General features: G+C 32.1%; 12 protein-coding genes, 1 long non-coding RNA gene, 1 other non-coding gene and 4 pseudogenes across 35 annotated transcripts; 11 read left to right on the top strand and 7 right to left on the bottom strand.

Moving 5' to 3' along the window:
- LOC111302563 (kinesin-like protein KIN-7B) overlaps positions 1-10,265 on the top strand; it is a 10,588-nt pseudogene extending 323 nt beyond the window's left edge.
- A 642-nt stretch (positions 10,266-10,907) lies between these two features.
- LOC111304147 (eukaryotic translation initiation factor 3 subunit K-like) lies at positions 10,908-13,870 on the top strand. The gene is made up of 8 exons (XM_022900664.2): positions 10,908-11,148; positions 11,703-11,759; positions 12,035-12,085; positions 12,199-12,261; positions 12,864-12,914; positions 12,989-13,055; positions 13,331-13,413; positions 13,528-13,870. The coding sequence occupies exons 1-8, from the start codon at positions 11,020-11,022 to the stop codon at positions 13,729-13,731; spliced, it is 705 nt and encodes a 234-aa protein (XP_022756399.1). The 5' UTR covers positions 10,908-11,019; the 3' UTR covers positions 13,732-13,870.
- A 633-nt stretch (positions 13,871-14,503) lies between these two features.
- TRNAP-UGG (transfer RNA proline (anticodon UGG)) lies at positions 14,504-14,575 on the top strand. The gene has a single exon. It is a non-coding gene; the product is annotated as a tRNA-Pro (tRNA).
- An 801-nt stretch (positions 14,576-15,376) lies between these two features.
- On the bottom strand, positions 15,377-23,857 carry LOC111303030 (phosphoinositide phosphatase SAC3-like). Of its 2 annotated transcripts, none has more exons than XM_022899028.2 (16): positions 23,013-23,857; positions 22,609-22,813; positions 22,352-22,517; positions 21,869-22,091; positions 21,677-21,753; positions 21,317-21,504; positions 21,120-21,217; positions 20,706-20,839; positions 20,416-20,544; positions 19,648-20,011; positions 18,901-19,022; positions 18,500-18,610; positions 17,840-18,031; positions 17,317-17,493; positions 16,714-16,825; positions 15,377-16,269 (listed from the first exon to the last, which is right to left on the bottom strand). In XM_022899028.2, the coding sequence occupies exons 1-16, from the start codon at positions 23,121-23,123 to the stop codon at positions 16,150-16,152; spliced, it is 2,529 nt and encodes an 842-aa protein (XP_022754763.1). In that variant the 5' UTR covers positions 23,124-23,857; the 3' UTR covers positions 15,377-16,149. The 2 variants fall into 2 exon arrangements, with proteins under 2 accessions (XP_022754763.1, XP_022754764.1); XM_022899029.2 differs by having other exon boundaries at positions 17,317-17,400.
- A 9,655-nt stretch (positions 23,858-33,512) lies between these two features.
- On the top strand, positions 33,513-36,289 carry LOC111302562 (suppressor of mec-8 and unc-52 protein homolog 2-like; annotated as a pseudogene). The gene is made up of 7 exons (XR_016326836.1): positions 33,513-33,559; positions 33,668-33,835; positions 33,953-34,002; positions 34,152-34,266; positions 34,581-34,629; positions 35,268-35,529; positions 35,718-36,289. The product of XR_016326836.1 is annotated as a suppressor of mec-8 and unc-52 protein homolog 2-like (transcript).
- A 284-nt stretch (positions 36,290-36,573) lies between these two features.
- LOC149515425 (suppressor of mec-8 and unc-52 protein homolog 2 pseudogene) lies at positions 36,574-37,400 on the top strand (annotated as a pseudogene). The gene is made up of 3 exons (XR_016326835.1): positions 36,574-36,664; positions 36,736-37,060; positions 37,162-37,400. The product of XR_016326835.1 is annotated as a suppressor of mec-8 and unc-52 protein homolog 2 pseudogene (transcript).
- Positions 37,401-39,360: 1,960 nt separating this feature from the next.
- Positions 39,361-43,943, bottom strand: LOC149515424 (uncharacterized). 3 transcript variants are annotated; one of them, XR_016326592.1, is made up of 3 exons: positions 43,761-43,943; positions 43,487-43,540; positions 39,361-40,608 (listed from the first exon to the last, which is right to left on the bottom strand). It is a non-coding gene; the product is annotated as an uncharacterized LOC149515424 (long non-coding RNA). The 3 variants fall into 3 exon arrangements; XR_016326591.1 differs by lacking the exon at positions 43,487-43,540; XR_016326593.1 differs by lacking the exons at positions 43,487-43,540; positions 43,761-43,943 and adding an exon at positions 41,275-43,474.
- Positions 43,944-48,089: 4,146 nt separating this feature from the next.
- Positions 48,090-56,281, top strand: LOC111304146 (uncharacterized). The gene is made up of 4 exons (XM_022900663.2): positions 48,090-48,699; positions 54,810-55,010; positions 55,149-55,344; positions 55,427-56,281. The coding sequence occupies exons 1-4, from the start codon at positions 48,229-48,231 to the stop codon at positions 55,609-55,611; spliced, it is 1,053 nt and encodes a 350-aa protein (XP_022756398.2). The 5' UTR covers positions 48,090-48,228; the 3' UTR covers positions 55,612-56,281.
- Positions 56,282-58,516: 2,235 nt separating this feature from the next.
- Positions 58,517-60,335, top strand: LOC149515423 (uncharacterized; annotated as a pseudogene).
- Positions 60,336-63,772: 3,437 nt separating this feature from the next.
- On the top strand, positions 63,773-68,252 carry LOC111303029 (uncharacterized). Of its 9 annotated transcripts, none has more exons than XM_089742041.1 (9): positions 63,773-63,906; positions 64,812-65,463; positions 65,566-65,689; positions 65,917-66,009; positions 66,143-66,244; positions 66,334-66,399; positions 66,794-66,859; positions 67,070-67,138; positions 67,636-68,252. In XM_089742041.1, exons 2-9 carry the CDS (start codon positions 64,955-64,957, stop codon positions 68,128-68,130), a joined length of 1,524 nt encoding a protein of 507 aa, XP_089598167.1. In that variant the 5' UTR covers positions 63,773-63,906; positions 64,812-64,954; the 3' UTR covers positions 68,131-68,252. The 9 variants fall into 9 exon arrangements, with proteins under 9 accessions (XP_089598167.1, XP_022754760.2, XP_089598164.1 ...); XM_022899026.2 differs by having other exon boundaries at positions 63,791-63,906; positions 64,802-65,463; XM_089742042.1 differs by lacking the exon at positions 63,773-63,906 and adding an exon at positions 63,944-64,156.
- Positions 68,253-68,899: 647 nt separating this feature from the next.
- Positions 68,900-75,592, bottom strand: LOC111303027 (AT-rich interactive domain-containing protein 4-like). Of its 5 annotated transcripts, none has more exons than XR_016326588.1 (15): positions 74,905-75,592; positions 74,614-74,805; positions 74,301-74,354; positions 74,124-74,212; positions 73,583-73,862; positions 73,419-73,475; positions 72,663-72,694; positions 72,335-72,470; positions 72,068-72,241; positions 71,197-71,748; positions 70,295-70,432; positions 70,124-70,222; positions 69,740-69,902; positions 69,567-69,657; positions 68,900-69,278 (listed from the first exon to the last, which is right to left on the bottom strand). XR_016326588.1 is itself a non-coding variant. In XM_022899019.2 (15 exons), the coding sequence occupies exons 1-15, from the start codon at positions 75,058-75,060 to the stop codon at positions 69,180-69,182; spliced, it is 2,250 nt and encodes a 749-aa protein (XP_022754754.2). In that variant the 5' UTR covers positions 75,061-75,592; the 3' UTR covers positions 68,900-69,179. The 5 variants fall into 5 exon arrangements, 1 of the variants encoding a protein (XP_022754754.2); XR_016326586.1 differs by having other exon boundaries at positions 69,740-69,892; XM_022899019.2 differs by having other exon boundaries at positions 69,740-69,840.
- Positions 75,593-81,618: 6,026 nt separating this feature from the next.
- On the top strand, positions 81,619-93,201 carry LOC111303026 (1-phosphatidylinositol-3-phosphate 5-kinase FAB1A-like). Of its 3 annotated transcripts, XM_022899018.2 has the most exons (14): positions 81,619-81,736; positions 81,848-81,925; positions 82,168-82,272; positions 82,498-83,205; positions 83,544-84,281; positions 84,999-85,152; positions 85,310-85,654; positions 87,049-87,939; positions 88,024-88,355; positions 89,548-89,671; positions 89,757-89,927; positions 90,116-91,654; positions 92,181-92,447; positions 92,696-93,201. In XM_022899018.2, the coding sequence occupies exons 4-14, from the start codon at positions 82,667-82,669 to the stop codon at positions 93,020-93,022; spliced, it is 5,427 nt and encodes a 1,808-aa protein (XP_022754753.2). In that variant the 5' UTR covers positions 81,619-81,736; positions 81,848-81,925; positions 82,168-82,272; positions 82,498-82,666; the 3' UTR covers positions 93,023-93,201. The 3 variants fall into 3 exon arrangements, with proteins under 3 accessions (XP_022754753.2, XP_089598161.1, XP_089598162.1); XM_089742035.1 differs by lacking the exon at positions 81,848-81,925; XM_089742036.1 differs by lacking the exon at positions 82,498-83,205.
- Positions 93,202-93,877: 676 nt separating this feature from the next.
- LOC111303025 (DNA repair protein RAD51 homolog) lies at positions 93,878-96,916 on the top strand. Its single transcript, XM_022899017.2, has 9 exons — positions 93,878-94,260; positions 94,702-94,846; positions 94,956-95,066; positions 95,229-95,320; positions 95,655-95,749; positions 95,829-95,942; positions 96,071-96,200; positions 96,391-96,512; positions 96,596-96,916. The coding sequence occupies exons 1-9, from the start codon at positions 93,952-93,954 to the stop codon at positions 96,717-96,719; spliced, it is 1,242 nt and encodes a 413-aa protein (XP_022754752.1). The 5' UTR covers positions 93,878-93,951; the 3' UTR covers positions 96,720-96,916.
- A 391-nt stretch (positions 96,917-97,307) lies between these two features.
- On the top strand, positions 97,308-105,671 carry LOC111303024 (conserved oligomeric Golgi complex subunit 3-like). 2 transcript variants are annotated; one of them, XM_022899015.2, is made up of 25 exons: positions 97,308-97,483; positions 97,883-97,966; positions 98,057-98,164; positions 98,336-98,380; positions 98,472-98,546; positions 98,661-98,756; positions 98,919-98,996; positions 99,172-99,257; positions 99,380-99,446; positions 99,553-99,615; positions 99,710-99,811; positions 99,985-100,089; positions 100,186-100,278; positions 100,528-100,616; positions 100,791-101,010; positions 101,279-101,365; positions 102,113-102,229; positions 102,347-102,379; positions 102,639-102,725; positions 102,821-102,883; positions 103,028-103,144; positions 103,623-103,715; positions 104,029-104,154; positions 104,986-105,086; positions 105,290-105,671. In XM_022899015.2, the coding sequence occupies exons 1-25, from the start codon at positions 97,394-97,396 to the stop codon at positions 105,417-105,419; spliced, it is 2,355 nt and encodes a 784-aa protein (XP_022754750.1). In that variant the 5' UTR covers positions 97,308-97,393; the 3' UTR covers positions 105,420-105,671. The 2 variants fall into 2 exon arrangements, with proteins under 2 accessions (XP_022754750.1, XP_022754751.1); XM_022899016.2 differs by lacking the exon at positions 99,985-100,089.
- A 1,071-nt stretch (positions 105,672-106,742) lies between these two features.
- On the bottom strand, positions 106,743-108,890 carry LOC111304145 (putative pectinesterase/pectinesterase inhibitor 12). The gene is made up of 2 exons (XM_022900662.2): positions 107,862-108,890; positions 106,743-107,667 (listed from the first exon to the last, which is right to left on the bottom strand). The coding sequence occupies exons 1-2, from the start codon at positions 108,781-108,783 to the stop codon at positions 106,979-106,981; spliced, it is 1,611 nt and encodes a 536-aa protein (XP_022756397.2). The 5' UTR covers positions 108,784-108,890; the 3' UTR covers positions 106,743-106,978.
- A 1,773-nt stretch (positions 108,891-110,663) lies between these two features.
- LOC111304144 (pectinesterase/pectinesterase inhibitor PPE8B-like) lies at positions 110,664-113,787 on the bottom strand. 2 transcript variants are annotated; one of them, XM_022900660.2, is made up of 3 exons: positions 113,053-113,787; positions 112,375-112,974; positions 110,664-111,513 (listed from the first exon to the last, which is right to left on the bottom strand). In XM_022900660.2, exons 1-3 carry the CDS (start codon positions 113,084-113,086, stop codon positions 110,816-110,818), a joined length of 1,332 nt encoding a protein of 443 aa, XP_022756395.2. In that variant the 5' UTR covers positions 113,087-113,787; the 3' UTR covers positions 110,664-110,815. The 2 variants fall into 2 exon arrangements, with proteins under 2 accessions (XP_022756395.2, XP_022756394.2); XM_022900659.2 differs by having other exon boundaries at positions 113,241-113,787.
- Positions 113,788-119,106: 5,319 nt separating this feature from the next.
- On the bottom strand, positions 119,107-122,425 carry LOC111304143 (pectinesterase-like). Its single transcript, XM_022900658.2, has 3 exons — positions 121,740-122,425; positions 121,195-121,648; positions 119,107-120,022 (listed from the first exon to the last, which is right to left on the bottom strand). The coding sequence occupies exons 1-3, from the start codon at positions 122,316-122,318 to the stop codon at positions 119,331-119,333; spliced, it is 1,725 nt and encodes a 574-aa protein (XP_022756393.1). The 5' UTR covers positions 122,319-122,425; the 3' UTR covers positions 119,107-119,330.
- Positions 122,426-128,412: 5,987 nt separating this feature from the next.
- Positions 128,413-129,398, bottom strand: LOC111304142 (pentatricopeptide repeat-containing protein At1g15510, chloroplastic-like). Its single transcript, XM_022900656.2, has 2 exons — positions 129,040-129,398; positions 128,413-128,760 (listed from the first exon to the last, which is right to left on the bottom strand). The coding sequence occupies exons 1-2, from the start codon at positions 129,123-129,125 to the stop codon at positions 128,598-128,600; spliced, it is 249 nt and encodes an 82-aa protein (XP_022756391.1). The 5' UTR covers positions 129,126-129,398; the 3' UTR covers positions 128,413-128,597.
- Positions 129,399-140,920: the final 11,522 nt, after the last annotated feature.

Raw genomic sequence — 140,920 nt, 5'->3', positions numbered from 1 at the left:
AAGTACATGAAATTTTCTACTAAAAAAGATTTAATAAAATTTAAAATCGAAAATTAAAATTGATAAACTAAAAGATTTTGTTACATAAATTAAATGTGTAAAATTTTTTAAAAAATTAAAAAAATTATATATTTTTTTAAATAGAAATTTTTAGTAAAAATATTGATAAAATTTTTATCACTAAATAAGTATTGATCAAATTTGAATTATAAATAATTTTTTAGATAATTTTTTTTACATATTATTGATCTTCATATTGAACTTTATTAATTTATTGGTTTGAATTTTTTATTAAATTATTTTTAAAAAGGAACTTCACAAATTTCAACTTCATGTAAGTTTTGTCCATATGTTGGGGGGATTTGATTGGTTGCTGAGAAAGTAGGAACTAAGTTCTTTCATTAGTGTCTTTCTAATTTTGACTAAAATAGCTTAAATGTGGCGGATAGAGTTTTCGATCAATCATGCTCTACTCAAAAGGTTTACCAAGATGGGGCCAAGGATGTTGCCATATCTGCTCTTACAGGAATCAATGGTTAGATTCAATTTTGTATTCCCTTTTCCTTTTCTTTTCTCATTAGAGACAAAGCAACCTTGAAAATGGTTAACAATTTCTTCATTTTACAGCAACAATTTTTGCGTACGGGCAGAAAAGTAGTGAGAAGACATTTACCATGAGAGGAATCACTGAAAATGTTGTGAAGCACATCTATGAACACATAAAAAATGTGAGTTGCAATTTGATAAATAGTTGTGTTGGGATTTGCTCTTGTCATGCTTAAGAATTTCAATCTTACAGACCCAGGAGAGAGACTTTGTCTTGAAACTTTCTGCACTGGAGATTTACAATGAGACTGTTGTAGACCTTTTGAATCGTGATTCTGGTTGCCTAAGACTTTTGGATGATCCTGAGGTATATATAGGGGCTTCATTTCACTTCTTTATTATGACAATGAATCCTTTTGATATTTCAAAGTTTTCCTTTTTGAAATTTTATTTTGCAAAATACAGAAAGGTACCATTGTTGAAAAACTTGTTGAAGAAGTTGTAAAGGACAGTCAACATTTGAGGCACTTAATTGGCATATGTGAAGGTAATTTTCTAATTATGAGATGCAATTATTTATTGGGTTGGTTCTATTGTTTTAGCTCCTATATCTTCGTACATATTTATTCCAGACTCACTCATTTTTATTTAAATGACATACATTTGTATAATTATTAACATTTTATACTTAACAAACTCTGCAGCGCAAAGGAAGGTGGGAGATGTTAGGAAAATGGGGTTCAGTCTTATGTAAGTGATTTTGGATCAAGTAAAGATCATAGGCCTTGATCTTTTATTTTATACAGAGTCTAGCTACTTAATAAAAAAGAAGTGAGATTATTTTAGGTGTGTGTTGAAAACCAAGCAGAGAAAAAAGAAAAGCCAAAAAAAGCAGAGAGAGAAAAAAGAGAAGGGAGAGTTGGTTGAATGGAAGTCGATTCGTGATCCGATTGAGTTGGAACCTTGTCAGGAGGTTTATGATTCAGAGTTCTACATTCTGAACGGTGAAGATCGGGTTTGAAGCTCTCTAGGAACAAATTCAGGGTGTATTTGTTGAGTCACTTATTTGGTGAGATTTCTCCAATTGTTTCTCTAGTTGTTGATTAGCTCTAGTTTTAGCTAGAGAAGAACTTTGTATAACTATTATTTGATAGTGAAGATTTTTTTGGTGGCCCGTGATTTTTTCCCTCTACACTGGAGGGTTTTTCACGTAAATCTTGGTGTGCGTTATTTTTCCTGCGTATTTGATTATTGATTGTTGTCTATTGTTTCTGTATTGTTGTGATTATTGCTTCAGGCGTAACAAGTGGTATCAGAGCAAGGGTTATTTTGAGACATCGATACAGAAACAACCCAAGATAGAAGTAAATTCTGTTTGAGATCATGAAGGGTGATACAAGTTTCATGATAAAATTGACAGCATCGAATTATTCAATTTGGAAACCTATGATGGAGGATCATATATACTGCAAAGATTTGTATGAGCCAGTATTGGGTGATTCGGCTAAACCAGTAGATATGAAAGATGAAAGCTAGAAGAAGCTAGGTAGAAAGACGCTGGCTACAATCAAAAAATGGATTGATATCAGCGTGTTCCATCATGTAGCGCAAGAGTCAAATGCTCACATTGTTTGAGAAAAATTGGCAGCATTGTATGAGAGAAAAACATGTATGAATAAAGTTATGCTTGTTAAAAAGATTACAACTTGTAAGTCTAAACATAGATCCAAGTCTAGAGGTAAAATGAAGTGTTTCCATTGTGGTAAGACAGGTCATATAAAACGAAACTGTAAAATCTTGAAGCAAAAACGAAAAGATGAGAAAGGCAAGAGTTCAGATGATAGCAATATTGTAGCAGTGAATTCAGATAGTGATTCAGTTACTTTGATTTGTACACATGGTGATTGCAATCATGTTAGTGATCCCGACATTGAATGGATAGTTGACACAGGAGCGGCATATCATTGTGTTCTTAAAAGAGAGTTGTTTACAACTTACAAAGTAGGAGACTTTAGTTGTACCAAGATGGAAAACAAGATGTGTCGTAGATTATTGGGATTGGTGATATTATTGTACAAACTAGTACAGGCTGCATGTTGACTTTGAGGGATGTCAGACACATTCTAGATATGAGAATAAACTTGCTTGCTATTAATGTCCTTGATAATGAGGGATATGAAAGCCAACAAAAAAATGGACAGTGAAAGCTTCTCAAAAGATCTATGATAGTTGCAAGGGAAAAACTATGCTGCACAATGTATAAGACATGGATGCAATTGAACGGTAACCAGGTAAATACCGTTGAAAATGATGCTTCAGCAAACTTGTGGCACAAGAGGCTGGCACACATGAGTGAAAAAGAGTTATAGATTTTGGCAAGGCAGTCTCTCATTCCCTTGACCAAAGGTATGTCTCTCGATTCATGTAATTATTGTTTGTTTGGTAAGCATCATAGAGTTTTTTTTCGTAAAAGTTATCAGAGAAAAGAAATCAGATTGGAATTAATTTATTCTGACGTATGTGATCCCATTGAGGTTGAGTCATTAGGTGGTAGCAGATATTTTGTTACTTTTATTGATGATGCTTCACGTAAGACTTGGATGTATATGTTGAAATACAAAAGTCAGGTACTGCAGTATTTTTAAAAATTTTATGCCATGGTTGAAAGGATGATAGGGTTACCCTTGAAGTGTATTCGAACTGATAATGGTGGGGAATACACATCTAAAGGCTTTGAAGAGTATTGCTCAAAGCATGGGATCAGGCATGAGAGGATAGAACCTGAAACACCGCAGCATAATGGTATAGCTGAAAGAATGAATCGTACCATTATGGAAAAAGTCAGATGTATGTTGAGGATGATAAAATTATGAAAGCCATTCTGGGGTGAAATAGTCAACACAGCTTGTTATTTACTTAACAGGTCACCATCAATTCTTTTGGGCTTTGACATTCCAGAAAGAGTGTGGACAGGGAAAGATACTTCATACTCTCACTTGAAAGTTTTTGGGTTTAAAGCATTCATGCATGTGTCGAAAGAGCAGAGATCAAAGCTTGACAGTAAAGTTACACAGTGTGTGTTTGTAGGATTGGTGATGAAAATTTTAGCTACAGGGTATGAGATCCAGTAAAGAGAAAGACAGTCAGAAGCAGAAAAGTGGTCTTTCATGAAAAAAAAACCATAGTAAACTTTGAGAAAAATGAGAAGACTACACAGGTTACTGTTGAGTGTGATGTTTCAACACCGACAGGGATTCCACAGGAAAGAGCCACAGATGGTGAAAATGAGCAAGAAACAGAACTTGGGGATATAAATGAGCCAGCCACAGTTGGTGATGAGCCAGATGCTATTAGTTTTGAGCAGGGAGAGCAATCCTCTCTACCTGAGAGTGTTGAGCAGGGGAAGCTACCTTCGGCATCAAGTGATGTAAAGTCTCAGCCCAAGAGATTTACTAGAGAGCGCATGCCATCTACCAGGTATCCAAGTTCAGATTTTATTTTAGTTACCAGTGAAGGAGAGCCAGAAAGCTTTCAAGATGTACAGGCTACTCCGGATAGAGAGCATTGGTTAAAAGTAATGAAAGAAGAGATGGAGTCATTGCGAAAGAATGATACTTATGATCTTGTTAAACTTCCAACAGGGAAGAGGTCATTAAAGAATAAATGGGTGTTTAAGTTGAAAAAAGATGGTGACAAATTAGTGAGGTACAAAGCTTGATTGGTAGTAAAAGGTTTTTTTCAGAAATCAAGCATCGACTTTGATGAGATTTTTGCTCCAGTTGTAAAAATGAGTTCTATTCGAGTGGTACTGGGATTGGCAACTAGTTTGAATCTTGAACTTGAGCAACTTGATGTTAAAACTGTATTTTTACATGGTGATTTGCAGGAGGATATTTATATGAATCAGTCTGAGGGTTTTGAAGTGAAAGAAAAAGAGCACTTAATTTACAAATTGAAGAAAAGCTTGTATGGCTTGAAACAAGCTCCGCGACAGTGGTATAAGAAGTTTGATTCTTTTATAGTGAGTCATAGCTATAAAAGAACAGCAGCGAATTCTTGTGTTCATGTTAAACAATTCTCTAATGGTAATTTCATTATCCTATTATTATATGTTGATGATATGTTGATTGTAAAATAAGATGCTAGTATGGTTTGCAGGTTGAAAGAATAATTATCTAAGTCCTTTGATATAAAAGATTTAGGTCCAGCAAAGCAGATTCTTAGTATGGATATTATCCAGGATAGGAGAGCTGGAAAGCTATGGTTGTCACAGAAAAAGTATGTTGAACGAGTACTTGGTAGATTCAACATGCAACATGCTAAATCAATTAGCAGTTCACTTGCCAACCATTTTCATCTAAGTAAGAAATCTTGTCCAGTGTCTAAGGAAGAGCAACTAGCTATGTCTAGTATTCCTTATTCTTCTGTAGTCGGTTCTTTAATGTATCTTATGATTTGTACAAGGCCTGACATTGCTCATGCAGTTGGTGTAGTGAGCAGATTTCTTTCTAATCCAGAGAAGGTTCACTGGGAAGCAGTGAAATGGATTTTTAGATATTTGAGGGGTACCTCAAAAATGTGCTTGACTTATGGAGTCTCACAACCAGTTCTAGAAGGGTTTACTGATGCTGACATGACAGACGATCTTGATGGTAAGAAATCTACTTCAGGATATTTATTCACTCTTGCAGGAGGAGCTGTATCTTGGCAATCTAAGTTACAGAAGTGTTGCTTTGTCAACTACAGAGGCTGAGTATATTGCAGCAACCGAAGCATGTAAAGAAATACTTTAGATGAAACGTTTTCTTCTTGAATTGAGATTGAATCAAAAAGAGTATGTGATATTTTGTGATAGTCAGAGTGCTTTAGATTTGAGTAAGAATACCATGTACCATGCTAGAACAAAGCACATTGATGTTAGATATCATTGGTTACGTTTAGTGATTGAAAAATAGCAGATGTTATTGAAGAAAGTCCATACTGATAAGAATGTAGCAGATATGTTAACTAAGATACTTCCCAGGGAAAAGCTTGAGCTTTGCAGTAACTTGGCCGGAATGAGTTCCCTGGCCAAGGTAAGTTCCAAATGAAACTGCTATGGTGATGAATCTCCTCCTAATGGGGCTGGAGGGGGAGATTGTTAGGAAAATGGGGTCCAGTCTCATGTAAGTGGTTTTGGACTAAGTAAAGGCCATGGGCCTTGATCTTTTATTTTACACAGAGCCCTAGCTACTTAATAAAAAAGAGGTGAGGTTGTTTTAGGTGTGTGTTGAAAACCAAGCAGAGAAAGAAGAAAAGCCAGGAAAAGCAGAGAGAGAAAAAAGAGAAGGGAAAGTTGGTTGAATGAAAGTCGATCCGTGGTCCGATTGAGTTGGAACCTTGTCAGGAGGTTTATGATTCAGAGTTCTACATTCTGAACGGTGAAGATCGGGTTTGAAGCTCTCTAGGAATAAATGCAGGGTGTATTTGTTGAGTCACTTATTTGGTGAGATTTCTTCAATTGTTTCTCTAGTTGTTGATTAGCTCTAGTTTTAGCTAGAGAAGAACTTTGTATTACTATTATTTGATAGTGAAGATTTTTCTGGTGGCCCATGGTTTTTTCCCTCTACACTGGAGGGTTTTTCACGTAAATCTTGGTGTGCTTTATTTTTCCTGTGTATTTGATTATTGATTGTTGTCTATTGCTTATGTATTATTGTGATTATTGTTTCAGGCGCAACAGGAGAAACAGCTTTGAATGATAAAAGCTCAAGGTCACATCAGATTATCAGGCTGGTAAGATTGAACTGTTTCTTTGTTTCTCATTCATTTCAAATTTTTATTAGTGTGTGCACTCTGTTTGAGTTTGAGTAGGTAAACCTCCCTGTGCATTGCAATATGTTCTTTTTTCAAAGAATATATCAGGAGCACTAGTCACTGATCTGTTAATTCATATGCTTGATTCCATGCGTTTTCTTTCTTTCCTAATTTTTAAGATTTATTTGTGGGAAATTGGAGTTCACAGGAATCTTGCTTTTCTTGGTTTGTTTGTGTATAGTGGTGGAAAAAGAAGTGGTCACCTACCATATAGAGATTCAAAACTTACACGGATACTGCAGAACTCACTTGGGGGGAATGCTCAAACAGCTACCATATGTACCATAAGTCCAGCTTTAAGTCATATGGAGCCAACTAGGAATACTCTCTCTTTCGCAACTAGTGCAAAGGAAGTTACCAACAATGCCCATGTAAATATGGCAAGATAAGTAGGTAACTAGTGAAAATTCTTTATGTTGTAATATTGGACTGTTTTGAAGTTAATCTTATGGTGGCACCTCCTCAATGTGTTGGTCTCAACTACTAGTGCAAAGAAGGTAGAATATAAGAAAATATATATAGAGATGGACTTACTCCATGTATGTAGAATGGCAGCTACCTCTGTTTGTTCTTGGGGGTTTTTTGGTTACTGAAGGAACTAGAAACTAGGTTTTTGAAACTATTCTCTAAGGTTACATGTTTAAAGCATGCTTCTAAACAAAATACATGTCTGTCTGATGTGCCAAGTAATTTAACAATTTTGATGTTATCACTAAGTATTATGCAGTCTGCAAAGGTGACTGTGCTCTTCATTCTGATTACTCATTTTGGGTCTGACAAACTTCTTTATTATTCTTTGTGAGCTTTCATCACAGGTTAGTAAAGTATTTGCAGAAGGAAGTGGCAAAGCTTGAAGCTAAACTACGAAGTCCAGAGCCTTCTTCTGCTTCATGCTTAAAGTCTTTATTGATGGAAAAGGAAATGAAAATCCAGGAGGTATACATAAATGTTTCATTAATAAATGTTTCATTAAGAAAGCAGAAAAAACTATTCTTCTTCTATAAGAGTTGTTTTGTCATAAGGATTATGCTCGTCATTTTAATTTAATTGTTAAAAATAACTCTTAACTTGCAGATGGCAAGGGAAATGGAAGTGTTAAAGCGCCAGAGAGACATTGCACACTCCCAACTAGAACAAGAAAGAAAATCACGGAAGGTACAAAAGGTAAATATTAGCTAATTATGTTATCTATTTTCAGTTCCATCATTTTGTCACTCTCATCTTGTTATCATTTTAGGGATTGAACCAATGTGGGCCTTCTGGCCAAGTAGTCAGATGTCTCTCTTTTCCAGTTGAGAATGAGCCAGTTCCAGGTGCTCCAGATGCTCGGCCTAGGAAAACAGTTGGAAGACATTCAACACTAAGGCAGTCAGCCACCTCGACAGATCCATCTTTGCTTGTGCATGAAATTCGGAAACTTGAGTAGTGACACAGGCAGCTTGGTGAGGAAGCAAATCGGGCACTTGAAGTACTACATAAGGAGGTTTCTTCCCACAAGTTAGGGAATAAAGAAACCGCTGAAGCAATAGCAAAGATGCTGTCCGAAATTAAGGATATGCAAGCAGCTACTCTATTCCTGAAGATATTATGATTGGGCATGGGACCAACTTGAAAGAAGAGATCACTCGGTTGAACTCTGAAGGCAGCACTATTGCATCATTAGAGAAGAAGCTTGATAATGTTCAGAAATCCATAGACATGTTGGTTTCATCTCTTTCAAATGGTGAAGAGATGCCAGAGCTCAAGACCAAATTGAAGAAGAAGAAAATTCTTCTTTTCAAGTTGAATAACAGCACAAACATGCAAAAAATAATACGGGCTCGATGCTTACTATTTGTTGGGAATATTGACTCAAATCCCATAAGAGATTTGTTAGAGATTTGTCAGATATTGCTTGATAGACAAGAAGATTTGCAAAAGAAGAATTTCAAGAGAAAGAGGATTCTTAATAGGTAAGTTTGACTTGCAAGAGAAGAATTCTAAAAGGAAATGGATTTTTAATAGGCAAGTTTGACTTACAAGAGAAAATTTCTAAGAGGAGAGAGATTCTTAATGGGCAAGTTTGTATGGTTATAAATAGGTGAAGTCTCTACTGGATTAGGTATGAGAAAAAGATGTAAGAGAGTTGTAGGGTTTTGTGGGATAAACACCCCATAGGAGTATTGGGGCTTTACGTCTTATGGGTGTGTATGTTTGTTTGTGAGTGGACTAGAGGAGATTGAGAGGGTCCACATAGGTATGATGTATGGGAACATATGGGTATGTGTTTGGTTGTGTTGAAAAGGTGCACAAGAGTTTGGGTTTGTATTTGTTTGGGTAGAGAATACTTCATAGGACTAGAGGAGATTGAGAGTGTCTTATGAGTATTGATTGTTGAGTGGGGTTGATGATATGATGTATGTTTGTAATTCTCTACAACTAGTGGATCTTGTTTCTTATCCGTGGATGTAGGTCAGTTGGATCGAACCACGTTAAATTGTTATCTCTTGTGTGTTTGATTTGTTGTTTGATTTTGCTTCCGCTGATGTGATTGGATTGGAGACTTTTAGCCCAACAAATGGTATCAGAGCTGTGGTGTTCCCCAACACCATTATCTTCTTTTCAGAAGATAATGGAACATGAGATTGAGAACAAGGCCCCCCAGGATAATGAAATGATCTTTCATAGCCATAGATCGCCTGGCTCATTTAAAACTACTCCTCCAAAGGCTGATGATATACACGTCTCATCAAGAGAGGAAACTCCCTCTACGAGGCAAACCAACTCAGTTGATGTGAAGAAAATGCAGAGGATGTTCAAGAATGCAGCTGAGGAGAACATTTGCAGCATTAGAGCTTATGTCACTAAGTTGAATGAACGGGTTGCAAAACTACAATATCAAAAGCAGCTTCTGGTTTGCAAGGTGAGAACTGTCTCACATTTTTAGTCATCATTTATTGTATTTATGTTGAGTATTAGCTACCATCATGATATTGATATTTTTTAAAAAAATGCTCTGTTACTCCACCATTGGTTAGGTGTTGGAGCTGGAAGAAGAAAACGAGGCTGGAACAGATGACACAGATAGTATTCCTAAATCTCCAATGCCATGGCACATAGTGTTTGAGGATCAGAGGAAGCAGATTGTCATGCTATGGCACTTGTGCCATGTTTCAATTATACATCGTACGCAGTTTTATTTGTTGTTCAGTGGAAACCCACCTGATCGGATAGATATATATGGAAGTTGAGCTTAGAAGGTTGACATGGTTGGAGCAGCACTTTGCAGACCTTGGCAATGCAAGCTCTTCTCTTTTAGGTGATGAACCTGCAGGTTCAGTAGCATCAAGGTTAGTTAAGTCGGTTTCTACTGCATAGGGATTATAATAAATGTTCTTGTAAAGGTTGATTGAGATAATAATCCTTGTTTCCATGATTTTTTTTTTTTTTTGGAAACCTCTTCATCTGAAAATTCATATTGTTGCTTGGTGTTGAATGCAGCTTCAAGGCACTTAAGCAAGAAAGAGAGTATCTAACTAAGAAGGTGAGCTCAAAACTGACAGTAGAGGAAAGACAAATGCTGTATTTGAAATGGGAAGTTCCAGCAGTAGGAAAACAGAGAAGGTTGGAACTGGTTAACAAATTATGGACAGACCATCTGAATATGCAACATGTGCAGGGTAATGCTGAAATCGTTGGCAAACTTGCTGGCTTTTGCGAGTCTGGTGAACATCTTAGCAAGGAGATGTTTGAGCTAAACTTTGTCAAGCCTTCTGATAAGAAGTCATGAATGGAGTGGAATTTGATTTCAAATCTCTTGCATTTGTAAACAAAAAAACATGTTTACTCCTACTGATTCTTTTGTCAAACTAGATGTTAAAACTCTGCTGGCATCTCTCCCTTGTAAATTTACCTACGAAATTGAACTAGTTGTAGTCTAACTTATAGCGAGAACATGACTTACAGTGGCAAAAACTTCTGAATTTAGAATATTCTTGTACAAGTTTTCCAACCTGTTCCATCAAGTGTTGATTTATGTTCCTCAATTATCCAAAAATTTTCCAATTGGAATTCTCTCAATCATTGCAACATTCTAGTGAAATTTCTCAAATTTTGGATTTTGGGTGTTTCAATGGATTAAGAGATGCCAAAGGCCATAATAATATGAAGAAATTTGAAAAAAAACAATCCTTTTATTTTGGTTAGATTGCACAATTTATTTATATGTACTTATTTATTTTATGTTAAATATTTATAAAATATAAAAATTATTATATTATGATTTATTTTAATATCTTAAATACGAAACACAATTTTTTATTTTTTTTCCAAATTCAAATATAATTTTTTATTAAATATTTAATCATTTCGTTTTCGTATTTCTTTTATCATTTTCACATCTTATAATCTAATAAGGTTTAAAATTATCATTTGACCATTGAACAAAAAATTAAATGAAGGGGTATAATAGTACTTTTATCTATTTCGTTGCTAAGGGTGGCAAGTTGCAAAGGCTTTAACTTCACCCTAATTAAACCCTCTCTCACTCGTTCTCTTGCTGTCTCTGGATGTGCCGTTGCTGAACCTGAAGCCCACATTCGCGAACTTAACAGTTAGACAAAGAAACAACAACAAAAAATGAGAAGAGAAAGAGAAACTCCAAAACAGCAACAACAACAGGTTTCTTACACAGTGGAGCACCTTGTGGCTGTTAATCCTTACAATCCCGACATCCTCCCTGATCTCGAGAACTACGTTAATGAGCAGGTCCCTCTCTCTGTCAACCAGTCAGTTCTTTTGATTATAAATTTTCATCATTTCGGATAAATTTATAGTTTTTTTAAAAGAAAAAAAATGGTTCTTTTACGCGTTTGATTTAAACCTTTTGAGAATCTGGATTTTGGGTCTTCTATTTGGTCGGATGAAGTTAGAGTCAGCTTTGGTTTGGTTGGATACTGGGCATTACGGCGACCTGAATTTGATTGCTTTTTCAGTCTTTTCTATCTGCCAATGAAGACGAAATTTAAAAGAAAAAAAAAAAAAAACCAACAGCTTCTTATCATTCGCTGTTAGACTCTTAGATTGAATTGATATAAGATCCTCTGTAAGTTTGATAAAACATTTACGTTTGCATTCGGGTCCTCTAGCCGTGAACATGGCAGGATAATTTTTTTTGTGTTTGAATGCTATTTATTTAGGCAAGTCCCTTCAATCTGTTCTTAATGCTTGAATGGAAAAACATGTTCCAAGTTGGAAACAAGAAAGGAAAACTCACATAAAGGGAAAGTTGCTAAAATGATAACAATTTTTATGTTTACCAGGTTTCATCCCAAACTTACAGTCTGGACGCTAACCTCTGTCTTCTTCGCCTCTACCAGGTACTTTCATTCTTTCTTCTTCTGTCTTGTTTGGCGCTGTGTGTGTATATGTATGTGTGAGAGAGAATGGAAGAGAGACAGCACACCGAGCTCTATATTCTCATAGAATGTAATTTTTTTATAAGGTTTAATTTACCATTTGCATTTTAGTCTCATACTGCTCAATATTTCCTGTTTAGCCTGTCTTATGAGGGAAAAAGATGAAATGCAATTCGGCTTAAATATTACTAGTTTTTTTAGTTGTTGCTAATATGTTATATTCTTTGTCCCTGTAGTTTGAGCCTGAGCGTATGAGCAACCAAATTGTTGCACGCATTTTGGTTAAGGTATGTATAGGCCCTTTCCTATACCAAATTAGAATTATGTATCAGCTTATTAGTATGAAGTGTTGTTTCTAATGTTTTCTTTTCCTCCTTTCCCCCCGCTATTTTTTTGGCAGGCCCTCATGGCAATGCCGGCTCCAGATTTCAGCCTTTGTCTGTTTTTGATTCCAGAGCGAGTGGTATCATTCTCACAGTTTATATTCCCTTTTAGCTTTCCATTTCAACTGCATTCGGACATCAGTAATTAAGCATGTTTGAATGGGTATTAGCATAGGCTGCCTGCCTTGGGTCTTGGGCTTCATCAAGTTTTGCATTAAATTATAACAATCTAGACCTTCTAAGAGGTCAGGACCCTACAAGTGAAGTCCTAGGAAAATTGGGAAATAATAGATTATTGTTATCCAAAGAATTTCACTAAATTCTTGTGTTATTAAAATACTTTAATCGTTGCAGTAACTATGAAGATATATACACTTTTCTTGGTTAAACTTGAAAATTCTGCCTATGTCCTTAAGCAGTGCGTAAATCCTGCTTATTTCTATTTTAAGTAAGTCATGATAAGTTAAATAATTGACGTCTTAAGTATTGCATATGCTTGCACTTGTGAGAATTATTTATTTAGCTAAGCACATCCATGAGTCAAAGAGATCATCGAAAAATCAACAAATTATTCTTTTGCTTTCTATTTCATCATTCCGTCTTTACCAGCAAAAGATTTTGCCCGATGGTAAGAATCAAAATCTTTTGCTATTCTAAGTAACATTTTTGTATTTAATATCAGCAAATGGAGGAGCAGTTCAAGACACTGATTGTTCTCTCCCACTATCTGGAGGTATGTATTTGTGTTGTAAGTAATTAATGAAGGTAATGAGATGGACGATTTCTTTATATCTACTTCATTTCCAGACAGGAAGATTTCGTCAGTTCTGGGATGAAGCAGCTAAAAGTCGTCATATAGTTGAGGCTGTGCCAGGTAATAATAAACTGTGATATAGTGAATTTGATGTTTTCTGAAGTCCATGCATTTTCATTTGAGTGGATGAACAATGCTTCAGCCAAAAAAAATGCGCAGTGCTGGTTTTTAAGGAATGATTGCAAGTGGTCAGTCAAGTGGTTCACTGTTATCTTTTTCATTGATGTGGTGTGCCACTGGTGGAGACAGTCTTTTATTGCTCTTATTTTGTTATGACGCACACTTTTTTTGGTCCTTTTGAAGTGTATGTGGCTTACCATAGGGATTGAATGCAGGCTTTGAGCAAGCAATCCAGTCATATGCCATTCATGTCCTTTCCCTGACTTATGAAAAGATTCAAAGACCCGTACTTGCTGAGGTATGTAGAGCTCATTTACGTGCAATTCGAGGATGTTGTGATTTGGCCATCTACCTTCCCTTACTGGTTATACGTCATATGTCGGATTTATACTTTGATTTGGATGTGTGACAGGCTATTAACATTGAAGGCCTATCCTTGGACAAATTCCTTGAATACCAGGCGGCCAACAGTGGTTGGATTCTTGAGAAGGGTCATGGCAGGGGTCAACTGATAGTTTTACCTCAGAACGAATTTAATCATCCTGAACTGAAGAAAAGTGATGCTGATAGCGTTCCATTGGAGCACATCACCCGTATTTTCCCAATTCTTGGTTAACTTCTTGTACGGATGAGGACTTCTTTTGGAGTTAATTCCCCATGTTTCAATAACAAGAACAAGCTACTTTAAGATAGACTTCTCAACCCATCTCAAAGGGTTTTTCACTTATTAGAATATAGTTATTTATTATTTATCATCTTGGATTTTCTAATGGCAAAGCTAGAATGAATCCCTTCCAACGATTAATTTCTTTGAGAAGTGGAAGTTTAAAACTAAAAGCAGTTGATTTGTCATTTAAGTGGAAACTGCCCTGTTTCCATTCTCAATCTCTTGCTGTTATTCAAACTATCTGCTAACTGCTTGGTTACACGTCAATTTCTAGTGAGATGGGGAGGGGAATGGTATTTAGATTATCAAAAAGGTTATAAAGATATTTTTAAAATCAGTGTTTTTATATTTTAGTAATTTTTTGTTATTGAATAATATTCATATGAATTATTGAAAAGTATATAACCTCTTACTAAAAGTTACATGAAGGGTTAAGTAAAATAATAGTATTTTTCAAAGTTTTTGGTTTTGTACATTAAAAATATTAAAGAATCTGATATATATTTTTAGATTTAGTAACATCATACTAAAAAATTTTATACATTTAGTAGCTTCCTATTTAATATTTAATATTTCCTTCAAATTATATGTTGTTGAATATTGGTAGAAGTCACTGACAACTGAGGTTACGCATTTCTTGGATTGTTGTGGTATGAGAAGTTTATAGTGCCAGGTTTGCTTTTAAACTCTAATATTTCTTACACAGGTAAGATAACAAAGTGGGCGTTTGGTCTAGTGGTATGATTCTCGCTTTGGGTGCGAGAGGTCCCGAGTTCGATTCTCGGAACGCCCCTCAGAAAAGTATTTTTGTTTTTAGTATAAGAAATATGCAGGAATGACGTGGATGTTTTTGTCTTTTGTGAGAAAATAAAGATAAACAAAAGAGAAAATAATCGAAACTTTAAAAGAGATCTTTTCTTCTTTTATTATTATTTTTTTTGGTCTATTTTTTTGGGACTCTTCATATTATCATCAATGGACAAATCGACAAAAGCACAGATCCTTAATAAAGTGACCGCAAAAACGACAGGTTATCGTAAGTTGAGCCTTGACAAGACAACAGAATCAAATAGTAGATCCACTAACACTTTTGCAGCTCATGGTCACGGGTCCTGAGGTGACTGTTGCCTCCGAGAATACGACCCTGAACCAGCATGCCAGCGGCCAGCCACGGCGTGGCCTTTTGACACATGGGCTGGGCTAGCAACATAAACCGAATTCCACTCAGCCCAAGTATCTAGTCTTAGGCCAAAAATCTGGAACAGTGCCCAGGAACCTACCTCTCTTTCCCGCTTTCCATAACCTCCTGAAAGAACACTAGGAAAGATAGAAACTTGTTCACAAATTGAATGACTGACGATATACTAGAGATTGTAATATGAACATTATGAAAATGACAATCAATGTCGCATCATTTATGTAACTCAAATTTATGGTCAATTTGCAACAACAGTATTTCTTTTCTTGGAGTTGTTCACAATTATGTGCTGGAACTTAGAACAATGTTACTATTTGTTTTTATCAATTTAAGGAATGTCATCACTTTTAAGTGATAACGGGTAATTAAACTGTTACGTTATTTTCACAATGAAGAGAGAGTAAAACGTAAACGTTTATAGAAGCAACAGTTTCAATATCAATCTTCTCCTCGTCCGAACAATAGATGACCGAAGATACGAACTTAAAGAAGCTGCAAAACTTAAAGACGCTGCAACCATCGAGTAATTAAGGCCCAAGCCACTGCCTAGTTTTCTGTTACTTATAGACCATCAGAAACCGACTATTGAACCCAAAGATTGTTTATTAAAATACATAAAAAAGAAGTTGAAATGAAAAAACCAATGGCTTGGAAAACAAACCCCAGGAGGCTGAAAATTAAAGCTCTAGATCTTCACAGCTTAAAGGCAACATCAGTCTTATAACTGGTCCTTCCTCCAAAAACCTTTTGACTGCAACGCTAGTTAAGGAAATAAAGAATCAATGACCTGAAATCCTAGAATGTGGAGCTCTTTGGAAAGCAATAATATTTACAAGACTGCTGCTATTTCGTCCATTCACGGAAGAAGGAATTAGAAAAATGGATGAGCTCCAGAAAGCATTTCTTTTTAACTGTTGAATATTTACTCTTTTGTACGAGTATCAATTTCTGGTTGAGGCTTTTTCAAGAAGGAATCAATGCTGTAGTCATACATGAGGGCCAAAACGACTGCTTGAGGCTATCTTACATAAGAGTACCCGTACAACTGGTTCAGCTCTCCCTTTCGCTAGCTAAATTGGTTTCCGTTGACAGCTTGCATCAATGCGGCAGCTTGAATTGGTGAAGGCGTGGACATATATGTCATCAACTCGAGGAAAACGAGCAAAAGTTTAATGGCAAAGCATCTGTCCATAGTCCACCCAATGCACAAAACTATCAGAGAATTCCTCAAGAACATTATAATTCTGCGAATTAGCAAAGGATAGCTCAGTTCCTGTCGGCAGTGATCCCTACATTATACATAACAAAGGTTAGCCATTATCTTGTGCACGAGACAAACTCACAACTGCACTTTCTAGTTTTCAAGGAGTTATCCGTCTAGAGTAAATGTTTTTAATCCGATGTCTTAACATGTTTTTCTTTTCTTTTCTACCATCACTTGCTTTTTACTTTCTGTTCATCTATATTATGATACTGCATAAATGAAAGAAGCACCAACTTACTCTCACGGAAAAGAATAAAATTTTATTGAGAACTCTACTAAAGAATCAGAACGTGTAAAAGGAGGCAGTTTCAGTTTGATCGAGTCCATAACAAAACTTTGAACTATATTTAGTGTCTTTTTCTCCTTTTTTTTTTTTTTTCTAATGATAAGATCTATATATAGTTTACACTAAAATATAACCATAAAAGTAAGATCTCAAGAACTTTCTACCAGCATTACAAGTACCAACCTTCATACTCGATCCATATTCACTAGTGGATGGGGTTGTTTCTTCCAATATTCCATTGACAACATTCTCTGATGAAAGCCCAGCAACTGGAGAGCTTGTAAGCACTGATGACCTGCAGATATCTATGTCAATTACTGAACTGTATTTTACTCTCATTATTTATACACAATTTATACCATAGTTTTATAGTGATTAAAAAAAATGAGAAAACAGGCCCACTGCTCTCAAAAATGCAGAATGTCTGTCCCTACCTTCCATGTACAACCTTATAGAACAAGTTGTGTAAGAGCAGTGCCCTTTTTATGTGTGTGCATCCATGCTGGTAGATATTACAGTACTATTTCAAGGTTCTTTTTTTTTTTTTTTGGGTATGTCAAGAGACTCTTGCTAAGCCCTATCTTGAATGGCAACTATGCGGTGGGACCGAGGAACGACAGGTTCAATTGCAAATAATAACATAAATCACTTTTGGGTTTTAAGTTAGTAGCTCTTTTTGCCATACAGCTAAAAGTTTAAGCATTTGTTATGTGAATATCTCATGCTACTGCAGCCTTCAAGGTTGAGTTTTAGAACATCCATGAATTATATAGAAGGAAAAAGTACCTTTCAAATGGTTCATCCTCGCATGAATTTCCAGAGGATGAAAGCCAGTCTAGGTCAACGAAGTTAGAGCAATTGAATCCATCCCTGTGTTCAGAGAAGAAAATGTGATCAGTTTCAAGACAGCGATCTCTTTGCACATCTCCAAACAGATGCCTTCGAGGCATTGAGGGCATATACCTACACAGAATTTGAAGATAACCATATCAATCAAGAAATTTAATGGAATAACCATAAATATAACATGCTACAAGAGATCCATTAATTACAGTAAACCATGAAACTTATGGTTCCAACAGCTGATTCAAGCAGCAATTTTTAAACAAAAATTTATGAAAGGATTGGTACAAAACAGTAGCTCAGACAAACATGCAGATTAAAGATTACAAGATTCATACGAATGAAGCTGCGGATTCCATCTCATCTCCCAAAAGTTTATGGAGAATCGGCAGCCATGGCCATCAATTAGAAACAAATACACTTTAAAGTAGAGGACAAGCAACAATGAAAATAGAAAGCAAGGAACCTTGAATATGATATATCACTTTCACAAGTTGATATCTCAGGTGATGACTCCAAAAGGCCATTACTTCCTCCTTGTGATTGGTGAGGCAAAGTTGAATTGGTAAATTTCTCTTGTTTGTCATTTGTTGCTGACATAGGTGACCTACTTGGATGAAGAATGTTTCCATCAGAAAAGGATCTTTTGAAAAGTGACCTGAAATTAAGGATTATAAAATGAAGAGATAAGCAGCGGTGAGTTCCTCTTCCCAAGTGTCAAAAGGGTAGGCAAAATAATCAGATAGAAAATACACAGTCAAAAACCAAGATAAAGAAGAAAATGAAACACAAACAAAATGCTCATAATCAATATCATATCTATATATAACCTATTACTTTCATTATGTCAGATCAAGCATGTAAAACTGTGAACAAGAATCATACTCTTCTTTTTTTTTGCCAAAATTGAAGACCCAAGCAACACAGAATGCATGCTGTGGACATAAGCACCATTAACATGAACCCATCATAGTGCCACCAAGACTATTTGTTTTGACAAATTAAAACTATAATGAGAGATATTAATAGGCATGTAAACATAACAGCAAGTCTAACCAATCAATTCCAACAAGACCCACAACTTTATGCCCCAATGAATAAAGTTCTAGGCTTTTTAGAAAGCTACCTTCCATCTTCATCCAAAATTGTTTCCCCATTTCTTCCCCTATAATGCTGATCTGAACCCAACTCCCAAAGTGCAGGTTTTCCAGGCTGGGGCTGGAAATGCCCAAGGAATCTGTCCAAGGAATTATTATAAAAAATTATTTAAGATCTTATAAATAGCACAAATTTAAGAAATGAATTGATAAAATTACAAAAGAAATGTCAAATTGACCAAACTCCAAACAAAAAAATGTGAGCCTTTTATTCCATCGAAATAGGATGTATTAACCCAAAAAGGCAAAACTCATATGAACTTCAAATCTGAAGAACATGATACTCCTACACCATTCAGTGTTAACTGTTAAGTGAGGCAGCCATCAATTTTCACCCAAGAAGTAATACAAACACAAGACTGAAACTTACACATTAATTGCATCTTGTTTCTCTGCATCCATATATGCATTGCTATAATATCGTTGAAGAGTTCTAAAGAACTCCTGGGACTGGGTTGCTGCTCTCCACTGACCACGTCTCTCAGAGAATATCTGCATAGATAAAAAAAGAAAAGAAAGTCAATTGACTGAGGATTGTATTTAGAACTAAACTTCGACAGGCAACAGAAGTATGGTACCGGAATGAGTGTCTTAACTAACAACGCAATTAGCATATTCCATTCATCATCCATTGACAATCACTTCTCTGAGTACATATATAACAATCACATAAAATTTTCAAAAGGTTAGTTGATTTCTACTTTTTATTGTCTCAACTTAGGTGAAGTCGGATTATGCCTACCATAAATTCTCACTCTCAAATCAAAAAGAGAAAAAGCATGGAGCATAGAATACATTTAAAATTGGATTAACAGGTTGAAAGTCAGGAGTTTCAAACTCTAGGAAGAGGGGCAACCTTATTTCTATCAAAATTTGTCAATAATGCAATTCTTGAATAAATTCTTAAAAAAACTCAACTGTATAGAAGCCTATATCAATGACGTAAATATCCAAATTCACCACTAATAAATATTAAAAATATATATTTGGCATTGGCAGCTTCAACAAAAAAGAAAAAGAAAAATGCATACCAAATTTACTGAATCCAAAGAAGCCCATTCTATTCCAATTTTGGAAATTGCATATGGTTGCAAGTAGCATCCCAAGTTGGAATTACCTTATTGTGAGCTGCAGAACCACCATATTGGTGCGCAAGTGTGTCACCCATTCTCTCATAAAAACCCATTAATTCATCCGCCAAAGGATCATTAAGGTCTATCTTTGGGGTATCTTTAATCCCTAAAGCATGAAGCTGGTGTCCAAGAGCAGCCAATCCGTATGCATACTGTGCAACATTAGTGCGATCCAGACAGTCTATACAATTGGTCCTAAGCACACCTCTTTGAAATGTGGGAGGCTTAACAGAATGATTTCCATTAGCAACATTATTATCACCAGAATAATTCCCCTCCAATCTGTAAGCATCCTCATTAATATTGTTGCAATATTTCTGGAGTGAGATGTCTCCATCATCAATATTCCTGCTCATATTTTTTGAACCAAAATGCCATGTTCAACTCATAGCAAATACCAAAACATAAATCATCAATATTTATAACATGGCATTATTAAAATCCCACCACAATTACATTACTTTAAGATAAAAATGTCAAAGTAATTCATAAAGCCAAGTATTTACCTAATGCAAGAATCTAAGTTGTAACAAATTTGAACTACTAGATAGAGAGAGAGAGAGAGAGATAAATTGTAGTTAGTATCTGGACTACATTCCCTATTTAAAAGGATGTTTTGGTCTGTTAAATTACTTTTCCACACTAAAAGAATTGCAACTAAAAAGTTAATTACAACTAAAAAGCTAATCACAACCATATTTATGTACATTTCATATATTAAACGGGAAGTAATTGAAATATGAAAAACTTACTCAGAGGAAGGCGAAGCCATACACTCCTCAGGTCTCAAGGTTGATATCACCCGACAATAAAAGAAACCTGTTAGCGTTAATGCATATGCAGCCACTTTGCCCAAAAGTAGCAAAACATTTGTTGCTTTCCTGGAAGGAACAAAATTAGAAGTTTTTTTCTGCTGGTTAGGAATCAAACTCTAAAAGTAAAAATGAATTAACACCCAAGAGCAAACAGGAATGGATGCAGCGACAAAGAAAGGAAAATACACGTGAGTCCCAATACAAAATAAAAAGCTTAGGACATATACCTCTGAGAATGTTTGTGTAGATCCCAGTGAAGAAACCTCAAACGATTCTCTTCCGACAAATCTTTATTGATAAAATCAATCGCATTTGCAAACTCTTGACGAAGAATTGACTCTCGAGGCTTCTTCTCTTGTGTCTGCTCATCACACAAAAAAAAAATAATAATCTTATTATTAAATCAGTCATATCATAGAGCTACATCAACAAAGTACCCAACCCAAGTCCCCTTCTTTGTCCCTGTAGAAATGATACTATTTGAAGATTTTCTTCCGCATGCAATATCTTTATGAAATAGAGAAGTTTATGAAATAATGAAAGAAAAATAAAGAGATGGAGCAGTCTGATTCTAAAGAGGATAAAGAAGGCATACAGCAGAAAGACCTTAAAAAGATACAAGGTGATATTATGAAACTTACCTTAATCAAATTCAAAATAATTATAGGATTGCCATATCTCTTGACAAGATTTTCAAAATGAAGTTTGGTTGCTTCATAATTTTGGTCCTTCATTGACACTGGAAAAAGAGAAAAAGATTAAGTGTTTTTCTTTTTCTGAACAAAAGAAACATGCCAGCAGCAACACCTGAAGTACTCTCATAGATTACAGCACATACATATGATATCTGGTTTAAGATTCAATCGTGAGGTTTCTTGTGACCAAAAGAGTGGGATTGAGCCTCGATTCTGGACGATGGAAGTTATTTGTGTGGGAAGCCCATCAGGGACATCCTCAAAAACAATCTGCTCTGTCTCAACATCATTAGCTACTCTGCCTTTTTCATTTACTCCTCGTTTCAAATACCTAAATGCAAAATCAGAAGCACATGAAGACAAGAAATTTAAACCCTTAACCTTCCATACCTATATTACAGAAAATAACAACAGTATTAAGGTAACCAAGTTTGATTTCATCTCATGTAGCACTTCAATAACAAAACTAATCTTTTTCCTCTAATGGGGAACAACTTTCTTACCTGGTACCTGCAAAGTGTCGGGATCGTCTTGCAATGAGCGTAAGTTTGAAATCCCGTCCAGATACAGAAAGAGTGGCCTACAGTTTTACAGTTCAATGTCAAACTATGAAGTTATCCATCCATCTAATGAGCGCAACAGAAACTGAATAAAAAATTAGCTAATGGTAACTTCAAATGAGCACCGTCCTTGACCTGCTTAAAGAAGCCATACACCAATGCAACTGTCCATAGAGTATTCTGGAGGTGACTGCGGATCCCTCGAGTCAGGAACTCATTCCAAACAAACATTGTCTCATAAAGAACTTGGCCTGGTTCATTATCACACAAGTTCTTTTGAAGACTACGCAAAACATGGTGTGAATAGCTAAAGAAGAAGTCCTTTGTGAGATCCACTGTGCATAGAAGCTTCTTGTATCTAAGTAAAAAAATAACAATTAATATAAATTAAAAATATATATATATGCAAGAAAAATGCATAGCAGAAAAAGCACTTAGCTTAAAATATAAATATAAAGGAAGATAAGAGACATTTCAAAGGGCTCAACAACCAGCATCGAAATACAACATGCCAATAGTATTCTACTTATCACATTACAGAACAGAACATCATTCTACATAACATTCATGACTTCCTAGCAGTAAACAAAGTATATTGCAAAGAGAATAGAAGAAGACCTGTTCTCATTCTTAGAGTCGGTAATGCTCAAGTTAACAGTTGAATTTGGGAGGGGAATCATCTCACTCTTAGAAATTGCATATACATTGTGACCGCAAATCGCACCAATCCGTCTTCGTTTTGTAATAAGCAGCATATAGTAAGGCCCCAAAAATTTAATAAATCCTAACACACGAAAAAAAGATATATAATTAGATAAGCATTTGCACAGCATTAATAGTCCTCTAAAAAGTCATAAAAATTACAACATCCATACCAACAATTCCATAACAAGTGGTAATGAATTTCAATCCACCGGTGGGTTTATTTCCTTCATGTATTCGCCTCAACAACTCAGAACATTCACTCTCCGTATACGTGGTAGAATCTTCACGAATGATTAGCTCAGAAGGATCAAGCCGGTCAATCTTTAACACTCTCCAATAAGTTCTGCTCTTATCCCTTCCAATCATATAAAAATTCTGTACACAAACATCACAATGCAATTAGTAAAAATAAAATTTAGCCACTTAATTTAATAGTTCAACATTAAAACAACGTTCTTTTAAGTAAAATTACATCTAAAGTAAGTTACTAACAACAAAAATTAATGAGATCATGATGAGATCAAAGCAACAAAAAATAATAATTAAATGAAAACAGAAATAAAAGAAAAATTACCGATCGAGTTTCGTAGAGTCTGAATCTCTGCATACAGGTGGAAGTTTGAGATTGGAAGGAGCTCTCATTATTGTTAATTTTATCACTATTTTCTGCTGCGGATGATTCCATGATAAGCCTCTTTTTTCTCCGCTTTAATGTCTGGCTTCAGATCTCCCCCGAGCCCCAGGCTCAGGGAATTTATCAGAAGAGCATGCACTAACGACAGAACCTTTTTTTTTATTTATTTTCTGTTTCCGCTGATAGAAAATCCCATAACTTATTCCGGAATTACCTTATTCTTGCCAAACCACAATCGGTCCTCCTTTGCAAACAATGGAGCTTGGCTGCTTCAAATACAGCATCTTCTTCGGAATCGAAAAGAAAAAATAAACAATGAAATGGAAACTCAGAAAACCTGTCTATAGACGTTTGACCTTTGCCTTATTCCAGCTCCGACTATCTTTCCATTCACAACCAAACAAGACAAATGCGAAACGCGGAATTTCCCCAAACTCGTCAGAAATTTTTATCTTCTCCAATCACCGCAAAATCACAGAGATCGAACAAATTAAACGAGATTATATTTATTTTTATTTTGTGCAGCGGGCTAAAAATTAAAAAGAAAAAAAGAAAGGTTTATAGAGGAAGAGAAGATTGAGCTTGGGGGAAAAAAAAAAGAATAAAAGAAAAGAAAAGAAAAATAAAATAGATTTTCGCAGGTTCGAGAAAAAAAAAAAAAGAAAAAAACTTGTTTTTTGATATGAAAAAGGTTGCTGCTAGGTTAATATTAGTGATGATGTTATTGTTTGTTTAGCTTTGTTATAGCTGTTTTTTTATTTTTGTTTTTGTTGTTGAAATGTTTTGATGATGATGACGATGTCGCGTTTAAGATATAGAAAGAAAAGGGGAAATTAAAAAAATAAATAAAAATAAAAAGTCCTCTCCCTTCTTCTTCAGATCCAAAGAACAAATGAAAACCACAACTTCGATGACCGCAACATCATCGGATAATATTGCACCTTTGTTTTATAATTTTTTTTTTGGTAAGAATAACTTATTATTATTATTTCTTGAATTATGAGTTTAATAAATACAATATGTTGGCAAATAGTATTGGGATTTTATTTGATTTGTTTTTTTTTTCCGCTGACCTTGGTTAATTTAATTTAGAAAGGCCGACTCAATTAGTCGGTTAACATCTTTATTTTATTTATATCTTGGAATAGTTCTAATGCTTTTATAATCAAATTACTATTGTTGGTTGATTTTTGCTTTTAATAATTAGCATGCGCGCCTTGAAAAACTTTTTATTTCCTTATCTCTATTTATTAATTTTTTATTATAAAATTTATCTGATACAAAAAATTAAAAAAAATAAAAGTAACAATATTTAAGTTACCTCATTTTTTTAGAAATTTTATCTAATTAAAAAATAAAAAAAAGTAAAAAAAAAAGGGTTAATTGAGGGAGCAACATGAACACCTCTATTAAACTTAAAATATTAATTTTTAAATTAATATATTAAATAATAACTTTATTAATATAATTTATATAATAAAATTAATAATAAAACATATATTTATATATATACTCTATAATAGATTAAGATAAAGCACTTAAAACACGTTTCCGTCATAATTTCATTTATATCAAAAAAAATTTGACAATTCGAATTTGATTTCAATTCGAAAAAATATCTCCTAACAAATTGAGAGAGATTAAAATCTTTCGAATATGAATTGTTCATGCATTTCTGTCAATTAGCATATTTTGTTATAAAATTACAAAATAAAAAATAAAAAATAATTAGAAAGAAAAGAAAATCAAATGGAATGCCATGCAAAATTATCATTGGTATTTAAAAAAAATTAATTTAAAGTTAAAAATATATAAAACAAAAGCTCATTGGGGTACAACATGACATCTCAACTGAACTTAAAATGTTAATCTATTAAATTAAAATATTAAATAATAATTTTATTAATTATAATATAAAAAATAAAAAAATAAAAAAATAAAAAAATAAAAAAAAGAGAAAAAAAATCATTAAGGTGCCATGTGAAAATGGTTGAAAAAAAAAACCTAAATGGGAATGCAACATAAATTTATTAAATTATAATATTAAATAATATTTTTTATTAATATATTACATATCTATAATTAAAATAAATAATATACATTTATATATACTCGGAGGGATGAAATATTCTAAATTTACATTCAACTTAATGTCGATATTTGAAAAAAACTTCAACCTAATCTTAAATTGAAAAAAATAAAAACATATCTATTCAATATAAAAAAATCGAAATTTATTGAATATAAATCTAATACATAAAACTAAAAAAAAAAATTAAAAAAATATTTTTAATTAATAATATCAAATGAGTTCCACGTATAAAAGCTTAAAGTATAAAAAAGCATTGATTAAATATTAAAAAAGAAAACATAAAAACTAAATAAAAAGAAAGGAAAAAAGAAAAGGTTTTGAAGCGGTACGTGAAATCTCTTAGAATTTCTACACATACGCACGATTTAAACTCTAAAACAAAGAAACGATGAAAAGAAAAAAGAAAAAAGAAAATAATGTCAAATGAAAACGATACGGAGATTTATTAAATTAAGGTTTAAATAATTATCTTATTTATATAATACATATATATAAATAAAATTAAATAAAAAATAAAACATATATTTGTATCACGAATTTAAAAAATAAAAAAATTCTGAAAAGGAAAGAAAAATCAAATCTTAATGTGACAACAACACATCCATAATATTTTTAAGAAAAATTATCGAATAAAAAAGTAAAAAAAATAAAAAATATATATATTTAATGAACAATATCAAATGGTCTTCACTTAAACAAATTTTTAAATATTCAAAAATATTTATTAAATATAAAAAAAAAAGATAAAATAAATAAAAAAATAAAAAGGAAAGAAAAAGGAAAAAAAGAAGCAAATGAATACTATTGGTATCAAGTAGGTCATACAAAAAAGTATTTAAAATCTTCAAAATAATTAACTTAAAAAAATAAGAAAATAAGAAAAAAAAAAAAAGCAAACATGTGGCATCCCTTTGATATCAAGTAAATTTCATACAAAATGAAATTTAAAATCTTTAAAAAATATTTATAAAAAAATTTGAAAAAATTAAAAAAAGTAAAAAAAGTGTATCCCACTTTTAAAAAATTTAAGTAAAATATATTTTTTACATATAAAAAAATTATTTAAAAAAGTTAAATTAAAAAATTAAAAAAAAATAAAAAATAACATTTTAGTTTACACATGACACATAGGTTAAACTATGTACAGAGCAAAATTTATCTAATTGATAAATTAAAAAAAAAAGAATTTGATAAAGTAAGTCCCATCCATAAAAAAATTAAATCTTTAAAAAAATATTTATAAATTTTTTTTAAAAAATCTATAAATTTTTTTTTAAAGTTCGGTAAAAATTTTAAAATATTTAGATAAGCAAAAAAAAAAACCAAAAAAAAAAAAAAAGAGGGGAAAGTGCCGTATTGTACATCCAAGGAAAAGTATTGTGTAGAGTACATTTAAAAATTAATTTTTAGATGGAGAACAAATATGTTAAAAACTGAAGATGATGAGTGAGTTATTGTTTTCCCTCTTTTTAATCTCAATTAAGCAATGATCGTCAAAACTAGCACAAGGAAAAATGTCTATCCATTTAAACGAAACTTCTTAATATTGTTTCAAAAGCTAATTTTGTTCTTAGAAGGCAAGAGAGTTAGGAGATCACATTAACATTTAGTTTATTCTTTTACATTTGATGAGAGAAACTACTAAATATTTTTTGTTTATAAATTATATTACATAAAAATAAATAAATAATTAAATAATATATATGTGTACATTAGTATCCTATGATTATATATACTAATCAAGTTCAAATACCAAATTAAATTAACAAAATAGTTTTTAAGCTTTATTTTATTTATTTATTTTATCATAAGTAATATTTATTATAAAAATTATTTTTATCTTTTACTTGAAAAATAAATAAAATATGGACAGACCTAAACAATAAAATAAAGTTCATGTTTGAGATCGAATAAATTTAAACTTAAAACTTGTTAATATTTTATTTAAATTCGACTCAAATTTAGTTTTATCATGAATAAGTCTATGTTAGAGAAATTATCAATTGGTTACCATATGAAATAGAAATGGTAAAAAGGTGGTTAAGATGGTTTTGGCAGAGCGTGCTTGCACTCCTATGGGTTTTGTTCCTCGGTCTGCAGTTGAATAGGAGTTGGTGACAATAAAATATGGGTGGCGTGGCTGATGGAGGAGATTTTATTAGCTTTATGCGTGGTGTAACAATCAAAAAGCATGTGACCGGACGGGTCAATCAACAGAACTTGACTCATAAAGGCAGTCCTTTCGATTTGATTTTTCTTGGTTGCGTTGTGAACCATTTCCTTTCGCCAAATAAATTATATTAATTTTACTTGTTTGGGTTTCATGAGGCACCAAATTTTATTTTTTTTAATATATTTGATATTTAATAAATAATTTTATTTTAAAAATGTTGTGAGGTTTGTTTAATATTTTTTATTAATTTTTTTTTATATATTTTTTTAAATTAAATATTTTTATAACAAAATTAATGGATATGTAGATATAGCGTTACGGCTTTTTTCGATTCATTGTTTTTTTTAAGGTTTTATTTTTCAATCTATAATTAAATTTTATAAAAAAATTCGAATAAAGGAGTACATGCTAGTGATGGCTAAATAATTTGTACTTAACAGTTCTGATCCCATTCCGGTCCAATAAAAGTAAAATTTTTTAAATTGATGGTCGGAACTAGGCGGATCAGATTTTTTTGAAAAACAATTAGGTCAAATCAAGAGCAAAATTTAGAGTACTCCGATATAACCCAGGATATATATAAAAATATAATATATTTATATTAATAAAATTATTATTTAATATATTAATTTAATAAAAATATTATATTTTTATATAATTAAGATGTAATGTATATTAAATAAATAATATTTTTATAAATATTTTATTAAACTAAAATTATTAAATTAATTTTAAGTTATATATAGGTTCGACATGAATTATATATATATATATATATCGGATCAAAATCAAATATTTAAAATAATATATTAATGTCAAATTAGAGTTACAGTTGATAAAAAATTATGTCGATTCGATCTGTTTTACCCTTAATTCATTTGATATTTTTAATTTAAATTTTTTAATTTTTAATTTTTTTAATTAAATAAATTTTGTAAAAAATAAATCAATAAAATTAAAAATAAACAATATTTATTTGACAAGTTTCAATTTATCCTATTCAATATGTGAGTTTTTTTATTTAATTTGATATCAAATTAAATTTTTTTTTTTTCAAATAAAGATTAGACCGGAGATAAATTTAAGGTGTTACTCCTCACCTTAAGTATTTATAAATTGTTTTTATTATTTTATTTTAATTTTATATATGTATATATGTATTATACTAAAAATATTATTTAATATCTTGATTTAATAAAATATTATATTTATACATAATTAAGATATATTTTGTATTAAAATTTTTTATAAATATTATACTAAATTTAAATTAGTACAAATCGGATACATGTTATAAATATATATATTGTGTTAGGATTAATTATAAAAAATAATAATTTGATGTGCATTCACGATTGGAGTCAGATTAAACTATTAAAATAAGAGTTAGAATCTGAATAAGCACAAACGTGGTAGAATTTGATTTGTTGCTATCCTTAAATGAAGGTGCCTATCTACACTTCATTTAGTTTTTTTTTTCTTTTTTGCTTGGAAATATTTTTTATTTTTATTAGTTTATTTTAATATTTTTTATTTATGTTTGAAAAGACAAATGAATAATTAAAGAGAGACACCTCAATTTGGCTTTTTTTCCTTTTTTTTAGCCATTCTATTTGTTTTCTTTTTTATCTCTTTTAATGAGATTAATTTTATAATAAATTAGGTCAATAAAAAATATGATAATAAAATAATTTATATTTAATAAATTTTAATTTATCAATTTTACATAGAAAATTTTTTTAAAATTGGACATAATTTTTCCTTTTAAAAATTTAGGTGGGCTTGACGTCAAGTTTGGTTAAAAAAATCTCGTCTCAAGTATTTATAAAAATATATATTTATTTATAATTAAAATATAATTTATATTAAAAATAATATTTTTTATCAATATTATATTATTAAATTTTTTATTAAGTCAAATTGGATGTAGGATACACAGCTATCTATATATATTAGGTTGAGGTTGGGTGTAAAAAAAAAAAAATCGTCGGAGTAAGGATGGCTATATTCTTGTCCCTAATCATTGTCATTCATAAGTAGAAAGATTCATTTAACATCCATATTTGCCTTTGTTTTTTTTCTTTTTTCTTGGGCCTTTCTACTTTTTTAATTATTTATTTTAACAGTGTTTATTATATTTGTAAAAATAAATTTGAAAAAGCCGATATGAATTTCATTTATTATATAAGTTACGATGATGAAATGTATATATCATTTACAAATTAGTTAATAACTTTTTACTTATCATTAATTTTATTAAAAATTATAAATAAAATTATACTTACTAATTTATTTAATTTATCATGAGTATTATTAATTACAAACAAAAAAATTTGGACCCACATAAACCGCAGACATGCTGCTAATAGTATGTAAATTTCATTTTCTTTTTGCTATTCTTCAAAACCTAATACTTTTTTAGTATAAATGTAAAATAAAATTATTTAATAAATGTTTTTTAATTTTATCAATAAAATTAAAAAATATCACATACTTTGTTAAATATGTATTTAAAAAATTATTAAATTAATATAATAAATAATAAAGTATATGGTAATATTAATTTTTTTATAAAATTAAAAATTTTCACAATCAGTGAGTAGTATAGAATAATAATATAAAATAAAATTATATACCTTGAACTTGTGAAGCCATGAAATCAAAGGCATTCCTAAGTGTCCACAACTACAACTCTATTCTAAGTTTGCAACTGTCAATTTAATATACCAATCGGAAAGACTCGCGCAGATTGCAGGCTGCCCATATTTCATTATCATTCAGATTGGGAAAAAAATTCACAAGATTCAGAGATCCATGTTGTCTAAGCACACGAGATTGAAAATGTAACTTTAATTTTGATTTTTTAAAAATGAAAACTACTTTAAATATCCTAAGTATAATTGATTATCTTACAATTATGCATAAAATCAAGGTGTGACACTTCTACTTTCAGCACATTTTTATTTTCAATTTTTTTAAAGTGATATAATTTTATATTTATTAAATTTTAACTTTTTTATGATTTTATATTCAAATTTAATCTTTTTATTTATTATCAATTAATTTTAAGTTAGTTGATTCACATAATATTAGAGCTCAAATTTTTTTATGTTTCATATCTTGTATCTTCAAAATGATTGTCACATGATATTAAATCTTGAGCTTTTTTTTTATTTTATATTTAAGTTAAAATTATTTATTCGTAACTAATTGATTTTATATTTGATGATTAACATTTTCAAATCCTGGTAAATAATTTTCTCATGGATCATTATTAGTGTCAATTATATTTTTGCAAATTGGGGATTCAAAATTATTTATCAGATTTATCGTTAAATGGCTTGAAAATGCTTAATGAATCTACAAGTCTTGATTGACATTGAAATTCAACCTAGACCAATTACAAAAACACCGTAGATAGTTGTGGTCGTAACTTAAACAATGATGGCTTTTGGTTTATGTAAATCCGAAGCTCGAGCTTCATAAATAATTTACTGTGTAGGCTTTTCGTAGGCACTTTATATGAGCTATCATCAGCCAGGCATTTGCGTTCACGGGGTGTGTGGGGAAGGACTTGTTGCTCAAAGCCATGTGGCCTGTCGCTGTTGGCCTTATATTCTTTTGAACGGCGGCTTGAAACCCTGGTATATGCCACCATGTTCTCAATTATTGACCTCATTAAATAATTTTAGTTGATCATATATGCATTTTTTTAAATTTAGCACGTGAAAGATTATTGGGGATTGCTGGTCAATGAATTGACCATTTCACATGTATGATGCTACTGCTACATCGAATTCTCTTTCCGGCTACAGGGCCTATAGCTTTTCTTCAACTGTGGAAATTTTGATTCATAAATTTGCTTTTGCACGAGTTTCAGGTGGAGAGCAAATTTAAAAGAGTTTTTGCGTTAGGCCAAGCAAAGCAAAGCATTTGCGTTTATAGACCGACAATTGGTGTCGAATGGGGTAAAATTTGTTTTATGAATTGGATTCAAAAGGAAGAATCATGATTGCAAGTGCATTGCCTAGATAACCAATTTTATATTTTCTCAATGATGTTGATGGTGCCTGGGTAGCCACTAGAAAGCTTTTGGCTGCTAAACAGACGGGTCCAAATTGCAAACCGAAGTCATTGAAAAAATAGTTGACCTTGCACGGTCATGTGGAAAGTGGAGACCATGAAGCAAAGTCATGAAAAGGAAATTACTGAAAGTGGTCAACTTCTGGGGAATCAACTATATCAGCAATGGTAAGCTTTTCTTTGTTGAAGAAGAGATCTTCAAGGTTATATGGCCCAACAGAGGAAGAATTGCTCGTGGATTCTCTAAGTTGGATGGAAAGAGTCCTACCAGACATGACCATCGGCATTGTCGCACAACTGGTAGTCTTTGACATTCTTTCTGCATCCGGTTCCGTAGGTCAAAACACTCCCAAATGGACTGGTTCCACAGCAAGCATTTACTCCATTCTTGAAACCTGCACGATGAAAAGAGAATGATTTATGATTACAGAGTAAAGCTCTCTTTGGATGCGTGATGTGGATGAAGCATGCTTACCATACTTTGAGGGATTGTTTATTCCGTCATCTAGCAATTCATAGAAATTAGAATTGCAGGATTTGAGGCCTGGTAATATATGTTCAAGACTTTTGAGTACAGCTTTCAAAGCATTATTACGTGTTTGGCAAGGGCCCTAGCTGCTTCGAGACATTTGCCTTTTGAGTAGGAAGATCAATCACAGCAGAATAACATGTTCATATATTAAATGCAAATCAAAACTGAATGAAACAATCGAAAATCTGTTTTTTTTCCTTGACCCGTTATAGAAATAGAGAATCCTGAGTTACTTACCATCGGTGCAATCAGCAGAAGGCTGTAAAAATGGAGGAATCAGAGGCAACTTTGCATATTCTGCTGCAATTGCAAAGGCAGAAGGAAGTAAGTTCATGGAATATTCAAAACATGATTACAATTTACAACCCACAATAGTCATCATATAACCGAGATCTCATACCAAATATAATCCACTATCACCCGACCATCTGCAAAGAAGCCATTCTGCGCATACGGCTTGTAATCTGTTCTGTTTTCAGGGATGGTTTTGATATATTTGTTGTCGCCAGGATCGACTGTAGACTGTAGAGTCTCCATAAATGAACAGAGCACTACCTTTCTCTAGAGAAGTAAATTAGTCGACAGTAATACTATTGTTGCACAAACTTTGAAGGTGCTTGCGTTGACCTGATTGGAGTGCTAAAAGTATGAAAGTGGAGGTTAAAAGCAACAGTCAGATATTTTTTCTACATTTATGTTTCGACGCTCAAATCAATATTTGCAAAATGAGAGAATGAAAAAATTCTTAAGAAGAGTGAGAATGAAATTGAATATGTGTGAGAAAGATATTTATACTTATAAGGTATGAGTGTCAACTTGGGTGATCCGAGCTTTGAAAGTCTGATCTAAAACTGATAATACTAATCCAACCTGACTTGATAGGTGACAGACAGAGGTAATAAATTAGTATTTTTATGTGCTTTCAGGTAGAAGGTGGAGCTGATAAGCTGACGTAAACTTTGAAAATTTAGATAAACCCATCATGTTAGCTTAAATCGGAATAATAAAATTGTTCTTATAACCATAAAATACCCATAATAATAAGAAATTAACTTTGTCATTGCAAATTTACACGGATGATATATATATATATATATATCTGTATGCTTATATGTATGTTTCAATGTCTGTATGCTGGCTGTATGTATGTATGTATACGTATACATACACATTTCAAATTCTACCTTGAGGATCAAATTCAAAGATCTTAGATTTGGAGAAAATAAAGCGAGCAAAACGTTGTGTGTGCACGGAGAGAACGTTAACAAGTGGCAACCTTAACTAACCGGCCCAAAGCCCAAAGGCCCAATACACCATTGCGGCATCGTAGAACGGCAATCTTTACGCTTTAGTACCCAAGCAAGGGTATTTCTGTAATTCAATACTCCTTCGTTCCCCTCATCTCAATCCAATCCTTGTTCTCTCCTCGGCAAATCCTTGATTCCCAATCCTCTAAACCCTAAAATAATTAAAAAAATCGAAGCCCTAAACTCTAATAATTATCTATTCACTGGCGTCAATTCTTTAATATCTGTAAGAAATTGCGGCTTTTTTTTATCAATGACTTCCTCCAAGAAATACTACAAGGAGAAAATCGCTCGTCGCGAGTAAGTATCCTTCGCTTTTTTGTTCAATGCTTCATTTTCTTTTCACACATCAGAAAAGCGAATTTTGGAGGCGATTTTTCCCTGAAGTTTGGTAATTAATAAATTGAGATGGAAATTAATTGTGCAGAGAGGAGAAAGCGGAAGAAGCGAAGAACCAGAGCAGCCAAAGTACAGATACAGAGCTAAGGAGCGAAGAGAGGATCAAAATCCAGATTATGAGCCAACTGAATTCGGTTCGTTTCATGCTGTTGCTTCTCCTGGAACCGTCGATCTTAGGTGATATTCTACTCTTTTTTCTTTTTAATGCCTAATTTTTTGCAGTTTTTTTATATTGCATTATACATTTTTTTAGTTGCTTTGCTTCTATTAATTATTTTTGTTGAATAACTTTAGGTCAGCTGATGCTCACAAGATATCCATTGAGAAGAGCAAGTGCCTTGGAGGTAACGTGGCTTTGCACTGATATAATTTGAGAAGCTTAATGATTAATTGATAGGATGCTTGCAATTTATGTTTTTTGGCTTTGCTGGGGAAATTGGTGCTTTTGCTGTTTGCTAGCTGTTTTTATCATGATCGTGTCTGCGATGTTTAGGTGATGTGGAACACATCCATTTGGTCAAGGGGTTGGATTATGCTTTACTTAACAAACTGAGGAGTGAGATTGATAAGAAGCCCGATGCTGGAGAAGATGCTGATGGAAAGTCTAGGTAATTAAATTTAATCGGATTTCATGTCAAAGGAAACCAATGTACGGCATTTCTAAGAGCTAGTAAAAAGCTTAGAGAATAGCTTTACGTTTAGCATGTGCTTCTTTATTATATGTGCTAAATATGCTGTCATTTTATTGGAAGATTATCAACTGTTTTTAGTCTTAAGAAGTCATTACTAATACAGAGTACAATGTTCGGTTATATTAGCTGATCGGTATAGTTAAGTTTGAATTAATGGCCAAGTTGATTATTAATTGTGCAATTAATAATCTTGTAATTGTTTTATTGAAAAACGTTTGCTGTTCTGACAGAAAATCAAAAGAAGACCAGCAATTATCATTTCGCACAGCCACTGCAAAGGTGCAATAACTTTTTCATTTTGAGTTGTGGATTGATTTTTCCAATTTAGTTTAGAAAGAAATTGTTTGTTTATTTGTTTTGGCTGTTTGTATTGATAACTCTCTCCTTTTTTCAGTCGGTGTATCAATGGATGGTGAAACCTCAAACCGTTAAGAAGACAAATGAAATGTTTCTACCTGGTCGAATGGCATTTATTTTTAACATGGTTAGGATCTTAGGCATTTCCATTCTGTTCTTATTATTTTAAGAGGGTTACTATGGATACTTTTCTAGGCATGAACCTTTAGCATTCACTGGTGTGATTGGTCCATGTTTACAAGCATACCCGCACATTGTCATATGCTAGAATTGCAGTTACTGGGAAGGCATGACTGCCTGTAGCATTTTCCTTATCACATGACTGTTCCACGTTATCTATATTTTGGTTCTTAGGCAGTTCAGTTACTGCTTCAAACTTAAAGGCTTATTCAACTCTGAAGAGAAAACATCCATTTTAGATACATCCTTCAAAGTAACTTTACGAGTATTTGGGACTATGATTTAATTGTGCCAAGTTTTCAAGGATATCATTGTTGAATGTTCTTAATTTTAATCCTATAATTCTAATTCCTGACTGAATTTTCCCTTATTTGTCCCAGGAGGGTGGATATTTTAATGACATTCCAACCACCTTGCACAGGAGTAAAGCTGACTGTCCGGTGGCAGATGTCGTTTGGGCAATTTTCATTTTAATGCTAGATAGTGTTTCAGTTTTTGATTACATAGTTATTGTGCAGGAAATGGTTACTGTCAATGTTGATGGCTCTGTGCTTGATCAAATTTCTAAAATTCTGTCATATCTTCGCCTTGGATCATCTGGGAAGGTTCTCAAGAAGAAAAAGAAGGAAAGAGATGCCAAAGGTGTTTGCTATATTTAGTTGTCTATTATAAGTTGGATGCTAACTTTCTAATATGGGTTCAGTGTTGGATCAACAACTGTATGTCACATTATTTTTTTTAGTGATAATCTAGTTACTTTCTGTTTTTTGTTTATATATATATATATCATTTTATTTGTATAACTAATATTTTCGTTTTTCTCATTATAGGGAAGATTTTATCTCTTGGAAATGAATCTGATGAAGAGTACAAGCCATCAAAGCATAATGATGGAATGTCTAATGGTAGAACTGAAAAGGAAATTTTGCCACCACCTCCACCCCCTATAAGGAAAAATCTTTGATTCAAGAGAGAAACAAGGCCCGAGTGTTGCAAGAGCAGAAGAGGATGACATCTTTGTGGGGGATGGTGTAGACTACAATAGTCCTGTGAAAGACATGATCCCAAGCCCTCTTTCAGAGGATGTGGAAGAGTCACCTCGACATAAGGAAAAAGTTTCATACTTTACTGAACCTGCTTATGGCCCGGTGCAACCCCCTTCAGCTCCTCAAGAATGGCAAGAACTGGTAAGTTTTTTTTCTTGTTATCATTCTTTTGCTGGATGCAGGAGAAAAGTGATGCGCAAAAGGTAGATTTGAAATGTTATAGAATTCTTTGGAGATCAAATGGTTAAAATTACTACAACAGTCCGTGAAAAGTGGTATGAGAGCAAAGGAATAACCAATCCCTATGAACTCTCACGTGTGAACTGTGGCGAAGCATGGCTCTCCACCTAGGGGCTTCCACGCCAAGCACCCAGTGGGGTAGGCAGGGTGGGAGTGCTCTGATAGGTATCCTTTATTGCCACCATGACTCGATTTCACGCCAAGCGCCCAGCGGGGTAGGCAGGGTGGGCCGATCAGCGGATCGGGTGGTGCTCCCCCACATCGAGAGTGATAAAGTGGTATTAGAGCCAGTTTTGAGAGTACGAGCAATGTGTCACTGAGGACGGTGGGTTTTCGTTGGGGTGGGAGAGGATGGCATTATCCCACATCGATTGTGTATTGAGTTGGTCTTGTGATATAAATGTTTACATCACCTTTAACTTGTGAGATATTTTTTGTGAGACAAAACCATGAGGTTCAGTGGGCTGAAACGGACAATACCTCACAAGTTGGTATGAACTGTGATATTTACGTTGATCTAAGACGCGGAAGAGTTCATCTCCGTGTCTTGGAGCCGTGTGAGCCTGGAGCTTGAGTCTCGGCCATGACACTTATCCTGAGCAATACCTTCAGGCTAGCATGCAAGGTTATGAGGTACAAGATGGATCAAACATTCCACAGGATCCACGATATATGACTCAAGGAGAGAAGGATCGAGGATTGGGATCTGTGTTTAAGCGGGATGATCAAAGGCTTCAACAATTGAGGGAGAAGGATGCTCGTGAGAAGGATCCTAATTTCATATCTGAGAGTTACTCTGAATGTTATCCTAGTTATCAAGAGTACAATCGTGAGATTGTGAACAGTGATGATGAAGATGACTTGTAAAAAATGATATGGGAGGACGAGTAAGCTTTTTTTTCTACCTTAAACTGAAAGCTGTTCTAAATTCATTTTGGTTTTAATTGATAGATTGGTGATGATTATACTGTTAAAATGATTTAAACAGGCAAAGGATCGCCTTCGTCGGTGGGATTTTGAAACAGGAGGAATGTGCAACATACAATGAGCAGAAGTAAGCAACACCAAAGGTTGCTTTCCAGTTTGGTGTGAAGAATAAATCTAATTGTATAATATAAATGAATTTATTTTAAACTTTTTAAAAACTTAATACAAAAATATGATAAAAATCATTGTGTATAAATAAAGTAAAAATAATACTACCCTTATTCCTTTTTTTTATTAGCATTCAAGTAACTTCTTGTACTTTTTTTGTTTATTGTTTATAATTACTTAATTATTTCTCCTTTTATTGGACGTTTACCAAGAATTCTTACTTGTAATGTTGCAATGTTAACAATTTTGGTAACGGGTCTATTGTAAATAAAAGATTTTTTTTTTAATTTTATCTTGAATTTCATTTCATCCTTTTATTTTTTTTTTTCTTTTCTCTCCTTTTGCATTTTAGATTTCAACACAATGTCGAAAGTTGTGACTCATGTAAAATATTAATATGTGTGGTAACATTATAACTTACTTTCAATCCTGCTACTAACAATTTTGATGAAAAAACCTGCAACATCCGTGTGATTAAACACATGGTCGGGACTCAAGATTAAGAGACAAATATAAATAAATATATATATATATATAGGACAAATAACAGAAAAAAAAAAAAAAAACAAATGAACAAATGTAATATTTGGATACATGTTTACAATATCTTTTCAAAAATAAATAATTGAATCAAACATATATTACGAAAAAATAAAAATAAATAATAAGCTGTAAAGGAAACCAAATGGAAGAAAAAAAAAAACAAATATAATGGAACAAACTAAAAAACTAAATAAACTTACCAAGCGGAGCAAAATATTTGTAAAAAAAATATAAATAAAAACATTTGTATGTGAAATCAAATAAAGGGTAAAAGTATGTATGATTTTAATGTTATAACTACCAAGTATGAACATTGGAGAATGTAATGATGATGTTATATGAATACAGGTCTCTATATTTAGGTGTTTTTCTAAAGTCTGTTATGGTAAGGAAAATAATTATTTCAATTTGGTCATAATTTATCTTATCTTTTTTTTTTTTTTTACATAATTTAAGCAATTCTTAAACAATTGGTCAATATTTTACTATGACAACAAAATAAAGTTGATTTTTTAAAATAAAAGGGAAATCATAATTCTATTAAGATGCATGTATTACCTTTTGGGATGCATGAATTGTGCTATAGTTTTAACTTTTTATAAATTGAATTGACTTAATTTATAGATATAATTATGTATAAATACGTAATTTGCAATTTTCACATGCAAATTATGTTTATGTGTGATAATATATTTTTTTTGTACTTTAAATTTTAGCATTGATTTGTTATTTATAAATTGATTTGGTCCAATAATTAAAATTTTTTATCAAATTCAAACTTAAAAATAAAATGTTACTGGAAGAAGGGGATTTAATATTATATATTACATATTAATGATAACAATTAAGGTTTTATTACTTTTTTATTTGAATATTTAATTTTTTTAATTCAGTCCGACTTATTTACATATTTTATTTTTTGATGTATATTTGATTTGCGTAAAAAAAATATTCGGATAAAATTAAATTCATATAAATTCGAATCAGATATTTCAATCTGTATATATTAAAGTCAGCTTGCAAGAAAATCAAAAATCAAGTAATGGAGAGCCCAAATTTAAGGTAGAGCAGATTATCATTGATATAAAATCAACAAATTTAGAAAATATTTTAAATTTCAATAAAACAAACATTAAGAAAAAGGCTATTAAGATGCTATTAATATGCTACAACCACGCATATAAGCCCTTTCAATGCAGTTCCAAAAGTATTGAGATCACTGAAATACTGAATGGCATGTCTACTTGGACAGCAATAGTATTTCCATCTCTACTCTCGTATAATTTGCAAGCTTTTAACAAATTATTTATGAATATTAGAGTACATAGCACTTCCCCAAATCAAATTGAGGAAAATGATTATTAAATGTAATCATTAGGTTCACCTAATATGTACTGCACATTGTGACCTGTTAATTATGATATATAGAACACAATCAAGCACATTTCCTGCTAAACTGGTTTCTATGTAAGGATAGATAACATTGATAATATTAACAAATGATTTCTAAATATGACTATAACCATCTTAACTCAGACCAGACAGAACATTTATAAGGAATGGACTCGATGTGAACAAATAGTAGTACCAAACTACAAAAGTTCCATATTTAACTAAAATAAGCTTAAATAATTACACTAATCAGCACCAACATGCAATCTGAACAAAGTTATCAAGCAGAAACTTTATTAGAATCTAGGAAAGATGCTCTGCCACCGGATGGCTTTCGAACACAACTCCTCATCCAGAGATAAATTTCAAGTTCCTAGTCCCTACTGGTATCCTGAGTATTTCTTAAGGAAGATCGCACCATTTAGACCAGACATATTGTGGCCCTCAATTTCAAATCTGACAACATATAAAAGTAAGAGATATCTAGAGATAACTTTGTAATTTCTACTCTTATGTTTGCCATTTCATATACAGAATAATGCAAGTCCACAAGCTTGTTGAAAAAATCTCAAGTATGAATGGAAACAGACATAACGTGCATGGCCACATTGAATGTTATATGGAATTCATTGTTCAATAAGAAAGTTGCACAATCTCCTGATTTTGATATGTACATATGAGCCTGGAAAATGCCAAACACTGACTAGAGTCAGTAAACAATTAAAGATCCTATATCTGCTGGAAACAGGGGACTTTGAGAATACAAGCAGAAACATATCCAGAATCAATTAGGGGTGAACAAACAAAACAATACAGCATTTTAAGATTTATTAGGGGTGAAAGAAAAAAAAAAACAACTTCAAATGAGTATGTTCCTGACACTATGAATGGGGAACATGCACAACTTTTGATAAATGAAAGATCACTTACATAGTTACATGTATAAAATAAAATCTTTCACCAAATACTAATATAACTACAATGCTGGAGTGACTGTTGACATTAGATCGTTGATCATAGAAACATGGTTCTCTAACATTATGGAAATTTCCCACCATTAATGACTTTTATGGGATGGACATTATATTTCGAATTACTATCTTGTTTTTTCATGTTTAGGCTAGATTTTCAGATTTTTTCTAACTGGAAAACATAAAATTTTACTATTTATGTTGATTTTATTCAACATGAAGTCCCAAATCAGACACATAAATGAAATAAGTGAACTAAATGCCATTGCAGTTAATGCCTCTCTCTTAAAAACTACTCTATATACAGGTTGGTAGAAAGTAAGATAAAACAGATCATAAAGTATATAGCATAGAGTTTTTAATACCTTGACTGGTGTAACTTATAACAAATGGAGATGTTTGTATTGGAGAACTACCTGCACTGCCCCCCACTCCTGCATCTTATAGCATTCAAGAGTGGTTCTCCAACCAATAATATATTTGATTAAATATGTCATTACATACAAATAATGTAAGAAGTAATCCAACAATGAAAATCAACACCATAATAAACATTTAATCATTCATAATAAATATAAATTAAAAAGTTCCTAAATAAGATAACAAAACATGATGCAATAGTCTATGGGTACTAACAATTACACTAAGTCACCAAAATACACTCCATTCCACTTGAGCCTAACTCTATCAACCTACTAGGATACTAGAAAACAAATTCAAAACAAAATAACCATTCGAAAAATATAACTACAGAATTCTATGATATGATATTAAGAATATAAGTTGCAAAATTGAATTCCATATTCAGTAGAGTTGTTAAATCCCTTCCATCTTCAATTTTTTGAAAATAAAATAACAAAAATAGCCATAATAAAATAGAAAAAAATTAACTTATAATGAAATGAACTAAAAATGAAATCAAAAGATTACCTTCCACTTTAAAGTCAATCATCAATGATCAATTTTGTTTCATTAAGGATTAAGTCCTTACAATCTATGAAAAAGTATACATTAAATTCATTAAATCACTAAAAGAATGATAGATGATAAGCAAACAACATAAATATATCTAATTAAGTTATAAATAGTTAAATACTTACCAAGTTCAATATCTTCCGAAACATTCAATTTTTCCTCATTTTCAACCGACACAGATGCAGATTTTAGCCAATTCTGTGTGCATATAAGGGCCTTGACCATTTTTGGGGTTAAGGAACTACAAAATGGATCAAGAACACATCCTCCAGTGCTAAAAGCAAATTCAGAGGCAACAGTGGACACAAGAATGGCTAATACATCTCACACCATCATCTTGACTATTTTTGGAGTTAAGAAACTACAAAATGGATCAAGAACACATCCTCCAGTGCTAAAAGAAAATTCAGAGGCTACAGTGGACACAAGAATGGCTAATACATCTCGCACCATCATAGCAAGTATTAGATATTTGCAACAATTTATTTTTCACCAAAGTAAAATGTCAAAATTCTTGTCATTTTGCTCATATATATCCTTAAGACATTTTTTCAATCCTGACTTCCCCTCTTTGCATTGTGACTCTGCCCTTCACCTTTTGTATTTTGACAAGGCATACGCCTCAACATCATCAACATCAATATTCTTTTCTAACTGCATTGGTGCTTGGGAACCAGAACTTGCTCCTTCATTAGAGCCACTAATAATTGAAGCATAATGCTCAAATAATGCATTTAAGATGATATTCATTCGATTACCCAACTCCGTAGCCTTGTTTTCATCATAAACCTCATCATTGACAAACATTGCATAATCCATCTGGCACCTAGGATCTAAAATGACAGTAATGAATAACAAAGGATTAAGGTTTTTATATTTCCCCAATATTTCTCAAGCTTTTGTTTCATTCGAAAAGCCATCAATTGAATATTTGGATTTGGATCATACAATTTGTCATTGATTTGCATTCCAACACCAAACACCACATGAAAGTAATTATTGCTAGTGACATACAAAGAACCAGAGACACGTAAAGTAGAATCATAAAACCTTTTTAGAAAAGGCAATAATCCATGAACATAATTTCAATCATCTTCAGTAGGTAAGTCCTTATTTTTTCTACCCTAAGCTCAACTTTATATTTGTCATCTTATTCTTCTAGCCTGTCAAAAGCTTTCTGAAACTTCAAAACTGCTTCCAACATCAAGAAAGTTGAATTTCACCTAGTCTCAACATCCAAGCAAACAAGATTTTTATTTGTTATTTTCTTTTGCTCCATACAGATCTTGAATCTTTGCCACCTTACAGGGGATGACCTCACATATCTCATAGCATAACAGATTTGAAAGATTGAATCATCAAAATCCTTCAAACCCTCTCTTATGGTAAGAGTAAAAATGTGTGCACAATACCTCATATGCAAATGTTCGCTCTTTAAAATACTTCCCTTCCATTTATTAAATCTTCTTTTTACATATTGGATGCCAATATCATTAACACTTGCATTATCTACCATGATAGTGAGGACTTTATCCATTCCCCATTCAAGCAAATGCTTCTTAATGCAATTTCCAATAACATCACCGGAATGATTAAGAATTGTTGTGAAACTCAAGATTCATTTATGTAATTTTCACTCTTGATAAATGAAATGAACCGTAAGACACATGTAACTAAAACTTTGCCTAAAAATCTAAATATCAGTAGTAAGACAAACTCTTAGTTTTGATTTTTTAAAATACATTACAAGCTTTTCTTTCTCACTCAAGAAAAGGTCATAGCAATCCTTAGTCATAATGAACCTTGAAAGAACTTGAAATCAAGGTTGCATAACACTACAAAATTCAGGAAATCCATCATGCTCAACAATTTTAAAAGGTAACTCATCCAAAATGATCATCCTAGCACAGTATTTTCTACATGTTTCTTGACCAAATTTTCATGTAACAAGTGATGAACCATTACTATTCCTTAGGTTATCCCTAAAAAGATTTTTAAACATAAGGGTCTTTTAATTCTCATCAAGTTTATTCAAAGAGTTTTTTAGGCATCTATTCATGTGGTTACGTAAGACAGTAGTTTCATTTATGCTAGGACATTTTATGATTTTACCACAATAGTTGTAAAAGGCTTTTTTATTAGCTTTATCATTACCAGACAACTTGGTAAAATGTTCCTATACCTTGGACATTAAGCATCCTAATTTACCACTATGTGATTTTTTAACATTTGTTGGAACAAGGGCAGTAGCATCTCTTTGAACATTTTTTGCTGTTGTTTCTCCAATAAGATAAGCTTCAAGCACCAATGGCATGTTCTAAGTAATAGATGACTCACTTTGACTCAAAGTGTTTTTGGGATTGCTAGATGTTGTTATATCCATCCAAGCATCTAGATGATATGAAATAAAAAGAAAATTAAAATCATGAAAAAAAAAAAAGAACTCGAAATCAAAACATCAAAGAAACACCAGAACCTTTACCAAGTTCCTACAAACTGACATGAAAAAACATCACATAAAAATAGGGTTTTCACTTTCCTTTGATATATTACTAATAAAAATTATAATTTTTTAAAACCTCTTAACTAAACTTAGACAAGTTAGACTTACCTTGAAGATTCATTATTTTTTTACAGCAAGATTGTAAAAGCAAAAGGTATTATGACTTTGTGTGTGGTAAGAGGTGAAGCTGAGAAAGAGTGAGACCAAAAGAGATTGAAGGTGACGATGTGTTATCTGGCTATGTAGGAGCCTGGGAAGGGAGCGTTTGGGAGGAGATTGTTGGTCGTTAGGACTTGGAAGCGGCGTGAGTTATAAGAGTAAAAGATTGCAGATATGGCAAATGGGTTAAGTGTTTTTTGGGCCATTAACCCATTAACCACTTTCAAATTAAATTGAATTTTTAGGTTATTATCCACTTTTAAATTTCAAAATTTTGGGTTTTATTTGGTTAACTCAAGTTTTTTAAAATTTGAATAAAAAACATATTTGATTTGAATTTTTTTACAGTTTAATGACATCATGAATCGAATTATTTAAAATTCGAAGTGATCAAATCTGAACTCTCCGATTGGAGTCGATTTTTTGGTTTCTTTTATTTTTTTGGTTTTTCTTTTTGCTAAATCCTATTTGGTAGGTTGTCTTTGTTTTCTATTTTTGAAAACTAAAAAAAAGTTTTGAAAAATTTTGAAAATTATTGAAAACAAAAAAACGGTATTTTCAAATTTTTTGAAATAATTTGGCACTATTACCATACTGGCATTGTTCATAGAAATTATAATTAAACCACTACAATTATTATATTAATAAAATAATATTTTATTATGTAAATATTATATTAATAACTAATATATTAATAAATATTTTTATATTTATTATATAAATAAATAATATATTATATTATTAATATAATATATGATATTAATAATATATTAGTAAATAATATATTAATAGATATTATTTATTAATAATATATTATTAATAAATAATATATTATAATTAATATACATATAATATAATATTTATTAATATATTATTTTTAATACATTATAATATTAATAAATATTATATTTATTGATAATATTATAATATATTGATAAATATTATATTAATAAATATTATTATATTATTAATAACAAATAGAACCTAAAAAATTTATCCACTTTCTCCTACATGTTTTTGTTTTCACATTTCTAAAACAAAAATATTTTATCTAAGTATGTATGTTTTCAAATTTAACAAATTGAAAATAAGATGAAAATAAAACAAAACAAAATTTTCAAAAGCATAAAACATAAAATATAAAACATACAGCAATATCAAATGACCCCTAAATAATAGGTTTTTTTTTTTTTGAATGATCATCAATTTTAATGTAAGAAGAAGAAAAATTTTTTAATTTACTTTTTAATCTATACCATATATTAAAAATAATCTCATGAGAGTTGTTTATTTTTACATGATTGATTTCAATTGGTTTAAATTTATTTTTTTTATTAATTAAAAAAAATGAAAGAAAAGTCCAAACAAAAACAAGTTTCCAAAGTTTCAATTGAAACTTGAAAGATTACTTTTATATAAAATAAAAATATACTTATACATTTTTATTAAAAGAATGGTTCTTGACATATATCCTACCTAAATATAGGTTGATTTTTTTTTTTTTTAATTGTTGAAAGCATTAAAATATTTTTAGTGATTATGAATTGAATTAAAAAAATGAAAATATCAAGAATAAGAGAGGGGAAAGAGGAATTGAGGAAAGAGGAATAATGAAAAAGGAGAGAAGTAGTGATGAGAAATTTGAGAAAACCATGTCTTTGAACTTACACTAAAAATTAAAGACATGGTATGATGGTTAATACTTATTCTTTCTTTCGTGGGTGACAATCTAATAGTGGATTTTATAATTAATTTATATTTAACAGTTATTTTATTTTCTTAAAATATCTTGATACAAAATTTTTTATATTTTTATATAATTTAATATATTTTTCAAAGCAAACGAAATATTTTTCTTAAAATATCTTATTCTATTAATTCTTATGCGCACACAAAAACAAAAGGGGATCTTATGGAAAGTGAAATATTTTTGGTTCATTCAAATGGCTAACAATGTTTAGTGCAGAAGCATCGATGATGAAAGCCCCGACAGTGTTCTCCGTGGAAACCCTCCGTCTGGCAAATGGTAGCGCAGTTACTTTCCCTCACGCACATCCCTTTGAAGCGATGGCTCTGAGACTCGCATGTTCTATCCTCCGATGATGCAGCTTCCATCTCTGCTTTATTTAACAAAAACACGCAAAAAGCTTATTTTTAGCACCTCGAATATAACATCGTAAAATATTTTCATCAGACACCTTTAATATAATAATAATAAAAAAATAATTCTTTCAAAATAATATTTCATAATTTTTGTGTAAGAATCATTACTTTACTTTCAACGCATAAAAATGAGGGGGTAATTATTTTTTATAAAAAATTTACAAATTTAAAATTAAAGAAATTGTAAAATTAAAATTTGAATATAAAATTTATTGAATGTCATTTTTGAAAATTAATTATATAAATTAATTAAATTAAACTTTAAATTAATATAATTAATAAAAGTAAACATCTATCGTACTTAAAAATTATGTTATTCGAGATTGAATGTAAGATATATATATTTTAATTTTGAAATAATATATGATTTTTTCAAAATATTTCTTTATATTTGAAAGTTTTGATTTTCATATTGAATCAATCAAAATAATATTTTTTAAAAAATAAAAAATTATAAGATCGTAGCAAGTCAAGTTAATTTAAAAGATAAGAAATTATAAAAAGGTAAAAGAAAAAAACATGTTGTCTGAAGAAATAACAGAAGAAGGAAGGCAGCCTAAAATAAACGGATGGAATGCTTCATAAATTAAAAATATGAGAGAGAGAGAGAGAGAGATAGTGTTTTCAATGCAAAGAAAGCAAAGCATTAGGAGTAACAGTCGAAAAAAAGGGACGAACCTACATGTGTTGTTTCCAAGAGTGATGGAGAAAGAAGGGAAAAAAAAGTTTCATCCAATGGCTTCATATAACTATTTTAATTTGTCAACATTTTAGTTGATTGACTCTTTTCTAATTAAAAAAAAAATTTATGAACGTTATCGATGCTTATTGATTTAAGTGATAAAAAATTTAATTTTTTAAAGTAAAATTTTAATTTTTAATTTTATGAATAAAAAAATAAATATTAAAAAAATTTATCTCTCTTGCGAGATTCAATTCAACTCGATTTCAAAATAATCGAGACTCAAAATAATTATAAAACATTGAAAAATCTTAAATAAAAGGTATATACATTTATGAATATAGTTAAACTCAATTAACATTTTAAAAATTTAAGTTTAATATTAAGGATTGTTACGTGATAATATTTTAATATTTTAAATGATTATATAATTATTTTTAATAAATAATATTCAATAAATTTAAATTTTATATTATATTATTTATTATTATTATTTTTTAAATACGAGTAACTCGTATTTATAAGAGATTAGTTCTTGAATCCTCGATTTTCGCGACATCAAAATTCCTTTCACTCCACGGTTACGGAAGGGAAAGGCTTGTTAAGCCCAATCCTAGACAAAACAGCCTACTCATTGATCTAAGAAACTATTTGGGCTTTCTCAGATCCAAGTCTGGTCTAGTTTATGGGCCGGGGAAATTAGGATCTAAAGGTGACCCGTCGCCATTGCCAGTCCATAGAGTTTTATTTTGTTATAATTCCCCCTTTAAGTTTTTATTTATTATATTCCCGAGATTTCGTGCATGGGGCGTTTGTTTTCTTTCTCTTCTAACGTAGTACAACTTCCACCAACAGCAAAAAACAACACGAAAAAACCATCTTTCCTTCCTCTTCTTTCTCGTTTATATCATTAAAAATTAAAGATTAAAGGTTTCGAAACCAGGGATTCCAATCCGACACCCCTAATTTCCATATGCATACATAAAAAAGTACGAATTTTATTCCAATTTTTATTTTTATTTCCCGACTTCAAACAATAAATGAGGATGAAAAACCGACACCGTGAAACCCTCCCTAATTTGAAGCAAAGTTATTTTATTTTGATTTGGTGAAAAAAAAAAATCCGTTTGAAGTATGGCGTAGGAAAAGAAAAAAAAATTATTGTGTCCTATGTTTTTTGTTGATGAAATATATTTATTTTGTGACTTAATTTGCCAAATAAATTGCAATTACTTGTTATTTAGGGTTTTTAATTGGCGGCTAAGAGGGGTACCGATTTTGAATCGCCGTGAAATTGCTTGTTGAATTTGAGAATCAGGTTCTTGGTGGTGTGGTTGCATGGCAAGTTTTGAGGGTAGGATTTCGTATCCGTCGCTTTCAAAGCTAGAAAAGGAGGGTAATAATGCGTATCAATTTGATGATGATTATAGTGACTCTGTTTGGACTGTGCCAGTGGACAAAAGTATTGTGCCATTAGGCTCAAAGTCGGTGAAAAAAGATTATCTTTATTAGTTTCCGGCTGAGTCCGATGATTTTATTGATGGAGGATATGATTCGGGTGATGATGTCTGTATGTCAATGCGGAATGGCTTGCAACCAGAGGTAAACTTGAAGAATGTGTTGAGTGGGTTATTTGCAACCATAACTGGGCGTAATAAAGGCTCCCAGAATGTTTCTTTGAATCAGCAGTACCAAAGTTCTAATGTTTCTTTTCTGGGGTCCGGAAAGAATGGAGATACCTATTTGCAGTCCTCTGTTTATGTACAGAGTGCCCCACCACTTCTGGAGCCAAGTGGGATAAATTATAATGCATATAAAGAGGTGTTGGAAGCTGAGCCTCAGGAGTGGCTTCCAGATAGTTCTACCACAGTTTGCATGCAGTGCGGTGCTCCCTTTACTGCAATTACATGCGGTGCTGTGCAAGTAGCAAAATATGACGTCATGGATTGGACGTGTACTCGAGGTTGGTTGAACTTGCCAGTTGGTTTCTCCATGGAGCATGAGATCTACAAAGCAGCCAATACCTTGAGAAGCTATTGCCAGGTATGATCCTAACCTAACTTTCATTGTTCATACAAGACAATAATTTTTGTCTAATACTTTCATCAACCTTGTGATTTCCTTCCCATTCCCCATGTAATTCTTATTAGACTGTTTTTGTCTATGTTCAAAGATTCAAATAACGATTTAAAAGCAAAATAACGACCGTAAAATAACGATAGCGCCACCACCTGCCATCGCTATTGGACAAAACACGATTGAGAAATTCATTCACGACAAAAACGGAGTATAGCGGCCGTAAATAATAGCGTAACGGAGAATAACGGTAATAACGGATGGACCGTTATTGTCGTTATTCTGTTTTCCTACTCACGGATCTAATAATTAGAGAAAAAAAATAAAATTTTAAGTTTTCAACTCTACAGAATAAAATAATAAACTTGCAAAAGTAGAAGTAAAAGAAAAAACAAAAAATAAAACTCAAACTCTCAGATCTGTAGCATCAAAATTACTCTGAGAACAAGCTAGAAAACAGATGAATTATTTCAAGTTTCAACCATTCAATCAGTATTTCGGCACCCAAATTCAAATCAACATCAAGTTTTCAATTAACATTTAAGATCAAATAAGGTAAGAAAAAGAAAGTTAAATTACTCTTTTTTTTTTTGTAAAATTTTTGTAAAATGATGTCTGTTGTGAGAGTTTGAGACTTGAGAGAGACAAACGAGATGTACTAAGTAAGTGATAATGATGAAAAAATGTGAGAGAAAATGATAGATGAAAAAAAAAAAGAGAGAAAAAGATATTTCTGAAAAGCAAAGCTTTGGATGCGCGAAGAAGATGAACAAAAGAGAGCAAGCTGGTTCTGTCGTTTTGCTACAATTAAACAAATTGAGGGACATTAAGGCAAGCACGTGGGGAGGGATTAAGTGAGGTGGGGCGTAGGGTGGTGGGAAGGGATTGGGTGTGGTGGGGTGTTGGGGGGTGAGAGTTAAATTTTTTATTTAATTTTGTAATTAATTGTTGAAATTTTTTTAGATAAAATTTAATTAGAGGTTTTGAAAATTTATAATTAAAAAAATAAGAATTTAATAATTTAATTTAATATATATAGAGATTTTAGATGAAAATTTTTGATAAATTTTTTTGTATAAGTTAGATGAAAAATAATTAAAATTAAATATTATATTTTGATTGTGTTATATATTAATTTATAATTTTGTATTTGAATTTTAATATTTTTTTGTTGTTTTGATATTTATATTGTTGTCAATTCTTTTGATATTAGATTAATTCTTGTTATTTTTGTGTAATTATTGAAAAATATATTTATTATATAATTATTGAAAATTATTTGTGATAAAAAAATTTATATCAATTAGTGTGTCAAAAAAATTAAGTTATTTAATAAATTTAGCATTTTATGATCTATTACTCTTACTAAGATTAAAAACTAAAAAATAAAAAATATAGGTTTGAAAATTTTATTAAAATATAAGTTTGAAAATTTTTAATTTTTGAAATTTTTTTAGATAAAATTTAATTAGAGGGATTGAAGATTTATAATTAAAAAAAATTAAGGGATTAATAATTTAATATGATATTTATAGAGATTTTAGATGAAAATTTTTGATAAATTTTTTTGTATAAGTTAGACAAAAATTAATTAAAATTAAATATTATATTTTGATTGTGTTATATATTAATTTATAATTTTTATATGAAATTTAATAAATTTTTTTGTTGTTTTGATATTTATATTGTTGTTAATTCTTTTGATATTAGATTAATTCTTGTTATTTTTGTGTAATTATTGAAGATTGTATTTATTATATAATTATTGAAAGTTATTTGTGATAAAAAAATTTATATCTATTAGTGTATTTAAAAGATTAAGTTATTTAATAATATTCTTAAGATTAAAAACTAAAAATTAAAAAATTTAATGTAAAATCAATTTTTAATGATGTAATAAGTAATATTAATATTTCTAAATATAAGTTTACTTTGTTTTTATACAAAATAGCAAGTATGTCATCACGTGAAGAGTTTCCTAGTAAATGAGTAAAAGGCACGCCAAGTGATGATATAGGTTGGTATTTTCAAACACCTGTGCCAAATACAAGATGAAATGTTTCATGTAAACTTGTGGTAAAGTTATAAAAGGAAGAATAACATGTTTCAAAGAACACATTGCTCATAAAACTGGCAATGTTGCACCATGCCCCAATGTTACTGGTATGTTATATTTTTATAATTCCTTTGAAAATATTATTGTTAATTTCTTAATAAAAATTATAAAATTACATAAGCATGTGTAACTAACTTTTTTCTCTTTTTTTTTTAACTATATTATTAATAGGTATAGTAAGAGAAAGTATGATGAAACTCTTTCAAGATAGTAAATCAAAAAAAGCTAACAATAAAAAGAGAAAAAATGAATTTTTATCACAGTTAAGAGGGGAAGATGATTATGAAGGATTTATTGATGAAGACATCGCTACTAGATAAGCCGTGCGAGATAATATCCAATCACAACATGAGTGGCACAGAAGACAAGAATTCAAACAAAGAACTAGTGGTTGAAGTAACATGTATAGAGAGGGACGAAGCTCTCATGGCACAATTGCTGAATATTTTGAAGAAAGAATAAGAAAATCAACTTCAAATGAGTCTGAATTTTCATTAAGGGGAGCTATACCTGAATTGGTTAGAAGTAAGAGTTCAAGACAACCAAAAGTAAGTGATTCAATTTTAAAAACATTAAGAAGAAAGATGGGTGAATCAGTATCAAAATTTTTGATATATGATCAACTTCCTTTTCAGTTAGCAAATTCTCCATGGTTGAATAATTTGATTTCTGTGACAGCAGAAGTTGGTCAACATGTAAAACTTTCAACACCTTATGAGGTCTCAGATGTGTATTTAGAGTTTGAGTATCAACAAGTTTATGAATGAGTTAATGAATTAAAAGCTCATTGTAATGAATTGGGTGTCACTTTGATGTGTGATGGTTGGACCAATAGTTTGAATCAAATGCATATCATTAATTTTCTTGTTTATTGTAGTAAATGGACCATTTTTTGAAAATCTGTAGATGTCTCAAGTATTCATAATAGAGATGTAAACTTTTTACTATAGATTATTAGATGAAATTGTGAAAAAAATTGAAGAAAAATACATTATTCAAATAATTACTGATAACGAGGTAGCACTTAAGGCCGTAGGAAAAAGATTAATGGAGAAGAGAAAACATTTGTATTGGACAGTATATTCAGCTCATTGTTTAGAGTTGTGCTTTGAAGATATTGGGAAGAAAAATAATCTGGCAAATGTTTTGGATGATGCAAAGAAAGTGACTTGTTTTATATATAATCACATTTGGATTGTTAATTTGATGAAAAAATATACACAAGAGAAGCAAATACTTCGTCTTGCGTTTACCCGATTTGTCACTCATTTCATACAATTAGAAGAAATAATGAGGCAAAAGCAAGGTTTGAGAGAGACGTTTAATTCAAAGGTTACTACTTAATAATTAGTACAACTATTTAAATTTAGCATCTTTTTATGATATCATTGTTTAAAATATTAATTTAAAATATGTTACTTTAAAAATTTATTGATAAATATATAGGAATTTAAATATTCAAAATGGGGACAACAAAAATCAGAACATACTTATGAAGCCAAAAAAAATCATTTTGGGAAAAGATTTTTGAAAAAAAGTAGGTGATGTAATAAAAGTTTATGAGCCTTTGGTAAAAGTGTTGCGCCTTATAGATGGTGATGAAAAACCAACAATAGGCTTTATTTACGAGGTTATGGATAGAGCTAAACAAGCAATTCAACAAAATTGTCGTTATTCTGCTGAATATGAAAAGATTATTGATAATAGATGGAGTTTTATGCACTTTGACTTGCATTCAGTTAGTAAGTAAATCAAGAATATAGATGGTATTTAAAAAATATGTTTATTTTTTTATACTTAAATTGCTTATATATTTATTTTTATTACTTATATAATATTGTTATGAATTATGTTTAGGTTACTATCTAAATCCACAATTTCAATTTGGAGTGGAACATTCTGCAAATGTATTTAAAGAAACATTAAAAGGTATAAAAGTAGTTATTGAAATATTAGAGCCTTTGATAAATACTCAAATCAGAATGATTAATCAGGTTAGTATTTAATACTATTTTATAACTTTAACATTTATTTTATGTATTAAAAATTAAATTATTTTTATTTATTCATTTATTATTATATTTTTAATCGATGTAGTTATTATTATTTCGAGACAAGCATGAAACATTTGATACTCCAAAGGCACAAAGAGCTTGGAAGCAAATGAATCTAGGTAAATAGTAAATTAAATGATTATAATTTATTTATATTATTTAATTGTATAGTTCATTCAAATTCAATTTAAATAATTTTATATAGCTGAGTGGTAGATGATATATGACACTTGTGTTCCTGAATTACAAAAACTAAAAATCAAAGTGCTTAGTCAAACAAGATCTACATCAAATTGTGAACGTAATTGGAGCACATTTAGCTATGTTCACACCAAAGCAAGAAACAAATTGAAGTTTGAAAGATTTTAAAAACTTATATATACCTATTATAACATGAGGCTGAAGATGAGACATCAGAAAAGAATGAGCATTGATGAGATAAATAATAGTTTTAATCTTATTAGACTTGATCATATTTTTGAAGATGATGATCCATTAATAAAACAGATGCAAGAGAGAAAATCCTTTGTTAGATGATCAAAATTTTGATTGATTGCCCACAGATAATTCTAATAATGAAATGAATGTGGAATAATTATGCTAATCTCAAGAAAAGAATGTGTCTCATTCAAGTTCAAGTCCAACACCAAGTCATAGTGATGATGGTGGTGGTTTAAGTCCAGATGATGGTGATGGTGATGGTGATGGCGTGAATTTTGGTGATAATATGGATGTAAATCGACCTTACAGCCCATTTAAAGGAGAATTTGGGCTTGCTGCTGCTAGTGGATTTTTCATTAATATGGCAGAATACGAAGTAAATCCATTTGTTAAATCTAGTGAAGGTCAAAGTACACGTACAGCTCGATCAAAAGGAAAAGCCAAGAAGCACCACTATGATATTTCTAAAGGTTATTCATCTTCAGGTAGGAGACCAAATTCTAGGAACTTTGAGTATAGTGAATCATCTGCTAGTACTCAAAGACATTACTATCCACTGGAACAACTTAATTTTCAACCACCTCATGGTTATCCACCTCCATATGGTTATCCTCCAACTCAAATGTATCCTCCACCTCCTCAAATGTATCATCCACCTCAAATGTATCATTTACCACAAATGTATCCCCCACCACAAATGTATCATCCTCAAATATATACTCCATCTCAAATGTATGAAGAACAAAGGCCTCAGGGATGGAGATGGAGTCAACATGGCTCTCAAAGTGAAAATAAAGAATTTGATCATCCTCGTCATTTTATCATGTGGTAAAATTTGAAATATATATCAATAATTGTAGTTGATGGAATTTGAAATTATTATATTTTTAAGTTTGTAATTTTATTAAATATAGATGTTTGGTATTTAACATATTATGTTTTGTTAATATTTGATTTGTCTAGAATTAATATTGAATATAAACTTGGCCAAGAAAAATTGTAGATAAACCAAATATAAATGTTTTTTATAATCTAAATAAAATTGTGAATATTTTTTTAAAAAAATAAAAAACATAGAGTGTCATAAACTATTTTTAAAATCATTGAATAAGAGTTTTTATAATTATAATTATAATTATTACATTTTATAATAAATTGTGCAAAAAAAAAAAAATTTCACGATCGCAATGACCGCAGTGACTGTAATGATCTCTGTTATATCCGAAAACGCGATAAACGTGACGCAACCGAAAATGTGACCGCGACCGCTATTTAAATCCCTGTCTATGTCATACTTGCCGACTAGATTATACTTTCATGTGAATGGTTTTGCTTCATGAAATCAGCAACCAGAACGCATGCCATTTCAATAGCTGCCTAGCCGGTGCTTCAGCTTTAAAGATCAAGTTAAACTAATTTCTTGTATATTGGAGCCAGCTTCTAATAACAGTTGTTGAAATGGACAGGTTGCTAGGTTGAATCCAGAGAGATCTATACCATTGGCTGTTCTGAAAGGAGCCAAAGGCTTAGCTATTTTAACTGTTGTTAAAGCTGGAGTTCTTGTTGCATACAAACTTGGGACTGGTCTTCTTATTGCTCGAAGGTCAGATGGAACCTGGTCTGCCCCATCAGCTATATTCTCTGTTGGTTTAGGATGGGGTGCTCAGGTAAACTTTCTATTGGGAAAAAAATCTGTTCAAACAGAATATACATGTCTAGGCAGCTAAGGATCAACAGCCTTCCAAGTTCCAAAGTATTTATATGTATAATCTATTAGCTAAGTGTTATTTTTATGTGCTTCCTAGATTGGGGGTGAGCTCATGGATTTCATAATTGTTCTTCATGATTCAAAAGCCGTGAAGACATTTTGTAGTCGAATGCATTTTTCTCTTGGTGCTGGCTGCAGTGCTGCTGCAGGACCTGTGGGGAGAGTGCTCGAAGCTGATCTTCGGGCAGGGGATAGAGGCTCTGGCATATGTTACACTTATAGTTGCAGCAAAGGTTTTCCATCCTGCAATGTATTTGCACTCTTCTTCGGACTAGTTTGTGCATTTGACAATCCATTTTGTTGCAAATTTTGCAGGGGTGTTTTGCGGTGTGTCATTGGAAGGGAACATTGTTATAACAAGAATGGATACCAACTTACAGTTCTATGGTGATCCTTATCTCACCACTGCTGACATACTTCTTGGGACCGTGGACAGACCAAAGGCTGCTGAGCCCTTGTATTTTGCTCTGGATGACCTCTACTCTATCCTACATTGTTAGTTTTAGCACCATTTGGATACAGTATCTTGCTGCAGCTTGTCAAACAACTTGACTACATGGTACAATTCTTGCCCTGGATGATCATTGACTCTACGTATAGTTGCCTTTCGTATTTATGTGCATGTGGATGAAGGAATATTATTTCATGACTAACCACTTTTATTCTTTCCTATTGTCCATTTTATAAGCCAAATTTCGCATTGGATCAAATATGGATGTACATTTGTCAAAAAAACCAGTCACTTAACATGTAAATATTTCGTACTTTTACTTGTAAAACTCTGTACAGAGAAATGCTTGATAATTCAAATATACATTTACATATGTCAATTACCATGTAAATATTTCTTATTTTTACTTGTGAAATTTTGCATAGAGAAATGCCTGATAAATTTTGTTTTCAGTGTGCTTTTATATAGGAAAGAAATCTTGTATGCAATGGAAGCATCATTCATGTATTAATATCTGTTTAGAGAAAAAATTGCTTAATCAATTTTCATCGTATTTTGAAATTTAACAAAATGTACGTTTATGAAAAAATACATGTATTTAAATTTGCTTGAATTTAGTCGAGATACATACTCAAGAGTCAAACCAAAAAATTTGATTACTTACAGAGCAAGTTAATAATATCTTTCATAATTTATTCTCAATTTTTAAAAAAAATTTAATTACCTACAAAGCAAGTTAATAAAACATTTTATTATTTATTTCTATTCTTTTAACATTTAAAACCATCGAAATATAATATAAAATTAAAATTTCAATAATATGTCAAAATCTCATAAGTTCATTTTATTTCCAAATCTTTGACTTTTTTGAATTATTAAGATCTTTCATATTATGCATACACATATACCCGCAAATCCCTTGAATTTCTTTGTCTATATCCTATAGATTAGTGTTGTGTTTCTTTTTCTTCTCTTCGGTATCTTTATTGAGCTGCTAAGAAAACTAGTCTTCGTGGATTTCTTTCAAAAGTACTTCAAGCGTCACATGCAACAAAGAATCAGTTTTAAATCGAAGTTTGCATCTCTTCAGATTTCTTATATTAAGAAATCAAGAAAAATGAGCAACAAAATGGGTAAGCTTCTGAACAATGTCATATCCATAAAGCAGGTTGAAAACTCATTCATTACTGTGGATGAAGAAGAAAATTACTTCACTCCCTCCAATGATATTGAGATGGAACAGTGCCTCTCCCTGAGTTCTGAAACTGACGATGACAGTACCCTAGCTTATGTCTGTGAAATCTGTGTTGAGCCAAGGACCCTGGATATCTCTTTCAACATCAAAGGTTGTGCCCATTTTTGCTGCGTTGAATGCACAGTCAAGCACATCGAATCAAAGCTTGATGATAACGTGACCTGGATTCCATGTCCTTTAACAAATTGTCAGGGGCTTTTGGAGCCTGATTTTTGCCGTAATATCCTCCTAAGGGTTTAACAGGTGGGGAAAAGCCCTTTGTGAATGCTTTTCTTGGCTCCGAAAAGTTCTACTGTCCCTATAAAGCTTGGTCAGCATTGTTGATCAATGATGGGAAAAAGTCTATTAAGAATTTCCCATGTCCCTTTTGCAAGAGTGTATTTTGCGTGCAGTGAAAGGTTGCTTGGCACTCAGGTGTGGATTGCGCAAAGTTTCAGAAACTGAAAATGCTTGGCATGGATGCTATGTTGGTTGACCTGGCTAAGAGGAAGAAGTGGAGGCAGTGCCCTAAATGCAATTATTAGAATGGATTATCAATTATTAGATGCAATCAGCTTGTTGCTATTATATCAAATGCCCAGTCACTAGTTCATTTTATATATGTTTCTTCCAAGTAATCATTAGAATGGATTATATTATCTTTGGAATTTATGTTTCATTGTACAACTTTCATACCTTAATATGTGATTGTCGGGTTTCATAACTTTTATAACACTTGTCTTTCTATATTCATATGAATGATCAGAATAATTTATGAAGTAGAACAGGTATTGCTTTGTTATTGCCTAAATCCTATTGCATTAGTAAATTTCTTATTCAGTTTTGCATTCAAGCTAGAAACCATGTAGTTCTTCCATGGACGCCTAGTCAAGTTAATTACAAAGCACTATTTTTCTATGAAAATGACATGTCAGATTACTTTGTAATCACTGCAATCCACTCAAATATGTTCATTTCTGAATGAGTTGCAGATGTGGGAATGCCTTCTGCTACAATTGTGGAGCAAAATCAAATCGGATTACACATTTTTGCTCTAAATACTATCAATATTATTAGTTGTTGGCCCAGAACTGCAGTGCCTCACATCAAGAGTTCATCTAATTTTCTTGTTGGGTTTTATTTGATGTGAAGAGTTGTAATAATTGTAGTAGATGTTTAATAAAGTAGCATTACATGACATTTGCTGCTGCTATTGCCCATGTTAGTTGAGAGAACAATAGTCGGATTTCTTTAGCTTCCGTTCAGAAATTCTGAATTTAGCACTGTTGATTTAATAATAGAAAGCTTGGTTGACTCGTTAAATTTCTGAATTTCAATTTGTTGCATTTTTTTTTATCAGCTTAAACTTTCGAGTAATTTTTTACAGAATGCTTAACATGAATTGTTTTCAGAGATCGATTAAATTCAGAACAGAACAACTAGAGGGCCAAGTGCCAAAGCTTACGGGGTAAAAGCTAGTTGCAGATGCACCAATGAACACAAAAATATTGGAGTTTCTTCATTGAGGCAAAGGAAATGCGAGGAGCTAAGAACAGAAATATCAAATATGCACGGCAAAACGGAAATAGATGTTTCTGAGGAATTATGAACAGATTATCCTGCATACAATATCAAGCGAAAAACAATGTAACAAAACTCTAGTTTCTAGGAATACCTTTCATTGATTGATCATAGTATTATAACAAACTATTTGAAACAAATGTCTATTAAATGTAAGAGTAGGAGTAGGACTTTCATTATAAAGATAACTTCATTGGCATCAGAGAGATTCCGTAATAGTATTTGTTATTTGATTGAAATTAAAGAGGTAATCAAAGAGTTTGAACTAAATTCGAAAATATCAGAGTTTTAAGTGACATTGATGAAGAAAGCTGCTATTTCCTCCATGATAACCATTACTCCAGTTGATGAAGAAAATCAATAAAGAAGAGATCGGATATTCCCCAACAGGATGAGATCGTTGACCTTGAAAGCGATTTGTTTTGTTTTACACCCATTAAAGACAAGGCACCACCAAGACAAATGCAATCTCGAGAGAACAAAGGGACCTCCAACTTGCCATCAAGGTTTCCACGTTAAGCTCGGATAGTAACTACATAGATCTCGACAACTACGATGATGATTTGTTCGTGCTTGATTTCAAGCCCCCAAAGTCTCCTTTTGGAAAGAAGCGTGAAAAAACAAAGACACCCTTCAGCGATCTTTCCATAACTGAACATGGAGAGTCGTCAAACTCCAAATCTAACCACACAATCTTTTATCTGTGAAGTCTTCGTTGAACCAAAGCACGCAGACCAGTCGTTTAACATCAAAGATTGCTCTCACGCTTACTGTACGGATTGCATGATCAAATATGTAGCTTCTAAACTACAAGACAAGATTACAGCCATAAGTTTGGAACCTGAATACTGTTGCAATATACGTACAAGAGAAGGTTTCGATAGGTGGGAGATGCTTTATGCGAGGCAATGATTTTAGGGTCTGAAAGGTTTTATTGTACTTTTAAAGATTGTTCCTTGCTTTTGATTGATGATGGAGGACAGGTTGTCAAGGAATCGGAAGTCGTTTTGCGCAAATTGTAAAGTTCCTTGGCTTACTGGGATTGAATGTGGGGAATTTCAGAGGTTTCATAAAGATGAAGAGAGAGGGAAGATATTATGATGATGAAGCTTTCTAAGGACAAGAAGTGGGCTAGATGCCCAAGTTATAGATTCGTTGTTGAGAGAACCCAGGATTGTAGGTTTATCAGATGCAGGTTAGTTTTATTTTTCAGTTTTTCCCTTTATTTTAGTTTCTCAATTGGATTAATCTATCAGTTTTGTGCCTTATATTTGGTTTACTTTGCTACAGGAATATGTCGTTGTTTTAGTTCTGTGTTGATTGCTACTGTTTGAATGGGGAATATTGATGGCATTATCTGTTTTATAGATCTTTGTGTTTGATTTTAATATGTTTTTGACAAATAACAGGTTTGCAATTCTGCATTTCCCTGCCTTTTTTCAACAGAAGGATCTGTTCCTTGTTACCCTTGGGTCCCACCATTGATGAGCGTCCGACATCCTCCACGGTTTTGTTGATTTTTATACGAATTAAGATTTTCATTGCAAGCTGATTCGTTGACAAATAAGAGGACTATAACCAGTGATAAAGGCAATTTGAATATAGAGAATAATTGTCATCTGAATTTCAAAAATCAGAGTACTTCAGTCTAAAGCATTAACAAGGTGCATGACATTCTTGTTCCACTCCCTTGATCAATTGTAATACATTTATCTTCCTACAACCCTGAGCTTGAAAGGCAAATTTCTTACACTGAAAGAGCATCGATGCATCGATCTATTTGATGAGAACTGCCCTTATTTAAGCAAATTAATAAGCATTCCTCTAAACCTCAAATGTCCAAATCATTTTTGTCTGCATATGCACAACACTGAGCTTTTTGTCTTTCAACAGAATGCCTCTTGTCAATATGAATGACAGTAGCTTTTAAGCAAATTCAATGTGTTTAATGTTATAGCTATGTTCTTAGTTATTAGGAAATTGTCAGCCCAATATTTGATCATATTAGTTATTTGTTAAAGTAAATTGTTTAAGACATTGAGAACTTTAGAAGCATACAGTTTTGGTATCTACTTGCAAAGCGAGCTTTAAGTCATGAAAAAGTGAAAAATGGATGCAAATCCTTTTGATACTGTTTTCTTCTTTTCTACATTCATCACTAAGTGTTTTTGATATCACGCTTCTTCTTTTTTCCTTCTGATCTTTATGTTAATTTAGTGATACTTACCAAACCTCTGAGTCTGTGGCACTTCTAATGATAATATTGTCTATCGTAATGTGTTAAAATCTTCTAGCTGTCTTTGAGGTGTGTTATACCTTGGCGGTCACGTCATCAACACTTACATGTTACCTTACACATGGACTCAAGATAAGCAAGTCACTTGTACAGACAATCATGCCACCACCCATGAAATATAAAACGGAGCTGGTAAGGATGTTATCTAGCATGCAAACTAGACTACCTCTTTTGCTCTATTCCTCTTTCCCATAACTTGCTTTATCCCCTTCGCTTAGATACTTCACTGACTTAAGCATGGGAGCGTGTCCTAGAGCCTAACTCCGATTCCCTCTAACCTTCTTCTATCTTACAGGTCCAATTGGTTCATCAGCTTAGCTTCCACCAAACTCCACTCTTACCAAATCCAGAAATACCTCAACAAGGTGAATGATAGATCTTAGGAGTCTTTTGGTTTTTAGTCCAATTCCTTGGAGAGAAAACTACAAATTAGTGCAATGCTGATTTTTTCTTTTTTTACATTGGATTAAATTTTGATTTTCGAATTAAGTAGATTTGTCAAGTAATACATACAGCAGATTTAGCACCTTTCAAAAGTGTCAATGATCCCCCTGTAATTTGGGTCTGTTTATTACCTGCCTGTGCTGCTGAAAACCTTTTTTCGTTTGTTGTTGGGCTCTCAATAAGCATGAACAAGATGACTAACTTCTCCTTATTCATTTGCTAACAGGTATGGAACTGCTTTCTGCTACGACTGTGGAACAACGCAAGTGGGTAGTCACCACTGTTGCCATAACTGTAAACATTAATATTCTCAGATGCATTTATATGCTTCCTGCTAAGTAGCATTCTCTTTGTTATTAATTATGCAAGATCCACATGTACATCTTTCTCAATGATTTTTATTTCTTAATTATTAGGAAATATGGTTTTTTTTTTATATATTAAAAAAGAGTAGATACCATGATATTAAATGAAATTCAAGGGATGGCACCATATTAGGTATACTGAATTACTGGTTCAAGTTTGGTCAGTCACAAAATGCAATCAGAATAGAATGGCTTACCTTTTTATTGCTTGTTAGATCAAGAATCTTGCATCGAATTTGATTTGATGGGATTAAGATTGTAAGCTCTGATAGTTTTTAATCTAGGAGCAAAACGTGGGGCTTCTGTAATTTGCTTAATCCGGTAAACTTGACTATCATGCCAAGCCAGTGGATCTCCAACATTGCATCCTCTCATCTGCATTTCACAGGTGCCAGGGTTTCAATTGCAGAAGTAGATAAACATTGTCTCTTGACTTAAATGCCAAAGACAATCCATGTATGATTATAGTATCATTGCTTTTTTGGGACTTTGCTATATCATCAATTTTTTATAGAAGTCCTATGAGAGAATGGAATATGTCAATGGCCAATATTAATTAGTCAAGAAGAAAAACAAAGAATGCAATCTGCTTTTCAGCTATGTTTATTTAGTCAGGATGATGCACTCATCTAAAAGAGGTGTAACTTTTTCAAGTTTCCAAATCAAGAACAAAGAATGTAGAATCTATTATCCAATTTGATATGATGGATTTAAGATTGTAAACTTCTTGTGAGTTCTTACTTGGTTTATCCTCGTAGCAAAAGATAGATGGGATTGCATAATTTGCTTCACCTTGCAACTGCAGCTTCTCCTCTCTGAAGTTGGCTACAACTGAAAACCAAATATACATCTATAATAATGACTCATGATCAATACACAGGTAATCCTTGTAAGTTCAATATTATAGCAATTTTTAGGAACTTAGCTTTCTCATCTGAACTTGAAATAGTAAGTCATGTGAGAAACTAGAATTCGTCATTTCCATTTCATCAGAAGAAAAGCAAAGAGTGTATAAAGAATGTAACTGATCATTATTCATCTATAAACTAGAGATTACTCGTTTAAGGTTCCCAGGAACAAAGCTCAGCTAGAAGGGAATCAGTGAATAGAGAGAAGCTTCAGCCTCTTGAAAATATCTCATTTTTAAAAAGAATTAACTTTCCACAAATGGTTGAATTAGTAGTGCTCTCTTAATCTGGCAATTCCATCACTTGATGTCCCAAAAACTGTTCTTATTCCACATGCAAAAAGGAGCCACACTGATGCCCTCAAACCCTGAAACAGACTAAACTTCATATGTAAAATATCTATAGCACTGTATACATTGGATTATTAATCCCTAAACTTTTTTTTTTTTTCTTTCAAAGCATCTGCCTTGCAGTTTCTTCAAGGTATTTCTCTTTCTATTGCCGTACAATTTTTTTTTTTAATTTTTTTCTTGTAAGACGGCTTTATGACTATGTTAATCGCACGTGAAATAAAAAGATTAATACTTGATTCAAAGAAAGCTAAAAGATGAAATGATGTGCCTCCTAAGCTTTAAACTTAATCAGCCTCTTTCAAATATTGTTTTTCGTACACACAAAAATAAAATCCCAATTTCAGCAAATTCATAACCCTTTTTTAGTTTTGGCTTTGTCTGCTAAAATTGATAAAAAAAAAAAAATCTTTTAAGGTATTTATTAAAATCAATTCAATTTCAATTTCAATTTTGTTCAATTATATTATATAATTATTTTTAAAAAATAATATTTAATAAATTTATGATTTAAATCTCATTTTTTTTTTTGGTATTTTTTGCGACTTTTTACCTAAAAAAATAAATTCAGCTTAAATTGCTGAGGATTTTTCTTTAAAAAAATCAAAATTAATTAGTAAAATTTAGAGGATATTTTCGTCATTAGAAGTGGCGGCCACTAAATTCCAAAGAGCTTAACCTCTCCGCTTTTTTAGGGATGGATGGAAACTTCTCTTAACTAAAATGACCAAAATGAACTTGTTTTGTTGACAACCAGTCCAATGAGGTGGCTTCTTTCAAGGTTAATTTCATAAAATAAACAGCTCGCAACATGAGTTGTTGTGACGGCACATTGAAAAGCGGAATGGAACGTTTACCGTATTTAAAGTAAACGAAAGCGCAAAAGTAACGGAACGGACTAGCAGAACATTGATGACGTGGGTCAATCACTACCGTACACGACACCAGAATATGTAAAAAACAAATAATAATAATAAGTTAGTCGATCGAAAAATAGAATAAAATAAAATAAAAAAGAAAGGAGCGGTTTCTACGTCAAAAGCTGAACATCTTTTCTTTGTCTCTTATAGTACAGCTGCTACACTCTTTTTGGATGCTAAGAAAGCAAAAATGAAAATGATAGCTTCTTCTGCTTACTACTGCTGACGCTCTCTCTCACTTTCTTTGTAAGTCCTTTTTTTCTTTTGATCTTTGGGTCACAATATGTATTCAAAGTGTTCTTTTTTGTGTGTGTATTTTTTTTCTTCTTAATTATGAGTATTTAAAGTTTTACCAGGGTTTTGCTTGGAAACCCAGTTTGCATGTTAGAGTTGGGTGTCTGAAAATGGGTTTTAGATGATCAACTGAGGAGCTGTTTTGACTGTGTATAAGGTTTTTCTGTGAAATTGGGTGTTTTGTTTGTTGCTGGGGTAACTGGTAAGCCTAAGCTTTGTATATGAGATACGGGGTGGCTGACTTTGGGTTTTGTTCGCTTTTGCTTAAGTTATTGTAAAAATTTCTGTAAAAAGGAAAATTTGATAAAAAGGTATAATGAACTGTTACAGCATTTTCTTTTAGTACTTTTTTATTTTTTATTTTCATGCTTATTGATGGAGTTTTTATGTTTTCTACAATATTTCTTGGGTAATTATACTCGCAGTCACACACACATACATACATATATATATATATATATATATATATATATATTCACCATAAACACAGATTTAGCATCTCAAACTTTCTTTTAAAAGAATTAGGTACTTATTGCTAGGCAGCTTCTCTAACCCACTAGTTTATTTGTTTCTGGCTGAATATTTATGAATTTGTTTCTTTCAATCATTTAATTATGAAGACTTCTTTTTAGGAATATTTTGGATAGCTTAATGCCAATTAATCAATTGCCATAATCATACTTCTTGTTATTTTGGTTGTAATAAATCATTTTGTACATCTCATTTTTATCATTTTTCTTGTTTTCTATGCCATGTGCTATGTATTGTACGTTTTTCAAATGGATGCTATAAGGATTTACTATTTGCAAAGAGCTTCATTGCTTATTAATTGTATATCTCATTAAAGTCTTCTCCAGGACAAATACTGAAGGACTTAAATAGATAAAGAGCTCTGCAGTGTCCTCATTGTCTGATACAAAGCAACAAAAAAAAGTGAAATTCCTGAGGAGTCTGAAGTCGAAAGTTTGAGCTTGTAGACAGTCAGCTGTGTATATAGACAATGGATGATTATCTTGATCAGTATTTCTCTTGCTTATCATGGTCAGATGTAAATGTCAAGGAAAGGTCATCTTGGGTCCATAGTGAACCTGAAAAGCCAAATGCATTGCTGTCTAGTTCACTAGGAGTATATCAAGATGATAAAAATAATTCACCTGTAAGCATGATTAACTCGAACTACAGCATGGGGTGCTTAGCTGCACATGGTACTCCTCTAGTTCCTCACGGAGAGTCAGGTTGTGGTGTTGAACATAGTTTGTTGTCTGGGGAAAGTGGACCACAAATGGATGGTGAAAATTGTCTCCGTAACTCCTCAAAAGAGATGCTGAATGTAAGCTTCGGATTTGGAAATCTGGAACTGCAATTTATTACAGCTGTTGACTCCTCTGGCTCACTGAGCCTTGGTTCTTCAAAGGATCTTCCAGTTGTTGCTGATATGACTCCTTCTTACTCGTCTAATGAGAGAGGGCATGCAATATGCAATGGAGGTGAATCTTCTGAGTTTCAGAGGTCACTTACAGGCTTGGAAACTCTTTCTTCAATTCCACAATTATGGCATCCACAACCTTATGACAGTGTTTCTTCCATTTCCACTTTGATTGAACAAACCAGAATGCAGAGCTCTTGTCTTCAACGAGAAAATGGAAATGTAGATGATGATGGAAATATTAACAGGTTTGTTGAGATTGATAAAATTCTGCAACCCGAGAACTTATTCGCCTCAGTCAATGAAAAGGTATTAATTTCTTATTATGACTACTTTGTATGATTCATTTAATTCTGCTGCTAGGTGGGCTTTAGGAAACATCTGCTCTTCATGAAAGTGAATTTAACTGGCTTGTGGAGGCCCAATTAATTGGATTCTCTTGCTCTACCAAGTGTGGTGGAAAAACCAAGCCAAACATTGTTTGAGTTGGAGTTTAAATTTTGAATTCTGGTTTTGTTGCTTATGTAATGTATCAGGGAAAACAAGATATGCAAAATTCTCTTTACCCTTCTTTTCCTGCCGACCACCAGATAACAAAGACTATGATTGGCTTACCCTCTCTGGAGCAGGTGCTTGTAACAGTCTCAATTTTCTCTGGACTTGATTTATGGTCCCTAATTTCAATCATATTTACTTGTACTTTGTTCAGCTTTTTATATGCCGCTAGAGACCAAGCTTACTAGTTTTAAACTTTTAATACAGAGTGCATCACCTACTCCAAACAATGATTGCAATGGAATTGGGAAACCTCGAGTAAGAGCACGTCGAGGTCAGGCTACTGATCCACACAGCATTGCAGAGAGGGTCAGTTATAATATCTCCTGTCATCTAAAGTTCATACTCTTGAGTTGTTTTTGAGATTAGAGCCTGTTCTATCATTTGCTCAATTGCAGCTTCGAAGAGAGAAGATTGCTGAAAGGATGAAGAATCTGCAAGAGCTTGTACCTAATTCCAATAAGGTATTCTCTTCCGGATGTATCTCGGTCAGTAAAGCCTAACTGGAGTGCATTGGTTTTGTTTTTAATTACATATCCTGGTTGTTTTATGTCAACATTCTGGATGACTGTGTTGTTTTTCTTTTAAAAGTTACATACATCTTGGCAAGAATATATGGACTAATTTCTGCGGTTGCTACCAGAACTAAATTTAGTAATGACGTCAAGTAAGTGATATATGCAGGCTAGTTTTCTTTTAAAGAAGATGAAGATTTTTCATTATTTCTGCAGATCATAGGGAAAAGAGGATAGTAAAGTTTCAAGTAAATTTTGCCTGTATGCTATCGTTGCCTCAAATGCACTCTCAATTACTAATTAATATTGCTAACTAATAATAGTTCTTTGATGATCATTGCAGACCGACAAGGCCTCTATGCTTGACGAAATCATAGAGTATGTCAAATTTCTTCAACTGCAAGTCAAGGTAAGACTAAGTTTTCGTTAATATCATACATCCAAGCTTAACAAGTTAAGCTCAAACTGACTTGTTTTTAAGTTTTCTCAATTTATTTTTCCCCCAGTGAATCTATTTGACTTGACGAAGATGGACAAAAGAATTAATCAGAACCATAAAAAATTTTAACAGTATTTCGCTACCATCCATAAACTTGGTGCTTCTGAAAATTATTTGCAGGTACTAAGCATGAGTAGGCTAGGGGCAGCAGGAGCAGTTGTTCCTCTCATCACTGATGGTCAAGCTGAGGTGAAAAATTCTTGCTTCTTTAACTTGATGCACACTTTGTCCGTTATTGTGAGGTCAAGAAATTAATTGATGTTTCTGCATCCTTTTGTTTTAACTTTAAAGATGATTACACAGCTTAAAGGGTGTGAGCTGTGAGCATACCCTACTCAAATGCTGCCAGGCTGTTTGTTCCTAGCGTGAGTCAAAGTATCTTGGTACTAGATACCGGTAGGATATCTCATAGGTCTTATCTTATCAATGGCTGCTGCTCCTTTAGCGCTAAACCATAGAAATTTCCCCGATTATTATATTAAAGTAAGAGTAACTTGCAAAGCAACCAACGCTTTAGTTAGTGCCCGGACTACCTCAAATTTTCTTTTGTCAAGATTATGTTAACTTAGAGATCATTTTTTAGAATTTGGAAAGAATTATTTTTTAATTCTTGAATATTCATATCATAAAGTTGAAAGTTCTATTGCTAGCGACAATAACAGTTTGTCTAAATTCTGTTCTGCCAGGGATCCAATGGCTTATCACTTACACCGTTGGTGGGTCAAGGAGTTGATTTTTCACCATCTCCTGATCAAGTTGTTTTCGAACAGGAAGTGGTGAAGCTCATGGAATCCAATGTGACAATGGCCATGCAATATCTGCAAAGTAAAGGTCTCTGCCTTATGCCGATTGCACTCGCTGCTGCCATATCCAATGGAAAGGCATCGTCATCACCAGGTCATGCTTCTGAGGAGAGGAAGAAATTGGCCTTCACAAAAAGTCTAGTAAACAATGACATTGTTCACAACACCTATAGCAGCAATGGTCTTGTTCAAAACTCCAATTGCAGCAGCAGTAGCAGTAGCAGTAGCAGCAGCAGTGGCAGCTTGCCTGGTGTTGGGATTAATCACATGACCTCTGATAGTAATTTTATGATTGGAAAGTTCAGTGCTGGTCTTATGGCCAATGGTCGCAATGGCACCTTCAAACAAGAAGTGAACACTCTGTGCACTGCCAAATGACTGAATCCTAAACTGTAGACGGTAGGCTTGAACACTAAAACGCCCACTTAATAACCAAGTAGATATAAGACTTGTTATCTAGACTGTTGAAAACTTTCTTTATTCCATGTTTGTTCTTTTCATTTGTTCCCTTTTCTATATGTTTTGCTTCGTTTTCCCTGTTATATATCTTTTGCATGACAAGCAGTGTGGGGTAAGTTGATTGGAAATATGTACATAAGTACATATAATGGAGATCTCATTAGTGAATTTAAGAACATGCAGATTTATATTTACAGCGAATTATTTTATTAAAAAACTGCTTCATCTTTAGTTGCTACAAACCTTATACTTGCTGCAGAAATCCCACAAAATTATGTTAAGTCCCCATCCAATAACCACGACCTCTTGGCTCTCGGCACCGTCTTCATTTGTCCTGTAGCTATGACATACAGCCAATCCCAACCACCCCATCTAAAAGTCCACAAGTAGACCGAGGCTTCTGTTGCCATCTTCTCCCTGGGATTCTATGTTTTCATTTTCCATCCTGGTGGCACTGTGAGGAGTGAATATAAACCATCCATTTTCCATTCCGCTACCAATAAAGAGTTCATGTTATAAAAATCTAACATTGATTGGGAGACCTTCCAAATGCCCCAAAAAGAACAAGAATGCTTCAGCATCCGAACGCCCAAACAAACAGAATGTTTTTGAGAAATAATTGTTATCAATGCGGTCGTAAACTGGGAAGAAGAAACACATCCAATCATTTCATACTGCAAGCAATCAATTACGACAACAACTACCTCATTAAATTTAATTGAGTAAAATACTAAATATATTCTACAGTTACTCTTCTTGATCTCTGTTTTGCAGAATACAAAATAAAGGGGAAAAATTGGGGGCCTCGTTAATGGCATGATCTATATATGAGAACAACAATGGGGATACAATACAATTACATTCCTAATATTGTGCCTTATCATATGCATTATATTGAGGAAGAAAAAGAAAACTAACAGAGACATTGGGGGGGAGGTTGTAGGGAATCTAAAGTGAGTTAAAGCTTGTCAATAACCATTCACGGTTTTCTGGGGTGGTTTCTTCTTAAAATTTGAGATGCTGCAGTGTGGACAAACGTACTCCAGCCCATCTGTTTTTGCATAATCCTACCATTCAGAGGATAAATATCAAATTAATTGCAGTCCGATAAAATAGGAAAGCAAAGGAAACAGAACATGGGGAACAGATTCTTCTCAAAATTACAAACAGTGATACAACTGTTGAACATTTGTATTCAGTCCTGAAGACAGATAAAAGATATTTTTACTTGCACTTTAGCAAACTTCTGTTGATCTCATCCAAAAACATACAAAATATAGCTATGTTGCTTCTACTTATAAATATCTTTAGCCTATCCAAATTCACCTTGGCAAGAAAAACTTGAGAAAGTATACCTTAAAGGCTCCAAGCCCCTGCCGCCTATCACAGCCAAAGTGAGCCCACTCGCCACAAACTCCACAGTTTACCCAGTCACCTGCTGCGCTACTGTTGCCACACAAGAAATCTCCAGTGTCAGTTCTGTACATGTGCAAACTCACAAGTGCATGAGAGAGAGAGAGAGAAGGACCTGTGACACAACAAGCAGCATTCTCCATCTACATCATCATGAGCCAATTCATACTCTAAAAGGTAAGTCTCGTAATGTCTTTTCAGAGTGTTGCCCACTCCCTTGGTAATTAGAGAAAATGAACCAATGTTTTGTCCAGACATTAGAAAGTTTCTATAACAAACTAAAATGAAATAAAATGAAATAACATTGAAGAAAAACATGAGGAAAAATACTAAAAGGCCATTTGAAGAACTTTAAGATCAAAAAGAAAGGAAAAAACATAATTAGCATTTTTGTGAAGCCCTACAATAATTGCAAACTATCTTTCAAGTTATGGCTTTTCACATCAACAAAAGTATTATCACAAAGGAAAGCTATAAGACTAACAACTCGAAAACATACAGTCATTCTATTTGTCAATGTGTGATTGCGCATCTTCGAAAAAACTTGTCCCTTCCAATTTATGCCATTCCCAACATGAAAGCCTCCTCTTGACACCACCTGTAAGGGACACCATTCAGTACGAAATTTTTAACAGATTTTCAACCATTTTTAGCACAAAGAATAGCTTACCTCTCTATACAAGTTAAAGAGGTCAAGACGCTTTGCATTCAGAATGGCATCAGGAAACTCGGCTATCCCACCTTGAGGAACAAGACGAGTATGTCCCCGAAGAATCAGAAACTGCATAACGTCTCTCAAAAATTCTTCCTGCCAGAAAATAAACCAACAGGAGAAAAAAAATTATTATTTGAACAAACTTGCAGAGATACTTAAATTATGCAAGCTTCAATGATTACTTCTCTGGTTGCATAATGAGACAACCGAAGTGCCTTTTTTAGTGGTGAAGAAGAAAGCAGATCAACATAGAGGTCTAACAGAGAAGAAAACCACTTTTTTGTTTACCTTTTTAAATTTAATTTCTCTCATAAACATAAAACTGTTAAGTATAAAAAATAGAATATTCATATAATATAAAGGAGAAGTTTGAATCCCATGCAAAAATAGATGAATAATTTTCCTCATCTTCTGCAATAACTAGAGAATGATCCAGCCAAATTATAACAGGGGCAGAGGTAAAAAGAAACTATATTGAAAAGAAAAATACAGAGCTTATTCTTACCAGTCAACACATTTTTCTTTAAATAACTCATTATCATAATGCAAATTCATCTCTGTAGCCTATTACACCAGAGATGCAATATATAGCTTTATTTTACATATTTTTCCTAATTCCTGCAGCCTGCAAGAGATATTTTTGACATCAAAGCATAACACTATGCCATTCCCAATCCGGGGATTGCAGACCCTATTAGCTAAAGTGGATAAAAATGTGTAAAGTTAGAGAAGAATATCCATATAGGCATATGCACCTCAAAAATATCATAAGCCAGCACTATAACATGTAAATAAATCCAACATGTGTACACCATATTTGTAAATTCTTAACTCAAAACTCTGAGAAGATGACTAACCTCTGAGCACACCTGTATTGGGGCTCTACCACAACCATGTTTCTTAAGAGGTAATGGATTTAAAGAAATAATCTGCTGGGCCTGAAAAGAACTCGACAATGCTTTCCGATGTGTAACAGGAGCAGATTGCTTCACGGGAACTGCTGGCAAGTTAACCTTTCCTTGGTCACCATCATATCTCTCAGCCTCAGAAAATCTAGAAAAGGGAAGCATCTTATGACGATGGGTGTGAGGAATTGGCCTCATAGCAGCAACATTTAGTTTCGGTCTTGCATTACCATTTACATCTTCCATGACAGTACAATTTAGAGGTTTAGTGTCTTTACATGGCTCTGATCTTTTACGACTTGGAGCCGGAGGCACCAACCAGCTGGGAGATCTAGCAATTACAGAATTATCCCAGAGGGGATCTTTGCCCTGCCTCGAGCAAAAGAAAAGCAGGCGTTCAGCATCATCTTTTTCAAAAGAAGCAACTGACAACCCTTGAATGCTAGCAATCCCCAGCATAACTAGGCTGCGGTACAATACATCTGGTGCAAGTTGCCTCAAAACCTGTTAAGCCATTCCCAGAAACGGTTCATGATTACACCCAAAAAAAAAAAAAATCAAGCTAACTCAAACAGAATTACCACCATTAGAAAGGCTTCATAGCTTCATAAATATTTCTCAAACCATAATTCATTAAAAGTTTCTCCTTCAAACGTTTATTCATACCTCTACTGAAGTTTATGGTTAAAAAAAAAAAATGCAAACAAAAGAGACTACACAAACACCCATAATTACACGTGCAATAAACATTGACGAAACATACAATCACATGCATAGAGAGATAGAAAAGTTTAAGAGAAAGAATAAGATGGTTAAAAGAAACCTGTGAAGCCCATGTAGGAACCTTCATGCACACTTCAAACACACTTGCTCCACAGGCAATTGAGGCTGACCTACGAGGCTCAGATGAAGGCAATTTGCTTTCATCAGAACTTGACTGTGCATGGACTAGCTGACTCTTCTCAATAAGCTCATTTTTTATATGATTTTCCAAAAGCTGAGACAACAAAACAAGGAACAAGAAAACAAGAGTTTTAGGTGTGAACTCATAGAAATAAAACTAGCAATTAACCCGATCAAAATTACTTGCCTGATCATTAAAACAAGTCTGTGCACTACCAGACACTAAAAGTGATATGTGAGCCGAACTACAGGTTGAGAAATCACAACGCATGGTCACTACACCACGAGAAAATGTTCCCGCCTGAAGAGGAGGTGGTGGAGCACTATAAGAATAAATGCCATTAGTAAGTTTATGATACTAATACAAAAGAAACTTGGAGGTAACAGTAGGTGGGGAATGGGAACTCCATAAAAGAAAAGATCAAAGTCACAAATGCTCAACCGCAAAACCAGAACAAAGCCAGAAACGCCCCCTTCCCAAAAGAAACTGTAACTAAGTTCAAAGTTATTAATACCTTGCTCGGTTATGGAGTTTGCTCCCACGTATCTGAAATAAATGCCACAGTGAATCTAGTTAATAAGTGGATAAAACAGATTCAAAGTATTAGCACAGATGACGCTCACAAACACACAAATAACACACTACAAATATGTAATCATGGGAATATATGGAGCTCTTCTCCCATGCCAGTATGAACATCAAACCAATTGAATATATGCATGGATTATCATGTCATAAGGCCCTATTACAGCAAAGCCACTGCATGTGCAACCTTATGCAGCTAAAACTTGAGGGCATATGCACAACAATATCGATCTCATTCATAAATTTTTCTTATGCAATTTTGATTATCAAGGTGATAATGACATATGCACCCTTAATAATTGGTGTTGGTACTTTTAATTCACTTTGCTGCTCTTTCCATGCTAAATCGAATTTTGCAAAGGAGAATGCCAACACTATAATGCTGTTCAAAAGACTGTATGGTGAACCAAAATCTAATAAAATTATCATTTGAAACCTTCAGAAAGAAAGGATGGAGATGTGTAACTTTTAAGGTAAAGGAAGGGAAAGATGGAAGATTTTGTGCATTCATCAGCATTAAAAACTCACCAGGTGTTACTCTAACCAAATCTAGATGCAGCCATAACTAAAATGACCTCTTAGATGATGATGTTCAAAAGATGGTAGTACAAACAAACATATAATCCAAAAAAAGGGAAACTAAAGATATAAATTCAAGAAAAAAAAAACACTTGTACAAACTTACTTCTATGCTCAAAAGGGCATTAAGTCCATCCTCCAAAGATCCCAGTAGGAACTCATCCTGCAGGGCATACAGTTAATAACAAATATAAACCAGGATGAACAAAGTATTACTATATCATTATTGTTTCAACTTTCAACAAAGGAACAACTAAAAATCAAACCTACCAACATGCATGGTGATCCACAAACAAGAAACCTCATAGTCAGATCATCATCATATATCTTTATGGCAGGAAGATTTTCAGGAGAGCCTTCTTCTTCTTGCATATCTACCTCCGGCTGAGAAACATCAAACTTGGGAGGCTCCCCAAGCAGACATGGTCCTGGTCCTGGCTTAGCACTTTGTTTCTGACCATTAGAAGAGACAATGTTGCTGTTCTGTAAACAGTACAGTCTAAAAGAAGCATGGGCAAGTTGGAATGCATCCCATGTATGGCTACATGAACTGCAATAGACCAAAACTGCAAAACTTTAGTGCTTTCTCCAAGTAAAGTTTCTTCCAGTTTGTACATACACTTCAGTAAGCCTTAAAATAGGTGAATTCATAAAAAATGAAGAGAATAAATTTGCATTATCAACCAATTTCTAAAATTAACAGCAATAGCAGCAACCTCTCTGGACAATTAAGGCAATACGACCACTATTCAGGAAGGTAAGGAAAACTGATCAAGCTTTATCTATAATCAGCAGAAGTAGAAGATCATACCTTTCTATCACCGATAACAGTGCTTGACGAAAATGGCAAGCTGCATAAAGTGAGAATGTATTTTTCCAATATATAACATAAGGCACTCCCTGCCCAGAAGAAATGACAACAACTTTAATAAAAACATAAAGAAGGAATTTCCAATCATTTGCGTATAACCATGATCAATAAGTTTACCTTAGAGTGAACTGCCTCGGCCAATTTGTCACCATTAGGGGTTTCTAGATAAACCTGCAACAACATTTGAGAATAGATTAATTCAACATCTATAAAACTTCAAATAAGCACTAAAACCTGCAATATTCATAAAAGGAAGTCAAAAAAACAAAAGGAAACAATGTATGTAAAAAGAAATTAAATGGGAAAAGATTAAAAAAAACCTCAATCCTATCCCATATCTCTAGCACCCTATCATATAATTTCAGGGAGAATGAGATCAAATTATAAACTCTATGCAACAACTATCACAACAGAGTCATGCATCACTAACAGTGGTGGGCAATGTGGAACCAAAGAGTCCACATAAAGCTTCTGGAGTGGACAAGTCAACATCTTCCCAAACCAGAGAGCCAATTCCTTCACTGTCCGCATTCTGCTCTCCTTGCAAGTAGACAATATTAGGCTCTGAGGATTCAAGAACCCGTTGGAACTCATCAATGCTAGGATTGTTAAGAAGCTGAACCTGCACTCACAAACATGAAAATGTCACAACTTTATAATAAATTTCTGCTAAAATGTCAAACTTCTAAAAAATGTAGAACTATTAATATGATCTATATACCTCGAGGCGCCCTGAAGAAGCAAGCTCTGGAAACGGGTATCTGAGCTTATCATCAGAAATTGGCTGCTTCTGTTTGTTATCAGAAACTTTACCATCACAAAGAACTGCAAGGAGACTGCAATGGTTCCTTGAAGACCCTTGAGCACTAAACATCATGCAAACATGCCAGACCAAACAAAACTCAAGCTTGCCACTAAGTTTGAGGCACCAATGCCTCCTTTTAAGAAATCCCCAAAACCGAAAACATTACTGTGAAATCAAATCAAAACCCTAACAAGCTTGCTGCAAATCTGATAACTAAAAAATTCCCACATCTCAAAATCTATGGATTTTCCAAAATTCTACCAGATAACAAAAAGGAACTTTCCTTTGTATCTGCAGACACTTCAAAATCCCTAAAAAACAAGGTTGCAGACTTCAAAAATTGAAGAAAACCCACAGACCCAGAAGAGATTTGCAAGGGAATCGCGAATCCAAATGAGCAAAATTACCAAAACAGACGGGGAAACTAAGAAAAATTCCCAATAAACAGAAGGAAGCAACCCCTCCCAAAGAACAAAAATCGAAAAGTAAAAAAAGGAACCCTAGGAAGAGTCTCCTAATAATAAAGAAATCTCAAATAAAAAACCCCGAAGGCCACTTCTTTCACCTAATAAAATCCCCCCCCCCCCCCCCCCCCTCTTCTCACACCCCTTTGACAAAAAAAAATAGAAATAAAAATAAAAACCCGCAATCAAAATCAAAATCCGATAAAAATCAAAATCACGCAATAAATAATTGGTACTAAAAAATAAAAACTTTTTCTTTGTCAGTTTGTTTTTTAATAATCAACAGTTTTCTTTTTCCCCAATCACATTCTCGTATATCTAATCAAATAAAAAAAAAGGCCATTTCATGAACCGTTTGATCAGGAAACCCACAAAAAAAGAAAACCCATTTGTTAATTCAATTCTAATTGACTTTTTATCAATCTGTTTCTTTCACGTTTGTTTGATATTAAAAGCCTAACGATAACATCATGTTACCGTGCTTCAAAAGATATTATTACTACATTATATTCGCAAACTTTTGAGAACGTTAGAATTTTCTTGTCTGCTCCCTGCTTTTTATGTTCTTAGACATTAAATATTTTTAATAATACTACAAAAAATTCTCCTATTAAACGCTAGTACCGGAAAAAGATTCTTATGAGGAAGGAAGGGTATTTTTTTTCATGTTTCTTTGATTTGGACATAAATTCAGGACTGATTGATTCCGTTCTCATTGTCCAAGGTTGTCATTATCATTTCGATGATGATGATGATATGATGATGATCATCATCACCATCATCAATCTTTCTGCTTTAGTGTGATGCCTTCCTCCGCGGCTTTTTTTTTTTTTTTTATTTGATAGAAAATCCTTTAACAAATCATCAAACATAACAAATATAATAATTTAAATATTAAAAAAATACAAACAATTTGATTTAAATATCTACCTCATTCATATTAATAATTTTGTCTATTAATCATAATATAAATAAAAATAAATTTTATATATCTAATGTTGGTTTATATGAATGATAAATAGCTTGATTTTCTTTAAATAATATTTCAATTTTAAACATTATAAATAGAGAAAACAGATGGTAAAAAAATTTGTTTCTTTTACAAAATTCAATTTAAAATAATCAAAACTCAAAGTAATTATCGATAATACCGAAATATCTTTAAAAAAATGAATTTCATATCCATTTAATGTAATTAGTTACTTTCTTTTTTATGTTTTTGTTAATATTTTTCACTTATAATTTTGTTATTCATTCTCGAATTTAAAAAAAAAAAAAGAAAAAAACTTAAAAAAAATAAAAATGAAAAAAAATTTATAATTGTACTAAATTTTATTTGACAAACTTAAAGCTTATTTGGCCCTCAACTGCGCCGCAGACTGCAAATAGGTATCACTCAATTAGGAGCGAAACCCTCACTGCCTCTCTAGTTTATAACTGAAACGAAAAAGTATTGAATGAATTATTGAATTTTATGATGCTTGATTACTTTACTTAGAACAATCAGTTATTTTAGTGTAAAATTAAAAAATTGATTGGCTTAATATAACAAAAAAATTTAAAATCTACTATTTTAGTATACCATTAAAAATAAATAAATTTCAATTATAATAATCAATTACTTTTGATGAAATAATCAAATATTTTAAGTAAATTTATATTTAAACATATATTTTTATTATTGATTTTAATTTTATAATTAAAATATTCAATATCACTATTATAATACTCACTTTTATTACTAGGTTACATAATCTCACCGTCACGATATTTTCAATGTTATAATCCATTGAAAAGGACCATCTATTGTGGAAAGTTCTTTCCTCCCCGTTATTTAACCTACTATTTGACCCAGAAAATAAAAGCGCAGACCAGTAGCTGCTCTAACGTTCCAACGCTCAAAGTATATACGGGGATCATTTACTTCTAGTGCACAGGGAGACGGTAAAAATCTTTTGTTTTGTGCCACATTATACTTAATGAATGTGTATTTATATTATATAAAATATTAAAATTTATATATTTAAAATAAATTTTACATACAAATTATATATTATTATTCGTATTGATACAAAAATAAAAAATATAATTTTTTGTTTTATTAAATTTATATATAATTATTATTAAAATTTTAAAATTGTATTATTTTTATGTTTTATTTTTATATAATATTTATATTATATTATCATATTATGTTTTAAATTAGAGTATTGTTAAATGTACTTCAATATTTTCGCTTCACATTTTAACTTTTTAAAAAAATTTTAAAAGTAAAATTATTTAAAATTTTTTTTACATAAATTTTTAAAAAATCATAAACCTTTTTTAATTCCAAAAGTCATATAACTTTCAAAAAATGAATTTATGAAAAATTATAAATTTTTTTAGAAATGAATTTATGGAAAGTTAAATTTTTGAAAAGTTTATGACTTTTCGAAAATTCATTTAAGAAAAAAGTTTATAACTTTTTTGAAAATTTATTTCTAAAAAATATCTAATTTTTAGGAAATTTATTTTCAGAATATTTATAAAAAAAATAATTAAGTAATTTTACTTAAATTTTTTTTTTAAGAAAATTGGCATATAAAGAGAAAAAAAATGATGATACATTCAAATCTAGCCAAAAAAACTACGCTTCTTTTTATCTTACGTTTTGCTCTTTTAACAATTATTTTTTTTCCTTCTAAATTCTCTAGTATATATGACAGGAATTGATAAGCCTAGTTTTCATATCTGACTACCATTTATAATTATGCATGAGCCTCAAATTTTCTTTTTATATATGTGAAGTACTTGATAATAAGGAAAAAAATTAATAAAATATAGCAAATATTGTTTTTTTTTTAAGTTAATAATTGGCACATTAATTATTTATATCTATATCTACACTATATATCTATTATCTATTACTGTTGATAAAACGAGGCTTGTAATTTGAAATAGTGATTTGAGGGTCTAAATGATATTTCTCTTTTTTAGTTAAAAATAAATAAAATAATGATAATTTAAAACATATAATAAAAAATCAATAAAATATAAAAGACCTAAGAAGAATGAGACAATAAAAAATATTTTATAAAATATCAAATTAATTCAACTCCAAAACCTTTTTAAGAAAATATTAAATGTTTGGTTTCAGAAAATATAATCATTTAATATTTTCATTTTCTTGAAAAGTAGAAAATATGAGTAAAAATGTTAATGGCATTTTTACTGACTAATTACTTTTCGTTTAATATGAGGTAACTTTCTCTAATTAGAAGTCAATAAGGCTTGATTGATATGTATTGGCTGTATTTAATTATTAAATAAGAAATGTATGTGTTTTTTTTTAAGGAGGGGCAAGCGAGTGTGCTCTGGAGGTCAAGAATGGGTAGGCACATAGGCAGGCGTATGTGTTAAGATTTAGTTGGTTACAGGCTCTGGAGGTATTTCAAGTTGTCAAGGTCTCAGTTGGAAAGTGCACCTCATTCGAGTTCTCTGAAGGTCGGCGTACAGGTGAAGTGGTTCTTAAATTCTAGATCTGCCAACTTGGCTTCGTGATTTTAGCCGAAAGGTCTTGGTATGAGTGAGTTTATCTAGTTCTATGAGTGGTTAGAAGTAATTTATAGCTGTATAACCTACACCGATAATTGCTGTACTTTTTATTGATATATCATTTTAATTTTGAACTCAAATAAATATTAATTTAATAAAATATTTAAAATTTTTATAATATATATCAGGCGAAGATGGGTCCCATCACTAGTTGATGAATAAAAGTAAACAATATTTATAAGAAAAAAAAAAAACCTACTCCACTTTATAGGGATAAATAAATTTAGTCAAAGACTAAAAAATATGACTTTAGGATATTTGACTTATTAATGGCTATGATACGATTAGTAATGTCACGGTACAAAAGGATAAAATAGTAATGTCACGTGCCATGCGTGTTTCGCCTATGCATTGCAAACAGGGACGGCAATCAAGTTCGTCTCCGATGGGTTTCGGTTCGATCCGACCCTATAAGGTGAGGTTTTTTTTTTTTTGAATTTCGGGTCAGGTAAATAGAGTGAGCATTCGGGGTCAGGTCGGATTCGGGTATGCTTAAAACCCGACCCGATATTATTAAAAAATTATTTTTTAATTAATTAATTAATTAATTATATATATTTATATAATGATATTTTTAAATATTTATATTTAAAAAATAATATTTTATATTTAAAAAATAATATTTTTATTAATTTCGAGTCAAGTCGAATCGGATACGATTTACATATTATCGAATCAGGTCGGGTTCAAGTATTAAAAAAATTTTGATCGATTTCGGGTTTAATAAAACATAAAATCGGGTCAGATTCGGGGCGAGCAAAACCCGCCCCGAACCTGACCCGATGCCATCCCTAATTGCAAAGTGCCAAAGGCAATTGCACTTATCGTTTTTTGTCATGACAAAATACGCACGTCAAGGAAACGTTTTATATTATTTTTAATATTATTATGATAATATAATTATTAAAAAAATTATTATCAAAATAATTTTAATATTTATTTAATTAACAATTATTAATTTATATAAATTAAAAATTATTATATTTGATATTATTAAAAATTAAAAATTATTTTATTTAAAATATACTATAATAATTATCTTTATTGTAACAATCAATAACGGATTTAAATGAGGGCAACAGAGGCAACTCTCCCACTAAAATTCTAAAAACTAATTTTAATCATTATAAAGTTATCTAAATTTTTAATGATTTTTATATTTTACTTCCGTTAAAATATCAACAAAAATAATTTTAAATAAATCTAAAATCTTTTTTAAATTCATTAATTGTAAAAGAAATACTTAAGTATGATTTTTTTATTATATTGAAAGGTATAAAGATGTATTAAAAAATTGAATAAAGTAATGATTTACAATATAAATATAAAATTATTATACCAATATTATTAGTAATTAATAAATAAATTTGCCACCATTGAATATAAATTTAGATTTATCAATGATAATAATTATACAAATTAATGATTTAAATATTATTTAATGATAATAATTTATAAATTATACAGATTTATTAGATTTTATATCTTAAAGATGATTATATATTTATGCATTATATATCATCATTTGAAATAAATCACTTAAAGTTAAATATAATATTAATTAATAAATTTATAATTTATATATTATATTAAAGATTTATAAATATTAAGTACCGTAATAAATATTTTATTATAGTTCATAAATCACTTATAGCATTACTATTTAAAGTATTTATTATATTTATTTTTTTCATATCTCAAATTGTAAGTAAAAAAAAAAGATTAATAGAAGATAAGTATACATTTATGGGGATTTTTTTTATTTTGGGCCGAAATATGTGTAGAGAGTTTAGTGTAGATTTTTCAATATATAAAATAAAGTGGTAAGTACAATTTTTTTTTTTATAAAATAAAAATTAATGGTTGTGAGCTGTCATTATTTTATTTTTTTTTTGAAGAAAAAGTTTATAACATTTTTTTTTAATTAGGAATAAAAGTTTTGTAAACCAATATTGTAAGGACACTTACTAAAATGATAATAAAAATCCAAACAAAAAAAAAAGTGCCCTCTCAATATTCTTTTATATCATAATTAATGAACTCACTTCAATAAAAAAAAAAACGAATTCTATCAAATTCATAATTCAAAATAAAGAATTATTTTACATATCTAAATATATTTTAAGATAAACAGTACTTTATAAAATGGGTTTAATATTAATAATTTTTTCTCATTTAAATCTTCTAATATTGAAAAATAAAAATAACTTTAAATCCATGATCCATGACTTAAATTTATATATATGATTAAAAATAATTACTAAATATAATTTTAAGTTACATTAAAATTTCATGATAATTTTTATGAAATCGAGTTTGTAAAATTGAAAATTATCTTTAAAAAATTTATGAAAATTTTATAAAAAAATAAAAGTATGGGAACGTACCCCTTTATATTTTCATATTTTTTTGGGAAAAAATTATTATAAAAAAAAGAATTAAAAATTATCATCATCAACAGACGGGTTGTGGTTCAACTGAAAAGAAAAGGACAGTTGTTATTTTCACAATGAAAATAACTAAAATCTAATATAAAAAAAAAAAAGAAAAACAAATGAAAAAAAAAGCTAACAAACAAGCGAGAACGATCCAACAAAAAGCACAGACTTTTCACAGGAATACAAAAGAAAACGCGAAAGGGGAAACCGAAAATAAAAAAAAAAAAGTTAATCGAAGAAAGTAAGGAGGTAGAATTCTTTCTTTTATAAAAATTTAAAACTTCGTTTTTTTTTTTTTAAATTTATTCCTTTTCTTTTTGAAGAATTAAATCGTGTATATTTTATTTAATTTCATCACAGCCGTCAAATTTGCGAGGAAATTAAGTGTGGCGGTTAAGGGCTTTTGATTGCGATTCTTCTCTGCTCGGCAGTTTCATTGTAATTTTATTGTTATACAAGTAGAAATTTAACGTGCTAATTGAGTTTTAATCAATTAAACGAGCAATTCAGTTTTGTTGATGAGATTTTCGGTTGCTAGAAGATCCAATTGAACTTTTAATCCGATTAAATTGTTTTTTTTATCTGTCTTAAAAGAGAATTATATGATTAATATAATTTTTTAGGGTTTATCAGTATCAGTTTATTAATTTTTGAATTTTGTGGTTTATTTGATCGAGCAGTGAAGAGAAGTCGCCAGTATAACTGAAGAAGAAGAAAAAGACGAAGAAGAAGAGATTCAAATTTGGGGCTTTTGGATATTGGAATTCGAGGTGCTGGTATTCCAGGTAATCTTAATTTTCTTATTATTTTCTTCTGAAAATGTATGATTAATGTTATGCTTTTCATGTAATTGTAAATTAGTGGTCTAACATGTTAAGTTTATTTTTATTAGTAAAGTAAATTCCAATCTAAGTTTTCCCTACACTTTCGGATAACAGAATTTCTTTTCGTAAACATGTTAACTTTGTACTTTTTTTTTAAAGAATTTGTTTTGGTTTTGATATGGCCAGGGTATTGGGGGTTTTGAACTTTTGTGGTGTGGTTGTGATAGTTGCAAATGAATGAATCATGATGACTGGGATCAGGTGGAATAGTTGTCCATGGGCACCCCCCACAACAAACTATCTGACCTGGTTGACATAGTTAAGTCATGGATCCCTAGGAGGAGTGAGCCGCCAAATGTGTCAAGGGATTTTTGGATGCCCGATCATAGTTGTAGGGTATGCTACGAATGTGACTCCCAATTTACGGTATTTAATCGTAGGCATCATTGTCGACTTTGTGGCCGAGTTTTCTGTGCCAAGTGTACAACGAACTCTGTTCCTGCCCCATCCGGTGAGCCAAGGGCTGGTTGGGAAGATTGGGAAAGGATTAGGGTATGCAATTATTGCTTCAAGCAATGGGAGCAAGGGGATGGTACCTGTTAATAATGGGACCAAAGCACCTAGTCCTTGTCTCAGTCCATCACCATCTGCCGCGAGCCTGGCCAGTACGAAGTCTGGCGGCACCTGTAATAGTAGTAGCAGCACTGTTGCTTCTACTCCCTATTCAACTGGACCCTACCACCGTGTGAATTATAATTCTGGTCTTAGCCCTCCTGAATCTGCCCAGATGAATGCAGCTGCTGAACAAAACAATGAGACATCTAGGACAAGCACAAATCCAAAGTCAGCTGCAGTAGATTCTACTTCTAACCATTTTGGCTTTTGTGTTAACAGGTACCTTTCCCCTTGTTAATGTATTCTTGAGTGAGCACAAAGTGTTTTTACCTATCTAACTCCGGAATTTCACATGCCTTTACATTTTTTTTTTTTTTTGCAATTGTTGTTGAGAGGGGGTAAGGGATAGGGGTTTGAGCAATGTATCAGTCATAATTTAATTGTGTCTGGATTAGCCATTACTTCTTTGCTCAATGGTTTTGTATTACTTTGTAAATTCATGTCCAAATTACACAACCTATCTTGACTTGAATACATAATCTAGAGTTCTCATGCTTTTGTTTTATGATTTTCAACTACTGATCAATAATTATTACTTTCTTAACTGTTGGTTCCAGGAGTGATGATGAAGATGATGATTATGGTGCATATCGTTCAGATTCAGAATCAAGGCAGTATGCTCATTCTGAAGACTATTGTGGCGCTATCAACATTGATGGAATTGACCGTGTCTATGGATCAGATAAAGTCCATCCTGATGGTGAGAACATTGATGCAGAATCTTTGAGTGGTCCACCATTACCTGAGAATTTTGATACACAAAGTGTGGATGGAATCAAGAAATTTGAAAAGGTAAATGAGCAAGGGAATGTTGATGATGGTGAAGCTCCTGCTTATGATGTGTATGGTACAGATGCTGAGCCTGTGGATTTTGAGAACAATGGGCTTTTGTGGCTCCCTCCAGAGCCTGAGGATGAAGAGGATGAGAGAGAAGCTGCTCTATTTGATGATGAGGATGATTATGAGGGTGCTGCAGGGGAATGGGGATATTTACACTCTTCAAATAGCTTTGGCAGTGGGGAGTACCGTAGTAGGGATAAGTCAGGTGAGGAACACAGGCAGGCCATGAAAAATGTGGTAGAAGGGCATTTTAGAGCTTTGGTAGCTCAGCTTTTGCAGGTTGAAAACCTCCCTGTGGGTGATGAGGATTGTGGAGAGAGTTGGTTGGATATAATCACATCTTTGTCATGGGAAGCTGCAACGCTTCTGAAGCCAGATACAAGCAAGGGAGGAGGAATGGATCCTGGAGGATATGTGAAAGTTAAATGCATAGCTTCTGGGCGTCGCAATGAAAGGTAATATCACTGAACTCAATTTGAAAACTTATTAATTCTTCTGCTATGAGAATGCCATTTCACCTGTTTTTATTGAGCATCTTTAGATAATTCATAATTCTTAGCTTGTGGCAGCTGACAGACCAATCATACAAATGGCTTCTTGTTGTTGTTAGTAATCAATCTATTATTGATTTCAAAACATTTAACCGTGTTTCATGGCATGAGCATTCCACTCATTAGGTCTTGAAAATGTCTAGTTGTTGCATTGTTTGATTTACTTCCAGTTTGTATATAGCTTCCATGTCAAAGGTTGATAATTCCCGATATATCAAATGGTTCATATTCTTTTCCTCCTCATGTTGATGCGCATATATTATAATTCTTGAATTGATTGTGCATGAACATATGCTAAAGTTCTTTCTACAATCACATCCCTTCACATATCTGATCAGCTATCATTTGTGAATTTCCCTCATACTTGTAGCTTACTATTCACATATTTCAGTGATTCTTAATGTTCATCTGAGGCAACTGAGAGAAAATAATCTGAAGAGATTGTTTACTTCTTTTGGGTGGTAGTGGTATATATTTGTCTTAATAGGAAAGAAAGTACAATTAATAATTAATGCAAATGCTTTGTTTGGAAGGCTTTGTAGGTTCTGTAGTTCTTATTTCTATCTACTGTTTAATTATGCTGATAGGATTCTGGGTTTTTTTTTAATAATTTTTTTCTAGTGCTGTGGTTAAAGGAGTTGTTTGTAAGAAAAATGTGGCTCATCGACGAATGACATCAAAAATAGATAAACCTCGTTTTCTAATCCTTGGAGGCGCTTTGGAATATCAGCGCATTTCTAACCACTTGTCAAGCTTTGATACGTTGTTGCTGCAGGTTTGTAATTTTGACTGTTTCTTTCTGTTTTGGTTTGTTAATTAACCCTAGTTTCCTAGTAAGGGTTAAAGCGAGGAGACCTTCCTTGGATTCCCACTACGTGGAACATGCAGCAACTAAGTCTAATATGTTTTTTATGAGCCTACCCTCCTTTCAGGAAATGGACCATTTGAAGATGGCAGTTGCTAAAATTGATGCACATCATCCTAATGTTCTTTTGGTGGAGAAATCTGTGTCTGGGTATGCCCAAGATTACCTTCTTGCCAAAGACATATCGCTTGTTCTCAATATTAAGAGGCCACTCTTAGAGCGCATAGCCCGCTGCACTGGTGCTCAAATAGTTCCATCTATTGATCATCTAACATCACCGAAGCTTGGTTATTGTGATGTGTTCCATGTGGAGAAATTTCTTGAGGAGCATGAAAGTGCTAGGCAAGGTAGGAAGAAATTGACGAAGACTCTAATGTTTTTTGAGGGTTGCCCAAAGCCTCTGGGTTATACTGTAAGTCTTTTCATAATACATGACACACATATCCATGCGTTAGTATTTAGATACAAAATCTGTTTGTAATTTGAAAACCTTTCCAGTAAAAGTTGCTGATCATAATGACATTTAATTATCAAAACTTTTGTGTTAAAAGTAGAGCTTGTTATTATATGTTTTACTTAGGTTATATTTTATTTTTTTATGTTTTCCACAGTAATTGTAGGTGCATTAGTTTCACAAAAGTTAGAACACAGTCTTAAAGACACCATATACTCAGCAACATAAACAACTTTAGAGAAACTTAAAAATAGGTCTAACACAACCTTCTGCTAAACCTAAAATAGGTAAAAGACGAGGCTTTACGAAATTAATGAGCAATCATGGAAAACATAAACAACTTTAGAGGAACTAAAAAAAAAGGTCTAACACAACCATCTGCTAAACCTAATTTAGGTACAAGACGAGGCTTTCCGAAATTAATGAGCAATCATGGAAGTATACTCAACATTCATTCGCTATCTTTGACCTGAGTCCAGTATTTTAACCTTGTCTCTGCAATTCTTTTCATTAAATTGCAGAGAAATCAGTTTGCACTTTGTTGAACACTGTTCTTCCTTTACACCCATATTGAATATACAGCTATTGCCGTCCATGCTGCCAACTGATGCTGCTTTTTTGTAGAATACTTATCCAAATCTACCTGGAGTAACCACAATCAGAGAAAGGGCCAATGTGCTGAGTTTCATCTGAGCACAACTTGCATTTGTTCTTCACTATGATACTTTTATTCACTATGAACTCTTTAGTTTGCACTCTGCACTTAAAAGCAAGTAACAATGTTGGAGGATAACATGCTTTTCCTCTAAAAATTTTCTATCATGAAACACCTTTTTTTCTTATTTTAAGCATCCTCAGGTTCTTCTGAAGTATCAGTTCCCTTTATTAACAGGTGACGATCAACTTCCTCTGTTAATATGAATAAGGGAAACTCTGGCCATATCCTGTATCTTTTGGATGGTCCTATAACTTGCAGGTGGAAGAACCCATCTGTTATTTCTCCATAAATCTGACATCTTAGCATGCCTTTTAATATTCACCTCCTCCAAACCATCTGCAACTACATCAATTAGGGCATCGTGTGGAGCAATAGCCCACTTAGGTACTTTTTGTCATGCATAATTTCTGGATTAACTTTGAAATATAATGTAGCATAAACTATTGTGGTTGTTTGCAATCAGTTTGGTTCCCAACTGTTAGGATAGTAAAAAGCATAGAGTGACTGAATAAAGCTCTGGTGGGTCGTGCCATGCCACTTGTATACCTACAAAGTACATTTGTTATTTTGTAACCTCTTTTGCAAGATAAAAATGTTTAGTGCTAAGATGGGTCCAATGCTTACTTTGTTTCAGATTTTACTCAAGGGTGCCAATGGAGATGAGTTGAAAAAGGTGAAACATGTGGTCCAATATGGAGTTTTTGCAGCTTATCACCTGGCTCTTGAGACATCATTTCTAGCTGATGAAGGTGCTACGCTCCCAGAGCTCCCTCTAAAGTCTCCTATAACTGTTGCCTTACCTGATAAACCATCAAGTATTGACAGGTCTATTTCCATCATACCTGGTTTTTCCATCCCATCCTCTGGGAAGCCCATGGTTTCTCAACCTATAAACGAATTGCAGAAATCCAACAAAGTTGTTATCTCAGATAGACCACCATCTGCCAATAGTGAGCCCCCTTGCAAATCTACAGGGGCCTGTTTATCTTCCTTGTCAAAAGATCACACTCAGACTTTGTTCAAGGAATCTGCTTCAGACTCTGTTGATGCTGTTGCTTCCTTCAATTCACTTTCTGCTTCGAGGGAGGATATCTCTTCTTATAACAATGTTCCCTCCTTAAATCATGCATTTAGCAAGGTTGATGGAGTGGATCCTAAAGAATCTGTTCAGACCAAAACAAGTAGCAGTGGAGAAGCTGTAATAGATGACCAGTTCATTTCTCTTTGTCAAAGATTAACAGAAGGACCGGAGCAAGGTGGTGGCAATATGTTGACTGCAATTAATCTTGGTGGCCCAGAGCTGGCATCCTCAAAACAAGAGACTTGTAACAATGAAGAGGTGGGTTCCTCGAAGGAAGAGTTTCCTCCATCACCTTCAGACCACCAGAGCATTTTGGTATCATTATCAACACGTTGTGTGTGGAAGGGCACTGTGTGTGAATGGTCCCATCTCTTTCGAATCAAATACTATGGGAGCTTTGATAAGCCCTTGGGCCGGTTTTTACAAGATCATCTGTTTGATCAGGTAATTGTTATTGTTGTTATTTCATGTAGAAAACTTATCCTACCTATGCTTCTCATGACTACAACTTAAGATTCTTCTTATCAGAGCTTCTGTTGTCATTCATGTGAGATGCCATCTGAGGCACATGTTCATTGTTATACTCATCGGCAAGGTAGCCTGACGATATCTGTTAAGAAACTACAAGAGCATCCCTTACCAGGAGAGCGGGAAGGCAAGATTTGGATGTGGCATAGGTGCTTGCAATGCCCTCGGACCAATGGATTCCCTCCAGCCACTCGAAGAGTTGTAATGTCTGATGCTGCTTGGGGTTTATCCTTTGGGAAATTTTTGGAGCTGAGCTTTTCTAACCATGCAGCTGCTAGCAGAGTTGCATGCTGCGGTCATTCCCTTCACAGAGATTGTCTTCGATTCTATGGGTAAGTTTTTACTTAAGAAATATGAAGTATTAAGTATATTAAAGGATAAACTGTTTTGAAAGGAGTGATCACTTGCAGAGATGGCTCTTCTGGAAGAGTGGTCTGCCTATTCTGTTTAGTCTATGTTATTCTCTGTAGTCTATAAGCAATCAATTTGCTTTCCCTGTAAGTCATTGATTTAATATTATGTGCCATTTTGGTGTTTTTTGGGTGAGATAATGAGTATCAGCATTCATCCTTCCATAGATTGTATCTGTTAGATAGTACTGATTTATGAGTTGCCTAGGTCTTCAATGCAAATACTTGCACCAGTACGGTGATACAATTGATATTACACATATGAATGTTGCCTGGGTATACTGCATGCAGAAATATGAGACTGACTTAACTTGCTTTGTTAATTTTTGGATTAACCGTGTATTTCTAATGCTCATGGTCAAAAAGCATGAGCTACATTGTTTAACCAAAGAGGAATATGGCTGATTTATTTGATCCTCTTGTGGTTTATGTTTACTTACTGAGTGTAAAAATCCCTAGGCCTAGCACAACACTAGTCACCCAACTCCACATGTATGCTTGTCTATACGCATACACATGCGCATTAGTTGTGTTTGTTAATTTTGCAAAAGGGAAAATACATTGAACTTATTTCCCCAAAAAAATCCATTTGACTTTTGAATTTGGCTGTTGTGCTCCGTTTGGGAGTTTGGGACATAGATGGTTTAAGTTTGCTTCTGAAATAAATTACTCATCAGTGGATACATCCAGGTAGCCTAGCTACATTCCTGTGCCCTTATTAGTTCTCGAGTCTCCTTGTTGCTATTCTTACATAGTATAGTTTACTGGCCTAAAAGAACAGGAAAACAAGATTATTGCTTAGTTGAGCAACTGAGGAAGGTCAAGGGCATATAACTTTGTAATGAGGTTTCCATGTTTAGGAACCACCAGAGGAAGCCTTGCCACAGTAAGTGCCTAATTGCCTTAACTCCTAGGATGCACTCCCCAAGCCAGCTACTCCCTTCTGGATAAGGAGGGTTATTGGCCATGAAGGAGATGGAAAGGATAGGCTTAATTAATGGTATGGAATATGGATTGCGAAAAAAAAAAAATGCAAAAGGTGTTTACAAACTATCAAATGAAGCATATTGGTTGGCTGTTGGTATCCTCTGATTGTACTGTTTTACCATTGCAGTTTTGGGAGAACAGTTGCTTGTTTTCGATATGCTTCCATTGATGTTAATTCTGTTTGTCTTCCACCTCCAAAACTGGAATTTAGTTATGATAATCAGGAGTGGATACAAAGTGAAGCAAATGAGGTTTGAATATCATAAATCCTTGTTCTAGTTCATAAAGCTATTCTTGAATCAGATAACACCTACAAGGTCATTTATTGTTTTGCAGGTACGTAACAGGGCAGAATTCCTTTTTAGTGAAATACATAATGCTCTTCAAAAGATTTCAGAGAAATTATTAGGTTCACGGTCCCAAGATGGTGGCATAAAGGCACCTGAAAGAAGAATGTGTATCGAAGAACTGGAAGCAATGCTGCAAAAGGATAGAGAAGAATTTCAGGTAGCTGGTTTGAAATTCATAATCTGCATCCTCCCCTCATTCCTTATGAGTGACAAATGCTGTCTGGTTGTCTTCATTAGTAACCAATCTGTCCAGCATTTTAACCCAGTGATAAATCTGTTTCTCTTTTATGCATAAAATTGGCCTGATATGCTGTCTGGTTTCTAATCTGTTTACTCTTTCCTTAGGAATCTTTACAGGAAGCACTTTTTAAGAAGGTGAAAGTTGATCAACCTGTTATTGACATTCTTGAGATCAATAAATTAAAGAGGCAAATACTCTTTCTTTCTTATGTTTGGGACCAACGGCTGATACCTGCATATAGTTCAATTAACAATAATATCCAGGAGGTTGTGAGCAGTTCCATCTCAAAGCTTCAATTGAAGCCTGTGAGCTCCATGGAGAAGCTTGTTGAGATGAATGTCAGTCCCAAGCCAAGTAAAGCCTTTAGTAGTTGTGACTTGTCCCTAGTTGAGACCAAGCCTGATATAAACATAAATCAAGGAGGCAATACTGGTGAAATTAGCAAGCTAGGCGGAGATTACAAAGAAAAGTGCATGGACCAGGACTTAAATAACTGGAAGGAGACTGAACCTTCTCTTCCTTCTAGTGCAAATACCAGTGAGAAAGCTGGTTCTCTGGAATCTGGAAAAGTTTTACGAAAGGCTCTGTCAGAAGGGGAATTTCCAATTATGACAAGTTTATCTGACACCCTTGAGGTAGCATGGACTGGCGAAAGTCACCCAGCTAGTATAGCTCCTAAGGAGAATGGTTACACTGTTCCTGATTTGGTTGTGACAGATCCGTCAACTGCAGTAAATTTGGATCTGGGAAATTGTACTACTGGTTGTGATGAAATAGAAGTGGCTCGTTTTCCTCAGTCTGTTTTGCCTACTAAGGAACCTGAAAGTATGGAGAAGTCTATCAGCTGGGCAAGCATGCCATTTCTAAATTTCTACAGTTCATTTAACAAGAATTCCTCATTCAATGCTCAAAAGCTCAGTATCAGCGAGTATAATCCAGTCTATGTCTCATCATTTAGGGAGTTGGAAAGACAAAGCGGTGCCAGGCTGCTGCTTCCCATTGGTGTTAACGACACTGTAGTGCCTGTTTATGATGATGAGCCCACTAGTATTATAGCATATGCACTTGTCTCATCAGACTATCATTCACAGATGTCTGAGTTGGAGAGACCAAAAGATGCTGCAGATTCTGCAGTTTCATCGTCACTTTTTGATTCAGTGAATCTGCTCTTACTTAATTCTTTTAGTGACTCATCATCTGATATTTACAGAAGTTTTGGATCTGGTGACGATAGTATCTTGTCTTTGCCAGGGTCACATAGCTCCCTGGCTTCTGACCCTCTCTTGTACACAAAGGATTTGCATGCCAGAGTTTCTTTTACAGATGATGGACCCCTTGGGAAGGTGAAGTATTCCATAACCTGTTATTATGCAAAGAGGTTTGAGAGCTTGAGGAGGACTTGCTGCCCTTCTGAGCTGGATTTTATACGGTCTCTAAGTCGTTGTAAGAAGTGGGGTGCACAAGGTGGAAAGAGCAATGTCTTCTTTGCAAAAACTTTAGATGATCGATTTATCATTAAACAAGTTACAAAGACAGAACTAGTATCATTCATCAAGTTTGGACCAGCTTATTTCGAGTATTTGTCTGATTCAATCAATAAAAGAAGCCCAACTTGCCTGGCAAAGATTTTGGGTATATATCAGGTATTATTTGTTACCCATGTAATTGTATAGGTTAAATTGCTAGCCTGTATGAAGAGTAGTTGAATTTCATGAGTGAAGTTTTGGCTAATAATTCCAGGCAAAATTTTCATTTTTAGTTGCCCACAGCATTGGTTATCTATTGCTTTTCCTGTCTTGTAAACTTCACTTTCCAATTCATTTTTGAAACACTCTTTGGTTATCTGGCAATTCTTCCTTTTTTCATTCTGCTTCAGAATGTGATGGCTTAGGAATATGTGTTTGTGTGTGTGCATTTCCTCACTGATTTAAAATGAGCCTCAACTTTGGTTTAGATTTTTGTTCAAATATGCTGTGTTAACACTTGACATTCTGATGTTATAAAGCCCGAGAAATGAGCAGCCTAAGTGCAACTTGCTGTGGAAAATTTTCAAGTTTTATCTGCTTCATTATGTTTAATTTATAATGAATCCAAGTTTCAAACCTAAATTGGGCTTTTCTTATTTTGTGATAAATTTACCATGATTTTTTTTTTTTCATTGTCTTGAAGGTTTCATCAAAGCACCTTAAAAGAGGGAAGGAGTTAAAAATGGATGTTTTGGTGATGGAAAATCTTCTCTTCAGGCGTAATGTTACAAGGCTTTATGACCTTAAAGGATCTTCTCGATCAAGGTATAATCCTGATACAAGTGGCAGCAACAAAGTTCTCCTGGATCAGAATTTGATTGAAGCAAAGCTGACTTCTCCAATTTTTGTTGGAAGCAAGGCGAAGCGGTTGTTAGAGAGGGCTGTCTGGAATGACACTTCCTTTCTTGCTGTAAGTTGCAATTTGACTTCCCATTTTGATGTCACGGGGCTGCACATGCTATTTTGAAGATTTGCCTTTTATTTTTTAATTTTTAATTCTTTTTATAAGCCTCTGTTTCTGGTGGTGCGGCATATATTTTGGTAATGTAGGATTGGGTTTTTCCCACAGCATTATGTTTACTATTACGCATATGAGTTGAATGGCTATTTATTTGGCTTTATATTTTTTTCTTAATAATTATGTACATTTTGCCACAGTTAATTGATGTAATGGACTACTCATTACTGGTTGGTGTGGATGAGGAAAAACATGAGCTTGTTGTTGGAGTAATTGATTTTATGAGGCAATACACATGGGACAAGCACCTTGAAACTTTGGTGAAGGCCTCACGCATACTTGGGGGTACTAAAAACGAGTCTCCAACTGTGATCTCGGCCCAACAGTACAAGAAACGATTCAGAAAAGCTATGACTGCTTATTTTCTCATGGTGCCAGATCAGTGGTCTTCTCCAACAATTGTTCCTAGTGGGTTACAGACTGACCTTTGTGAAGAAAATACACAAGTTGATAATTCTGTTGAATAACAATGTGAATCCTTTTGTGAAGTAAATACCCATTCTCTCTCTTTCTTCCCTTATTTTTAAATTCATTTTTGCCTATCCTTTTTCTTCTACCAATTGTAATTTTTTAAATGGCTGCCACATTGTATCATCATCAATATATGCATCAGTTGAATTTTTTTTTTCGTTATAAGCAGGAAAAAGCTCTTTTAAATGCCATAAAAATGATCATCGTTGGCCGTGTCCTGTGTGTTTTTTGTGTAAGTGTGTAATTTCTATTTGTCTCCCTTTCTCATAAATTTTTTCATCGGCATCTAGCTGAACTGAAGCCATCATCGAACCATGACTAAGAGGCTCATGCTTTAGCTTTAAGCACCTGGGTTGTTATTAGCCTAAAAAAACAACCTGGGTGGTTGGCTGCGTGGTGGGTTTTTAATTTGCTCAGGGAGGCATATCAAAATCAATCGTAGCTTTGTCTTTTGGGCCGCAAGCCACACAATTATGGACTTCATTCACCAAAGTTGCTTTAGCCGAATGCCCAATTGCTACCACGTCCATTGATCAAATTCTATAAGATATTTTTTAGCCACAAAAGGGTGTATAATTTATCACTTAATAAGTTTTTTTTTTTAATTTTCTAATATGAACTTCTATCTTATATTTATCTTATTGAAAAAAATATTATGCTCATAAATTTTTTTCAACTTATGACCTCCAAATATTAGCATTAACATCATGTCAACTCATATAAACATCAGATTGTATAATACAATAAGTTGCACCAATATTTATACACTAGCAAAGCAACGAACTAAGCATTTACGAATTGCCGCTGATAATTCGTTTGCAAAAAGTAAGACTAAGAGGGTCCCTAATTTTTTTCTAGTAAATCATTCCTTCTCTACTTCGTTTGGGCTAGCCGCAACCAAGCAAAAGGCCCATTGCCCCTTTCAATGTACAGAACCCAACAAGCTCCGAACTTGCCGGACAAGTCTCCACTCCACAGTCTTTTGTTTCGCCCTTTTAACTCCTTTCAAAAAATTTTCCTTTCCCTCCACAATCATTCTTTTTCCTTTCTCTTCCTTCCATTTCCTTTCCCTGTTAGCCTTCTCTTTCTCCAGGCTTTGGGCTCTAATAGATCCTTGCGTTGTATAGTCAGCGATAAAATGGAGCAACAGAGAAAGCAGAAGATGGTTCAACAACAACAAGACGAGGAGCTTGAGGAGATGCAGCATGGCCCGTTCCCTGTAGAGCAACTTCAGGTGAAAACAAATCATATTCAAGATTTTGTTCCTTTGTTCAATTTTATTAGAAATTAAGACGATTTCTATGTGGTTTTTTTCCCAATTTTCCGAAAAGGTGTTCCTTTTCTTGATTTGTCCAGATTTTCAAAAGAAATGACTGTACATTCTTTTGAATATCCTGAAAATCGAAAATGGATTTTCTCACTTTAACTGCTTTTGTCTTTTCAGCATGGGTTCTTTTCAAAATCGTGTTTTTTCCCCATTTTTACCTATATTAGAAGAGATCAGAAATGAATCTAAATAGGTTATATTCTCTAGATCGCCCGTTAGGTGGGGTAGTTTTCCTGTTAGGGTTTCTTGACAAGTTTGGCTTTTGTTTGTTTTTCTTGAAATCCTCTTACATGTTGTGGCTTTAATAAAAGTTATAGATATTATTCTTATTTTTATCTTCATTTAAAGGCATCGGGCATTGCGTCCCTGGACGTAAAGAAGCTTAAGGATGCAGGTCTTTGCACGGTTGAATCTGTTGCTTACACCCCAAGGAAAGATCTTCTTCAGATCAAAGGAATCAGTGAAGCTAAAGTTGACAAGATTGTGGAAGCAGGTATACTGTTTCCACACTTTTGTTCTATTCAATTTTTGTTGATGACATTACTATAATTTGTAAAATGATTTGAAATTAATATGTTCAATTCTTCCATGGTTCTTGACAGCTTCCAAACTGGTCCCATTGGGTTTCACCAGTGCTAGCCAGCTCCATGCTCAGCGGCTGGAGATAATTCAGATAACATCTGGGTCAAGTGAACTTGATAAAATTTTGGAAGGTACATATGCTCTGATGTTTGTGAAGTTTTGTTTGACTTTGATTCTAAACACTTCTCGAAATTGACTACTTGTTCAACTGGTTAAGAACTGTAAATTAATGTTTGTTCTAGTTAATTAATTTTCTGTATGATTACATGCTCACTTGGTTTTCTATATGACAGGTGGTATTGAGACAGGATCCATTACCGAGATATATGGTGAGTTCCGTTCTGGAAAGACTCAGCTTTGTCACACATTGTGTGTCACATGCCAAGTAAGAGCTTTTCTTTTTCATTTTCCTGGCAGCTATGGCTGTGTTCTGCATTTGAATTTTACTGCCATACATGATATTTCAGTATTTGTAATGACATGTGACCAAATGAAACAAGAATTTGAATTTATTCAGATGAGTAAACTGAATACCCATATGCCCTACGATTGTAGCTCATGTATATTGCACATACTATGTGTTTTACTGGCTAACATCAGCTTGCTTGCCAGAGCCCCTAACAGTTTATATTATTGCAAATTTGCAATAATCTGTCTGTTAGTGTTATTCAGAAAGTCAATTTTGCAAGGCATGCTTCTAATTTTCTTTGATATTTCAGCTTCCATTAGATCAAGGTGGCGGTGAGGGAAAAGCAATGTACATAGATGCTGAAGGCACATTCAGACCACAAAGACTCTTACAAATAGCGGAGAGGTGATTACATGGCTACCTTGATATGGCCATGCTACTTTGCTGTATGCAGTATTGATAGTAAAACAGTTGAATGCTGCAGGTTTGGACTGAATGGTGCTGATGTCTTGGAGAATGTGGCCTATGCTAGAGCATATAACACTGACCATCAGTCGAGGCTTTTGCTTGAAGCAGCTTCAATGATGGTGGAAACAAGGTGTTATGAAAACATTTCCTTTGCTTGACATTGTTCACATTAATCCGTATCAAGAGGAATTTATCTCTAGTATACATGTGCTAAACTAGCTGTTGACCGGATTGATCATTTGATGGATTTTTCTGCAGGTTTGCACTTATGATAGTAGATAGTGCTACTGCTCTCTACAGAACAGATTTTACTGGTAGGGGTGAACTTTCTGCCCGACAAATGCATCTTGCAAAATTCCTCAGGAGCCTTCAGAAGTTGGCAGATGAGGTAAGGCTTTTACATCTTCGTTTGTAGTAGTGTAGTTAATGAATTGCTTTCATGCTATGGTTACTGCTATCAGTCTAATGTCTATCATGTATTTGAAACGTTTTGGTTTGAGATACCCCAGGTATGGAATTGGGCCCTTTGTATCACTAATATTTATCAATTTTTTTCCTTGCATTGTCTGTGATTGCAGTTTGGTGTCGCTGTCGTAATTACAAACCAAGTAGTTGCCCAAGTGGATGGTTCAGCAATCTTTGCTGGACCTCAAATTAAGCCTATTGGCGGTAACATCATGGCTCATGCTTCCACAACAAGGTTTGTTACAGAAGGCTGAATTTTCCCCTTTCCTTGCTACTTTTTTTTTTTGAAATTTAATAAGCTCTCACTGATAATAATAGACTGGCTCTCCGAAAGGGAAGAGGGGAGGAGCGCATTTGTAAAGTAATAAGTTCTCCTTGCTTGGCTGAGGCTGAAGCTCGATTTCAGATTTCTCCAGGAGGTGTTGCTGATGTCAAGGACTGACCTGTTTCTGCTCATTGTTTCCCAAACAAAACCCGATCAAGCTCCTTTTATTGATCAATATGTTTCTGTAGCTGACTGCTTCTGCGGCTACCACAAATCTGTAATTTTTTTGTCTGCAATGAAGCTTGCCAAATTTCTTGTTCTCCATTTTGCAAGGATTAAATTTCTTTTAATGGAGAACCAAAACAAGTTATTTATGTTTGAGCTCTTGCTCCTATCAGTAGTGTCCTTAAAATTTGAAAAAAAAAAAAACCATTTACAACAATAAAATTCCTTATTAGATTAAAAAAAAAGGAAAAAATGCCTTTAAAATATATCTTTTTTAATGTTTCGGTAATAAATTACAGTAATTTTAAAAAATTTTTACGTGTGTGAAGGACGCATTTTTTAACGAAATAAAGATTTTATTAAGACAGGACATACGAATTACGATAAATCTCGGAAAAAGGAAAAAAAAAATCACCGTGACTGAAAACAACAACGTTAAAATGGAATGGGGTAAAAAACACTGCGTCTCGAAAGGTCGTCTGCTTGACCGCTTCGCCACAACACATCGGCTTTAAAAATGCGTTAGATTCAATTACCGGCGTCGTTTAACGAGCAATTTAGCTAAGGTCCGTCTGGTACATCAGAACCAGACCCCCTCCGCCCCAAATAAAAAAGAAAAAGATAGAATGGCAATGAATCCGGCGGCAACACCTCCGAACCTCCCCAAATCTGGAGCCATCTCCAAAGGCTACAACTTTACTTCTACTTGGGAGCAGGTTTCTTTCTTTTTTTTCTTTTCCTTCTAAACTTACTCTTTGAACACAAAAAATGTTTGCCTTCAACTTCACGATTTGAACCTCATCTAGTTTAGATCTGCCATATTATTTTATCTCAGTGAACGTCAAAATTTAAACTTGTAACTATGTTATTCGACTAACTTATTTGTCTTGATTTCGTTCTCACTTTCTCATTTCACCTTAAATTTTCAAAAGATCCGATCTCTTCACGGAAACCGTAATAGTAACCGAAATGTGATTATTATATTAATAATAATCTGAAGAGTTGAAAACCTTTTAGTTTGAAGATCGGATCTGTGGAGTAGAACTGGAAGCGCTATTTTAGATTTTTTATGTTTAATTTAATTTCTTTGTTATTTTGGCATTTTGTTTGCGTAGAATGCGCCTTTGACGGAGCAGCAGCAAGGAGCAATACTGATGCTATCTCATGCAGTTGCGGAACGGCCGTTTCCGGCGAATTTGGTGAGGAATTCTATTGCTTGTTGGTAACTTTTTTTTTTAAATGGCATTCTTAATGTTTTAGTAAAAAATGTATGGATTATGCTGTTTTAGGCTCAAGAGCAAACCTCCGGGCAAGATAATGGCTTGTCTGTTTCTACAAAGGATAACAATTTCGGTGATTCTGAAGCTATTGAAGCAATTTTAGTTAATACAAATCAGGTATATTAGTTTTATTGTATTTCTTGTGTGAATTGGAGATCTAAACTTTTGTGGATGGCTACATTGTTTTGTTCTTTGAATGATCTAGTTCTACTAGGGTTTTGTTACATCCATGAAAATTGAATCTAAAGCATTTGCTTCTTTTTTCTTGTTTCTGCTCTTTTTGTACAGTTTTATAAATGGTTCACAGATCTTGAATTGGCCATGAGGTCAGAGGTTTGTAGCAATTTCTTGTTGCAACATATATGATCATGAGTAATTTTATTGGATATTTGTTTATTGCATCTCATTGTTTCTCTTTCTTTAGACAGAGGAGAAGTATCAGCACTATGTCAATACTCTAACAGACCGCATACAGACTTGTGATGATATACTTCGACAAGTATGTTCATCTTGTGTTTTATATCTCCATGCATTATCAGTTGTGTTGCTAGCTATTTATTATGTTATATATATTTTCCTCAAGATTTTAAAGCTATCTAATGCTTCTGTGCAGGTGGATGAAACCTTGGACCTATTTAATGAACTACAACTGCAACACCAAGCAGTAGCAACAAAAACTAAAACTCTTCATGATGCATGTGATCGATTGGTATGATTTTGTTTGTATGACTTGGAATTTAGTTTCATCTTCTTGTTTCTAGCTTATTGACTTCGGCTTTATGTTTAGTCGGTGTAATCCACTTCTTTTTGAGATGGAAAATTTGGTTTAAGTTGATTTATTGATTGCCTCACTAGCTTGTTTTCATTGCAGGTTATAGAGAAGCAAAGGCTGATTGAGTTTGCTGAAGCACTTCGCAGTAAGCTCAAGTATTTTGATGAGTTGGAGAATGTAAGGTTTGAATGCTATCTTAACTAGAGATCAGTTTACTTTATACGTTACTTCCTTGTCTTTGCTTATTAGCCTATTATAGGGTTTTTGTTTAATTTTAAGTGTCTTGACGAAATTCTGTTGGTGCAATAGTTTTGAAATTCATGGTTTGTCTAATTTTTCCTCTTGTATACAGATTACTTCGAACTTTTATTCTCCAAACATGAATGTTGGAAACGTGAACTTTCTTCCACTTCTTAAACGGGTTGATGAGTGCATAATGTAAGTTTGCATATGAACTTAGTCCAACTGTGCAAACTGGTTAACAATTGTGTAATAATTGTCCTTCTGGTGAGCATATGTAATTAAAATTTTTTATCATAATTGAAGATTTGTCCTTGTAGGTATGTTGAAAATAATCCACAATATGCAGAATCCAGTGTTTATTTGCTAAAATTCCATCAACTCCAGGTAAGGAAGTGATGGTAACAATTTATGGACTGCTTTGTAAAGTGAATGAAATGCATTCATGATGAATAGATGTTTTGACTAAAACTCCAGAAACATGTTTTTACAGTCTCGGGCCCTAGGTATGATCCGCTCTCATGTGCTTTCTGTTATCAAAAGTGCTTCTTCTCAGGTAAAATATCCACCTTTAGATGAAATTTATGTACATAGGTACGCATATATAGATGGATTGAATGCCTCCCAATGCTTGTTTTTTCCCGCTTTAGGTCCAGGCTGCACTTCGGAGCAGTGGTGGCAACAAAGCATCTCTTTCTGAGGGTGTTGAGGCATCTGTAATTTATGTTCGTTTCAAGGCAGCTGCTAGTGAGGTAATGATTTCCTTTTTTTGCTCTGAAAGCTGTCACATGTATACATATCTGAATTTTTGCCCAACTTAATAGCAAGTAGAGTTATATCTCTTCTCTTGTATATGAAATGGGATTGTATACTACAATTAGATTCCCCCTCAGCTGAGGTAACTAATAGTTTTAAGCATTTGCAGCTTAAGCCAGTATTAGAGGAAATTGAAAGCAGAGCATCAAGGAAAGAATATGTTCATATTCTTTCAGAATGCCATAAATTGTACTGTGAACAGAGGCTTTCTTTGGTGCGTGGATGATGTGTTACACTCTCACATACATGCACCATTTATTTCAATATTCAAATCGGTTCTTAATGTATCTGTTAATATGTGCTTTTTTAGATAAAAGGCATAGTGCATCAGCGAATATCTGAATTTGCCAAGAAAGAGGGTTTGCCAGCATTGACTCGATCAGGATGTGCTTACTTAATGCAGGTATAGTAAACTTACCGTCCTCATGTTTAGTAGCTGAATATGATTATGATTCTTGGAACTTCTGATTAAGTGAAGCAAAACTTGTTATTTGGGTTTTGCACTTTTTGCCTTTTTTTATTTTGCTTGGTAACATTTAGAGATGATAAAATCTATGCCAACTGTTTAGTTTCTATATGGATTGGTGTTTTTAAATTGAAGAAACATATACTGTCTTTATTAACTGCATCCTACACATTCCCATAACTGCAGGTCTGTCAACTTGAACATCAACTCTTTGAACATTTTTTCCCATCTTCTTCAGAGGATGTTTCAAGTTTGGCACCATTAATAGATCCTTTGTAAGTACTCTTGTAACCCAATGTTGTAGAGCTTCATTATCTCTGTTCCTATTTTTATTGTTTCCTTACTAGGTGGCTTAATTTTGCTTTATGGACATTAATCAAAATAATATCCCAGAGTTTGACTTAATTATAAATGTTTTGTGTTTGTTACTAAGTTGGATTTTGTTGCAGGTCTACTTACTTGTATGACACATTGCGGCCAAAACTGATTCATGAAACAGATGTTGATTTCCTTTGTGAACTGGTTGATATCCTCAAAGTTGAAGTCTTGGGAGAACAGCTCAGTAGAAGGAGTGAGTCATTGGCTGGGTTATGCCCTACACTAGAAAGAATTTTGGCAGACATTCATGAACGCTTGACTTTTCGTGCTCGAACACATATCCGTGATGAGGTTTGTTATTGCTTATATGTGCATGCATGTATATGCATTTGACTTCATTCTGTGGTGTTGGAAGAACAAATTGTTTTACTTGCCCATCGTTTGAGATTGGAAAAGAAATTACAGTTGCATTTCGTGTTTACAATGTTGGGAGCAATTGTATTGTGCTTTTCAATTGGACTGTGCATGGCTGGGTTAGTGCCACAGATCCCAACACTGAACCTAATGTTGTCCTGTTGCTTTTGATTTTACTTGAATCATTGTCTTCTTTCTTACACAGATTGCGAATTATATCCCATTTGATGAAGACTTGGATTACCCTGCTAAACTGGAGCATTCTGCAGATGTGAAGTCAGAAACTGCTTCTGTAAATTCTCAAGTCTTAACACTTTTTCTCTTCTCCCAGCTTATAGATAATTGATCATTTGTAGCGGATCTTCATATTTGGACAATTTCAAATTGTGAAGCTACTTTCCTGCAAGTCAAAGTTATTGTTTCTAAGTCAGACCCTTATATAAATGCTCTTTATAATCATCATTATCGGACCTAACTTGATTTCTACAATTTGTGTTGAGTTATTCTCCCCCTCTTCTGCTTGGACTCAAGTGTTGCATTATATGTTTGTGTGTATTTAGACAATTTGTTGGATTATTGAACACCCTAGCAATTGTACATGGGGTTGCTGCTTCATTGTTTAAATTCCTTGATTGAGATTAAGCATGCAAGATATACATGCGTGGCATGAGTACTTTTCCTATAAAGAAAATTTTGTGCAACATAAAGGGGAAAAATTAGCATATTGGGTTTCTCATGCTGAACGGGAATGGAATTGTCATCCTGTTGTATTAGATGTGCATCTGTTGAGTGTGGGTTGTCCCAGTTGGTTAGCAAACAACATGCATATCCAAAACTTACTTGCAGACTTGTTACGATCAGCACTTAATGAGGTATCACAGCTGCTTTAACATGTCTGGATATTGATGTTGGCCTGATTAGTAGCACTAGCACTTTAATTGTGTCTGCTAGAATCTCACCTTCTGTTTTCCCTTTTTGAAATATAATTATGCCATAATTAACGCTATTATCTGCATTAATTTTTTGTTTTGGTCTGCAGACTGATGCAAACCCAGATGTATTCAAAACTTGGTATCCACCATTGGAGAAAACCATATCTATTCTTTCAAAATTATATCGTTGTTTGGAACCAGAAGTCTTCACTGGCTTGGCACAGGTGCTTTGAATCTTTGGATAATCACCCTTGTTTAGTTTCTTGTCTACTGAATTTCTGAAAGTAGATGCCCTTCTTTGCTTATTCTGTTACAGGATTAATTTGTGCTGTTTTTCTCAGGAAGTTGTGGAAGTTTGTTCTGTCTCGATTCAAGTAAGTTAGCTGAACAAACATTTAATCAAACTGTTCCAGGCCTTAAGTTCTTTGCTTTTACAAGAATGTTCATGCTTTTACAAGAATGTTCATGCTATATACTTATACCATTTCTATGTTCGGATTAGTTTTTATCCCTTCTATGAAGAAGTTGACAGGCTTATTTGCTCTGGAGCATGTTCTCAAACATGCTGTGGGCTTGGTTGGATTTCTAACCATTTGCATTTGTCCTTCTTTTTAATCACTCAATTGTGTATAGAAAGCAAGCAAACTAATTGCAAAGAGATCCACACCAATGGATGGGCAGCTCTTCCTTATAAAGCATCTTCTGATATTAAGAGAACAGGTTATCTTTCTTATTCCTCTCTCTCTCTGTTCTTTTTCTAGTCATTCAATTGATAATTAATAGGATATAACTTTGAATGTGTTTTGGCCTTGTAGATAGCACCATTTGACATAGAATTCTCCGTTACACACAAAGAACTTGATTTCTCTCATTTGCTGGTAAGTTTCTCTGAGGCTAAATTTCTTTTAACTGACATGCACTGCTTGGTGTTTTCATTTTTGCAAGCTTTTTAGCATCATTCATATTTTACCTTTCTTTTACATGGAATTAAAGCCATGGTTGTTTTAAAATGCCTTTGACAGGAGCACCTGAGACGGATACTTAGAGGTCAGGCCTCATTATTTGACTGGTCCAGATCAACATCATTAGCAAGGACCTTATCTCCCCGTGTTTTGGAAAGTCAAGTAGATGCCAAGAAGGTTAGCATTTTACCTTATAAATATATTTTACAGTAGTGGCATGTGCCATTTTGGGTGCATGTGTTGCTGAAAATATTTTTCAACCAACACATAAATGCTTAGGGCTAGGAGACAAGAAATTGCATAGTTTGTGAAAAGTTATTAAAATAATAATCGAAGTTTTAAATCTCTTGTTTCTAAAGCAAATGATTATTAGCAAATTACCTATGTTCTTGTGAAGTTGTCCTGCGATTACTTTACAAATTACTCCCACTGCCGCCTCCCTATTTTTCCTCTTTTTCCCCCTTTTTGTGGAAACACTTTGTTGCCTTGGGCATTGTTTTAGTTATAATTCACCATGAATTAATGCTATTCTGCATTCAGCAACTGTTGCTTTTGTTGCTCTGATTTTGCTATCTGATAATCTCAAGGCTTGAATACTGGGGTTCTGTTTTGCCATCAATATTATAAGGTATGTTTTGTGTTCATTTACTTGCAGGAACTGGAGAAAAGCTTAAAAGCAGCTTGTGAGGAGTTTATTATGGCAGTCACTAAGCAAGTAGTGGATCCTATGCTTTCATTTGTTACCAAGGTTATCTTTTCTCTCCTTAAATGGTCTTTTCACAACTTAAGATATTAGAATCAGAAAAGAGTAGATATTTCTTGCTAGTGAAATAAGACTAGATCCCTTTGATTGGAATTGTTTGAAAAAGTAATTAACACCAGTTGAAATGTCAGAAATTTCAGCTTGTATTCGAGTATTTACTTACCTTGCTATGTGATATTTAACTGAATACCTTGTATTCATCTTCTTCCCTGAATTAAAGCATAACTTTGATGGTAATGGAATTTTTTCAGCTTTGACTAATGAATAAAAGTATAAGGGTTTAAATTTATTCCTACAGGTAACAGCTGTAAAAGTTGCATTATCTTCTAGTACTCAGAATCAAAAAAGAGACTCAGTTATGGCCAAGCCACTCAAGGAGCAAGCCTTTGCTACACCAGAAAAGGTGGCTGAACTTGTTCAGAAGGTTTGTCACATTTTGATTTCATGTTTTCCCAGGCTATTTGGTGGGTAGAGTTTGCTTTGGTTTTTGAAGATTTTTCTCAGCCTTGCTGGGTTTCCCTACTGCATAATAAAATGCCATTGCTTTTTTATTGGAAACATACATGTATGCATGCATGCATACAAACAAACATTATTTATGTATGTAATGTATGTGCATATCTATATGAACATATAACATATGTATCTCTATGTATCTATAAAGGAAAGCCATGATAGAAATAACTCCCATCTACATGAATGCCAATTGCAACAAGCATGAAGCAACTCCCACTGTGGAGGACTGGTCCAAGACAGAATGGGGGCATGATTAAAATTTTAAGTATAAACAGTAATTTAGGATATCTCTGCCGTAATATAGCATTAATACAATGCCAGTTTATGCTTCAAAATATGGTTCGTCTATATGGTTTTAAGGAGCAATTCTAGCTTGCAATCCCTCCATCGTTGCTGCTCAACCTTCACAATCGTGAGGCCCCTTTATCTAATAGGCTGATATATAGCATGAATGAGTCTACCCTCTTGCAATATCTTTAATTGATGCCAATAATTCTTTTTTTCTTTTGAACTAATTATTTAATACCCTTCAATTAGGAATGATAGTAGAAGGCTGATCTTGTCAGATAGATTCATACTACTGTTGCATGCATATGAAATTGTCTATATTTAGAGTGCATCGAGACGCATAATTTCCCTGATTATCTTATTTGAATTAAAATTGCAATTCTTGGTTACAAATCTGTTAATGATTTCAATATTTAGATTCCCCAAATTGATGATTTACATTCTTAAACAGGTACATTCTGCTATTCAGCAAGAACTTCCATTGGTGATAGCCAAGATGAAACTTTATTTACAGAACCCATCAACAAGAACAATTCTTTTCAAACCAATTAAGTAAGATACTGATTCAAATTCAACTGAAACTTTATGGTCGTGTTTCGAGGAAAATGAATGACCTAATCAAAGATTTCCCTGTTCTTTAATGTTTTATAATCGGTCAGAACATGGTAGACAATCTTGAAGCAAATTTTGAATGATTCAGATTCTTTAGCGGCTTATCTCACAACAAAATAAGGTGATTCTTATATTTAATGCAGGACAAATATTGTGGAAGCCCATATCCAAGTCCTATCCGTTTTAAAAGCAGAGTATTCTCCAGAGGAAAAAAACATCATCAACATGGTGAGCATAGAAGAACTGGAAGCACAGCTCGACAATCTCCTGTAGGGAGGTAGCGATGCTCATTCAAATTTTTTTGCTAAACTCAAATTCTGTAATTTTTGGCTAATATATGCTATGGTTTAGTCTGATAGATAGTAGAAAAGTTATGTAAAATGGTTTATTCTTCAGAATATTCATTTGTCACGTCCATATGTATTTTTTTTTCCTTCCCAAGAGCATAAAATTCTGTTTTTATGATCTTGGCAACGATTGTTGATCATATTATCCATTTATAAGTTAATATTTTCATTTCATCAACCTTGGTGGATTCAATTTTTTTAGGAGTGTTCACTTAATATTAAAAAAAAATTATTAACAAATTTATCAACTTTGTTTCCAGAATGTGGGATATTTAGGAGAATTTTATTTTTTTAATTTTATTATTTTTCAATATGTGAAGGTGTTTGTGAACATCTTACCTTTTCACTTGAATCTGCCACTGTTTATCAGCTTACTACATGTCTGATTTGTCTGTAATCTAGAGCTATAATCTAGGACCATTTTGGATTTCACCAGCCTCTTTTGGGGTTGACTGCGGAGTGCGTTTGAATAGCATTTCGTGGTGCAGTTGTCTTCAATTATCTTTCCGTCTATGACTGAAAAGAGAAGGATTTAGTGAATAATTGGATTGTAGGGTACTCGAGCCTACAAGAAGGAAGGAAATTAGAGTGCCAATTTGTTAGCATATGGTATGGTCTCACCGCCGACTGGTTTGAAACTTTTAACCAAGAAGTCGGATGCCAATGTTCTTGTTTCTATATATGGGGAACCTTCGAACTGGCAATCTGAAATGTAGCATAATGGGCCCTCTATATTACCTTTTCTGGGCTCTCGAGTCCAAAAAAGATGATGGAGGCCTATCAAGCTTGGAGAGAGACGGCTATCTTCGGGTAGAAATAGAATGGATGGCTACTGTCGAAGCAAGTAGCAAAGGCGTGCGGAAAGGCTACAGGTGACCGAAGAACATGTTGCATCCATTTAGTTGAAAAAAGACAGCCCGTAGACTTGAAATGTTCAAGGCTACTTACTAAACCAAAACAAAACTTAGAACAGAGGAATAGATCTCGAAGCCTTGGGTCCAGAAATCTCCAAATGCCCACCATTGTGTTTCCTTGTTTGAAATTATTATCAGCATTTTAGTCACGGAAGGAATCTCACCGACAGATATTTATAATGAAATATTCGAGGAAATCGTTTGGATAGTTTTACAAAACATTTGAAAGATGAAAAACGACAGCCGTACGTATTTTTGTTCCACTATTCGATTATGTTCCCGAAGAAAATTTTAAGCTAAACAAAAGCAAGTCAACGGTTTTGCATGGACAGTTCTGCTTGGAAGTTTGCACTTTATACCCTTACAGAGTACAAATTAAGCTTTGAAAACTGGAACCTACAACAAGACACGACTCGAGATCCATGTAGGTCTGACCTGTAAAGTAAAAAGTTTTCTTATCTACATTCATCGTCTTTCACGGCCTTCGTGTAGGTCACTCGGCTAGAGTCTCATTGCCATATTAGAAATAGACTAGAAAGGCGAAGAATGAAGTTGTATTATCTGTCAAAATTTAAATCCCATCATCGTATGGAAATGAGGTAGAATCCAGCCAGGCTCCACCAGTAATAAACTCTGAGACAGTAAAATTATAGGCTTCATCATAATCCATTACATGATAGCCAGGCCAAGTAACTCGATGATCCGTTCCTGAACGTGGCCCATAATTATTGTACTCTCCGTAATAAAGCGTGTCTAATCCTTGATCACCGGACCACTTTGTCCATCCCGTAGGATCGATAAAGTCATCAATGTAGGATTCAAGAAAAACTGCTGTAGAGTACAGCCTCCATGGCCTTCCAAGGTAGCTTTTAACGCTCCTTGAGTTGTCATACAGTTCATCTGTCGCAAGAATTGAACAATTCTGTATCGAAATTCCAGTGTACTCATCTGGGCTGTCTCGAGATTGAGCTGTAATTACTGTAAACTGACCCCGCATTGGCATTCTGGAGATTATGTTACATGCCTGGAAGACCACGGCAGCATTCCCAAATATATAATCTACGGTCCCAGATATGTCACATTCACGGTAAAATTGTCGAAAGGAGTGGGCATATAATGTATCCTGGTAACCGTTGATTGTGCACCTGTACAGTGCAGCGAAGTCTGCGTTTACTCTTAATGCAACCGCTTGGCGCTTCTCTGGCCCTGCCCTGTTCTCAATGGTTATATCCCGAGCCAAAAAGCCTTCACCAGATACCGCTGCAACATAAAGTTACAAAAGCAATGAGTTAAATTTAATGATGTGTCATAAATCAAATATTTTAAGCCTGATGATGGATTCCATCTGCAAAACCAAAGTTTCTTTCTTTCTTTTTTTTCCCCGAAAAGCATTAGTGCTATTATAGTACTAATGTATCATAATTTCACCAAGAGCTAGGGGTTTTGAGCATTACCAACAGTTGCAGATCTGAAAGTGGTCCAGCCATCAACCACACTTCTGTTGCCAGTAATGAAAGTGACATCACTTCCATCTCCAAGCAGAACAATATTGGTTTTGTAGCTTGGAATTTCCACATTCTCTTCATAAATCCCTTCTCTAACATAGATCATTATTCTGTCATTGCTATTATTTGGAGCAAAGTTTATAGCATCAGTGATGGTACTGAAATTTCCTGTTCCGTCAGCAGCTACAGTGAGCACTTCACTCGGATCGTATTCATCATCAGTGCTTTGCAAAATCCTGCAAGCTTTTCTTGATAACCAGCTTGGAAATCCCAGTAGTCGACGATTTGAATGGCCTTTTTTGTTAGGACCTGACTTAGGGAGCATTGAAAGAGAGTTACTGACATGCTTGTAAGTATTAATCAAAGATTTCACAAGAATAGGTTTCAATGGACCAGAAGCAGAATCTAGTCCTTCTAAACAAGTATTCTTGTTTGTGAGAGCTGCACTGAGATAGGTTCTTGCATCCGCTAGCTTCCGTGAATCAGCTGCTCGGATTCTTGATACTGACTTTTTCAAGGAAGACAGTGTGATTTGGTGGAGGTCTTTGCAATCTTGCATTATTCCTCTTTGTTTTTCAACAATATTTCCACTTCCACCATTATTGAATAGATTGCTTAGCTTTCCAGCTTCAGATAATGCACTCTGGAGTGTTTGAAGGAGGTAGTTAAGTATGTTGGGACTGATATTTATTGAAATGGAAAGCTTCAATGAATCAAAACAAGCATCTGGGTATGGAGTGGTTTGGCAAAATTTTCGTATGGAAGAGAAATTGGAGTTTAGAGACGTTGTTGAAGTAGTGTTGAGAGCGAAAGTTGAAGAGAAGAAAATGGTGAAGAGGAGGAAAGGCAATTTTGAAAAGGAGGAAGCCATTGAAAGCTGCTGTAGAAGCTGAGAGGATATTCTTTCTTTTATAGGCCTAGTAGATCAGATTTTGAGACCGACACACACGACTAATTGCCTTTTTTTTTTTTTTTTCACAAGAGATCATAATCTCGTGACAGAGAAGAAGCTGCTGTTGTAATTTAAATTTTAAATCTTTTAAGTGTTATATTTAAGTATTTATATAAATTAATTAACATAAATTTTAAATTTTATTGATGGCTTTTAAATAATGTCCTTGGGAACATAAGTTGCCTGAATTCTTGTTTGAATTAATATTGTACGAGAATCTGTAACAAGAATACAATTTAATTACACTGAACTAAGATAGTTAGCTACTTGTCCAGTGTCCTGACTCCTGGGGCATTCATGTCTGCTAGCATTTTTTCTTTCTTCTTCCTTCTTTTTTTTTTTTTTTCACAGGAAATTTGAGAGAAAGAGACAAAAGTCTTGGGTATTCCAAATTTGCCGATTTGGATTAAGGGAGAAAGGAGCAGCATCAGCCATCCAGATAGGGAAATTGTTAATAATTTTCTTCACGCGTTTTTTTTTTTTTTTTAATTTTCTCTCGGTTTTGATTGGTTAATTAGAAAACCAGTGGAGAGGATTGTCATGTTGGAGATTATTGGGGCATGAATAAATACAAGATAAGGGTTTTTGTATGGGTAGCCATTTCCTTCTGCAACAAGTGACTAATTCAGTGCATCTTTTTCAATGTAATAAGCCACGTCCAAGAATTGAGAGCCCCTTTTTCTTCTTAAGTTTACAAGATTCAGGCTCAAAATCCCGTGTTCCAAGACTCAAATGAACTCAAAACCTCAATTTGGCAAATGTAATCCTGGCTAGTGCAAGAGTTCTTGCCCGACAAATTCCTTAAGAACTTCGAATTCTGGCAGCAAAGGTAGCAACTTGACGCTTGTCTTGTGGCTATTCACGGGATAAAGTCATTTGTAGTATACCCTCCTTAGTTGAACTTTTGTCCCTCCATATTTAAAAAAAAAAAGTTCACATGCTTATATTTATTCATTACTAGCGAAGGCAAGGGACAAAAAGTATAAATCGACAAAGCTATTTAGGAATAATTTTTCAATTTGATACCTTTATTTTTAAAATGTGCAATTTAATACATGTATTATCATTTTGTTTCAATTAATTATCTGAGTCAACACCGTTAAATGTGTTTGTTGACGTGGCATGTGACATATTTTATCACATAAGCTTATCATGTTATAAAAAATTAAAATAAATTTTATGTGGCATCCACATGTGGCACACATGTCAATAACATGATAACCATATGAATGCTACATTTTTTTTAAGTAAAAATTTCCTTTTTAAAAAATAAAATACAATAAAAATTTTCTTTTTTTTCTTTTATTTTCCTTTTCATTTCTCTTTTCTTCCTGTTTTCGGCATACCCCTGCAAATCTGGCCAACAAAGTAAAAAGACAAAAAAAAAAAAAAAAAAAAGAGAAAAAGAGATCGAGAGATAAAGGAAAAAAAGCAAAGGAAAAAAAATGAAACTTTTTAAAAATATTCTAGTTATTATTTTAAAAGAATATAATTTATTTTTATTTTTATTTTTCAAAAATATTATTTTTTCAAAATTTTAATTTTTAAGTTTCTAAATAATAAATTTTAAAATATTAAGAAATGATGGAACAAATTTTAAAAGTTTTTCAAAACCATAGATTAATATCAAAATGAATTAAAAATTTCACAACGAATAGAATCTTTATCCTTAAATTAAATGAATTTAAATTTAATGCATAATTATATATTATTAATGAATTATATAACGATTTATCATAAAAAAATTAATATTAAAATTTTAAAATCTTAAAAAGCATATATTCTTAACCCTAAAAATATATTTAAAATTAATTTTTTTTATAAAATGTCTTTTTTCTGTAATTTACTATTAGTGTATTACGTGAGCTTACATTAAATATAAATCCATATTAAATACATAAATGAAGTTACTATTTTTTGTCTGATAAATGAAGTTACATTAATCGCTTATTTATACCCCCAATCCGGCTGTGTATTTAACGCCAGTTGACGGCAACCACAAGTTTCCTTCAATGAATTGAGCCACTGTAAAATTATCAGCTTGAGCAGAGTTATTCAACGCATGGTAACCAGGCCACTTAACTCTGCTACCAAGAACAGCCCCTGGCCCAAAATTCATGTACTCTGCATAGTACAAGGTGGCCAAAGCAAAATCTTGATTCCACTCAAGCCACCCTTGAGGCCATATAGCATTACTAATGTAGGATTGCATGATAATGGTTCTTGAATACAGCTTCCAGGGTCTTCCAAGGTACGTAGGAGTGGAGTTAACAAAAGGTAATAAATCTGTATCAGCGGAGATATTGCAGAATTGAATGGAGAAGCCCGTACGTTGATTCGGGCACTTGCGACCTTGCGCTGTGATCGTGTTTTTCTGGTTTGGTAGGCCTTGCTTGGCTAGGATTTGGCAGTTCTGGAATACCACAGTGGCATCACCACATATGAAATCCACAGTGCCAGTGACCTTACATTCCCGGAAAAATTGACGCATTGTGTGAGTATAGAGTGAATCTTGGTAGCCCCTAATAGCACAGCGGAAGAAAACTGACAGGTCTGAGTCGGATCTCAATGCTACTGCTTGGTGTTTCTGAGGCCCTGCTGTGTTCTCAAACGTTATGTCTCTTGCTATGAATCCTCTTCCGCTTACAGCTGCAGATTTTAAGACAATATTCTAAGCACATGAGAATAACAATAATAACAATAACAAGAACAATAATAATAATAAAAATTAGGACAGTAACAAAAATTAACTAGTTATGCACCATAACTCAGGAAAGATTCTTGCTAAAAATCTTAATAGAAAGAAAAACCTAATGGTCCCAAATCGATCAGTTCTCTAAACCTATACACAGTATTTCATATTGTAAGCTTTAGCTCTAATCAAATCCACCAACTTATAACTTGCATTGCCCCGAAGCTTCTTCACAGTCTCCTCTAGAGGCGGGGGATGCAACAATCGATCTCCTTATTTTGTAAAATTTATTGTTTTCTCACCTCAGTTCTCAGGTAAGTTAGATGGGGAAGAACATTTCATCATATATTATAGTGAAAAACGATAAAATTTTCAGCGAACGACATATCAAAGAACTCATGCAGGGTACACGCTCTGGGCATGTCATATTGAACCACGACAACTCTAGCACTAGAAAAATGTGATAGAACGTAAGTCATTAACAAGGATAATTAATATACGTACAAACTAATGTTAAATGAAATGAAGCTAGGCTGTCTAGCTGTAGTAAATAATGGGCCCAACCCATGCCCTCAAGGAAGTTGACTTCTTGAACCATGGGGAAAAGGGTCAAACCCTGCATTTAATTTTCATTAGAGATTTTATGATTATGCATTTATGCTCTAAGTGGCGGCCAGCTGGGATACTGACGGCCTTTCTCCCTTTTTTCAAAGAAAAAAGATGACGCTGTGGATCTAAAAAACCTTAACAAATTCAACCACTAAAAAATTCAACCACTAAAACGAAGTCCATTACAAATAATTTAGTATACTACTTACCGAAGGTTGCTGATCGAAATGTGGTCCAACCATCAATGAAGCTTCGATTTCCGGATATTACTGTGACATCCATTCCATCACCAACCATCATAAGGTTCCATTTCTTCTTCTTAATTTCCACATTCTCTTTATATGAACCCTTCTTAACGTAAATAATATATCTGCTCATGTGGTAATCGGGTGCTGCGGACACAGCATCCATTATGCTAGTAAAATTTCCAGTCCCGTCTGCTGCAACCACAATATCAGCTGATACCCCGTTTGCTTGTAACAATTTTCTGTCCTCCCTTTTGAACCATGATGGAAATTGGTTCTTATTTGCAAGTTTCTGGCTAGGATGACCCCCACCAGCGCTACCTCCACCACCTTTTTGGCCACCATTCCTGTTACCTCCATTGGACCTGGAACTGGGACCAGGGCGCACCATGGTGAGAAGATCACTGACCATTGAAGTGACTTGGTTAAGGCTCCCTGCTACCACAGTTTTGGCCATGCTACTTGTACCCTCAAACCCATCAATGCATGTCTCCTGATTAGCCATTGCAGCACTCAGCCATGTCCTCAAATCGGAAGTTAGATCACCAGTACTGTTATTTTTACCTGCAAATTAGTTAATTTCATATAAGAGACTAATTGAAAATTAAACAAGACAGATGTAGTTAGCTACAGTTAACTTACCACCACAAAAGTTGCAGCATGTATTCACATGCATTCTTATAATTTCATGAAAACGCCAAAGGGGGAAAAGTGATTGGGATCATATGCTTCCGTATGTTTTAAACTTTTTCAAGAAAAAAAGTGAGCAGTGGGTAGAAGAAAAGGAAAAGGAAGATTCATATAGGGAGCTAAGACACATAGTAAAGTACCATTAGGATTCTGGGAAGCAGACAGAGACCAGCTTAACTCTTCAGCAGAAAAGTCCAGCAGATCAAGACAATCAGAAATGGCATTAGTAAGTAGGAAATCACCAAAAAAGTTGCCAAACTGCGAGACGATGGGGGTAACTTTCCTTATAGCATCAATAGTGGTCCTTAGAGAGCCTACAAATTCGGTCACTGGCACATTAAGGCACTCAGCTCCCACAACATCATTGCTACTGGCATAGGACGTGCACAAACAAAGAGCAACCAAGAAGAACTGTGCGGAGAAATTTGGCATGTTTTTGGGAAATAAAGAAGGTGACATTAGCTAAAAGAATGAAGATGTGTACTTAGAAATAAAGAAATTAACAAGATTGGCATGTAGTGAAGAAGAGAGCGAGAGGTCTAATGAATTTACGGAGAAAAGAGTGAGGGTAGTAGGCAATAAGGCTACGGGAGTTTTAGGGTTAAATGGGAAGGTGAAGGAATTAAAGACGGACGTCGAGTCGTGGAGATGACCGATGACTTTGAGTGACATAAGGATTCTGTCATTGTTCCAGTGACGGTGTAGTGTAGTCTATTTATACTTTTGTCGGCGGTGAAAAAATGAGAGCATTTTTTACTATTGTTTAAATATCCGAACGAGGGGCAGCCGAATCACCTTGTCTTGTGCGCCTGTCCATTGCTCATGATTTTTTTTTTTCGATGAAAATTAGCATTAAATCTTTTGTTTGAGAATAATTTTTTTGAAAATTTTAATTTTAATTTTTAATTTTTTTATATATATAAATTAAAAAATATCACACGCTTAAATTTATCCAAACTCATAATTTTTAAATATCAATCTTAATATCATACTATCTAATCCAAAATCAATTACAAGGTCAATTTCTTTTTACCTTCATCATTTTTTTTCCAAATAGTTTTCCGATGAATATTTTTAAATTAAAAGACCCCTTAATTCTAACTGTTTAACTATAATAATTTTGGGACCCATGACATGTCATCGTCCATGAAGGAAGAGAGGGAGGCTCATTGGAGGCCATGCATATGTTTTTTTTTTTTTTTGTAAAAAAAATCAAAGGTAAATTATTCGGTCTATCAAATTTGAGTAAAATATATTATATTTAATAATCTAAAATAAATAATTATAAGTCGTGCATTAAAAATAATTTTAATAAATAACCATCGATAAAATTTAAACCTAAAATATTTTTATAAAAAAAATTTTAACTGATTAATCACTCACTTATTAATATATCATCCGTTTAATATAGCTTACAATAACTTTTTACTCAAGGATTAATTATGGAAGCCTAATGTTACTCTAAAATTACTATTTCTTCACGCCTCAATTGCAGTACATTCTAGATTTCGTGTTAAAGTTTGCAAGAAAAACCATCGGATTGGAAGACCAATTGTTTTTCCTGTTATTTCATGACATAAAAACCATGTGGTTTTTTTTTTTTTTCTTTCTCAGTAATTTCTCTTAGCTTAACCATAGAAATGGGGAATAAAAGAATTGCAATTCAACAAGCAATTCCAAATAAAAATGCAATGAAACAATTGCAGAAATTGGTTACGGACCTCTATGCCTAATGCATTCCAATAAATAGAAAAACCTTTAACCTTTCTTAACGACATCTACTTTCCTAAAGTATTAAAAACCTCATTAATTGCTTTCCAGAATACGGTTTTAGCCTTTTCATTTGGGATTTATAGAAAAAACCTCTATTAAAAAAAAAACCCTAAATCAGTTACCATTAATTAAAAGTATTCATGCACTTGATATTAATAATTTATTTATTTATTTGGATTAAGTCTGATCTAAAATTTTTTAATCTCAAAATTTTTTTAAACCCAACTTAAATTTTAAAAAAAATTTAAATTCACTCATTAAATTTAATTTATATAATAAAAAATTAAAAAATATGATTAAATTAAATTTAATAAGATTATATTTAACTCACATATTTATAAAAATTAAAAATAAAAATTTTTATATATATATAAATTCGGGTTAGGTCGATTTGAACTTAAGTTTTAAATTTTTTATCTAAAACACAATCTAAAATTTAAATAAATTTAAAAATTATGCTAAAACTCATTTAAGAGACTTTAAGTTTTTGTCTAAATCTTTTCAAAAATTAGGCAAACCTTGGATTCAAACAAAGAACCCAACTCTTAAACAGATCTACCACTAACATAAAAACTTCTCTTCTTTTTTTTTTTCCTTATTTTCCCCCTAATTCAGAGGATAATGCTAGAATGCTTCAATGTAACTTCGACCATAAGATTTATTTGGTACGATCCAAATTGAACAAATCTTATAAAATTGTTTTTAATCGTCCTAGATATTATTATTTTATATAATGAAAGAAAAATCTAAAATACAGAGATGAATATAATTTTTTGAACGTACACAAATTGATAATGGATTTTGCACTGATCATTTTCACTACCCATTAATTTCCACAGTTAAAGAATAATTTTGCAGTAAGTAATGAGTAACAAACCAAAAAAAATAAAATTTCTAAGAACTCAACGAGACATGAAGTGTGGCATCAATGGCTGGCTTCTTTTCCAAAAGCAGTTAACGCGTTTTACAGGTTGCTACTACTTTTTTTCTTTTTTAAGAAAAAGAAGATATAAAAGCAAACGCGGTCTTCTCTGTCTCTTGCGAAAAATCCACCAAATTGTTGGCAACATGTCATGTTCTTCGTTATATATTAATAGCATCTCTGCATTATTCATTTTTCATGTTCATCACTTCCCACATACTCTTTCATAGTAATTATTATCTTTGCTTTTAATTCTTTATTATTGATTGAGCAACTTCGGCAACTTTCGAACTTTCATCATGTGCATGGATCCATCATTCTAATCTTTTGGACATTTCATAGAAGAATTTTGGGTTTTGACTCCATAATCTTTTCCCATTTCAGTTCTTCTCTTCTTGGTGTTTCAAGAAGTGTCTAGCAAAAGCATTTGGCGATAGATTGTAGGGGCACCTTGTCTAGCTACCAAGCACACCGACTTGGGGAATTATCAAATTCGCTTTGGTTCATCAAATGTATAAGCCTTTTGTTTGCCTGATTTTTCTAAGGGTCTTTAACATAGACATTGCTATCTCTCATTAATTTGCATGACACTGCAAATCCCACAATAATCAGAGCCTATAACTTTTGAATGCAGAAGGCTTTCAACGTTGTAATAATGATTGGAACAATATGTACTAGTAATTAATTAGGATATGAAAGAAACCAAGTAATTGAATCCGGAATTTAACACTCACTAGTCTTGAAATTAGAAAGGAATTGCCACATATTGCAAGGCTATATGGATGATAAAGCAAAAATGATCGGCTAAAGAAGCTTTATAAGGATATAAAATTTCTAGTTTCGAGTCTAGATCTCCTCTTTCTTTTTTCTTTTTTTTTTGTAAGGGCTATGTCCTCTCTTAAACAAAAAAAAAAAAAAGAGCAAATTTAAAGTATATATCCTACATCCACGAAATGGGTTGCTGATTATTTTGCAAACATTAGGTCCAAACACCCAATTGTACAACCGAATGATGATTTTTATTTAATAAACTTCAATTTTGAAATTAATTATTGGTCCAACATGTATGTGATTCCCTTGAAAGATAACAATAACATCATTATCTTTTGAATTAAGAAAAAATGAATGAAATTGAAAAGAAAAACAATATCTTTGTTCTTATCTTAACCTAATTTTATATTTTGGTGTTAAATTGATATGGGAATATATAATTGCTTCAACACCAAAAATACATTGGTAATTTAGAGATGGTACTGTGCTATATAGTTAAGTAAATGCTAAATGCTGATGTCAGAATTTGGTGTGAGAGGATTATTCTAAAATCTTTTCTCTATTCTCAAATTTACAAAGAAGAGAATTTTTCTACTTATTCAATTAAATATTTTAAAAAATAAAATTCAATAGGCTTAAAATTTAAATTTTAACATTTATAATTATTTTTCTTATCTCAAATTACGATTTTTTTTGTAAAAAAAATTACAAAGATGATTAATTTACTAGAATAATCAAAGAAGCATACAATAATTAAATTACAAGTAAAATAATTAAGTCCATGTAAAATACAATATTAAATGCTGTTATTGGAGTCAACATCTTATTTTATAGCGTTGGGCCCTTAACTTTCCAAATATATCCTAAAAGGGCATGGGTAAGTGGTGAAAGTACATCAAAGTAGGACAGTGTCATTGTCCAAATTAATGAAAATGACAAGGAGCACTTCCCTAGGGAATTCATCTTTGAATGATTTTTTTTTCATTTTGAGTTTCCTTCTATATTTATTCGATTTGGTTTTGTTGGGTGAGCCGAGGCTTTCAAAATTAATAAGAATCAAGAAGCAACTAAATATACATCTTGCAAATTTACCCATTAGGCCTAAGTAAGTAGTAACCCATACCCACGAGAGAAAGGTTCATCGTATCATGTGGGACGACCCGATGGACATGGACCCTCCCAATTAAGCTATCTTGGGTCATAGACATTAACTGCCATAGGCCAGACTGAAATGAGCAGAATTTCAACATCAAAAGATTTATACATGGCCCAGACATCCAAAAAATTAAAAAATTAAAAAAAAAAGAAGAGAGAAAGAAAATTATCCATTGCCCATCCATTTAAAGATTATCGTCGAAAGAATTAGTACAACTATATATATATATATATATATATATTTTTTTTTTCTCTACTATATTTCAATCACAATTCATGGCTTTATTTTAAACTATGGTGGCAGTGTAGTTTAATATTGCATTTTGTGATTGTATTTCATTTTTATCTAATTTCAATTTTATTGATTTTTTTATAAAAAAGCAATAAAATTTTTCACCAAATATTTTATGAAAGCAAAGTGATAAATTCTTCATCAATTCCGTTTTTTTTTATTTATTTAAGAATAAGTAAATAACAAACTTAAAGGTATATATAATAATAAATTTTAATAAATGTAAGTATAACAATAAAATTCAACATTATTCCATGACAAATTTAACTTCAATCTTTTAAATTTGGATTCGGAATTCAATTCCGCTAGTGGAAGTGGTGCAACTAATCAATCAGAGGCACATGGTTGGTTCCTTGTGTTCCTCGCATCTGGCAGTCGCAGATCAGAAATTGGCTCCCAACAATAGCTGCAACTGCAATGGATTTTTTTTTTTTTCTTTTTCTATGTAAGAAGGTATTCCCCCAAATTTAAACAGGATATCCGGCTAGAAACCCCATAGCCGTGGAAACCCCCCCTTTATAAGTAGGGACTACTCAGCCAAAGCTCAAGGTCATTTGCAAATGGATTCAAAAATTGAAGATAATCGTCCAAATAATTTTGATTATGGATGATAAATGATAATTGCCCACTAGCTGGCAGCATTTTTCCGTTCACTAAAATCACTAGTAATAATAATAATTAAAAAAAAGATTATGCTCATGGTTACATTTTAATATGCCATTTTGATTGTAACAATGCTTCCGAACTTGGTTACATTTTAATATGCTCATGGTTCATCGGCAGCCTAACTTGAACATCAGACATAAGTAAGTTACCTGCTACGCTGAATAACGCTTGTTATATGAATATATTCCTCGTATGAGGATGTCTAACTGCAAGTAGGCTTCTTATGTTCTCCTTTTCCATGGGTTCTGGTTGGATATGTCAACTTCTAGCAGCTCATTCGCCGACCCATGCACTTAATTCGATAAAAGATTACTATCTCGATTTCAAGATATCAGAAAGAAAATCTTTGGTTTGCTAATTCTCAAGTCTCAGCCAAATTTAGAAGTGTATGAAGAATTGAATTGCGAGGTTTCGTTACCAATTTCAGTCCAGACTATCAATTGCTAGCTCAGATTTAATCCATTTAGTTTGAGTAGAAGATAGAAATATACTGCCTTGCTGAGGTGCATGGCTACATTCATCTATATCAGATAACTCATTACTAAACTCACGGTCATGGAGCAAGTTCATTCGAATGTCAACAAGAGCAAAGGAAAACTTGGCGATGATACACTTATTCTGAATCACCAGAATCTAAATTTCAGCCATAATTCAAAGACCAAGAGAAAAAGGAAAACCCGTGGCTTTTAACCAACTATCGCCGGCAATAAAATTCCGAGCAGTATAGCTTTGCGCCTCAGCGACGGTGGTAATCACCATGTACCCCTTCCATGTAACCCTGTTTGACGTCCCGGCACCAGATCCATTATTCTGATGCTCCCGATAAGTCAATGTGTCTAGTGCAAAATCTCCTTCCCACTCGAACCAACCAGCTGGATGAATGATTTCACTTATAACAGATTGCATGATAACAGTCCTCGAATATTGCTTCCATGGTCTCCCTAGATAAGTAGAAAAACTGTTCTTAACGGCTTGTAAATCTGAGGTTGCACCAATCCTGCATTTCTGGATAACAATTCCAGTGTTCTGGTTAGGGTCATCGCGACCTTGTGCCGTGACCATGTTCCTTTGGCCTGGATTAGGTCGACGAGCATGAACGTCACAGTTTTGGAACACTGCTGCTGCATTTCCAAATATGAAGTCCACAGTGCCTGCTATAAGGCATTCTATATAGAATTGGCGAAGGCTGTGCACATAGAGAGTGTCCTGGTATGCTAACATGTCACACCTGTAGAATGCTGATAAGTCTGATCCCACACGCAGCGCCACTGCTTGGTGCTTTGATGGTCCAGCTGTGTTCTGAAATGTTATGTCCCTGGCCAGGAACCCGTCCCCTACCGCAGCTGCAATAACGGAGATCTAGAAATTGTTAAATTTTCCAAATCTATAAAGAAAGGCTTTAGATAGGCAAATGAGGACATCCCTTTTGGGTTTGAATTGCTACTCCCTCCAGAATAGTCCCAAATTAATTCAAATCCCTACAAAATTCTAGCTGTTATGTACCTACCTGCTTACGATGGCCTATCCGGTTATCCAGATTCCAGTCGACATACGTTACGTCATTCTGGAACTTGAGAATTGAATTTCTAACATCAAACCAGCTGGATACGGTGAAGGGAGCCACATCGGCTTAAAAATTTGTTGGCGTCAAGGCCTTTTCCGTTGGTAGGACGATAGATCTAAATCAGATCCCAATTTAATTAAGCTTTCGTTATTTCAGGGACCAAGGCTCTTCGGGTTATGAGCGCTCCCATTTACATTTCTAAGATTTGGTTTCAGACATTAAATTTCCACTCAACTACGTTTTGGTTGACTCATAAAAAATACTATATGCTATTCATTTAGGAAAGGATCTTTTCAAAATTCATTTTCACAATACTTTCAGTAGTTTCTATACGCTCCTGTATAACTCTTGAAAAATGAAAACCTAAAAAAGTTTCTATGATGACCTGAAGTCTTCGCCTAGCCTATATGAAAAGTAACATCAAATACACCATTTTCCACGATCTGGGCCCCCGCCCCGGGGGTCCTTTGAAGGAAAAATACAAAAGACCACAGCTGTACACAAAATCTAAGGATATATTACGAATAAAATTAAATTAAATAATATTTTTTATTATATTTAATATGCTAAGAATTAAAATAAAATAATTTATTTATTAATTAAAATTATTTTTTTAAAATTTATATAATTTAAATTATTAATATAATTTTTAAAAATATAATAAAATATATATTTAATTTAACAAATTAAAAATAATTCGAAAAGATTAAATTATTTTATATTAAAAAAATAATTAATTTTTTTATAATCTTATTTTTATAAAAATATAAAATAATTCTTATCTAATCTTATTCAATCTATCCTCTTATATATAAAAATTTGCCTAAATTCTTGTAACTTAGTTTTGGTACTCCTAAATAATTCGCATTAAAAATTAATCTCAAAACAAAGTTAAAATTAAATGCCATGTTCAATTTCATCATCATTCAAAATTTCAAAATCACTACTCACCAACAGTGGCAGAGTTGAAGGTGGTGCTGCCATCAACAACATTTCTGCTAGCGGTGATGATGGTATTGACTCTCCCATCTCCGACAAACATAAGATTGGTTTTCCGCCTTGGAACATCCACGTTTTCCCTATACACTCCAGCTTTAATCTTTATAATGTATCTCCTGGTGCTTCTCTCCGGTGCAGCCGCCACCGCCTCAGACACCGTGCGGAAGTCACCGCTGCCATCAGCAGCCACGGTAACGTCAGGAGTAACTGTTGTCGCCTGTAGCAGTCTCCTGTCTCCAGCAGACAACCATTCAGGCCATTCTGTTTCGTCTTGCTCCTCAAGTTGCCTCCCTGACGGGTAACCCTGCCTTGTCATGTCGGTGTCTGTCAAGTTCTTGATCATTGCCAGTGCATTGCTACACATATGGAACACATGCATTTGCCCGTCTATTAACGCTTCCCTCACCTTTTTAAATGAGGGCAATGCAGTCATTAATTAGTTAGTCAAAATGGTAATTGAGAAGCACAAACATTAACTTGTAAGATATGTCTGGAACCTTTTTATCTGCATCGTCGTGAGAAAATCCATCAATGCAAGTATCTTGGTTGGTCATTGCAGCACTAAGAAGGCTCTTGAGTTCATCAGCATGTTGAGAAATGGACTTGTTGAAATTGGGATAGTCACTGAGATCTTGTTCAGCCTTGTAAAGCTCGTCCAGAGTTTCATCGACCAGTTCTAGACAGTCATTAAGGGCAACCTTTTCGCGTTTTGTTAGGCCTTTCCTGGTGCTGATGAGCTTCTTGATGGATAAATAGTTACCCTGGACAGCAGTTACTGTCAAGTTCAATGACATCTCTATTACATCCTTGGGGTTCTTGATCTTGGTCCCAGCATCTGGGGCTGCAGAGATTGTTGAGAGGCATAACTCTGGGTACAATGTGGAGCTACAGGAAGTTTTGATGATGGAGTGAGCTGCATTATTGTTGTTGTCGTCGCTAGATTTCTTTTTGGAAACAGATACGGTGGCAGCGATGCTAACTATAGCAGTGACTAGAAGGATAGACGCAAAGAAAGCCAAGAAAAGTTTTTTCTTGCCCTCGGATGTGACAAACCCTGCACCACCGGTGATAGACATTTCAAGGCACTGACTTGACTATGGGGGGGGGGTGGGGTGTTTGGAGAGAAGAAAGGGTTATTAAAGCCAAGAAAGGGTGGGGAAAAGACTTGTCAATTCGTCACGTTGCTAGTTACTATAGAGTAGTAACATATTAAAAGATGTGTCGACCCGATTTATGGTTACATCAGATACCCCACTCTGCAACAGTGGCATAGGACACAGGAGGTTATTTTATTTTGTTTGTCTTGTTTTGCAACGGTAACCGACGTTAGAGCATATGCTAAACATACTTAGAAAATGTCAAAATGATTTTTCATTCTAAGAAATGGGGAAACTTTTTGATCATTTCATTTATTTCTGACTTTTAGCACTAATTTTTTTTTTATAAAATGACAAGGGATATTTTTAAATTTTTCTGAGTTTATTTTTTTTGTACAATCTTATGAATGTATTTCTCAACATCAGCCTAATTAATTGAGGATTTTATTTTTAAAATACTTTTCATAAAGATTGAATTCAAGTTAACAAAAAAAATTTTGGAATACAAAAATACCATTTGATCTTCGTAAAAGTATTAGTCAATTATAAATAATCTTATAAATTGAAAAATAAAAATTATGGGATTTAAAATTTTTTTTCTTTCCATTATTTCATTTATTACAGATCAATTTAAAGTTTTTTATAATTATTTTGATATTAATAATGCTTATGATTAACGTTAAAAAATTTACATATCTGTGCAATTGAAATTTGAAAATAAAGAATTTTTATTATATTTGATTAATTTAAGGCATATATCGCATTGATGTAAATGGATTAGGAATTGGTTGGTGGTTAGCGAATCAGGCATAGCCAGCCTGGTTCAGTCCTTAAATTACCCATCCGTACGTGTAAATGGCCAATTGCCAATTGTCGGGGCCTTTTACTGACCTGCTAGTCGATGGAAATTTTTTTCGTTTTGTGGATTTGCCCAAAGATTTTTTTGGATTTTTAATTAATGTTATTTGTAAAAAAAAAATTTGTTTGAATATAAAACAGACTTTGTTTTTGAAAAAAAAAAAAACATAAGAGAGATTTAGACTTTAGTATTGATGCTACTATTGAAAAAAGTTTGGGTTAAAAATTTTATTTAAAAATGATAAAAAATTAATTTTAAAATTTTAAAAATTTAATATTATTGTAAAAATTAGTATGATGAATTAAAAGATCTAAAAAATATATATACATAAAATAATAAAAATTTAGAGATATGAAAATAACAAATTTATTTTATCAAAAACATTGTGATTAATCGCAAAAGTACTTTTTAAGATTGTTTTAGGTTGAATTTGTAAATTAGATTTTTAAATTGAAAATTTATATTTTTTGTTATTTAATATTTTTATAGTAATAATAATTTTTGTTATTTATTGAATTTGCAATTTTTTTTGTTATTTAATATTGAAATTGAAAAAAAAAAACAACTTTTTTAAGTAAAAATCACATTCAAAATTAATGCTAGCCTTTACAAATTGTTGTAAAAAAAAAATGTTTTCCCCATTTTGTAAATAAAAACTAAAAAATTTTAATCTATGTTCTCTTAAATTTAAGTTGAGATCACGTATCTAATTAGAATTATCTTAATTCTCCATTAAAAGAAATTCTTGGGACGTGAACATTAATTATCCAACATTTAGCAACAAAAACAAAAAGAGTGTATGGAAGTAGGGTTGGCATCGGGTCGGATTTGAAGCAGATTTTGTTCGTCTTGAATTCGATCTGATTTAATACTTTATTAAACTTGAATTCGATCTTATTCGAAATTTTTTTTTATTTTTTATATCCGACTCGATCCCGATATCATGTAAATTGTATCCGATCCGATTCGATCCGAAATTAATAAAATATTATTTTTTAAAATATAAAATATTATTTTTTAAATATAAATATTTAAAAATATCATTATATAAATATATAAATATAATAAAAAATTAAATAATTAATTAAAAATAATTTTTTATATAATATCAGGTCGGATCGAATTTTAGATAAATTTAATCCCAATGGACTCCAAATATTTTTTTATTTTATCTAACCTAATCCGATCTCGAAACTCGAATTTAAAAAAAAAAATTGATCCCATAAAATCTATCGAGTTGAAACCCGCGAGACAGGTTAGCTCCTCATCCCTGTATGGAAGTGCTATTATTTTCGTTTTTGATCCTTATGAATCAGCGTGTTTCACAATAGATATTTTCATAGTCGTAATCCTTTTTCTTTTTCTTTTTCTTTTTTTTGGAAGGGGGGGGGGGGGGGGTTCACGGCGAACTGATGCCGGCCCTTTAATTGGTACTTTGAAAGAACGTGTCCTTCCTGGGTCAATAGATCGTAGGCCCACCTCTAGTTGGACCACCCCACATTGATTAAGTTCTGAAATATTGACAATCTGGAATTAATGCAATCAATTGGAATGACAAAAAAAAAATCGAATTTTATTTTGAAATTTTCGATTTTATTTTAGATAAATTTTTTTATTCGATTTGAATATTAAATATATATATTAAATTTAAATTAAAAAGTAAAAAAAGTAAAAAATTATATATTTTATTAATTTTTATGTATATTTTAAATTTTTATAAAGTAAAAATAATTATTTTATATTTAAATTTTTTTAAATATATTAAAATTAATATTATAACAATATGTAACATTAAAAAAAATTAAAAATTAATGAACTGAATTGAACTAATAAAATTAATTTAAATTGAATCGATTTTTTAAAAAAAAATAATTTAAATAAAATTTTAAAAATTTATAATATTATAATTATTAAAAATAAAAAATAAAATCTAATTCGAACTATTATCATTCCTACAATCAATTATCAATAAGAGTCTTTTTAAATTGATATTCTATCATCTTTTGATTCAAAACCTTTTAACGATTACTATTTAGTTATTAATTTTGATCTATCCATACAATTTTATTAAGGAGTCGAGGGTTGAAAAAGTGTTCCAATCCAAGATTACAGATCAAAATCACTTTGAATTTCTTTTATTTTCTTCTTCTTTAGCCAGTAGCCTTTTTCACCCCACACAATGATACAATTTCTAATTTTTTTCTTTACCTATGTCTATCATTAACTTAGGACAAAGCAACATGAAATTGCACAAAAATGCTGTCTATTCAAACACTTCACGTGATCCATCTCCAACTCTCCATGAGCACTTGAGTATACAAGTGTTTTCATGTTCTTTGGCGAGGGTTTTTATTCCTTCACTCGGCCACTCAGCTAAAAGCCGAAATTTATGGCTACGGTCTCATGGCCAGACTCTTAAGAAAATTTGTCTAGCCGAGTTAAGCGTCGTATTGTAAATCCAAGCCCACCAAAAGTATTTTATATAATATGCATTAAAAATTTGTCAAATCATTAAATTTAAAATATTATTATGTGTAAAAAGATTTTATACTTACCATATTATATGTAAATTATAATAAATTATTAAGGTGTAGATAATTATTTTTTGCTTAATTTAAAAAAAAAATTATTTCACATTTAATAAATATTTAATTTTTCATAATTTTATATTTAAATTGAATTACTTCACTTACTGTCAATTAATTTTGAATTAATACTTAATATAATATCAAAATCAATATTTTTTTTTATTGTCATTTTTAAATCTGTCATATGGTAAATTTTTTATATTTTCGAAATTCCATATCAACATATTCAGTATCAAAATTGTTACATCTTAGTTAGGTGTGAGCTTTTCAAAAACCAAATAAGTAATGTTAGTAATCATGCTTAATTAAAATAAGCAGTATAAAATTATGTGATATTCCTTCCGTCTTTTTTTTTGTTTTATTTTTAATATTATGCCTTTTTTAAAATATTTAAAACTTTTATTTTTTTTATTCTCTGTAAAAATTTATAATACCAAAAAAATTTGAGACAAAAAAACATTGAAAATAAAGGTACTGAAAGTTTGGTAAGAGTACTATGAAAACTTAATTTAGAATTAAACCAATTTATTATAAATTTCATCCCTGCCATGAACATTATTTTAAAGAAAAATTACTAGAGCCTACACAGAAGCCACTGACTATATGTCATTTCTAAGCCCATCCCATCGAATTAAATCTAAAATTGAAGTTTTTTTTTTTTTTTTTAAATATATTCCAACAAAGAAATATGGGTGTTATTAGAGATGTAAATGATACATTAGTACTCATAAGTTACTTGGATTTGATTCAAAAAGAATTTGAATTCAGTTCGATTATTATCGAGTTGAGCTCAAGTTCGAGTAGTTCGACTTATCGATCGAGCTAAATTTGAGTATTCTTATATCTAATTTGAGTAATTAACGAGCTTAATCGAATTTTTATATTTAAATATATTTTTATTATTTTAATTAATAAAATATTTCGAGTCCGAGTTCGAGTATAAATAATCGAACTCTTGTCGAATATATGAATCGAACTTATTTTTACATATTAATTGAGCTTAATAGAGCGAGTTCGACTAACTCGAATTCGATCACAAATCGAGCTCGAGCTTAAAAAATAAAATTCAATCGAGTTCGAGCCGAGTATCGAATCTCGAATTATGAGTTGAGTTCGAACTCGAGCTTCTCACTGTATCGACTCCACTCGATTCGATTACACCCTTAGGTGCCACACCCCCATTACATAATTCTATTTTTAATTTAATGTAAAAACATTTAATTTTTAATTATAAAACGTGAAAATTTTAAATTCAACTTTTACCCCGAGCTATGCCAAAAAGCAAAATCCTCTTTTGAATCTGTATTAGGTCTCCAACGGCTCTTTCCCCAGAAAAACCTCTCATCCATTATTGATTTATCTTCACTCTCTGCAATTCCTCTTTCATTTTAACAAATATGAGTTTCAGAAAAGAAATCACGACAGCAACTAAGATGTTTACTTTTAAAACTTCCTATGAAACATTAAGGAAGTTGAATTTGCTAATTTTAATCATGGAATATGTTGAAATAATCGAAGGTTTTCTTATTATGTATATTAGAAGAGACTGAATGAAGTATCAAAGGAATCAGAGACAAATGCAATTCCAAAACTATCAATCTTGTTTTTTCGGATTTTTTACCAGCATTAAAAAATAGATGATTTCCATGAAAAATGGAGTGAAAGCCATTAAAAAAATGTTGGATGAGATGATGACAAAAAAATAAAAAATAAAAGCATAATCAGATAAGAGCAAGAAAATTGTTTTACTTTTTTTTTTAATTATATTCTTTTGTTTTAGCTGTAGCGTGTATTTTGGGTTTTTTATTAGTAATTTTAGATATTATGGTTTATACATTATCTATTAAGGTCTCTATTTATAGTGCTATTACTTATTATTTCTAACTTTGTAATTTTAGATATTATGGTTTTTTATTAGTACTATTACTAATTATTCATACTATAAATAAATGTCTTTGTAAATAAAAATAATTAAAGATTTAAGCATAGTGCATATCCTTAATTAATATTGTCGAAAATAAAATAATCTTATATCTTTAATAATTAAAGATTACAGTAGGAATTATAAGAAATGATTTATTTTTTCTTTTATTGAAATTAGTATGATGCTCGTATTTCGTTACAAGTTTTTTTTTTTTTTTATTTAGCATAATTGCAAATTTTAAATATATAAAACTTTTATTTAATTAAAAAAATAATATATTAAGAAATAAATAATCAGAACAAAGTCAATCTAAAAATTTATTTATTAAAAAAATATAATACATAAAATTTATTGAATTGATTATACTTTATAAACTGTTCGTATCATATTTTTATAAGAATAATTTCATGAATCATAGTTAGACAAAGATAGTTATTAAGTAAACATGTATATATATTATCAAGATGATAAAGCTATGTCCTTTACAAAACAAAATATTGATTTATAATTTTTTATGTTACAAAATTTTTATTATATAAGAGATGCATGTTTAATTTTTTTCGGGACCTGACACTGGCTAAAGTGATTTCATCATACATGAAACCCTGCAGTTCCATCATTTGTTAAGTATCCATAGCTTTATCAAGCTGTAATGTTCTCATAACCTCAGACCATTGCTGTCTACGAAACTACATCCCTCAATTCCAATCTATCAAAAACTTTCTCTACTGTTTCCCAACAGCTAAGACTTGAGTACATTTGAATCAAAGAATTACAAACTGAAATATCATTTGATATCCCTGTTACAATCAAATACCCATGAATTTCTCTGCCTTAGCTCTCATCACCAAGACTCTCACATGCAAAGATCACACTCGTCATAGTCATTAAATCTGGATCACAAGGACCATTGCCCTCGCCAAATCGCCACAGTTTACGTACATAGTTACCAAGGCATTAAAGACGTCAACACCAGTCTCAAACCCGAATCTAATAACATGAACTTGAACCTCTGTACCTCCTTCCAAATTCGGAACAACACCATAGGTTCTCAAAACACAAGGGAAAGTATAAACATCAGGCTATAAAAAAAAAAAAAAGAAACTCACAATATCCTATGATACAAACACAAAACTTCATAAAAAAAATCCTTTTTTTACATATCCACTGATCAAAACATTCCAAGAAAAAATCTCTTTCTTTCATTTTACCAAACACATACCAAGCATCACCTAATTTCTCAAACCTCAGAATATACTCAACAAAGCATTTCCAAGCCTAAGACTCAAAGGGTTACTCGAATTCAATATAAAATAGTAAGCTTTATACCTTTTTTCGAAAGCTCTCTTCCATTCACAGAGTCTCACCATAGCAATAGCTACATCCTCATCTAATTGATTCTGCAATTTTTGCATTGAGTTTAGGTAGTTTAGACCTTGTTGGAGGTAACCATTGAGACAAAGAAAATGGAGATGGGAATTTGGGTTGTGGCTATTGAAGGAACTTGTGTTAAGGACTGAGAGTTATTGGTGGGGTTGTGTTGAAGAGATTTGGTAGGTTTTGAGTTAGTTTAAGAAACACAGAGATCGCAGTTTTAGTCACCTTTTGGATTTCATCACTTCTTCGGTGCAGTGTGATTAAACTCATTGCATATCAATTAAATCCAAATATTAATTTCAATGAGGTCAAATCAACATAATTTTTTTATTAAAAATTATTTTTAATTGTAACTATAATAATTTTTTTAATCGCAGTTACAGTAATTTTTATTATTATTTTCAATCTCATCGTAATCAATTTCACAGCTCATCCAAATGTAAGCTTAGGTTTTAGTGTGAAAAAGGCTTGGGTGGTCAAGGTTGACAAGGGTTCATGGAGTTTTATAAAAAAAAAAAAACCATTGTTAAAACTACAGAGCATTGTTGAAATGCTGGTTTTCTAGAGGATTTTTAAAAAGGTTTAGCTTATTCGTTTCAAAATTTATATTGAAAATAAAGTGAGAACTTTGACATCGGAGTGTCTACACATCATACAACTTGGGTTGAGACTAAGGCAAACTTATTCAAAAATAAGATGAGTCTATCTTTGGTCCAAATCTACTAAATAAATACATAAATAAGGTAGGCTAGAATAGAGAGATTGTATTCACATTAGCTGTAAAAGAAGAGCATGAATATGAATGGGATTGTAGTCAGATTCATGTAATCTACAGGAATAAATGGGTGGATTATGTTCACATGTAAATCTCATGATTTTAGGCACGATTCTAGCAATGTAATCTGAAAGTTTTTATGCTTTGAGGGATGTTCCTAGCTTATATATTTTATATTATTCTTTTGTAGAAAGCAGAATAGAGTTTTCTTTATCCTTAAGTAATCTTTTAGATTATTTTTCAAGTTCTATATCTCTTAAGTGGATTTTCTAGAGTGGTGAACTTCATTGTTCTATATCCTTAAATAGATTTCTTAGGGTGATGTTTCTGTATCCTTTAGTTTCTAATCTTGGTGGTGAACTTTTATCCATTTTAATCCAATAATCATATTCTATCATTATTCAAATTCTTGTGAGTTATCTTTTTTGTGAGTTTTTCTATTTATAGTTAATCTCTATATCTCAAACATAAATTTTCACTATCAAATTGGTATCAGAGCTATAACAGGTCATCGTTGTCAAGAATCAGTAGAAGAGGTTAAAGCTAACACTGATGGTACAAAAACTACTAATGTTGACCTAATGGATGCCCTCATAGAAGAGATGCGATAATAGATTTTTTAACTACAACATTAGTTGCATTTACAAAAAGAGACAGAGGAGATAAAGAGGCAACGAATGAAGAATGAAGGTGAAAGAGAAACCAATCCATATCGTGGAAATAACAATGATTCAGATAATAGCACCCTATCTCACCCATGGTAAGTCAGAGACTATCTATACAAAAATTAACTTCAACCTAGTATATTCAATCTGAAAATAGAGATCCTTGAATTCAAAAGAAAGATGTAACCTAAAGAATTCTTAGATTGGCTACACATGGTGGAACACAAATTTGAATACCGTGATACCCCTAAAAATCACAAGGTGAAGCTAGTGGCCATCAAATTTAGAAAGCCTAAATTCTTTAGGTGAAAAATTTTGAAAAAGCAAATGAAAAGATAAGGTAGGAGAAAAATTATAACTTGAAAGAAGATAAAAAAAAGAGTTGAAGAGAAAGTATCTCCCAGACAACTTTTGACAAGATGTCTTTCTTAAGATCCATAACTTGAAGCAAAAAGATCTCTCAGTTGAGGAGTATACAATTAAGTTTGACCACCTCATGTTAAAATACAAATTGATGAAATAAAAAAAGCATACTATTACTCGATATTTTAGAGGATTAAAGATTGAGATAGTTAATGTGGTGCAACTACAACCCTATTTGACTTTCAATGATATATGCAAACTTGCTCTTATGGTGGATAGACAATAAAAAAAGGCCTGTGGTAGCAACTTAAAATTTGAGTCTCGAAAAGGCTATATTAATAAAGGTTGCTCATCCAAAAATGGTATTCCTTTTAAGCCCATTCTAAAGCAACCCCAAAAGAAAAATGAAACCTCAACAAACAAGCCTTAATCTAGTGCACAAACCAGAAGATGTTTTAAGTGTCAAGGGCTTGGACACATTACCTTAAAATGCCAAAATAGAAAGATTATGACTCTAGTAGAGGAAGATTTTGAAAAAAATAAAGAAGAGCTGACTGAAAAAGATCAAAACCTTGAAAAGAATAAAGAGATAACCTATGACTATTATGGAGTATCCTTAGTCATAAAATACAACTTGAGTACTACATCTGCTAAGAAAGAAGACTGGTTACAAAAAACGTGTTTTACACTTGGTGTATTGTTCATAAGAAGGTATATATGTTATAATTGATAGTGAAAATTTTGAAAACATTGTTTCTACCTTTATGGTATAGAAATTAGGTCTCAAGGCAGTCGATCATCCCTAACCATATAAGCTATTATAGCTACTAAAAAAGAATGAAATTAAGATTAGCAATAGGTGTTTGATTTTTTTTTTATAAAAAAGTAATAAAAAGATGAAGTGTGATGTGATGTAGCTCCTATGGATGCTTGTCATTTATTACTTAAAAGATCTTGACATTATGATATAAGGGTTATTTATGATGGTTACCGTAATACTTACACATTTGTAAAGGATGGATGCAAAATCATCCTAGGCCTACCAAGCCCATGGTGATATCAAAACCAATCAAAGAGAAAAGAAGTAATTACCAAGACCAAATATAAAAAAAAAAATTAAGATAGGTGATATTATGTATGCACTGGTATTGATTGAGAAGAATAAAGATAGTGAAGAGCCCATTGCAATGATATAACCATTATTGGTAGAATTTTAAAATGTTATTCAAGAAGAGTTACCAACTGATTTATCACAAATGAGAGACATTTAATACTACATAAACCTTATCTCAAAAGCTGTTTTACCCAACAAAGTAGCTTATAGGATGAGTTCTAAAGAGTACATGGAGTTGCAATGTTAAGTTGATGAATTAGTGAGAAAAGAATAGTGTGTAAAAGCATAAGCCCTTGTGCAATCCCAGCCCTTCTAGTGCCTAAGAATGATGGATCATGGCGTATGTGTATGGATAGTAGGGCAGTCAATAAAATCATAGTTAACTATCACTTTCCTAATCTATTCTTAGATGACTTGTTGGACCAACTATATAAAGCTATTATTTTTTCTAAGATAGACCTATGTAGTGGTTATTATCAAATTAGAATAAAGCTTGGAGATGAGTGAAAAATAGCCTTCAAAATAAGAGATAGTCTTTATGAATATATGGTAATACCTTTTGGTTTATCCAATGCTCATAGTACTTTCATAAGATTTATGAATCATATCCTTAAACTGTGTATTGGCAGATATGGAGTGGTATATTTTGATGATATTATGGTGTATAGCAAAGATGAGGTCTAACACTTGAATCATTTATACCAATTTTTTGCATCTTGAAGGAACAAAAGTTTTATGCTAACCTTAAAAAGTATAGTTTTTTTACTTCAATTTTGTGTTTCTAGGGTTGATAGTGTTAAAAGAGGGAATAAAGATGGATTTCAAGAAGGTTGAGGTAATTTTAAATTGGCCAACACCAACATCTCTGCATGATATTCGAAGCTTTCATGGCCTTGCATCTTTTCATAGGCATTTCATTAGGAGCTTTAGCTTCATTATGGTTTCCATTACTGAATGCTTGAAGAACGAAGCTTTTAAATGGACCAAAGAAGCCCAACACAGCTTTGAGCTCATCAAAACCAAGATCACTGAAGCTTTCATCTTGTCCCTACCAGACTTTGATCAAGTGTTTAAGATGAAATGTAATGTATCCAATTTTAGAATAGGTGTTATTTTAAGTCAAAGAGAAAAACCTATAGCATTTTTCAATGAGAAGTTCAATGAATCCAATAAGAAGTATTCAACTTATGACAAAGAGTTCTATGCCATATATAGAGCATTATTCCATTGGAGTCAGTATCTTCTCCCTAAGCTATTTGTTCTATATTTAAACCGTGAAACCTTTAAGTTTATCAATAACCAGCATAAGTTCAACCGAAGATATACAACTTGGGTAAAGTTTTTTCAAGCTTACAAATTCATTATCAAACATAAATTAGAAACTTAAGATGTAGTAGTATATGTTTTGAGTTGAAAGCACTCTTTATTTGAGATTATGGCTATTAAAATTATTAGATTTGATATGATCAAAGGGCTTTATAAGATAAATCCTTACTTTGGTCGAATTTGAAAAGAATGTGAAAAAAGATCACACAACCAGTTTTTATTGCATGATGGATATATCTTCAAGGCTAATAGCCTTTGCATTCCCTCATGTTCCTTAAGACAGGCCTTAATCAATGGGGCTCATGATGGTGCACTAAGTGAACACTTTTGAAGGGACAAAACACTTACTTTTTTATAAGATAAGTTTTATTAAACGAAAATGAAAAGAGATGTGATGAAACACTTTAAACGATGTAAAGTGTGTCATATTACCAAGAGTTATGGTCAAAACACTGGATGTATACTTCATTGACCATGCCTAATGCTCTTTGAGATGATGTTAGTTTGAACTTTGTAGTTGAATTGCCTAAAACTCAAAGAAATAAAAACTTCATCATGGTGGTTATAGATCATTTTTCTAAGAGGGCCCATTTTGTTCTTTATACCAAAATTATAGATGCTTATTATGTTTCTGATTTATATTTCAAAAAAATTATGAAGTTACATAAAGTTTTTAGATCCATGGTATCTGATCGAGATTCTAAATTTTTTAGTCATTTTTAGCACACTTTTTAGAGGAAGCTTAGTACCAATATCAAGTATAGTTCATCTCATCATCTTCAAATAGATGATCAAACAAAAGTAACCAATCGCAGCTTGAGTAACCTTCTAAAAAGTTATGTGAAAAAGTATATCAAGCAGTGGGATGTTGTTTTACCTCAAGTAGAGTTTACCTACAATCGCTCATCAAGCTAAACCATTAGTTATAGCCATTTTGAGATAGTGTATAGTAAGAATCCAATAAGCCTTTTAGATTTAATTTTTCTCTCTAGTAATCAATAATTTAGTAAAGATACAAAAAATTGCTAAAGGTATCAAATGATTACATGAACAAGTGTAAGCTAAGATTTTATAGCAAAATGAGAAATATAAACAGGCAACAAACAAGCATCGAAAATATATAGAGTTCAAAAAAGGTGATTTAGTGTAGATTAACTTGTGAAAAGAGAGATTTTCTTTAGAAAAGTTTAGCAAATTATAACTTAAGACAAATGGTCTATTTAGATTCTTCAACGTATTGGAAAGAATACCTATAAGATAGAACTTTTCGATACTTATGGAGTATTTTTCACCTTCAATGTTGATGATTTGTCACCCTACCATGACGAGAATACTAGTTTAGACTTGAGAATAAGGTTTTTTCAACTAAAAGAGATTAATACCGAAGTGTTTATACATCATACAACTTGGGCTGAGATTAAGGTAAACTTATCTAAAAATAAGATGGGCCTATCTTTGGTCCAAATTCACTAAATAAATACATAAATAAGGTGGGCTGAAATAGGAAGATTGTGTTCACACTAGCTAAAAAAGGAAAGTATGAATATGGATGAGATTGTGATTAGATTTATGTAATCTGCAGGAGTAAATAGGCAGATTATGTTCACATGCAAATCCCATGATTTTAAGCACAATTCTAATAATGCAATATAAAAGTTTTCATGCTTGGAGGGATATTCGTAGCTTATATATTTTCTATTATTCTTTGATAGAAGGCAGAATAGAGTTTTTTTTATCTTTAAGCAATTTGTTAGATTATTCTTCAAGTTCTGTATCTTTTAGATGAATTTTCTAAAGTGATGAACTTCTATTGTTTTGTATCCTTGATTAGATTTCTTAGAATAGTGTTTCTGTATCCCTTAATTTCTAATGTTGATAATGAACTTTTATTTATTTTAATCCAATAATCATATTCTACAATTATTCAAATTCTTATAAGTTATCTTTTTTATGAGTTTTTCTGTTTGTAGTTAATCTCTACATCTCAAACATCAATTTTTGGTATCAAACTTGTAAAATTTTAAAATTTTATTAAATCATTTCACCTTTTTCTACAATTTTTTCCCTTTCCCTTTTGTTGAACAGCTCACTTTACAGTGCTCCATTATTTCAGCTACTATGTTTATATCTTCGCAAACTTGTACCACACTGCCCATATTTTTGCTTTCAAACAAATAACAATTTATCAACTAAAAAAAAAACTCATAATTCACTTAAATAAGGTTATCCAAATACTTTCTTTAAAAATAAAATTTTTTATCCAACTCAACAATGAAAGTATGAACTTCTTTAACATAAAAACCACCAACTCAAACATAAGGCAATTTTCAAACAAAACTATTACATCAAGTTCATTCATTCAAGTCATGTCCACTTGTCGATTCCAAAAATATCAAAATTCAAACAAAGATATTAAACCTATTAATTTTTACACTATAATACCAGGCTTAGCCTCGGAATAAGATTGCAAAGCATTTTCAAAGTTAAATGACCTGTAGAAGTTTTGAAGATAATAATATTATTCAAAATGTAGGCAAAAGTAATAGTAATTGGTTTAAAATACTTAATGAGAAGAAATAACTGACCTATCGCAAGACTTGTAAGGGAATGATCAAACACCTAATTTTAGAGCCTATTTCACCTAACTAATGGTAGCTGATGCTTTTCCAGCTTGCTTTAAAGGGTGAGGGGTTGCAATATGTCCACCCATTTTCTTGCCATTTACACTAAAGACTTACAACTCTTTAACTATGTAAACTTCAATTGAAAAAAAAAACTAACAATAAAAGAATGATCTAGAAGAGAGAATAAAAAAAGGATAAGAACGAATTTTATAATTTGATGAAATGAGCATTAAGATCCCTCATTAAGCATTAGAAATCAACACCTTTAGAAGAGCACAAATGGTAGGGAAAATCTACCTATTTTTTTGGAAGTGACAATCTTTACCTTCTTTTTTAGAGTATGAGTCTTTTGTAGATGACTCTGTAGATTTCTTCTTACTTAGTCCAACCTAAGAAAAACTAGTCACTAGTGATTAGAACAACAAAGTAAAAACTTAGCTAAATACCAATTAAATTTTAAATCCTCAAAGTCATGAATGACAAATCTAAAGCATATTTCATTACCCTCCACGTCTTACAACAATCCCTATATAAAAAAATCCATACTTCATCTAAGATTTATAAAATCAAAGTTAAAGATAAGGATAAAGGAAAAAATAAAGATGTTTTGAAGCAAAAATAACTTTTTTTGCATAGACATATGCCTTTTCTCAATTTTTTGCACAATAAAAAAAATCTCAAAATAAAAAAATGAAACAATGTGAAAAATGTACTGTTGTGCAAACAATCAAACAGTAGAGCCATGCATGTTGTCTCTTAATCTCTTGCAAAGGAAAAAAAAAGCAAAAACAAATAAAAAATCTCAAAATAAAAAAAAATGAAACAATATGAAACAATAAGAAAAATCATATCGATCGGTGGATGCATTCAAACTATAGGAGAAAGTAATTACAATGGGAAAGAAGCTCTTTTTTCTTCTTCTTCCTGATCTCCTGTTTTTTTTTTTTTTGTTTTTTTTTTTTTTTCATGGTAATCTAAAGCCTTCTTTATGTTTCATCAATTTTTTTTAATTTCAAAATTAACCTTGAACTTATTTTTAAAGACAAATATGAGTTGGGCGTTAATTAAGATAAATGGATAGTTTTTCTATTATGCATAGATACTTGCTTTTAAAAATAAAATTGTTAGAAAATATTATAAAATTTCAAAATGGATAAAATTTTATAATAGGCATAATTTGACCATCTTTGTATTAATAATTTTAATTGTTGTTTTTTATGCAAAAACATAATGAATTGTGTTGAACATTTTGGTTCAAGTAAATAAATAAATATATTATATTTTATTTTATCTTTAATTAGTTGTTATAGATATTCCATTAAATAAACTTTTATGTATTTATCTCTAAATTTAAATTAAAAAAAAAACCATATCTAAATTTTCAAATAAAAAGAATATATCAAAGCATTAGAATAAAATGGAGTTGCATGTCATGTAATAAATGGAACTACCGGTCTTTTCACTTGTCAGTTACTGATTTTAATAATATTTATCATGTCTTACATCTTTCTCTTTCTATCTCCCACTATATTGTGACTTATGCGATTTACAAAATAATTTTATTTATTTTATGTATATATGTATATAACTTAGTATTTTTTTAATTTTGTATTCAAATTTTCAAAATTTAAAACATATATCAAATTTTATATCCAATTAACTTGTTATAAAAAATAATTTTTTAAAAAAATAAGAAGAAAATGGCATGTCTACACTTTGCATCATATTTATTTGCAACAATATTTATAAACCTAAAATTATATCAAATAAAAATAAATTACATGTATTTCTTAAAAAGACAAAAATATATATCGTATCAAATAATGAATTAAATAATAAAAAAGTCTAAGCATACTTTCACTTTTGTAATCTTGTTCAATTACTATGCAAAATATGAAAAATCTTAAGAGATGTATGAAAAAAGAAAGAAAAATAAATTAAAAAATATTAATTTTCATAAAAACAAACTTGTAATAGCAATAAAATATACATTGAAAAATAGACAAATGCAAACCAAAAATATAAGTTGCAATATCAATAGGATTCCAAAAAACTACAAACCAATATATATATATATATATATATATATATATATATATATATATATAACACATAACATTTATAGTCTTTTATTTGTAAAATAACTCTTGGATGACATTTAGGATTGAATAGATAATTTTCAAATTGATATTTAAAAAAAATTAAAATGATATAATAAGTGATAAAAATTAAATCAAATTTCTTACCTATTTTTTAAATATAAAATTAATAATTTGAGTAGAGATAAATATAGGTCTTATTATTTAGAGATTTAATATAAAAATACTACTTGAATTTGCAATATTTTATGTAAAATTTTTAGAAAATATTTTTTGTTTGATGCAAATTAAGATAAAAGAATATAGTGATTTTTAAAAAAATTTAGATAAACTTAATCTTTCTAGTTTTAAAATATGTTGAAAGATTTTCATAATTAAATAATTTATAAAATAAGATTATCTGATAAAAAATTAAAATTATTTGGATAAAATCTATATTTTATATTTTTAATTAAAAAAATATATATCTCTAAATTAATTTGATTTGTAATTATAACTTGAATAATTTTGATATTTGAATAAATTCAAGATTATCCAATTTATAACTAAAAGAAGCTATATTCTTTAAAAAACTTACATATCATTTAAAAAAATTATTCACATGAGCGTTTATATGACAAACATTATCAAGTGTTTATGAAAATCATAATTAAGATATCAAAATATAATAAAATTAACATTTTTAATTAAAAAATTCAAAAATCCAAAACATATAATAATATTTGAGGAAAAATAAAATATTCAAAAGATTTATATATAAATAGTATTATCGAGTACACTAACAGAATATTAAATTGAAAGCTCAAAGTTTCATAATTTCAAATTGACTTTTTCTAATTTTTGTCATTTTCATCTTGTGTAATCTTTTTTATATACTTGCAAGTTTATATAATTTTAAGATAATTTTTATTTATTTAAAAAAAATAAAAATTTTAAATGTTTAAATAACATGTAAGATAGCTTACTCACATGTACATTTTTTGTATGAGTTTTAATAATATCTTAATCTTCAACATCTATAGGATTTCTCAAATTAATTTTTATATTCATTTTAAACTTTAAATTTGATGCAAATTTGTCTAAAAGCTAAAATGAAATAGTTTTAAATTTTAAACAATTATTTTAAAAATTTGTTGTTAAAAAGTTTAAATGGGAATGTTTCGGTTCTCATTTATAGGATGTTATAATATATTTCAAAGATAAAAAAAATTTTCATTTTACTTTTACTACTTATATTTCGCTCCCATGAAAAAAAAACAATAATACTATAAAGAATTAAATTATAAAAAATTAATTTCAAATAAACAAACGTGAATTTACTTATATATATAACAATTATGTTAGAATTAATATTACATTTTAGTCATTTGCCTTTATTTATTAATTTTAAAAATAATAAAATAAAAGCACAATAAAATCAACAATTCATAAGCATATACAATATTTTCTAAATAAATAAATAATCAATATTTTTTGCCTTCAATTGTCAAAATACTTCAAAAGAGTTATTATTGTACTAAATCAATCTTTTTCCCTCACTCCAATCTCCATAAATCATAAAAGAATTTTTATAAGGTTTACACGTACACTCTAAACAAATAAAATATCCAAAAATTTCATAAAAATTTTAAAAATAAAAATATTGATTTTAGCTTTTTAACATGTGGATACACAGAATATGAAAATATAATTAAAAAAATTATGCATCTCATATATTAAAAAGTTATAAAAATATAATAAAAAATTTTGTGCATCTCATTTCTTAAAAAGCCACTTCTTTGCAAGCATAAATGTTAAAAAAAAAATAAAGAAATAAACTTAATATTGATAGTATAGTTAAAGAATAAGTTATATTTTAATGCATGTCATATTTGGTTTTTTTAAATTTAAAAATTATCAAATAATAAAGAATTATTATAAAATCTTTAAAAATAAAAAATTATATTTTAAAATTTTAAACTTAAAATGACATATATTTTAATTGTTAAGAAATCTATTTTATAATATCACTACCTTTAAGATTTTTAGATTTAAAAAATTTGTATTTATATTATTAAGAAACCTACTTTTAAAAGATAATATATCACTATATTTGAAAACTTTAAATTGAAAAAGATATATATTTAGATTTTTTAGAAATACATTTTTAAAAAATAATATATTTAAATTAGATTTTGTTATTAACAATATAAAAATAATTGAATTGATCTTTTATTAAAATTTAAAATTTTTGGATAATTAAATAATTTTTAAATACTTTTTAATTAATATATTAAAATTAAGAAATATCTTGTATGTCATAGGAAAAATTTTAAAAAATTTTTACATGTGAAAAAGAGAACGATTAACCTAAACTTCAATGTAAGTAAACGTTATCAAGTTATTACGTGTATTGTAATATAACATTATATGTGTTTTAAAAACATGAAAAAAGATTATAAATATAAAATTTAAATATATTAGATATTTTTTTTTAAAATAATTATATAAATCAATTAAATTAAATTAAATATTTTATATCATAAAAACTAAAAAATTTAACAATATTATCACATTTGATAAAGGAGATTAGGGATGAGGAAAAAAATTGAAAAATTCGAAAATTGATTTGAAATTGTAGTATTTGATTTGAATTAGATTGATTTTTTTTATTCGATTCGGATTAAGTTTGGATATTAAATGTATATATTAAGTTTAAATTAAATTTTGGATCGATAGGTAAAAAAAAATCGAATTGAATCGAATTATATATATATTTAATTTTAATATATATTTTAAATTTTTATAAAATAAAAATAATAAATTTTATCAAAATCTACTTAAATATATTAAAATTTTATATTAAAATAATATAAAAAATTAAAATT

The sequence above is a fragment of the Durio zibethinus genome, chromosome 13, assembly GCF_047325235.1.
Source record: "Durio zibethinus cultivar Kanyao isolate XHJ-2024 chromosome 13, ASM4732523v1, whole genome shotgun sequence".
Lineage (NCBI taxonomy): Eukaryota > Viridiplantae > Streptophyta > Magnoliopsida > Malvales > Malvaceae > Durio > Durio zibethinus.
This window is presented reverse-complemented; position numbering and strand designations above follow the sequence as displayed.

Coding starts and splice junctions, on each gene's coding strand:
- LOC111304147 (XM_022900664.2), top strand. CDS start 11,020: ATGAGAAGAGAAAGAGAAACTCCAAAACAGCAACAACAACAGGTTTCT. Junction 12,262..12,863: donor TTTTGATTCCAGAGCGAGTG/GTATCATTCTCA, acceptor ATTTAATATCAG/CAAATGGAGGAGCAGTTCAA. Junction 13,414..13,527: donor AAAGACCCGTACTTGCTGAG/GTATGTAGAGCT, acceptor GATGTGTGACAG/GCTATTAACATTGAAGGCCT.
- LOC111303030 (XM_022899028.2), bottom strand. CDS start 23,123: ATGGAATCATCCGCAGCAGAAAATAGTGATAAAATTAACAATAATGAG. Junction 21,505..21,676: donor CGACACTTTGCAGGTACCAG/GTAAGAAAGTTG, acceptor TTTTGCATTTAG/GTATTTGAAACGAGGAGTAA. Junction 19,023..19,647: donor GTTCTGCAGCTCACAATAAG/GTAATTCCAACT, acceptor TTATCTATGCAG/ATATTCTCTGAGAGACGTGG.
- LOC111304146 (XM_022900663.2), top strand. CDS start 48,229: ATGTCAATGCGGAATGGCTTGCAACCAGAGGTAAACTTGAAGAATGTG. Junction 55,011..55,148: donor GTTTAGGATGGGGTGCTCAG/GTAAACTTTCTA, acceptor TGTGCTTCCTAG/ATTGGGGGTGAGCTCATGGA. Junction 55,345..55,426: donor CACTTATAGTTGCAGCAAAG/GTTTTCCATCCT, acceptor CAAATTTTGCAG/GGGTGTTTTGCGGTGTGTCA.
- LOC111303029 (XM_089742038.1), top strand. CDS start 64,955: ATGGATGATTATCTTGATCAGTATTTCTCTTGCTTATCATGGTCAGAT. Junction 66,010..66,142: donor GCTTACCCTCTCTGGAGCAG/GTGCTTGTAACA, acceptor CTTTTAATACAG/AGTGCATCACCTACTCCAAA. Junction 67,139..67,635: donor TCACTGATGGTCAAGCTGAG/GTGAAAAATTCT, acceptor CTGTTCTGCCAG/GGATCCAATGGCTTATCACT.
- LOC111303027 (XM_022899019.2), bottom strand. CDS start 75,060: ATGATGTTTAGTGCTCAAGGGTCTTCAAGGAACCATTGCAGTCTCCTT. Junction 73,863..74,123: donor CTGTTATCGGTGATAGAAAG/GTATGATCTTCT, acceptor GGTCTATTGCAG/TTCATGTAGCCATACATGGG. Junction 73,476..73,582: donor GTGGATCACCATGCATGTTG/GTAGGTTTGATT, acceptor TATGCCCTGCAG/GATGAGTTCCTACTGGGATC.
- LOC111303026 (XM_089742035.1), top strand. CDS start 82,667: ATGTGTCAAGGGATTTTTGGATGCCCGATCATAGTTGTAGGGTATGCT. Junction 85,655..87,048: donor CAAAGCCTCTGGGTTATACT/GTAAGTCTTTTC, acceptor ACTTTGTTTCAG/ATTTTACTCAAGGGTGCCAA. Junction 89,928..90,115: donor AGGATAGAGAAGAATTTCAG/GTAGCTGGTTTG, acceptor CTCTTTCCTTAG/GAATCTTTACAGGAAGCACT.
- LOC111303025 (XM_022899017.2), top strand. CDS start 93,952: ATGTACAGAACCCAACAAGCTCCGAACTTGCCGGACAAGTCTCCACTC. Junction 94,261..94,701: donor TCCCTGTAGAGCAACTTCAG/GTGAAAACAAAT, acceptor CTTCATTTAAAG/GCATCGGGCATTGCGTCCCT. Junction 95,750..95,828: donor CTCTTACAAATAGCGGAGAG/GTGATTACATGG, acceptor TGAATGCTGCAG/GTTTGGACTGAATGGTGCTG.
- LOC111303024 (XM_022899015.2), top strand. CDS start 97,394: ATGGCAATGAATCCGGCGGCAACACCTCCGAACCTCCCCAAATCTGGA. Junction 100,617..100,790: donor GCACCATTAATAGATCCTTT/GTAAGTACTCTT, acceptor ATTTTGTTGCAG/GTCTACTTACTTGTATGACA. Junction 102,726..102,820: donor TTCTGATATTAAGAGAACAG/GTTATCTTTCTT, acceptor TTGGCCTTGTAG/ATAGCACCATTTGACATAGA.
- LOC111304145 (XM_022900662.2), bottom strand. CDS start 108,783: ATGGCTTCCTCCTTTTCAAAATTGCCTTTCCTCCTCTTCACCATTTTC. Junction 107,668..107,861: donor TTTCAGATCTGCAACTGTTG/GTAATGCTCAAA, acceptor TTTATGTTGCAG/CGGTATCTGGTGAAGGCTTT.
- LOC111304144 (XM_022900659.2), bottom strand. CDS start 113,559: ATGTCACCTTCTTTATTTCCCAAAAACATGCCAAATTTCTCCGCACAG. Junction 112,975..113,240: donor TGCTTCCCAGAATCCTAATG/GTACTTTACTAT, acceptor ACTAATTTGCAG/GTAAAAATAACAGTACTGGT. Junction 111,514..112,374: donor ATTTCGATCAGCAACCTTCG/GTAAGTAGTATA, acceptor TAAAATCTGCAG/CTGTAAGCGGAAGAGGATTC.
- LOC111304143 (XM_022900658.2), bottom strand. CDS start 122,318: ATGTCTATCACCGGTGGTGCAGGGTTTGTCACATCCGAGGGCAAGAAA. Junction 121,649..121,739: donor ACGACGATGCAGATAAAAAG/GTTCCAGACATA, acceptor TCATTTAAAAAG/GTGAGGGAAGCGTTAATAGA. Junction 120,023..121,194: donor CTTCAACTCTGCCACTGTTG/GTGAGTAGTGAT, acceptor CCGTTATTGCAG/CTGCGGTAGGGGACGGGTTC.
- LOC111304142 (XM_022900656.2), bottom strand. CDS start 129,125: ATGCAAAAATTGCAGAATCAATTAGATGAGGATGTAGCTATTGCTATG. Junction 128,761..129,039: donor AAGAGAGCTTTCGAAAAAAG/GTATAAAGCTTA, acceptor TTGTGTTTTGAG/AACCTATGGTGTTGTTCCGA.